A 139,452-nucleotide genomic window follows, 5' to 3' on the forward strand; every position below is an offset into this window, starting at 1 on the left:
CCCCTACATGTGGATGAAGATGCGATGAGCCAGCTTCCTGCTTCTGCCCCCATGCCTTCCTCATTATGATGGAGTCTATCCTCGGGAACCATAGGCTGAAAACTCTCTTCCCCCAGTTCCTTTGTTTCCTTGTTTGTTTGGTTTTTGAGACAGGGTAGTCCTGGCTGCCCTAGAACTTGTAGACCAGGCTGGCCTCAAACTTGGAGCTCTATCTGCCTGTCTCTGCCTCCCGAGTGCTGGGATTACTGGCATATGCCACAACCCAGCTCAGCTCCCTAAGGTCCTTTTTGTCAGGATATTTTATCCCAGCGACAGAATAGTAACTAATACAGAAGTAATTAAATGAAGGAAGCCCACGTAATTCCTCGAGTCTGTAAGGTTTCTATGTTGAAGACCTCTAGGTCCTAGACACTTAATACAAAATTACTTCTTGCTCAGATCCTATCTCTGGCCAATAGCAATTTGCCTTCAACAATGAGTCAGTATTATTATTTAACTGAAAATATTCTTCAGCATCCTAATCATGCATGAATCATGCAAGTCCTTCCTAAGCACTTAATCCAGCTCTACAACACCATAACAAAAGAAGGTGTCTACACTGAACCCTCAAAGGCTGCATGAAAGAGGGGCAGGATTATGAGTGACAGGAAAAGTGTTAGGACAGAATGTGCCCAGGAAGACGCAGTGGCTTGGCTCTGTTCAGTTGAACCACAACCAAGAAGTGATACCCAAGGGGTAAAGATAGTAGAGCTCAGATTTTTAAAAAAAAAGATTTATTTATTTATTTATTTTATGTATGTGAGTACACTGTAGCTGTACAGATGGTTGTAAGCCTTCATGTGGTTGTTGGGAATTGAATTTTTAGGACCTCTGCTCACTCTGGTTGGCCCCGCTCCCTCCAGTCAACTCTGCTCACTCAGTCCCTGCTTGCTCCAGCCCAAAGATTTATTTATTATTATACATAAGTACACTGTAGCTGACTTCAGACACACCAGAAGAAGGCAGCAGATCTCATTACGGGTGGTTGTGAGCCACCATGTGGTTGCTGGGATTTGAACTCAGGACCTCTGTAAGAGCAGTCAGTGCTCTTACCAGCTGAGCCATCTTGCCAGCCCCTAGAGCTCAGATTTTAACATATGTATGAGATTGTCAAATTGTCTCCTGTCCTTTTAGCCTGTCAGTTATTCCTAATTACCCCCGCCCTCCATCTGCTTCTCTTTACAATTAAATTGAGACATCTCAGAAATTTTCCTTTATGATTCACAAACAACTTTATCGCCATTACTGAGCTCCCCAGGGGAAGCTCAGTATTTCAGATGAAGGAAAAATCCTTTTCTCTATGGGGAGGGCAGGACTCTGCCTTAAAACATCTGTGCACCTCTCTAGGCCTTGTGCTCATTTTCTTTCTGTAGGTCAAACTTTCAAGGCTCAAGGCTCATGCAGGCCTCTTTCATCCTATTATTGTCAGTACTGTTGCATAGTATGGTGGTGCACACCTTTACTCTAGGGACACCGAGTCAGAGGATCTCTATGAGTTTGAGGCCAGTCTGACCTACACAAGTTCCAGGACAGATAGGACAGATATATAGACACCTCACCTTGTCTACTCACTCACCACATGTGCGCCTGGAGCTCATGGAAGCCAGAAAGGGGTGTCAGATCCCGTAGCATTAGATTTACAGGCAGCAGTGACGGGTTCTGGGAACTGAACCTGGATCTTCTGGAAGAACAGAAAGCGCTTGTTACTGCTGAACCATCTCTCCTGTCCCAGTATGTGATCACATTCTTGTGTTAACAGTGGTCCCTGTCTCCACCAAGTGTTTCTGGATTCTTGGCATCATATTCTAGGAATTGAAATAAGCACACATGGACTGAAAAGTAGCCAAGAAGCTGTTCAAAATCAAGATGCTAGAATAGATGGGAAATCTGCTAATAAAAGTGGCAGCAGCCCATATGAACAAGAGAACACTCGGGGTACCACGTTCACACCCAGGACATCTTTTATGGGATGTAAATAGCAAAGGAACTGTTTACCACAAGCCATAATTGGATAGTTCTCTTTTTGATTGACATATTTGAATTATATGAACTTTTCTTCTATTGCACAAGACTCTTCCCACAATGCATCTGATTTTTAAATCTTATGCACATCCAAACATGCATAGGCATAAGATGGTAAATAGGAGCTTCTCCCTGTTCACTCAGAGGACACAGCCTGCCCTGTTGCACATGCATCAAAACTAGCTCAGCCTGCATTGGTCCTCCTACCCTTGTTCCTAAGTATAACTGGAGTACATATGAATAGAAACTGTCTATGTATGATGGCTGTTAAAGGGAAAAGAAATTAGTCCATTGTTTGGAGAGAAGTTTGTGCAGGCAACTTGATGCAGGTGGGGAGGGTCTCAGTTGCTAGCATGTTGCTAGGTGTTCAGATGTGTGCATTGTACATGCAGGTGTGGGTCCTAGGCTCCTGTGGTGGTTTGTATATGCTTGGCCCAGGGAGTGGCACTATTAGAAGGTGGGGCCTGTTGGAGTAGGTGTGTCACTGTGGGTGTGAGCTATAAGACCCTCATCCTATCTGCCTGGAAGTCAGTATTCTGCTAGCAGCCTTCAGATGAAGATGTAGAACCCTCAGCTCCTCCTGTGCCATGCCTGTCTGGATGCTGCCATGCTCCTGCCTTGATGATAATGGATGAACCTCTGAACCTGTAAGCCAGCCCCAATTAAATGTTGTCTTTTATAAGACTTGCATTGGTCATGGTGTCTGTTCACGGCAGTAAAACCCTAAGACAGCTGCTGAGCATGTTAATAGAAGACGGGTCTGTGTATCCCCCAAGCCAAGTAGAGTCTCTGTTTACTAAACTGTTTCCTATGCTTCCCTACCTCACTTTGTGTGTGTGTGTGTGTGTGTGTGTGTGTGTGAGAGAGAGAGAGAGAGAGAGAGAGAGAGAGAGAGAGAGAGAATGCTCATGTATAGATAAATGCAGAGGTCAGTATCAGCTGTCTTCCTTATTTTTTGTGACAAGGTCTCTCACTGACCTTGGAGCTTGCTGATTCAGCTAGACTATCTGTCCCCATTTCCCAACACCACACCTGGTTCTCTTACACAGCTGCTGAGAATGGGACTCAGGCCCTCAGTTACACCAAGCTCTTTACCAACTGAGCCTTCTCCCCATAGCCTTAGTTTATAGGTTAGTAGAGTGTGCCAATACACTACAAGAATTTTTTCGAGAGGTAGAGAAACTATTAGGTTAAATACAGAAGTTGATATAAGTAGCTATTGTGGGGACTAAAGATGACATTGGCTCATTTGTTTATCAGCACATGTTCATTGTACAAAGCCATGGGTCTCAACGACATTTTTTGCTCAAGTTTGTTGTCCATATCCATTCCCTATTACCCCCCTGTGTCACTCTCACCCCTTCCTGATAGTTTCTTTCCTCTTGCAAAGTAGTTTTGCCTATATTTTCATGCCGTATAGGCGTGTGCGAGCTCCACTTATAAAAGGAAACCTTTAATGATTATCTTTCTGGGTCTGGCTCATGCCACTTGGTATGAACTCCAGTTCCATTCATTTCCCTGCAGATGGTAGTGTTTCAGTCTCCCTCATGGCTGAATAAAGCCTCATTGTATATATACATACAGCACATCTTATCTTGTCCTCTTTAATGGATATATAGGATGAGCCCATTGGTTGTTGTGAGCAGTGCTGTTGTGTAACTAACTGGAAAGGAGCAGGTCTGAAGGTCACTGAGGGTGGAACCCGAATCCTGACCAGCTTTAAGCCCCTCCTCTGTGTCCCTGGTAACACCAAAATTTTAAGGAAGCAGGAAGAATCGCCTGTCTTTAGAATTTGAGATTTTTTTATTACATTTTATTTACCTACTGGGAGTACAGGAGCACACACACCAGCAGTGTACCAGTAAAAGCCAGACGACAATCTGTGGGAACGTGAAAGGCAGCCTGTGTTCTGGTTGAGCGAAGCTTACTACGGAGACTCAGTAGAAAACTCTACAAGGGATGGAACAGTGAGCCATGTTCTCAGACATAGGTGCCTGACAGCACGGAGCCCCTAACTTCATAATCCTGTGACTATCAGTCACGCAGACAATGTCACAAGCTCCTGGCATTCTGGCTAGACTCCACCCCACAGTTACCTGACTATAGCCAGGCATGCACCTCCCCGCAGTTACCCTGCAACTGCGAGATAGCCCAGCCCACTATAAAAGGGGCTGCTTGGCCCCTCCTCTCTCTCTTAAGTTCACACCTCTCTTATTCTCATCTCTAACTCTCCTTCTCTTCCTCCCTTCCCCCCTTCTCTCAACGTGGCCATGGCTGCCCTCTCTTTTTCTACCTTCTCTTTCTCTCTGCCTTTCTACAATAAAGCTCTAAAACCATGAACTGTCTCTGCTCATCAAGACCCTCTGTGCTTGAATGATGGACTAGGCCTTCCCCTAAAGAGCTACGTCTAATCTTCTGATAGAAGGCCTCCCAGCATTTCCAGCTGACACCACAAGACCAAGGACTCTCGCCCGAGTGGAAACCACCCAGAGCCCTTTCTTCCCCTTTCCCCTTCTCCCTTCAGCCCTGGGGCTGACTGAGCCGCCCCTGGGGTCTCCACCCATTCTCAGCTCTTCCTCGGTGTCCAGCAATGTCCTGCGATGGCCAAGACCTAGGACCTGTCATCCCCGGACTCCGTGAGGCCCAGGGACCCTGACTGCTCTCTCTCCATCCCCCGAGGACTGGGGTTCTGTGGCTTCCCACAACCTGATGCTCACCCTAGGGGCGTGGAGAGTGCACAGTAGTCCCTGAGTCCATCCACCCACAGCCCCAGAACTCGGGTGGGTTCTCTCCCAGCCCCATTATTTCCCCACCCCCACTGCCTGACAACAGTCTGCAGAGGTGGCTTCTCTCCCCTGCCATGCGGGTTCCAGAGAATCAAACTCCGGCCATCAGGCTTGGAGGCAAAGACGCTTTACCTAATGAAAATACCCCATGATGGTGCACGCCTTTAATCCCAGCACTTGGGAGGCAGAGGCAAGCGGATTTCTGAGTTCGAGGCCAGCCTGGTCTACAGAGTGAGTTCCAGGACAGCCAGGGCTACACAGAGAAACCCTGTCTCAAAAAAAACAAACAAACAAACAAACAAAAAAAAAACAAAAAAAAAAGAAAATACCCCATGAAAGGAAGGACGGTAGCGGGGACGCTTCCTCCTGGGAGAGCATGACTTTTCATGTTTGTTTAAAAAAATTTTTTTTTGAGACAGAGTCTTTATATATAGCCCTGGTTTTCCTGGAACTCTCTATGTAGCCCAGGCTAGCTCACAGAGATCCACCTGCCCCTGTCTCCTGAGTACTGATTTAAGGAATACACCCAGCTCATTTTATGTGGGAAGACCCACAAAAAAATTATCAAACAGAAAGTAGGGAGGGAAGCAGAAACCGGCCTGAGTAGGGCCACAAGCCTCATCCGGCCGGATCAGCGCCGGGGTAGCGGGAGCGCAGGGTTGCCTGACACCCGCCAGCTACCCACGACCCCCGCCGCAGGATTTTGGGACTGCTGGTGAGTGGAACACAGCTTCTGCTCCAGTCCAATCACGCGGGACCTGAGACTGCTCTGGTTGGGGAGAGAGAAATCCGGCCTACATAGGGCCACAACCCTCTTCCGGTCAGAAAAGCACCGGGGCAGCTGGGGCCCAGGGTCTGCTGACACTCGCCAGCTACCCACAACACCCGCCACAGGATCTTAAGACTTCTGGTGAGTGGAGCACAGCTTCTGCTCCAATCCAATTGCGCAGGACCTGAGACTGCTCTGGTTGGGGAGAGAGAAATCCGGCCTACATAGGGCCACAACCCTCTTCCGGTCAGAAAAGCACCGGGGCAGCTGGGGCGCAGGGTCGGCTGACACTCACCAGCTACCCACAACACCCACCACAGGATCTTAAGACTTCTGGAGAGTGGAACACAGCTTCTGCTCCAATCCAATTGCGCGCGGGACCAGAGACTGCATTAGTTAGGGAAGCAGAAAAAGGCCTGAGTAGGACCACAGGCCTCTTCCGGCTGGACCAGCACCGGGGTACCGTCAGCTACCCACGACCCCCGCCGCAGGATTTAGAGACTGCTGGTGAGTGGAACACAGCTTCTGCTCCAATCTTTAAACAGTGACAACGATAACAACTAACCCCAGAGATTACCAGATGGCGAAAGGTAAACGTAATAATCTTACTAACAGAAACCAAGACCACTCACCATCATCAGAACCCAGCACCCCCACTTCGCCCAGTCCAGGGCACCCCAACACACCGGAAAAGCTAGACACAGATTTAAAAGCATATCTCCTGATGATGATAGAGGACTTCAAGAAGGACTTTAATAACACACTTAAAGAAATGCAGGAGAACACTGCTAAACAGGCAGAAGACAATAAAGAGGAAGCACAAAAATCCCTTAAAGAATTGCAGGAGAACACTGCTAAAGAGTTACAAATCCTTAAAGAAAAACATGATAACATAATCAAACATGTAGAAGTCCTTACAGAAAAACAGGAAAACACATCCAAACAGATGATGGAAATGAACAAAACCATACTAGACCTAAAAAGGGAAGTAGACACAATAAAGAAAACCCAAAATGAGGCAACACTGGAGATAGAAACCCTAGGAAAGAAATCTGGAACCATAGATACGAGCATCAGCAACAGAATACAAGAGATGGAAGAGAGAATCTCAGGTGCAGAAGATTCCATAGAGAACATCGGCACAACAATCAAGGAAAATGTAAAATGCAAAAAGATCCTAACTCAAAACATCCAAGAAATACAGGACGCAATGAGAAGACCAAACCTACGGATAATAGGAGTGGATGAGAATGAAGATTTTCAACTCAAAGGACCAGCAAACATCTTCAACAAAATTATAGAAGAAAACTTCCCAAATCTAAAGAAAGAGATGCCCATGAACATACAAGAAGCCTACAGAACTCCAAATAGACTGGACCAGAAAAGAAATACCTCCCGACACATTATAATCAGAACAACAAATGCTCTAAATAAAGATAGAATACTAAAAGCAGTAAGAGAAAAAGGCCAAGTAACATATAAAGGCAAGCCTATCAGAATTACACCAGATTTTTCACCAGAGACTATGAAAGCCAGAAGATCCTGGACGGATGTTGTACAGACACTAAAAGAACACAAATTCCAGCCCAGGGTACTATACCCAGCCAAACTCTCAATTAACATAGATGGAGAAACCAAAGTATTCCACGACAAAACCAAATTCACACATTATCTCTCCATGAATCCAGCCCTTCAAAGGATAATAACAGAAAAAAACCAATACAAGGACAGGAACCACGCCCTAGAAACAACAAGAAGGTAATCCCTCAACAAACCTAAAAGAAGACAGCCACAAGAACAAAATGCCAACTTTAACAACAAAAATAACAGGAAACAACAATTACTTTTCCTTAATATCTCTTAATATCAATGGACTCAACTCCCCGATAAAAAGACGTAGACTAACAAACTGGCTACACAAACAAGACCCAACATTTTGCTGCTTACAGGAAACTCATCTCAGAGAAAAGGATAGACACTACCTCAGAATGAAAGGCTGGAAAACAATTTTCCAAGCAAATGGCATGAAGAAACAAGCTGGAGTAGCCATTCTAATATCTGATAAGATTGACTTCCAACCCAAAGTCATTAAAAAAGACAGGGAGGGACACTTCATACTCATCAAAGGTAAAATCCTCCAAGAGGAACTATCAATCCTGAATATCTATGCTCCAAATACAAAGGCAGCCACATTCATTAAAGAAACTTTAGTAAAGCTCAAAGCACACATTGCACCTCATACAATAATAGTGGGAGACTTCAACACCACTTTCACCAATGGACAGATCATGGAAACAGAAACTAAACAGGGACACAGTGAAACTAAGAGAAATTATGAATCAAATGGATCTGGCAGATATCTACAGAACATTCTATCCTAAAACAAAAGGATATACCTTCTTCTCAGCACCTCATGGTACCTTCTCCAAAATTGACCACATAATTGGGCACAAAGCAGGCCTCAACAGATATAAAAATATTGAAATTGTCCCATGCATCCTATCAGATCACCATGGACTAAGGCTGATCTTCAATAACAAAATAAATAATAGAAAGCCAACCTTCACGTGGAAACTGAACAACACTCTTCTCAATGATACCTTGGTCAAGGAAGGAATAAAGAAAGAAATTAAGGACTTTTTAGAGTTCAATGAAAATGAAGCCACAACATACCCAAACTTATGGGACGCAATGAAAGCATTTCTAAGAGGAAAACTCATAGCTCTGAGTGCCTCCAAAAGGAAACTAGAGAGAGCACACATTAGCAGCTTGACAACACACCTAAAAGCACTAGAACAAAAGGAAGCAAATTCACCCAAGAGGAGTAGACGGCAGGAAATAATCAAACTCAGGGGTGAAATCAACCAAGTGGAAACAAGAAAAACTATTCAAAGAATCAACCAATCAAGGAGCTGGTTCTTTGAGAAAATCAACAAGATAGATAAACCCTTAGCCAGACTCACTAGAGGGCACAGGGAAAGCATCCTAATTAACAAAATCAGAAATGAAAAAGGAGACATAACAACAGATCCTGAAGACATCCAAAACACCATCAGATCCTTCTACCAAAGGCTATACTCAACAAAACTGGAGAACCTGGATGAAATGGAGAAGTTCCTAGACAGATACCAGGTACCAAAGTTGAATCAAGATCAGGTTAATGATCTAAACAGCCCTATATCCCCCAAAGAAATAGAAGCAGTCATTAATAGTCTCCCAACTAAAAAAAGCCCAGGACCAGATGGGTTTAGTGCAGAGTTCTATCAGACCTTCAAAGAAGATCTAATCCCAGTTCTTCACAAACTATTCCACAAAATAGAAACAGAAGGTACTCTAGCCAACTCATTCTATGAAGCCACAATTACTCTGATACCTAAACCACAAAAAGACCCAACAAAGATAGAAAACTTCAGACCAATATCCCTTATGAATATTGATGCAAAAATCCTCAATAAAGTTCTTGCTAACCGAATCCAAGAACACATCAAAACAATCATCCATCCTGACCAAGTAGGTTTCATCCCAGGGATGCAGGGATGGTTCAATATACGGAAATCCATCAACGTAATCCAGTATATAAACAAACTCAAAGACAAAAACCACATGGTCATCTCATTAGATGCGGAAAAAGCATTTGACAAGATCCAACACCCATTCATGATAAAAGTCTTGGAAAGATCAGGAATTCAAGGCCCATACCTAAACATGATAAAAGCAATCTACAGCAAACCAGTAGCCAACATCAAAGTAAATGGTGAGAAGCTTGAAGCAATCCCTCTAAAATCAGGGACTAGACAAGGCTGTCCACTTTCTCCCTACCTATTCAACATTGTACTTGAAGTCCTAGCCAGAGCAATTCGACAACAAAAGGAGATCAAAGGGATACAAATTGGAAAAGATGAAGTCAAAATATCACTTTTTGCAGATGATATGATAGTATATATAAGTGACCCTAAAAATTCCACCAGAGAACTCCTAAGCCTGATAAACAGCTTTGGTGAAGTAGCTGGATATAAAATTAACTCAAACAAATCAATGGCCCTTCTCTACACAAAGAATAAACAGGCTGAGAAAGAAATTAGGGAAACAACACCCTTCTCAATAGTCACAAATAATATAAAATATCTTGGCGTGACTCTAACTAAGGAAGTGAAAGATCTGTATAATAAAAACTTCAAGTCTCTGAAGAAAGAAATTATAGAAGATCTCAGAAGATGGAAAGATCTCCCATGCTCATGGATTGGCAGGATCAACATTGTAAAAATGGCTATCTTGCCAAAAGCAATCTACAGATTCAATGCAATCCCCATCAAAATTCCAAATCAATTCTTCAACGAATTAGAAAGTGCAATCTGCAAATTCATCTGGAATAACAAAAAACCTAGGATAGCAAAAACTCTTCTCAAGGATAAAAGAACCTCTGGTGGAATCACCATGCCGGACCTAAAGCTCTACTACAGAGCAATTGTGATAAAAACTGCATGGTACTGGTATAGTGACAGACAAATAGACCAATGGAATAGAATTGAAGACCCAGAAATGAACCCACACACCTATGGTCACTTGATCTTCGACAAGGGAGCTAAAAACATCCAGTGGAAGAAAGACAGCATTTTCAACAAATGGTGCTGGCACAACTGGTTGTTAACATGTAGAAGAATGCGAATCGATCCATTCCTATCTCCTTGTACTAAGGTCAAGTCTAAGTGGATCAAGGAACTTCACATAAAACCAGAGACACTGAAACTTATAGAGGAGAAAGTGGGGAAAAGCCTTGAAGATATGGGCACAGGGGAAAAATTCCTGATTAGAACAGTAATGGCTTGTGCTGTAAGATCGAGAATTGACAAGTGGGACCTCATGAAACTACAAAGCTTCTGCAAGGCTAAAGACACCATCAATAAGACAAAAAAACCACCAACAGATTGGGAAAGGATCTTCACCTATCCTAAATCAGATAAGGGACTAATATCCAATATATATAAAGAACTCAAGAAGGTGGACTCCAGAAAGTCAAATAACCCCATTAAAAAATGGGGCTCAGAACTGAACAAAGAATTCTCACCTGAGGAATACCGAATGGCAGAGAAACACCTGAAAAAATGTTCAACATCCTTAATCATCAGGGAAATGCAAATCAAAACAACCCTGAGATTCCACCTCACACCAGTCAGAATGGCTAAGATCAAAAATTCAGGTGACAGCAGATGCTGGCGAGGATGTGGAGAAAGAGGAACACTCCTCCACTGTTGGTGGGATTGCAAGCTTGTACAACCACTCTGGAAATCAGTCTGGCGGTTCCTCAGAAAATTGGACATAGTACTACCGGAGGATCCAGCAATACCTCTCCTGGGCATATATCCAGAAGATGTCCCAACCGGTAAAAAGGACACATGCTCCACTATGTTCATAGCAGCCCTATTTATAATAGCCAGAAGCTGGAAAGAACCCAGATGTCCCTCAACAGAGGAATGGATACAGAAATTATGGTACATTTACACAATGGAGTACTACTCAGCTATTAAAAAGAATGAATTTATGAAATTCCTAGCCAAGTGGATGGACCTGGAGGGCATCATCTTGAGTGAAGTAACACAATCACAAAAGAACTCACACAATATGTATTCATTGATAAGTGGATATTAGCCCAAAACTTAGGATACCCAAGATATAAGATACAATTTGATAAACGCATGAAACTCAAGAAGAATGAAGACCAAAGTGTGGACACTGTGCACCTTCTTAGAATTGGGAACAAAACACCCAGGGAAGGAGTTACAGAGACAAAGTTCGTAGCTGTGATGAAAGGATGGACCATTTAGAGACTGCTGTATCCAGGGATCCGTCCCATAATCAGCTTCTAAACGCTGACACCATTGCATACACTAGCAAGATTTTGCTGAAAGGACCCAAATATAGCTGTCTCTTGTGAGACGATGCCGGGGCCTAGCAAACACAGGAGTGGATGTTCACAGTCAGCTATTGGATGTATCACAGGGCTCCCAATGGAGAAGCTAGAGAAAGTACCCAAGGAGCTAAAGGGATCTGCAACCCTATTGTTGGAACAACATGATGTACTAACCAGAACCCTGGAGCTCTTGTCTCTAGCTGCATATGTATCGAAAGATGGCCTAGTCGGCCATCAATGGAAAGAGAGGCCCATTGGACTTGCAAACTTTATATGCCCCAATATAGGGGAATGCCAGGGCCAAAAGAATGGGAATGGGTGGGTAGGGAAGTGGGGGGTGCTATGGGGGACTTTTGGGATAGTATTGGAAATGTAATTGAGGAAAATATGTAATAAAAATATTAAAAAAAAAAAGAAAGTAGGAGAAGCACCCCAAACTGAAAGACACTGGGCAGAGAAACAGACAGCAATAATGTAGATAATGATTTGACCACAGACTTGGTAGGAAAATGTAATAAAAGGCACCTGGGTACTTCAGTTACATTGTCCATAGAGTTAGGAAGCAAAGGAGTATGCTACTGAGAACAGAGGGCCAGATGGGCCAGCTTATATTTAAACAAATAGCACTGATACCTGACAGATCCAAGATGAGTGACAGTGGATATATCTAGGGGTCAGAGTCAGCACAAAATGGTGGACACTAGCTGACCCAAGAATCCCAAAGTAAATGGTGAAATAATTTGTTATCTAACTACTTGTGATGATTTGAATGCTTGGCCCAGGGAGTGGCACTATTAGGAGGTATGACCTTGTTAGAATAGGAGTGGCCTTGTTGGAAGAAGTGGGCACTGTGGGGGTGGGAAATGAGACCCTCCTTCTAACCCCATGGGAGTAAGTCTTCTCCTAGCAGCCCTCGGATGAAGATGTAGAACTCTCAGCTCCTCCTGCACCATGCCTGCCTGGATGCTGTCATGTTCTCACCTTGATGATAATGGACTGAACCTCTGAACCTGTAAGCCAGCCCCAGTTAACTGTTTTCTTTATAAGAATTGCCTTGGTCATGGTGTCTGTTCACATCAGTAAAACCTAAGGCACAACTTTTGGCAGAGCACCACTTTTATATGAATATGGCATTGAGATCAAGGGCATTTGCCTGCACCTTCACCAGCCTGCTTGTGTGTCCATCTGTAGGGCTGTGTGTCCATCTGTAGGCCTGCCTGCCTGCCTACCTCTACGTACCTTGGTTGTGTCTTTGCATTCAAAGACATGTGCCTAGTGGCCTGTGACAGCCATTACCTGGGTAAATAAAGAATGCCATGCCTGTCTACAGCTCCTTGCATCTTCTTTAGCCTTTTGCCCTCCCATGACTCACATCCTTTCATGGGTTTGGAACTTGAACCTCACAAAGAGCTTAACAGTTACTAAAGCTATAGAAAGCTATAATCAAGAAGTAAAAACAGCCGGGCAGTGGTGGCACATGTCTTTAATCCCAGCACTTGGGAGGCAGAGGCAGGTGAATTTCTGAGTTCAAGGCCAGCCTGGTCTACAGAGTGAGTTCCATGACAGCCAGGGCTATACAGAGAAACCCTGCCTCAAAAAAAAAAAAAAAAAAAAAAAAAACGCAAAATAAAGAGAAAAAAAGAAGAAGAAGGTAAAAGGAGAATAGATTTGGTTCATTTGATTTCAACACTCAGGAGACAGAGGCAAGTGGGTCTTTGAGATGTCAAGGACAGCTTTGCCAGTATGAGGCTAAGCAGATATACATGTGAGATGTTGTCTCAAAAGGAAAAAAAAAAAAAAAAAGAGGAGGAGGAGGAGGGGGAGGAAGAAGGGGACTGGAAATTAAAAAGTAGAAATGAGAGAGAAACCATGAGATGAGGACAAGAGAGAGAACTCAAGAAAGAAATAGGTGCAAAGGAAGAGACCAATCATAACTGACAAAAACCAGCTCTGAAACAAAACAATCGAGAATTGAACATAGCTGACATTACCCCACAACATAAACACCCATGTTTTCCTGCCATTTAGGATTTAGCCTATGTATTGAGAGCAAAGTCACAGTCCCTCCAAGACAACCTTGAAACGCACTGACTTGGCATTGTTCAGACAGAGAACACGGCTTCTTTTCCAGCCTCAGACAATGTCATCTTTGGCTGAGTTCTTGCCTAGATATATCTCCGGCTGAAATGCGGTTTCCCAATTTCCCTCTTACCTTTCAGACTGTGACTCAATCTTGTGAGTCTTTTTTAAAGGCTATCAGTGGTTCCTAAAATTGAGGAACCTATTAACAAGGTCCCTTGGGCTAGTTTTCAGACAGTCCTTGACCTGTCTGAGAGATGTTCATTAGTTCCTTTGTCCTGCTTACAGATTCAGTTTCCTGGGGATAGGAGTTCATATCATAGTCATATGGTAACTAGAAATCTTCATACATGATGTCTGGAAGTGACCTGGGTCTTTAGAGAAGTTCGTGTTGGGCTGTGTTGCTTCCTGATGCAACTTTCTGCACATATCCTTTTTGCTCCATGGGGGACACTAGCTACAAAGCCCCCCCCCCTCTCTCTCTCCCCTCCTCCTCCTCCTCCTCCTCCTCCTCTTCCACTTCTCTCTGTCCTCTTCAGCTCTCTTTATTCTATATCTTAGGCCTGCAGGACTTTACACACACTCTTTAGTGAGACAGCTTTCTTTTGTCAGAGTAGTTAAAAATAATAGATGGTAAATATTTCACAGGACAACTGCGAAACCGTGTCTCATCTCAGGGGAACACAGAAGTCATGAGGACAGCTGAGAACCCACACAGGACATGGCTCCTTCTAGACACTTAAACCTCAGCCTTGTAGCAAGCCCCCAAACCATTTAAGGAGATGACCAGCAATTTCTCTTCTCTGTTTATATATGGAAGTGCTCGTTTGACTTGCAAAAAAGAAGACAAAAATGTCATTTTATGATTATGATGTTATAACAGAAATGTAGGAGTGTGAAATTTATAATGTTATAGACAAATTTAGTATGAAATGCAAATATCACAGTAGAGCAGGCTGGGTGTCTCAATCTCAGCCTAAGCCGGGACAGGATCCCTACCTTCCTAGTTCAGCTCACTAAAGAGCCCAGTGCTCAGGAGGAAAGTGGTAAGAGGGTGATAATTCCAGGGGACCTGGGGTGATTTGCACCTCATAAATCTTTCTTAACTCCTCTCGGGAGTTAATATTTACAGTAGTGACTTGTCCCTGTACTATGTCACTTGGTAGTTAACAGTTGCTACTTGGGATAATACAGACTTCTACTTATAGTGACTGAGACAGCTTGAAAACACATGACAACCTCCATACCCGATCCTTCAAAGGACCCCAGCACCACGAGAAAAACATACATTGCTTTTCTCATTTCTTTACTTCATTGGTTTTCTACAATTATTGACTACAATTGGTCCTGCACTAGATATTGGTGACCAAACAGTAGTAGATAAAGAGACTTCAGAATTCTTAGAGCTTACATCTTGTAGTAGAGACAGAAATTAATAGTTAATTATACACACACACACACATTTCGTTATTCAAGACAGGGTTTCTCTGTGTAGCCCTGGCTGTCCTGGAACTCACTCTGTAGTGGTCTAGACTCCAACTCAGAGGTCCACCTGCCTCTGCCTCTGCCTCCTGAGTGCTGGGATTAAAGGCGTGCATCACCATCACCCAGGCTTGTTTTAATATTTTGATAGTAAATTGAGCTACATTTTTCTTGGCATCTCTTCCACAATCATTTCCCCCTACCAAACCATCTCCATCCGTTCCCCCAGTATAGTCCCAGAGAAGGAGAATGATAAACATCTGTTAAAGAGACAGATGACAAACGGAAACACTCCCCACACAGGAAGGACTTTTCTTTTTTTTTTTTTCTTTTTTTTTCTTTTTTGATTTTTAATATTTTTATTACATATTTTCCTCAATTACATTTCCAATGCTATCCCAAAAGTCCCCCATAGCGCCCCCCACTTCCCTACCCACCCATTCCCATTCTTTTGGCCCTGGCATTCCCCTATATTGGGGCATATAAAGTTTGCAAGTCCAATGGGCCTCTCTTTCCATTGATGGCCGACTAGGCCATCTTTCGATACATATGCAGCTAGAGACAAGAGCTCCGGGGTTCTGGTTAGTACATCATGTTGTTCCAACAATAGGGTTGCAGATCCCTTTAGCTCCTTGGGTACTTTCTCTAGCTTCTCCATTGGGAGCCCTGTGATACATCCAATAGCTGACTGTGAACATCCACTCCTGTGTTTGCTAGGCCCCGGCATCGTCTCACAAGAGACAGCTATATTTGGGTCCTTTCAGCAAAATCTTGCTAGTGTATGCAATGGTGTCAGCGTTTAGAAGCTGATTATGGGATGGATCCCTGGATACGACAGTCTCTAAATGGTCCATCCTTTCATCACAGCTACGAACTTTGTCTCTGTAACTCCTTCCCTGGGTGTTTTGTTCCCAATTCTAAGAAGGTGCACAGTGTCCACACTTTGGTCTTCATTCTTCTTGAGTTTCATGCGTTTATCAAATTGTATCTTATATCTTGGGTATCCTAAGTTTTGGGCTAATATCCACTTATCAGTGAATACATATTGTGTGAGTTCTTTTGTGATTGTGTTATTTGACTCAAGATGATGCCCTCCAGGTCCATCCACTTGGCTAGGAATTTCATAAATTCATTCTTTTTAATAGCTGAGTAGTACTCCATTGTGTAAATGTACCATAATTTCTGTATCCATTCCTCTGTTGAGGGACATCTGGGTTCTTTCCAGCTTCTGGCTATTATAAATAGGGCTGCTATGAACATAGTGGAGCATGTGTCCTTTTTACCGGTTGGGACATCTTCTGGATATATACCCAGGAGAGGTATTGCTGGATCCTCCGGTAGTACTATGTCCAATTTTCTGAGGAACCGCCAGACTGATTTCCAGAGTGGTTGTACAAGCTTGCAATCCCACCAACAATGGAGGAGTGTTCCTCTTTCTCCACATCCTCGCCAGCATCTGCTGTCACCTGAATTTTTGATCTTAGCCATTCTGACTGGTGTGAGGTGGAATCTCAGGGTTGTTTTGATTTGCATTTCCCTGATGATTAAGGATGTTGAACATTTTTTTTAGGTGTTTCTCTGCCATTCGGTATTCCTCAGGTGAGAATTCTTTGTTCAGTTCTGAGCCCCATTTTTTAATGGGGTTATTTGACTTTCTGGAGTCCACCTTCTTGAGTTCTTTATATATATTGGATATTAGTCCCTTATCTGATTTAGGATAGGTGAAGATCCTTTCCCAATCTGTTGGTGGTTTTTTTGTCTTATTGATGGTGTCTTTAGCCTTGCAGAAGCTTTGTAGTTTCATGAGGTCCCACTTGTCAATTCTCGATCTTACAGCACAAGCCATTACTGTTCTAATCAGGAATTTTTCCCCTGTGCCCATATCTTCAAGGCTTTTCCCCACTTTCTCCTCTATAAGTTTCAGTGTCTCTGGTTTTATGTGAAGTTCCTTGATCCACTTAGACTTGACCTTAGTACAAGGAGATAGGAATGGATCGATTCGCATTCTTCTACATGTTAACAACCAGTTGTGCCAGCACCATTTGTTGAAAATGCTGTCTTTCTTCCACTGGATGTTTTTAGCTCCCTTGTCGAAGATCAAGTGACCATAGGTGTGTGGGTTCATTTCTGGGTCTTCAATTCTATTCCATTGGTCTATTTGTCTGTCACTATACCAGTACCATGCAGTTTTTATCACAATTGCTCTGTAGTAGAGCTTTAGGTCCGGCATGGTGATTCCACCAGAGGTTCTTTTATCCTTGAGAAGAGTTTTTGCTATCCTAGGTTTTTTGTTATTCCAGATGAATTTGCAGATTGCACTTTCTAATTCGTTGAAGAATTGATTTGGAATTTTGATGGGGATTGCATTGAATCTGTAGATTGCTTTTGGCAAGATAGCCATTTTTACAATGTTGATCCTGCCAATCCATGAGCATGGGAGATCTTTCCATCTTCTGAGATCTTCTATAATTTCTTTCTTCAGAGACTTGAAGTTTTTATTATACAGATCTTTCACTTCCTTAGTTAGAGTCACGCCAAGATATTTTATATTATTTGTGACTATTGAGAAGGGTGTTGTTTCCCTAATTTCTTTCTCAGCCTGTTTATTCTTTGTGTAGGACTTTTCATTAAAGGCAGAAGTATACAGAGCTGAGGAAATGCCTTAATTGGTAAGTTCTTTCCACACATGCATGAGGACCTGAATTCATATTCTTAGTACCCACATAGAGGCCCACATCTGTAATCCCAGGGGTAGTGTGTAGACAGGCAGGTCCCTGGAGTCCATCATCAGCCAGCCTAGCAGAACTGGTAAGCTCATACTGCACTAGAGAAGCTGTCTTGAAAAACAGAGCAACTGAGGAAGATACCTGATGTGAACCTCTGGTGTAAACAAACATGTACACACACACACACACACACAGAGTTTGAAAGGTTATAATAGAAGTCTTTGGATAAAGAGAATGATGACCTTAGACCCTTTCCTAGTGTTCTTTCTGATGCTGTAATAAAATACAAAACCCACGCAGGAGAGAAGGGTTCATCTGAAACGTCTAGGAAACAGTCCGTCTCACCGAGGGAGGCTAGGGCACAGGTTCAAGGCAGGAACCTGGAGGCAGAGGCCACGGAGAAACACTATTGCCTGGATCACTCTGTGGCTTGAACCTCAGCTTCTCTTTGTGTGTGTGTGTGTGTGTGTGTGTGTGTGTGTGTGTGTGTGTGTGTGTTTAACTGAGGAATACCTGCCCAGTGGGTGCTAGGCCCTCCCACATCAATCCTTAATCAAGAAATGCCCTAGAGACATGAGTACAGAGCGATCTGATGAAAGTTGTTACTTAGATAAGGCTCCCTTTCCTCAAGTGACTCTAGTTTATACCAAGTTGACAAAAGCCAGCATATCTGCAAAGCACTGGGTATATAGGCACACATGACCCCAGAAGGCTGCCTTTGTTTTATATATGTGGACTGGGGATACAAAACTCAGCTTGCAGCCGGGCGTGGTGGCACACGTATTTAATCCCAGCACTCGGGAAAACAAAGAACAAAAAACAAAAAACAAACAAACAAACAAAAAAACCCAAAACCAAAAAAAACCAACTCAACTTGCACAGTAAACACATTACCCACTAAATCATCACCTAGGCCCTCATTTTAAAGATTTATTTATGATTATGTGTATGGTGATTTGCCTGTATGTGTGGTGTGTGATATATATATATATATCATGTGCATGCCTGGTGCCCTTGGAGGCCAGAAGAGGGTATCAGGTCCCCTGAAACTGGAGTTACAGACCATTGTGAGCTATGGTGCTGAGAACTAAACCTGAGTCCTCTGGAAGAGCTCTTACCTGCTGAAGCTAGCTCTCCAGCCCCAGGCCCTCATTTTCAATCTGATTAACAATCTGTCCCATATTCTTCCAGTGCTGTTTTTACTGTTAAACGTAAGTCTCATGGCTTGATTTTTCTTGTTGTCCCTCTTTAGTGCCTTCTTTTGCATTTAGTGAATAATCCTAGTAGAATTTTAATTTTTTTCATGTTGTTCATTATATTTATAGTATTTATAGTATTTTCTTATATCTCTGATTAGATCTACTCTAACTTAATTCTGGTAATATATAGAAAAATGACTCCTATATGTGTGTATTTCTTTCCCCTTTGAGATGGCTTCCCACAATACTCCTCTTTCCCCTTCGTTCACTTCCTCCCCTTGCCCCCCTCCCCTCTCTTCTTCTTCTCCCCCTCCTTTTCCCTTCCTCTTGGAACTGAATCCAAGGCTTTGTGCATGTTAAACAGGTGCTCTGGCACTGAGAGACACCCCATCTATCCCTGAATCACAGTCCATAGTTTCAGCAGGATTCAGATTTAAGCTACCTAACAAGGCTACATGAGCTCCCCAAGGTACCCCTGAGTGGCTTTCCAGTTGCCCATTTGAAATGTTATAAACATTTTCATTTTCTCCTGGGCCCTGCAAATACTACAGACAGCCCTGTTTATAACAAGCCGTTGGTGAGTGAGTCTGATGAAAAGCCAAGCTTGAGATACACCAGAGCAACTGACCCAAAAGATTCCAGCCAGTGAGAGGTGGCGCAGCTGGCAAGCGAGTCTAGGATGTGCGGGTGCCGCCCTCTAGCGCTTCCTGCCTTGTGTCTCCTGATCGCTCTGCACCAGAACTAATTGGCCTGAAGCTCACGCAGTCCCACTGTCTGACACCACGCCGAGGTTTCCTGTCGAACTTACAGAAATTTTGGGCTTTGGTTATTAACAAAGACAGTCACGTATATTAAAAAAAAAAATCCCTGTTCTCAGAACTTTAAAGCATTCTAGGTGTTTATTAGTATTTTATGAGCAGAAGACATAGGAAGGCTCCTGTAAATGCTCAGCAGGAACTGCCTGTCTCTTCTGCCTGCTTTCTTTACAAGGCTTGTGACCCTCGGCCGCCACCGGGCGTGACAATGGAAGCAGGGTCTGCCTTAAACTTTTTTCCTAGAAACAAATGAGTAAGGGTCTCTTACTGCACCCCCACCGCCAGAGTCAACAGGGGCGTGTCATAGGCTTCATCTTCCCTGTTTCCTGTTCAGACAGAAGGCAGAACAGATGTGATCACACACACACACTACTAAAATGGCCTCGCTGTGTCCACTGTATGAACGGCACCTTTCTTCAGGAGCTCTGTGTCCTCTGTGCCCTCCACACTGACATCTTCTGCCTGCAAGTGACAAACCAGCACAGAAGCCCACACCACAGGGTAGTCTGCACATGGTTCCAACTCCTTAGCCAGGAGACAGAAGAGCAGCAGCCGCAGGGAGGTTGTTAAGGGCCCTGCCAGCTCCTCCCTGGCAGCCACCTGCCTTTTCTGGAGGCCTGTGTAGTAACTTCATGTGGCCTCGGCTATCAGGATTTGTGATTTCTTATGCGTTTGAGAACCTTTTTATTGGCTTAGAAGCTGTCCTGGTTTGGGTTACTATTGCTGTGAACAAAGCAAATTTGGGAGGAAAAGGTTCATTTGGCTTGTGCTTCCCCACCATAGTTCATCATTGAAGGAAGGCAGAACGGGAATTCAAACAGGGCAGGAACTCAGCGACAGGAGCTGGTACAGAGGTCATGGAGGGGTGCTCCTTACTGGTTTGCGCCTCAAGGCTTGCTCAGCCTGCTTGCTTGCTCTCTCTCTCTCTCTCTCTCTCTCTCTCTCTCTCTCTCTCTTTCTTTTTTTTTCTTTTTTTGTGGTTTCCCCATAGCTTAATTTTTATTTTTTTTTATTTTTTATTTTTTAAGACATATTTAATTTATTTTTATGTATGTGAGTACACTGTAGCTGTACAGATGGTTGTGAGCCTTCATGTGCTTGTTGGGAATAGAATTTTTTAGGACCTCTGCTCGCTCCGGTCAACTCTGCTCACTCAGTCCCTGCTCACTCTGGCCCAAACATTTATTTATTTAGTATACATAAATACACTGTAGCTGTCTTTAGACACACCAGAAGAGGGTGTCAGATCTCATCACAGATGGTTGTGAGCCACCATGTGATTGCTGGGATTTGAACTCAGGACCTTCAGAAGAACAGTCAGTGCTCTTACCTGCTGAGCCATCTCACCAGCCGTGTTTAATTTTTATTAATTAATTAATTTATTCACTCTACATCCCAATATCAGAACCCCCTCCCCAGTCACAGATTCTTCCCTTACTCCCTCCTCTCCTCCCCTTCTCTTCTAAGAAGGGGAGCCCCTCCCTGGGTATCACTCACACACACCAACTAACTGCATTCTCTCCCACTGAGGACAGACAAGGCAGCCCAGTTAGGGGAACAAAGTCCATAGGCAGGCAACAGAGTCAGGGACAGCCCCCACTCCAGTTGTTAGGGGACCCACATGAAGACCAAGCTGCACATCTGCTACACATGTGCAGGGGGCCTAGGTCCAGCCCATGCTCTCTCTTTGGTTGGTGGCTCAGTCTCTGGAGCCCCCAAGGGTCCAGGTTAGTTGATTCTGTGGTCTTCCTGTGGAGTCCCTGTCTTCTTCAGGTCCTACCCTCATCCTGTTTTCTTGTAGATATGAGAACCACCAGCCTGGGGTGACCCCACCCACAGTGTGTGGGGCCTTTCTCCATCAATTACTAATTAAGAAAATGCCCCACAGGCTTGCCTACAAGCCTGATGTAATGGAGGCATTTTCTCAATTGAGGCTCCCTCCTCTCTAATGACTCTAGCTTGTGTCAAGTTAACATAAAACCAGTCAGGACAGAGGCCAATTTCCAAGAAATGCATGCTGGGGTTCTTAGCTCACCATCTGTCTTGTTTCCAGTCCGTGCTGAATAGTCTTATGTAAACTTGGCACAGAGTCAATGAAGAGAGGCAGCCTTCCTGGCTTGACCCCTGCACAAGAGCATCTCACTAACCCTACACTGCTCATGTGCTTCTGGGCAAACTTGGAAGCTAGTCCAGTGACTTCACAAAGTCAGCGGATGAGCCTGGACCCTGAGTTGTCCACAAGAGTCTTGAGAACAAAATAAATAGGAACTTGATGGATCAGAAAGCAAGCACAAGGGGGTTAGTCTGAAGCCTGAGATTGATACTGGTCCCCAGGTCTGGCAGAGATTGAAAATAACCTCTGCCCTGGCTAATTCCAGAGGTACTAGAGATTTAAAGGAGTCCCTGCTTTAAAAAGAAGCCTTGTCAAGGATGTCTGGCCATAAAGACTGGCAGATGAGAGCTGAGATGATAGCTCAGTCCATAAAGCAGTTGCCTTGCCTCATAAAATAGGAGGACCTGAGTTTGAGGCCCAGAACCCACATTTTAAAAAGCAGGACATGGTGGTAAATACTTGTAATCTCAGCACCAGAGAGACAAAGGTAGACAGACATTTGGACTTCCTAGCCAGCCAGCCTAGCTGGTGAGCTCAAGGCCAGTGAGGGAATCTGTCTCAAAAAACAAGGTGGATAGTATCATTAGATTGACAGTCAAAGTTGTCCTCCAGCCCCTTATGCACACACACACACAAACTTCAGAGAGGTCCTGAAAGACTGAAAGAGATCTCTGCCAGAGATTTAAAGTTTGAGAGATTATAAACATTTCCATCCTATAATATATCTGTAATATATGTCAAATTATGGTTTCCTGGATTTATTATACCAGAGCAATAGGGTGCAGAAGTGAAAGGATTAAAAAAAAATTTGACCCTTTCTGGTGGCATGAATAAAAATGGCCCCCATAGACCCAAGGGTAGTGGGGGTGGGGCCACTATTCGGAGGTGTGGCTTTGTTGGAGGAGGTGTGGCTTTGTTGGAGGAGGTGTGGCTTTGTTGGAGGAAGGAAGTATGTGAGTAGGGGATGGGCTTTGAGGTCTCAGAAGCTCAACCACTTCTCTTCCTGATGCCTGTGGATCAAAATGTAGAACTCTCATCTACCTCTCTGCTTGCAAGCCACCATGATGGCAATGGGCTAAACCTCTGGGACTGTGAGCCAGCCCCAATTAAATGCTGTCCTTTATAAGAGTTGCAGTGGTCATGGTGTCCACAGCAAGAGAAACCCTAAGTCGCCTGCCGAGAGGCCCCCCTGTCAGCCGTCCCTAGGACCCCAGCGGAGCATACCCCTAAAATGCTCCTGTTCTACCTGTTTAACCTCTTAAACTTGTGGCCCAGAACGTTGAGCCAAGCATGACCAAAACCAGTCAACTGTCCTTTCATGAACTGTCCTGGTTGGGTTTTGTTTTGTTTTGACCAACTTGACACAAGCTAAAGTCATTTGAGAAAAGGAAATTACAACTAAGAAAATGACTCCATAGGTTGGTCTATAGGCAATCTTGTGTGGCATTTCCTTAATTAGTAATTGATGTGGGAGGGACCAGCCCATTGTAGATGGTGCCACTCCTGGGCAGGTGGTCCTGGGTGGTATAAGAAAGCAGGTTGAGCAAGTCATGGAGAGCAAGGCAGTTATCAGCACCTCTTCATGGCCTCTGATCAGTTCCTGCTGTATCAGGTCACTGTCCAGTTGGAGTTCTTGGCCTGACATCCCTCAGGGATGGACTACTAACTGGAAGGGTAAGCTGAATGAAGCCTTTTCCTCCCTAAGTTGCTTTGGTGGGGTCTTTACCACAGCAGTAGAAACCTTAACAAAGACAATGACGCTAAACTGTAACTAGTCAGGAGTGTGTCCTTAGCTGAGCATCCATAGACTATGCTCATTCCTAATGTCCTTTCTTACGTCACTGTGGGTAGCCCCCAAATAAAACCCTCAGGCTTCCTTTGTTTGTGGAGGTCATTCCTTTGGAAACTACTCTCCCTGATGGCTAAACATCCAAATGTGTAAATCTGTGTGTGTGTGTGTGTGGTGGTGTGTGTGTGTGTGGGGGGAGTGTCACTCTTTTTCAAACCACCACACCACTCTTTAAAAGGAAACCCTGATGTTTAAAATGCACCAATGTATCAATCTCATTTTAGGATTAGTGCTTTGTAATTCTTAAAGGAATTTTGTTTACCATCGAGAATTTCCTAATTGAAAGGGTTGGAGATGCAACTCCGTGGGAGAATGTTTGCCTGGTATGCGGGATCCCTGGGCTAGATCTGTGGCACAGCTTTTCTTAAGTCATAATGAAGACATTCTCTGTTATATTCCAGAAGCTTTATCATTTGTTGTGACCTTCCTATAATCATAGAATAGTCCATTTTCTGTTGCCATAACAATGCCACAGATGACATAATTGATGAGCAAAACTTATAAAGAAATCATCTATTTCTGCAAGGTTCTGAAGCCTAGAGGCAGCATCTGCCTGGCGTCTGTGATGGCCATGGTAACACAGAGCAAGCTGAGCACAAGGAGCATGGCTATAACAAAACATGCAAGCAACAACTTATTAATCCACTGACATGTTAATTCATGAGTGGGTTAATAAATTGACTTGGACCGAGCCTTCATAACTCAACCACCCTTTTTATTTTTATACGGTCTTGAGACTGTAATATAATATAATGCAATATATTTAATATACAACTACTTTTCTCCCTTCCTCCCTCCAAACCCTCCCATAGACCTTCCTTGTTCTTCTTCAGATTCGTGGCCTCCTTTTTCGGCTCCTGCAGGCACATACATGTGTGTACATATACATTCCTAAATAGAACCTGCTCACCAATGGACATGCCAAAGTGGATAGAAAAGTCCACAAGGCACCAACCCTACCCAGAGGCAGCTGAGGGAAGCTGGGAGAGGAGGGCCTCCCCAGGGAAGTTCACAGCAAATGGCTGTCCAGTTCCAAATGGTCACCCTTTAATATCCATGTGCTACTCTTGTCTCCCTGCCCGGCCCTTCCTTCTTTTCCCTCTTTATTTTGTGGTCCTGACTCATAGTAAGACCCATCTCATGATAGAAACTGTATCTCACCATGTATTCTGCCAAAATGAGTCAAAGCACACATAACCAGTTCTGGTTCAGTGTGGGATATTTCTTTCTGTTCTCTTTTCTCAAGATCTTGTAGTACTCAATTAGTTTCACATGTTGCCCCGCCCCTTCTCCCCATAACCTTATTCTAATTTGCATTTTTACCTAGCATCTTAGACAGGGTCTCTGTTGCTATGGTAAAGCCACACAACCAAGAGAAACTTGGGGAAAGAAAGGACTTATTTCATCCTGTAGCTTGTAGTCCATCGTCCCGGAAAGTTGGGTCAAGAACTCAAGGGACCTGGAAGCGGGAGCTGATGCAGAGGCCATGGAGGGCTGCTGTTTACTAGCATGGAGGCATTTTCCCAATTGAGGGTTCTTCCCAGATGACTCTAGCTTGTGTTAAATTGACAGTAAATTAGCCAGGACACTTAGCTACATCTTACTATAAATATCATTTTCTTCCAAAAGGCTATGAAATTCTTGTTTTTCTCCCAAGAGACCTGCAGCTACTTTGCTCTCTCCAGTGAACTCGTTACCTATGCAGTGAAGGTGACAGATGAGAGGAAGCGGAGTCATCCTCTCTGCTGCTCTTAGTGTGGCTAACAATCTTGGCACATAAAGTTTTCCATGCCAAAAACAGAATAAAACAAAACAAAACAAACAAGCAAGCAAACAAACAAAAAACAGGTATGGGGGAGCAGGAAGGGAATGTAGGAACAGACTCAGAGCTTCCTCAGTTCAAGAACCTGATATCAGCCCGCATCTGAAACATCAGATGGCTCCTGGGTCAAGGGGATGGTCTACCAGATAGCCACTCTCTGCTCTATTTCTGTGTGTTCAGTACACCCTGATGCTCTATTAGCACCGACATCAGCAGTCTTGGCAGTGTCTGCCCAAGGCTGATGAGTAGGAGGTAACTCTATCTCTTCTCTCTGGTCCTAATGTATTCCTTTCAAGTTGTAACTAACCCCTAAATTCCTGTTAAACACCTGGCTGGCGGAGTAAGTGATTAATGAGTTTGTCATGGATCTGGATAAAAACAAACCTTCCAAAGTCATAACAGATATCCCTCCTCCACCTCCTGTGAATGTCCTGCTGCCAAAGATGACCTAATCTTGGCAGGATCAGTGTGTGTGTGTGTGTGTGAGTGTGTGTGTGTGTGTGTGTGTGAGAGAGAGAGAGAGAACTTTCAAAAGTGGATTCTCCTCTTCTTTCATCCACCACATGGATCCTGACAACCATGTTTGTCAGTTTGTCGGTTTATCAAGCTTGGTGGCGACTGCCTTAATCTCTGAGCTGTCACACCAGCCCCAAATGTGCTCTTTCTTTTTTAAATGTGCATGGGTGTTCTCCCTGCATGCATGTTTGCGCACTGCCTTCTGCCCAGGAAGGAAAGAAAAGGCCCTTGGATAACTAAGAACTGGAGTCACAGATGTTTGTGAGCCACCATGAGGGTGCTAGGAACAAACCTGCCTCCTCCAGGAGAGCAGCCGGTGCTCCTAACCTCTAGCTCCTCGGGGTCTGCTCCCCAGAGAAGCAGGTCTCGGCCCCCTTCCCCTCTACTCCTCTGACAGCTGATTTTCAAAGTCCCAGTGTATGACAGTGCATTATTTCTGTAATGCAAACTCTTTCTCTCCAACACAGGGAAGCATGTGTGAGCTTAGGTCTCCTTTCATTTTCATCATGTAAAGCATTTGAAGATTTGGGTTATTAAATTAGAATGCTATCCAATAGTATCACAAAAAAATCATGAAGCCTCTTGATTTTTAATTGATTTCTCATTAATTTATAAAAATCATTGGCTATTTCTTCTAATTTTTCTTTGTTTCTCTCTGTCTCTCTGTCTCTGTGTGTGTGTGTGTCTGTCGTCTGTCTGTCTGTCTGTTTCTAGGATGTCTGTTGCATTTATAATAGACTTTTTGATACATGTCACAACTCTTGGATGCTTGGTTTTGGTTTTGGTTTTGTTGTTTTGTTTTGTTTTTCACTTGTATTTCACCCTGGATAATGTCTACTGAATTATCATTAGGCTACTGATTTTTTTCCTCCGGTGTCGACTATCTTGACAAGCAATCACTGTTAGCATATTTTCTATTTTCAGAATGTCTACTTGATCCTATCTCTGTGTTGAAATTACCCATTCAATCAGAAATATTACCGCATAGTAATATTTTGTTGAAAGATACATGGTGTTTGAACAAGAAATGTCCCCCATAGGCTCCCGTACTTGAAGACTTGGTACCCAGTTGACAGTCCTGCCTGTGGGTGGAAAGCATCTGTAAGCATCACACTCCTCCACGACAAAGCACTCCATTTTCAAGCCACCCCCATGCTGTGCCCTCTCTAAGCTCCTGTGTGTCCCCAGGTCGGGTGTAGAGTTAGTGTGGGTTACTCTCTCTCCCAGTCACTCTCTCACACAAGGTGCCATGTATGCCAAATAACTCAAGATTCTGAAGATAAGTGACTGGACAGTTCTGGAAGAGGAAGCTGAACAAAGAGGTTGGGATGGGATGGGAGACAGAGGAAGTAAAGTTGGGGGCGGGGAATGTGTGTGTGTATAGATAGCTAGATGATAGATTGATGGATAGATAGAGATAGATAGAAAGATTTACTTTTGCAGATGACCAATGAAACACCACTGGAGCAACCTCTGTGGAACAGAGGGCTTTGTGATGCAGTCTGGTGCTCTAATTCCATCCTCTGTGAGGCAGCCAATGCCCAGTGCAGCGAGTCATTAGGCACATAGGTCCTTGAACGACTAATACAGAAATGACTGGTCTCCTCATGCTAATGAGGTTTAGGCCATGTTAATCCCTGCATGTTCTTTCTGGGACATAGGTTATCTTTTATGTACCTGCACCTCCATCTTCATCATTTCCCTAATTGCCTGGCAAGTAAGACGGAGTTACCAGGGATTGAGCTTGGAACCTAAAGAGAGCTGCTACCGGGTAGGAAAACACTGACTGATTGAAATGCTTTAAGCCTAGATAAGTAACCTTTAAATGCTATTCCAGATTGCCCCCATTTTGTGCCAAAGGACTTAGAAAAGTAAGTGGTTACAAAGGACCTATAAATAATTCCTTACCACCACCACCTCAGTGCTGCCTGCAATGTACTCCGATTGAAAGGCCACACCAGTCTCCCTGTTGGTCTTGAGTTGAGAATTAGGTAATAGAAAAACTACTGCCCTGGATCTCAGAAGACCTCCCAACCTGCTGGGGCGAGGGGCTCCACTTGCAGGACTTTGTGAGCTGATGTCCTCGGGCCGTCAGAAGTGTCTTTGAGTCTGTTGGGCCTCCCCTCCCTCCCCCGTGCCATCCTTCCTACAGAAGTTTGAGAGTAGAGACATGAAGAAGGACGGTGGAGAGCCTCAAGTGAATCGAAGATAGGCAGAGAGGGGGAAATGCTCAGGTGGGAAGAAAGGCAGAGACATGAGAGCTTAGGAAACATAGGAAAATGTCTATGATCTGTCTCTCATTTTGGACATGAAGAAGAAAATGAGCCCTGGCTTTACACTGTAATATTTTTCTCTTTAAGCATCATCGAAAGGTCAGGCAAAGGGCTAGAGATGCAGCGTCAAGAGGTAAAGTTCCTATGTCCCCTGACTCCCGCCCCTGGGAGAGTTCCCACCTCCTCTGTCCCTCAGAGCCCCTGTTGCCGAGAGCCAGGTGTTCTAACTCATGAAGTTATGAGTTCTACAGCCTGGGATTTACACAGAAGACTGCGGTGGGTGGGAACTGGGAGTGTTCCGAAAAGCTCTACCTAATTTCCCTGATACTAAGCAGTTAAGAATGTGATGAAGACTGCTGTGCAGCAAGGGATGCACACTTAGCAGTCACTACTTCCTCACTGGGATGATGTGCCTAGCAGAGCAATGGAAGTTTGGCCTACAGCTTCAGAGCTTATCCATCCATCACAGTGGGAAAGGCATAGCGACTGAGGGGCTTGTCTCATAACAGCAAGCGCTTGCAACGTGGCTTGTTCACATCAGGGCACATCTGGAAGCAGAGCTGCAGGCAGAACAGAAGGTGGACTGTAATCCTTCAAGGTCCACTCCTATAGGGTCCTCCGCTTGCAAAGCTCTCTCTGGGCTCTCGCTAACTGACTATAACTGGCTATGCTCAGTACAGACAGCATTCCTTGTCCAACTTTCCGTATCTCTGGCATCCATCTCTGCCATCCTAGGACCTCCATGATAACATGGCCTCTCTCACAGCTTCACTCACAGGCATCTGGTCGCCATGCCTTTCGCCCCACGATTGATGGAACTATGTGCCAAACAAGCGTCTTCTCCCTTAAACTACTTGACAAAATGCTAGGTATTTTGTCACAGGAGAGAGAAAATTGGATGAAGAACTAGTTTTATGGAGTGAGAGTTAGTGGGGGGTGGTGATACCCAAAAAGGAGACTTCCTCTTCTCAAAAAAAGAAGGGGAAGGTGGGATGGAGGGAGGACTTGTGTGATGGGGTACTGGAAGGAGGGGCTGATAATGGGTTGCAAAGTGTAACTTACTCAGTCATCCACAAAGTAGGTATAACACTGTTAATTCTCACTTGCCTGTGATGCCCAAATGAAACTGAGCAAGGAGAGCAAATTGTAAATGGTTATGCTCTACACAGACATGCCATAGAGCACCGAGTCTGTGATTCCTGTAGGATCCCCCTAATATGCTCATTTGCCACATAAATCTTTGTCCTGATTCCTCAGCCCGGAGACTTTCCCGAGAAGAAGCCGAGAAGCCATGGGAGCTGCTCTCTATCATGAAAAGGTGACCTCTTGACCTCCTGTGGTCTAAACTCTGATGATTTCTTGGCCTGATTCAGGCCAGGGGTGAGGAAAGGGATAACTGAGGGAAGGACAAGAACGGGCAGGCAGGTTCGCCAGCTGAGAGGGCTGCCAGGGCAGAGATGGGTCACATCTCAGCAGGGAAGAGCCACCCCACACCCAATCTGTATGTTAGAGTCTCAGCAGGTCTGAATTTCAGAATGGACTAGCGCATGCTCTGTAAAGGACATTGCTAGGGTTGCACCCAGACATCAACCTGTCAAGAGAGGGAATTCAGCATAAAGAGGTCACCATGTCATTCGGTCTTCCTGCTGTTCCTTTCCAAAGGGAGAGCCCTGGCTTTGACCCTGCTGCTATTACCTCCTGTCTGTCCTCAGGGTGGGGGAGCAGTTGTTGGGATGCCATCTCCCCATCATCTTACCCTCTACTTCATTTTTGGAGAGCACGGATGATTCCCAAGAGTTTCTGGATACAGCAGCACCCCATGCTTTGAGTGAGGACCTCATTTCCTACAGTGTAGGGTTAGAACTTTGGGACTGGAGAAAAGGGCCCAGAAATCTCCAGACACAGTCTTCCAAAGAGGCAGACCAAGTTTGTTCATTAATGGTTGTCTTATTTTTCTCTTCCAAGCCAAAGCTGGGTCCCCAAGCAGGGAAATGTGCGGCAGCTCCTGTGTTTAGATCCCAGCTGCCAAATCTGTGAGGCTGCGACTGAAGAGATTCAGCAGTTAGTGCAGAGTGAGAAAAGCCAGCTCTCCCCTGCTTTGTTGGGACTGCCACAGGGCTCTGCTCACTCTGCGCACCTGGAGATGTCGCCCATGTCTTTTGAACAGAATATGGAGCCTGGAAACCAAACACTAACACAACTAACGGGACACTTAACACAGTTGACCAACACATTCGGGGTCCAAGAATGCTGGACTGATCGTCTCCAGCTAGACCAAAATTTTCATCTCGCCAACATGCCCATGGTCTCAAAGTCTGTGACTTCTTCAAGGCCCAAGGAACCTATGGTTTTAATGATTGAGGAAACAATAGTGCAAAGCAAAGCAAAGCTTGACCAGGAAAGCCAAGACCTTCATCACGTGAAGTCCTCTGTGTCTTTACTATCCCTGGATCCAAACTTGACACAGACTATGTCCTTACATATGGACTCAATGCTGTCTTCCCATCTGCCATTACTTAGTCCTAAAGTCCGTGGGCTTCTTGAACTACATGTAAAAAAATGGATACATTTCCAGAAGTGGGGTCTTCCGAGACGTGTGGAGGAGTCCCTGAGGCAGCTCATGCCAGACCCAACATTATTGCGTCGATCTCGAGAAAAACCATCTTCCTGCACTCTGAGCAGCAATTCTAAGGTCACTGAGGACAGAACTGGGATCGTTTCCCACAAGATCAACAGCTTGTATTCGGCAGGCCAGCCTGTCCAGACCTTCTGGGTTTCCAAATGGCCTGTTATAAACCTGCAACAAGGAAGGCCCTGGCACCAAATTCATACTTGCTTGCCCTCTCATGAAGGTGAACACCTAAGGAATTTCTATCTACTCCCCAAGGCAAAAGCTAATGACTCAGGGGACAATCTTCAGAGTGAATATTATAGCCAGTTATTCTGTGGCCTTCCATCTCTTCACAGTGAGTCCTTGGATGTGACTTCCTTGAGCTCTCAAGGTACCTGCAAGAAAAAGGATATGTCCAAGCCCTCCACAGATGTTCAGCCCTCAGGGGTACTCTCGGACCTTTTCTTACCCAAAACACCATGTAAGTCAGTCTTGCCCTCTTCCCCGACTTCTCTGAATGGCAAGACTCCCTATGAGCATGAAGGAGCACAGATCACTGTCCCATTCCTGACGCTGGCTGAGTGTGAAGCACTGGAACGCCACCTCCTAGAGAAACAACTCAGCAAGCTTCAGTGGGGCCTGCCAGGTCTCCTCCTCCAAAACCAGCGCCGAATGCCATGTGAAGCACCCGGTGAGGCTAAGACAGTAAAAACTTCCTTGGCAAGGAAGCCCTTCTTACATCCCACCAGGGACATCTTCCCAGAGCACAAGCGCAGGCTGCTGGAATTCCACCTGCAGAAGCAGCTGATTCACCTCCGCTGGGGGCTGCCCCAGAGGATCCAGCGCTCCATGAATATGCTGCTCTCCTCGACAGACCCTCAGTCCCTGCCCTGCAGCAGCAGTAGGCTACCCAATGTGAGCATCTCACATCCGGGGAAACCAGAGGCCGATGGGCCTGGTGACGTGTTCTCACTCACAGGGGGCAAAGGGACAATCCCCATGCCACACTTGTTTGCCAAGACAAGGGAAATGTTGAAAAGCTATGTTGATTCCAAATGTGAACAGATCCGGGAAGGCAAGGTCCCGGCCCAAGTCTGGAGCTCTTGGGAATGCAAAATTCCTGGAAGCTTAGCAACAATGGCTCCCTTCCCTTGGATTCCACAAGGCCAATGCAGGAAGTTACAGGCAGAAAGTAAAAGTGACCCTGACTTACTTCACAAAGTTGTTCCCTGGAAACCAAAAACCCTCAGGCAGGAGACACAGACCTTATCTGGTACTCTCCTTGAACACTGTAAGAAGCCCCAATCCCTGCCTAAGGAAACCATTAAGAAACTGGAGACAACTTTACATCAAAAGTATCTGGCCTTCCTGTCAGGCCTGCCTGCCCTTTACTGTGTAGCTCTCTCTAGGCCTGCATCCCCAGCAGTCACTAGCCAACCTAGACTCAGAGAGAAGATGCCCAAAGCTGTCAAAAGCCCATCAAGAGCTCTGACTCAAATTACCCCACTTGAGCCCTGCGCTCAGGATGACAGTGAGGTGTCTGCGGACACTGCAGAAGAGTTCCAGCCTGGAGCAGAGGCGGACGGAAGGACAGAGAAGGTGCCTGCAGAGAGTCAGCCTCCCCCATGCAGACCCTACCCAATAAACACATATATCTTGGCCAAACTGAATTTCCACCTGAAAAAAAAGATCCTAGCAATGCAGTTTGGGATTTCTGAAAAGGAAAAGAGGGAATACAAGGAGCTAAGTACAGCTGACCTAGAGAGTGAATCCATCCAGGGATTTCTCAGGAGTCTACACATGTCAGAGAGCACACTGCTACAGGAACAGACCATTGCATGCCCATCTTCACCAGCCCCAAATGCAAAAGGGGTCCACCCTAAAAAACAGCCAGTTTCTGCAGTACAGGATGTGTGCCAGGAGCAAAGGCCTCCTCCTTCCAAAGCAGTGCCCCACAGTTCTGCCCAGCAGAGCTCCAAGGCCTCGCAATCCCAAAGGGATAAGACCCAAGTCTGTGTTGACATGGAAGCTGGAAGGAAAAAGTTCAACCTAGAGAAACCCAAAGTCATGGGGGACCTTGGAGAAGGGGACGCAGGTCTTGGGTTTTCCCTGGTCAGTCAAAAGACACGCCAGGATGGAGAGCAGGAGAAGAGGCTCCTGCACAGACCACTCCAGGGCTCCTCACAACAGGGCCATACCTTTCATCTTGAGGGTGCCTGTCCACACAGCCCCCGGGAGTCCCCTGAGCTCCAGTTCCCAGATCCACCTCCAGAAGTCTTCATGGAGACAGACTCTGAGCAGGACACGGAAGACAGTCAAAGTGAGGAATCCATTGTCCCAGAACCTGCGAGGACTGCTGAAGCCCCCCAGCCTGTGCTTTCCCGGGCTTCCCAGGGCCTTCCTTTCCCACGCTCACCAACTCAGAGAAAGCTTCTCAGGGCCAACCTGGTCAAGGTCACTTCCCACCAGGGCACGAGACACCAGCCTCTCCCTACACGAGGCCTGATTAAATTCTTTTTTCCTGCTATTAACCCCAAGATGAAGAGCAAAGCACACATGGAGCCATCCACGGTCTCTACACCTGGAAAGGTGGCCAAAACCAGTAAAGAAAATGTTGAAAGGGGTCTGTCTCAAGCTAAGAGCCCCACCAAGAAAACTAAGCCAGAGGACTCCAGAGGGCCCAAGGCCCAGCTTTCGTCCTCTGAGAAGTCAGTGATGGCCTCCTTAATAACTGCTCCCCATATTCTAGACAGTAAGCTCCGGCCTCGTTCCCGGCAGCTTGGCTCTGTCTCAATATTAGGCAACTCCCGCCATTGCCCTCGGCACTGTCCTAGGTTGGCTTATGCCACTCACCACAGAAACCTACCCTAGCTCCCAGGGTTTACTTCAGAAATGCTCTTCTGATAATGGAGACCGCCCTGCATGGTGACAGTTTCTAGGCTCCCCAACCTCTGTATCCCTTTAAGAGCATACCATTGTCATGTTCTTTGATGAACAGGTAGGGACTGCAGTACCCAAAATGTATTTTCTATCTCCGAATGAGTTGTCTGTCGTCTTTGTCTCTGCTGTATATTATTAAGAGAAGGTATGAAGGAAATAAAAATGCCCTCATCCCGGGAAGGAGACTTGAACTTACTTCAGACAAGTCAGTTTTCCTTAGCCCAACCTAGAATGTGAATTAAAACACTTGACCAGAAAGGAAGTCTCTTGTGTAATATACATTAAAGGTAAAGGTCAGGCTTGAGTTCCTTCACCAAACTCTGCCTGTCTCATATTTTGGGGCCAAAGGTAAAGTGATAAGGGGAAAATTGTGATGCTCTCAATTTAATTATGAAAGTCAAGGACTGGAATGAAAATGAAACAAAAGAAATTAGTTAGTGATGGCAGAGAACCATCAAAAAAGATTCTTCACGGTTTGGGACCTTTACCTACATCCCATCACCACCAGGATTACTGAGCCCTATTTATGCATGAACATTCCAAATGGTTAGCACCAATCAATCTAGAAGAAACTAGGTGCCCAGTGTAGTAGTGTGGGCCTTTAATTCCAGCACTTGCAAGGCAACACAGGCTGATGGGTGAGTTTGAGGCCCACCTGGCCTACCTAATGAGTTCAAGGCCAGCCAGGGCTGCACAGTAAGGTCCTGTCTCAACAACAAAGGTTCACAGAGACTATCCTCCTCCTCCTTCCTCAAAACACTGCCTCCACCCATGATCCTACCTTCTCATCTATACCAACATGAGGCCAAACGTACTCAGCTCTGACGGTGACTATTTCCCAACTGTCACGTGCGCCGGCTGAGGCCGAAAAGTACGACAACGTCCAGGGAATGGATTCCTCCTGGCTGGCATCTAACGGCTCCGTGGATTTTTTTTAATTTCAGAGATTCCTTTGTTTCTTGTTTGGGATGATGGCTGCCAGTGCATCATGATGTCATTAGTGACACAGTCCAGCCATCGCTTCGCTTTAGGACCATCAAAGCCATAGAGTACGGAGCCCTGACACAGGACGAAGTACTCGGATGAGGGTGAGGTCTCCGGAAGCATGGCTTTGAGAAAGACCTTGTACTCAACAAATATGTTAACTGTGGGCCGGGTGCTTGTCTCTTATGTCAGAGACTATGCTAAACACAAGACACGGGCTTTGCCATGACAGACCTTCTGAACTCTGGTTATAGTCCTTCTTATATATCCAGATTGCCTAGTCAATCCCATTATTCACCTTCGACTCTGCAGAGATGAACTCCTGAGTCCCCCACCCCAATGCTCACCTGTAACAACTCAGGTCAGTGTTTCTTAAAGTCCAATGGCTGCCCCGTCTCTCCAGTAGTTTGGCCATAGACAGTAGTGCCATCCTTGACTTTTTCACCTGAGAGTTCACATCCAACTCACCAGCCAATCCTGTTGTCTCTACCATCAGGGATGCACGCAGACTTGAGCCTATTTGCATGCCCTCTGCTGCTCATCACTGCAGTAGCACACTCAGAGATGAGCATAACCCAACCCAGAGCACACAAACATAAGCCTGAAAAAGATTCTAATACAATTTCAGTCTGGAGCCACTGGCTCGGTATTTCCCTAACCACCATTTTAGGAGGCTTGTGGACATAAATCCACTCTACATAAAAGGACTCTAGTAACAGAAGTATCGAAGATTCATAGGTCTTATATAAACTTAGTTTTTACCTTTAATGTAGAGTTTAGAATCCTGGTCCAGAGATCCTTTAGGGATTTTTTCCTCTGGTGGGTCTATGTAGATTATCTTTAAACATACGTGTAGAAAAGAGTAGGAATGGTCATAGTATATTCGCCTGATACACAGCTTCATCTCATGCATACACACTGTGGCAAAAATGATTAGAGCAAGCAGATAAAGGCCAGGTTTCAGGGCTGGGGAGACGGTTTCAGGGTTTAGTGGTTGAAAGTACCAGCTTGCCCTTCCAGAAGACTTGGATGCAGTTCCCACAACCCACATGTTGCCTCACAGCCATCTATAACTTCGGTTTCAGAGAATCCGGTGCCCTTTTCTGGCCTTCAGGGACATCAGCGTGCACGTGGTATGCAACCATCCACGCCAACAAAACACACACATGTACTAAATAATCTCCAAAAAAAATTTTAAAAGAGAAAAAACAAAGATCAGGTTTTAACCAGATAAAGCAGGATCTTCTAACGAATGTGTTCTGTTTCTGAATGGTGCCAAACACAAGCAACAGAAATGCCAAGAATTTTATTGGTGATTCTGTATTTGAGCTTTAAGTGCCATGCACACCATACAAAGTACAGCACTTACTGATTTCCTTGCAGAGCCAAATCTTCTATTCAGAGTTTTGTGTAACGTCTGGATGAAGCTCAGATACATAGCATATGAAGCCTGCAGATGTATATGCATATCTAGATACTAGATAAGGAATATAAAATATAGTATAATAACCTAAAATAGAAAGTGTGTATTTAGCCAGAGCTAGAAAATGATGATTTTAAACAAATAAACATTCTTTTGAGACTCAGTAAAGAAAACAAATATCTTTATTGGCTTAGCAACTGAAGTGGAGACATATTAATTTTCAGAACATCTTTTGTTGCGGCCTGCCCGCAGTCCACAACACGAACGGTTCAACTGAGAATGGCAGTTCGCTGAAAAGAGAGGAATCTAGACAGGGCGGAAGAAACAATGGAGCCAAGACAACAAGTTCTGATCAAGGCTCAATTTTACTATTTTCAGACACCCAGTTATAAAGGAAGGGGGAGGGAACCCAACTTCCCGCCAAGTAACTCAGGGTCCAGTAGCAGGACGAACACGTGTGTGCCTCCAGGCAGCAAAGGCAGGTTCCAGCAGTAGGTAGGCGTGACAGGATGAATGAGCCGGTAGCTCCACCCTTGAGCAAGCAAGTTCCAGGCTGGGGGAAGGGAGGCCACATTTCCTCCCATTAGTTAACAAAACAAAAATAAAAAAGGGGGTGGCCTGAGGCAGAAAAATTATCTATGTTCAATAGTTCTGCCTGAGTTTTTTAGGGCTAAAGAAAAAACCTGTTTCCGTGGATTCCCTAACTTTTCTAATGGTAAACTGTATCTGGCTAAGACTGTCTTTAAAGCACTGACGGAATAGCAGCGCTGGGCTGTAGGCTCTGACTTTATAATGCTAATTAGTGCTGAATAGGTAGCTACCTGTTTGCATTTTAAGTAGGGCGTTGGAACCCTGGCTGAGTTTAACTAAACAATTTTAGAATAACACTGAGCTGATAATCCTCCGCAATTTTGGATGATAGGCAGGGGAAACAGTGCGAAGGGGTTAAGACCAGCTCTTTAGTACAAGGCCAGTTGGCTTTTTTATTTGGGTGGGAGGCAGTGAAGGGCCTGCCCTTACGACAGCAAGGTCTCCAACCTCTCTCCCCCCTATTAATTAAGTTTAAATAGGCAATGCTTAACAGAGGTGATCAAATGATTTTTTTCATCCATAGATGAGTGGGCCTTTAACCTTGACTTGGGTGGACATTGACCTGATTCCTCCCGTGAGCATTATAACAACTCACATCTGTGGCTCTTGGTATCTTTTGGGGAGGGTAGGCAGAGCCTTAAGTATTTTTGGTTTTTAGCTGGAGTCAGATACCAACCTCTTTCAAATCAGGTGTGTCGCACAGGGAACTCAGAAACGGTCAATCTGGACCTTCCCTCCGCAGTAATCTCCTGCGCCAAGCGGTACCCATACTGTACTCATATGATTATGAATCAGTAGCGCAGTTCTGAGTTAATGCGCGGTCTCTATATGAGACTTGTCAACCTCAGATTTAGCAAGGCCTAGACAAGAATTATGTCAGTATTAACACCATTAATTTTAGTTAAAATAGGAGCTGAAAGTCTTTCCTCTTCATACCTGTTATTCCCTAGCCTGAGGAACTAAGGACACCTTGCAGTAACAGCAAGGGTGGAAAGCCAGAGGCCAGCTAAGGGACTAAGCCCATCTCTATCAAAATAAGAACTAATCTCTGTAAATATATATGAAATTTCTACTTCCCTAGCTCTCCTGGTAAATCTAAATCTTATCTTAGACTAAAAAGCCACATGCTGGGATGTCCTTGGAAGGGAGATTAGCAGTACCACCTGTTTGCTCTTAGGGGCGGAGAACTGGAGAATGTAGATTGACCTGCTTGAGAAAAGGAAGAATTCTAAACAATGAGAGTGTAGCAATGTAAATTTTCTGTTTGGAGAAGTCAAGGTACTTTATTTAGATGCAAATTGTAAAGCTAAAGCTAGTTTCAAATTAGAAGTAACTGGGTGCCAGCGGTGCTGCAGACTGACCTTTAATGTCAGTTTGCAAAAAGTTTAGGACAAATAAGGTGAAGGCAAGATGAGCCTTTGGTGACTTTGGGGGAAATGCTCTGAATTAACTTTGCTAGGTAATTTAGAATATAGGAATCTCTAATAATTGAACTGAATATTAGAACAGTCTAAGATTGAGTTAGAATGGCTGGTCACACTGAAGAAGAGTGAAAAATCATTATGACTCTATTAAATGACTAATTTTACTAAGTCTGAATATACAGTCTCTGATGTACTATTGCCATAAAGTTAAAAGGCTAGAAGCTAGTCCAAACTAGAAAAATGACAAGCAAGGATTTAAGGTAAACTTCCCTTGAGAAGCATTAGTTAATAAAATACTTTCCACTTAGGAAACAATATATACTGAAAGATTAAAACTTTTGGCTTCTTGTAAAGAAGCAGAAACAATAAACATTTTTCTTACATAATGTAAAGCTATATTAGCCATACGTAGAGGCAAAATTTTCTAGTGATTACCATTTTACTAGAAGCAAAAATCTTTGAATTTAAGCATTATTTTAAACATCTGAATAGATCTGTAACACTGTTAAAAAGAAATTTTCTTGAACACAGGGAAAAACTTTTTTAGGCATTGTTTGCAAAACAAAAGAAAAGGCCACAAGCCGCTCTGGGGTTGCCCAGAGCCCTGTATTGACTCAAAGGTAAAATACTTTTTAATTTGAGCATCAATCTTAAATTTGCAATCAAACTGCAAGCTGCAGTCAATGGAACAATGGCAGTTTTAACCATAATTTTTAAGTTTTTGTGTAAGGTTAGGATAATACCTACAACTTTGGGAAAGCAAAACCTATGTTTAAAACAATTTATCACTGTTAAAATCAATATTAGAAGCATTACTATCATATTACGAAGTTTGGATATCAATTAATACCTATGAATACCTATTAAAGCAAGCTTTAACGCTTTAATAAAGAGGCATTGCTTTATATCTTATCTTAAATTTTACTATTTAGGATAGGAACCACATTAATCATTATCTAAACTAGAAATATCTAAAGAGACTCAGCCTCTGAAGCTTAATCTCAAACTCTAACTCGCTTCAGGGCCTCACCAACTTTCTCCCAGGTTCCACAATCTATCGTTTCTTCTTCTTTGAACCATGGACAACAGCTATCTATCTTATCTAAAAAATTTCTGACTTTGAACCCTTCCTTCTTCCACCTAAGCAGCTTTCTAAAAAAACTGCGGCACACCACCTGTCTCCGTATCTAGTTCCGATTAACGAACTACTGACCCCAAGCAGAAACAGTGTTGGGTCAGCACTGATTCAAACTTGATTCGTATCCTACCGCATCCTCAGCAACACTTTACAAAACTGAAATTTTAGGCTAGCGCTAGCATGTGTACCTGTCCGTTGCTCCAATGCTCCTCCGATACGAAGATCCTTTCCTTTCTTGTGGAGCTCCACACAGCAGTCGTTTCTCTTAGCATCCCTCTGCCATTCTTCAGGTCCCAGTTCTGGCACCAACTGTTGCGGCCTGCCCGCAGTCCACAACACGAACGGTTCAACTGAGAATGGCAGTTCGCTGAAAAGAGAGGAATCTAGACGGGGCGGAAGAAACAATGGAGCCAAGACAACAAGTTCTGATCAAGGCTCAATTTTACTATTTTCAGACACCCAGTTATAAAGGAAGGGGGAGGGAACCCAACTTCCCGCCAAGTAACTCAGGGTCCAGTAGCAGGACGAACACGTGTGTGCCTCCAGGCAGCAAAGGCAGGTTCCAGCAGTAGGTAGGCGTGACAGGATGAATGAGCCGGTAGCTCCACCCTTGAGCAAGCAAGTTCCAGGCTGGGGGAAGGGAGGCCACAATCTTTCATTTTTATTTTACCAATAAATTTAAATTAACTGTCAAAGATTTACCAAAATCATATGAACCAAATAGCACTTAGGGCTGATTTTTTTTTAACTTAAAAAAAAAGTTTATATGTATATGTGTTTGCTTACATATATGTATATGTAGCTTACATATATGTATATGTACCATATGAGTATCTGGTTCCCACACTGGGCATCAGAGGCCCTGGAGCTGGAGTCAGTCAGTTGTAAGCTGCTGTGTAGGTGCTGGGAACAGAACCCAGGTCCTCTAGAAGTACAGCCAGTGCCCTTAACCACTGAGCCATCTCTCCAGGCCCCATTTAGGGCTGATTTAATTGTTTTAACTTACACAGACACTCACTGATCTATAATACAATAAATGTAGGCGTGCATACAGAACACGTGTGTACACAGCCATTCATAAAAGCCCATAGGCTGGATTGCTTTCATTATACACAGCATTTTGTCCATTTTTCCTCTCTCTCTCTCTCTCTCTCTCTCTCTCTCTCTCTCTCTCTCTCGATAGGCTGGCCTCAAACTCAGAGTTTTTCCTGGGTCTGCCTCCCCAGTACTGGAATTAAAATCATTAAACTACCACACTCAGTGGTTAGATCTGCATTTCTAAATGCAATGTGACTTGGTAGAAATTTACTCAAAGACACTGAGATTATCCAAACATCACTTAGAAAATCTTGTATAAAAACCCAGTGGAAGGGAGCTGGTGAGATGGCTCAGTGGTTAAGAGTGCCGACTGCTCTTCCAAAGGTCCTGAGTTCAAATCCCAGCAACCACATGGTGGCTCACAACCATCCGTAACAAAATCTGACGCCCTCTTCTGGAGTGTCTGAAGACAGCTACAGTGTACTTACATATAATTAATTAATTAATTAATTAATTAATTAAAAAAAACAGTGGAAATCAACAGGTCAACAAGTGGGAGTGTCTTACAGTTTATAAGTGGGTGTTGCCCCTGATTTGAGATTATAAGCAAGCAATGCCCTTTCAAAGGGAAATGTCTTTTGCTGTGAATTTTTCTTTTTGTTTTAATATTCATTTTGTTTTATTTTATGTGTGTTGGTATGAGGGTGTCAGATCTCCTGGAACAGGAGTTACAAACAGTTGTGAGCTGCCATGTAAGTGCTGGGGACCGAATTGGGGTGCTCTGGAAGAGCAGCCAGTTCTCTTAACCTCTGAGTCATCTTTCCATTACTGTCAACTTTTAAATGGCTAACCAAAACAGCAGGTGGCCATACTTTAGAGATCTGTCTAGGCAGATGTAAACTGTGTGACAGTTCAGTGTGACTCCTATTCTAATCAGATCCAGCTCTTCAATGTGGAGGAAGAGTACTCTCCCATCCACCAAAGGGCCTGCCTGGGTGACCTGCAGGTCCTCCCTGTCCTATGAGGCCAGAGTCAGAGGGAAATCACACGGATGGGAGAGCCTGGTAGGTCAGGTGCACAAAGCAAACAAAGAAATTGTTTTCCCCCAAAACAATTTCTCCCGCCCTGAGTATCAGCCATGGGCTTGTACCTCACAAAGGCCCACTAACCAACGCTCTCCTGTCTCCCACTAACCAACGCTCTCCTGTCTCCCCGTTTCTGGGATTGATGAGCCCTAGAATACAAGATGCGGTCATCCACAGTACAAGAGAGGAAAGGGGGGGAACGGGGAAAAAACACTTAGATGAAAGAAAACACCAAGGTTAAGACAGGCTGTGTAGATTAACCCGGTAACAAGAGGTATAGGCTACCAAATCCTGGTTCTGATGCCAGAAAAGAAAAAAACAAAAACAAAAACAAAAACAAAACAAAAAAAAAAAAAGGAAGGTCCTCATCTGATGTCAGAAAGATTCCAGAAAGGTACTTGAGAGTCATCACTTCTCCCCTTGAAGCCTCAGATTTACAACTTAGATTTCCTGCAACCTACCTGGGGTGATTCTCACAACAAAGGTATCTCTCAGCCTCCTCACCATCAGACGGTCTACTACATCATCTCAGTCAAGCATTCCTGCCTTACAGTGAGTACCAGAAACAACAGCAGAAAACAACACCCACCCCCTTTTCCCTCGCAAACATACACATACATACATACACATATACACACATACATACACACCCACTTACACCCACATACACACATATACACACACATAGACACAGACACACACATATACATACATATATAAACACACATATACAAACATACATGCATACACACACACACACACACAGTCCTTCTTTCAATGGTTGGTAGCTTTATACTCACAAGAAGTTACCTTCCAGTAGGAACACAATCATGTCCCACCTTATTCCTCAAAGACAAGACTGGGTAAGGCAGGTAGAAATTCAGCTAGGTCACCTAGACTGTGTGCTGTAATCTCAGTAACAGAACAGTGATTCCAGGCAAGGCTATCCGGGGAGTGAGTGAAAATGGAGACATAGAAGGACTGGGACTTAAGATGCTTTTACCTTAAGAAACTGAAGGATTGGGGTACAGCGCAGCAGTAGAGAGCTTGCCTGTGACAGGCCTTGCATGTGGTCCCTAGAAGTGGGGTGGGGGTATAAACCTGAAACCAGAGGAGAAGCTAAAACACAGAAAGCATTGAAACATGGTAGCCCCGGTGGTAGCAAAAACAACAGAAGACTTTGTCATCCTGGAAGTGAAAAGAGGATGATTTTCAAGAAGAAAGTGATGCACGGCATGTCTGCCGTGTGCGGTGCAGACATCTGATTTAGCTGCAGAAAGATTATTCACAGCCTTGAGAAGAACAGCCTTGGGTGAGTGAACCACACGGACATGATGGGAAAGTATCAAGAGGAAAAAAGTAGAGCCAGGTATGGAGGGTTATGCCTAAAAAGTCCAATATTTGGGGGCTGAGAAAGGAAGATGGTGAGTTCAAGGGCAGCTGGGGCAGAGAGAGAGAGAGAGAGAGAGAGAGAGAGAGAGAGAGAGAGAGAGAGAGAGAGAGAGAGAGAGAGAGAGAGAGAGCAGGAAGTGACAGGAGGGGAAGAGAGAGACAAAAGAGAAAGAACAGGCTTTGCTCCCACAAATAGAACACAAAATTAATGGGAGCCCCTCGTGTGTCAAAAGAAGAAAGTTCTCCATCAGTTAATGTGTGGACAATGACTGGGGGTTGGGAGGGGGAGGAATCTAGGAAGGGACAATGGCTTCCCAGGAGAGTCAAGCTAAGGAAAAGAATGAAGGCAGAGAGGGGCTCTCTAAGTTAGCGTAGAAGTTTCTATTAGGCACAAACATCTGGTGGCAGCATAAGAGCCCAGGTAAGTTGAAGTTGCTGTTGGTGCATCTGAAGCAGGTGTTCATGGAACATAGGAGCCGCAAGAATGAATCCAGTACTGAGTGCCCAGAGCCTAAGAGCACCTGAGTGCACAGCAGAGGATCAGGGAGCAGTGCTGTCTGAGGAGAGACCCAGGGAGTAGGGGAGTGAGGCCTCCCTAGGTTCTCATTCATCCTTCAGGGCCATAGACCATACTCTAAGAGAGAGACTTTTTGTTTTGGGGACCACAAAATATTCTCATTGACACTTAGTGGCCACCAAAGAGCCCTCAGAATGTGCTGCTGCAGCTGCTGCTTCACCCTTCCAACATGACACAGAGAGGCCAAGAACTCTAATGCTGGGCTTAGTGATGATATGGTATCAGGGGTAAGAGGATGCTCTTGATCTTAAGAAAATTTATCTTCAGTAGCCAACTCATCCAACCAATAAGAAGCAGACACAAGGCTTACTAACTCCAGCAGAACACATTTGTTTGGTATGACATGTCCACAGCAGAAAGCCCACATGGTAAAAACATGGGCATGTCCCTACTTTGAGTGGGAGATGACCCTGCACATAAAGGGAGGAAGCCCGGGCCTTAGTTGGTCCAGAGGGCAGAGAGCACAAGACCACACCTGCTGAGCCAACATTCTCCCAGGTGTTTTCCTGAAGCATCTTCAAAATGGAAAGGAGGTCTTGTGACAGGCACATCCTCTGCCTGGTGGGAGCTGGGCAGAGAGCCACAGCTGGAGGAGCCTGGGGACAGAGAGTAATAAAGGGAATTGACTCAAATGTCATGGTGGCCCAAGGTAGGAAGGTGGGTTACTGTGCACACATCCTGGTTTAGGGTGGAGCAGGTCCTTCCGATGGCTCCCCACAGGCTCCCGCCTGTCACAATCCATCATGGGCTCATGCTGCTGACCCACCTCCCACAGCAAAGGGCTGGGGAGATGAACTGCAACAGAGACTTTTGGGATCCTGAGTTCTCAGCAGAGAAGTGAGCAAGAAGACAGAGGCCGAGACTATGATTCAGCAGGATGCCGATGGAGGATGGAGCCTCCCCATCCCTTCCCACAATCCCAGCACAGCCCCATCCATTCCCATCCCTCAGACTTAAGGGAGGGAAACTCTGAAGAAGCAAAAGCCTCATGCAAGCACAAATTCAAGTGGCTCACGCCTTTAATCCCAGCACTTGGGAGGCAGAGGCAGGCAGATTTCTGAGTTCAAGACTAGCCTGGTCTTCAGAGTGAGTTCCAGGACAACCAGGAAACCCTATCTTGAAAAACAAAACAAAACAAAACAAAACAAAACAAAAAGAATTTACAGCCTAGATTTAGTGGTAGATGGCAAGAATATATCAGTGCTTGATTAGAACTGTGAAGGTCACTCTAGCACTTCCTGACATGATAAATGGCACTGACCTTCTAGAACATTCCCTTTTGGCTCTCAAGAAGAACATTTCAAAATAGCCTGGAAGACATGAGGCCCCGCTCCTAGCTCAAGAGTTATTGACAGTTGATGGCTCCTAGGAAGGGAAGAGTGAGTTTTCTTTGAGGGTATGGTCCTTGGTAAGTCAACTAAATTCCAATGGGTGCCTCCATAATCCTTAGTTCATGGGCTGCACAAATTGCACTCAATGGGATATAAAATAGATTTAAAGGAGACACGAGGTTGGGAGGGGGTGGGGATGGGTACAGATCTTGGGTGGGTCTTGGAGGAGTTGCGAGAAACAGTGGGTGTGGCTACAATAAATACACTGCTACTCAGTGGCTGCTGTGCTCGGGTCCCTACTATGCCAACCCCCTAGGGCCTAATCTCCAACTGGACAGACAAAGAACAAAAATGGCCCCTTTGTCCACCGCAAGAAGAAAAAAGAAACGAAGACAACATTGAGGCATGTGTAAACAAGAGTTCTTACCTCACACAGATGCCGGGACACAGGACAGAACTGTGCCTAGTAGGTCTGGGCATGCAGAACACTGTCTCTTCTCATACCTAGAGATTGAAGTCAGGGCCCTGACCACATGGTTAGGAAAAGAGCATGGGGAGAAAGGAAGCCCGGGAAAGAATCGGGAAAGATCTTCTTGTTTTCAGAGGGTGGGCGCTGCCAACTGCTGCCCTTCTTGCCTTCTCCCTCTCCACACATCTCTCAGCCCCTGCCCAGGCAAGGAGCATGGGGGATTTCCAGAGTGTAGCACTTCCAAGGTCAGGCCCGCTTCAGAGGCCAGAGGGCCGGGGGCCTGGGCAGGCAGCCTGACCCGTGGGAATCCAGACAGCGGGAAGGGAAGCCATTATTTGCGGTAAATCGTGCTGGCAGCTGGGGTGTGTCAGGGGGGATGGGCGTGGGGTGTCAAAAGGAGAGGCTGAAGCAAACTCACATGGAAACAGAGACCCAATCACACAGGTTCATATGACAAAGTCAACCACGCCACTCAAAACTGAACCAGACCGTGAAAAATCTTGTCTAGAAAATGCACCTCCATAGACAATACCCCAAATCTGACATGCTGGAGCAGACACAGGCAAGACAGTCATGCAGACAGAAAGACGGGCTTACATACAAAACTATGTAGCCAGTCACACGGATCCAAATGCTGTCCAACCCCATCCTTTAAGCACCTCTCCCCCAGTAAGCCTCTAGCTTTCTTCTGATCCCTCCTTCCTTTCTGCTGAGACCAGGTCTCACTATGTAGCCCTAGCTGACTTGGAACTAACTCTGTAGGCAGGTCAACCTCTAACTCAAAGAGATCTACCTGGATCTACCTCCAGAGAACTGGAATTAATGGCATACCATCATGCTGGCCCTTCTCCCTCCTTTAAATCTGGTTTGTAACTTCTATCCTATTGCCTGTCCTTAATGGGATAGCCTTGGATTCATGTGTATATCCTGATCTCAACAACTTGATGGTCATGTCTTAAATATCCACAAAAGGAGGGTCTTGCCCAGTGGCAGAGCACTAGCCTCACATATGAAGGTTTTTGATTTGCTCTTGAGTTCTATAGGGAAAAATTCAGAACACCAGTGACCCCAATACTTGAGAATGTTCAGTAGTTAATGATGGCAAAGATAGGTGCATGCCAGAAACTGTTCTCAGGGACAGACTCTCTTTTAAGATCTACCAAAGTCAGGTGTGAGTTCACGACCCTCTTTAGAATCCCACCTACCACACATCACCATGAAAAGCCTCAGTTTACCCAGGGTCCCATGCCTGCAGACTACTGACCCCCTACAGTCTGACACAGCAGGTACAAGGGAAGAACAAACTAGGCAGACATGCCTGATCCAGGTCACCCTTAGGGAACCATCAAAGTCCCAGGTGCCCCAGAAGGGGGCCCTGGCACAGGCATGGTTCCTTTTATAGCTCTATGGCAAGCTTTAATGTTAGCTGCAATCCCACTACAAGCCCAGCCTTACAGCCATACTCCTAACCAAACTCCAGTCTCATTCCCAGAAAGAGAAGGGTGGTGTGGTAAATGCCAACAAGGTGCTTGAATGGCCAAATGAGCCTGTCACAGAAGGCTTTGGTGCTCCTTTTCCCTTGGACCTAGATGGTCACCCGCCCTACTTTGATAGCTCTAGAGAGACTTACAGCCTCACACAGGGAACCTAGAAAGCAGCCCAGCAGACTCTCCCCATATCAGAGCAGAATTGCACATAACCATATATCCCTCCCTGAATTGTCTTAGAAGTTCAGAACCAACCTCCAACATACAATGTAAACTCCTTGGCTGATCCTAACCTCAAACCCAAATTCAGTGCCCGACTCCATTCTGTCTTTAAAAGACCAATCCAACATATACCAGCCTTTAACAGCAAGAATCACAACCCAGTTCAAAACTCCACACTAACAGCAAGATCCTTCCCTGTGCTGGCCATAACCCTATTCTAATCTGATCCCAGATCAACACCATTCTGGGCATCCATCTAATTCCAAACCCAACCCTGAACAGTTGCACACTGGGTAACATACACCTCTAAGCTGGGAATACGACTTTCACAGCTTCAGGGACTCAGTGGCTCTCGCTGGCACAGTCACCATCGGCTTTTGTCCATGAGGTACCTTATTCCTGGGATGGCTCACTCAGTGCTCTGCCGGGAACCCAGGAGCACCAAAGCACCCAGGCCTTTTGACCCTGGTGGAATATGCAGACCCATGGGTCCTGGCATACCCCAGAGCCTCTTCCAGGATTAGCTCAACCCTTGAGCTGAAATTCCCACCATACCCTCCCCTTGGCTCTTGTCTGCCAAACTCAGAGGGAGCATCTGCTGCCCTGGAGGCCCCGAGGAGACAGGAGCAGGCAGGCACAGAGCTGAAGAGAATGTGGCTATTCCAATACGGGGCTTTCCAGACTCTTGCGACACCTAAGATGTCTACCCCAGAATGGCCCCAGGTACCAGCCCCAGACAGGTAGTGGACCTGCTGGAAGTGAGGCTGAGAGAGGTAGCAATGCACACGGCTCCTCTCTCGCTCGCTCTAGGGACTTGGTCTGTCTCGTTGTTAGCGTTAGCATCAGTCACGCTCTCTGTAAGGAGTGGGGACTCCTTACACCCAGGTACCAGTGTAGAAACCCTCTGCTTCTGAGCCTCCATGGGCCTGTCAAACAGTAACCAGGCTTCCTGAGGAGTCAAGACTTTCACACTAAGGACTGGAATACTTAAGCAGACACTCAAATCTCAGACGGACACCCATTGGTCTCTGTGTCCTTTCTGCACTATTTACATGCAGTCTGGCTCAGGGACCCAAAGCAGTTCTAGGATGTAATCCCCTAGACCTCCGTGTTTGTGTTAGGGTTCAGGTGGGACTGTGGACTAGGATGAAGCCAGCAGTAAAGGCAGAAGACTAGGTGGGCGTGGGTCTCTGGAGTCCTGAGAACAGAAACAATAAGGTCCTCATCTAACTTCCCGCCAGCCTTGCTTCTTCCCAGGCTACCTCAGTGTCTCTAGTCACAGACCAGGTAGGGGCAGGTCCCATTCATCTCCTTTGTTTTCTTTTTTTTTTTTTTTTTTTTGGTTTTTCGAGACAGGGTTTCTCTGTGTAGCCCTGGCTGTCCTGGCACTCACTTTGTAGACCAGGCTGGTCTCGAACTCAGAAATCCGCCTGCCTCTGCCTCCCGAGTGCTGGGACTAAAGGCGTGCGCCACCACGCCCGGCTTCCTTTGTTTTCAAGACAGATGTTTCCTTCCCTAACTTTTTCCCACCAAGGTTTCCAGTCCCATCAAACCTTCAGTTACCCACAAGGGCCTTCCTTCATTTGGACTCTAAGCCCAGAAGCAAGCAGGAAGACCACCTGACCCCTGACCCCACAACCCCAGGATGCATCATCTCTTTAGGCTGTTCTATCTCTACAGGCTCACGTTCAGCAGGAGAGGTTCCTGGTCTGTGCTAGGAAGAGTTTTCAGGATCCAGGAATGTGGGCAATGATGGGACCTGAGGGGAAACCACAAATAAAGACAAGGCAGGATCTTAGGTGAGAGAGAAGCGCCTAGATATTTTAGAAGTCAAATCCACACGGCCCCCTTTTCACTCTTTATACCCCCTCCCCTACCTTTATTTCCTGTGCTAGGCTGGAAAGTAACCTTCCTCCAGAGAGGCAACTGGGACATCATTTCCTCTGGTCACCTTTGTTCCTTCCCACGAGCTTTTTGCCCATCTGGAATGTGGGATGGGAGCAGAACCGGCCCAGGTGGCTCTTTCAGCGTCACCCGTCAAATGCTTGGAATTACCTGGACAACCTGGTAAAAATACAGATTACTTGGCTCTGTTCTGAGAGTCTATTTAAGTTGATCTGGGATAATGGCAGATGCGTTTATTTTTAACAAGCTTTCCAGGGGATTCTTAGTGCAGCCAGTTTGGGAAAGAGTCAAATTCAGGATGGCTGTCATCTACATACCTAGCTCTAAGCCCTGCGATCTTCCTTTTTTAGAAAACTCAGAGACAAGTTACTGCTTTAGGGTTCTCTAGGGGAGCCAAACAGATGGAACAGGTACATGCTCAAAAGGATATTTATTAGCCTGGCTTATACAGTAGCATCCAGGCTACTCAACAATGATGATCTTCACACTGGAGAAGCTAAGAGCCTGGCAGCTGCTGTCCACAAGGCTGAATACCTTAGCATGCCAGACTGGCACTGATGGCCTAGCAGAGTCCCTGAAAGCCACTGGTCTTAAGGTTGGAAGCCAGAAGAATCAGGGTTCTGACATCAGCAAGGAAAGGCAGTGGCAGCAACAGAGTAGATAAACTCACCAGCAAGACTCAAGGCGAGCAGGCAAAATGCAAAAGTATGTTGTCCCTCTGACCTTCTTATAGCTGGACAGTTACTGGAAGGAACTACCCACATCAAGTGGGTAGTCCTGTGTTTATGATGTGCTTACCCACTTCAAGTGGGTAGTCCTGGCTCTGTGATGTCTACCCACTGTAGCCAGGAAAACCCCAGGGCTGGAGAAATGGCTTGATGAGTGAAAACATTTGTCTTGAAAGCCTGATAGCCTGAGGTCAAGCCCAGAACCCATGAGAAAAAGGCAGGTGCAGCTGCATGCATCTGTAGACCCGGCATTCCCATAGTAAAAACGGAGGTAAAGACAAACCTTTGCCTCAGTGAGATGGAAGGCAAGAACTGTCACCCCAGAGTTGTCCTCCGACCTCCATAATTGAGCTATGGCACATGCAAGCTCAGATGCATGCATGCATACTCTCTCTCTCTCTCTCTCTCTCTCTCTCTCTCTCTCTCTCTCTCACACACACACACACACACACACAAACACACACACAGACTAGTTAATTTTAAAAGAAAACAAAAACCTTCCTAGATATTCTCAGAGGCTAACCTTATTCTAGATACCCCTCACAGGTGTGACCAGAGATTTATCTCCTAATTCCAGACCCACTCAGGTTGACAATTAAAACTTACCACCAGAGAGGCGACAGAGAGCTCTCCTAGAGGACGGGGGTTCACTTCCCCGCCCCTGCTCGGGGTGACTTACGCTGCCTAGAACTGACTCCAGCTCTAGAACACCCACGTCGCACAGATCCATACACACAACAAATAAAACACAGCTCCAACGTGGCTGTACACACCTTTAGTCCTAGCACTCTGGAGGCAGAGACAAGCAGATCTCTGTGAGTTTGAGGCCAGCCTGCCTGATCTACGTAATGAGTTACAGACCAGGCCAACCCTACATTGTGAGACTCTGTTTTAAAAGGAAGAGAAAGAGAGAAGAAAGAAAGAAAGAAAGAAAGAAAGAAAGAAAGAAAGAAAGAAAGAAAGAAAGAAAGAAAGAAAGAAAGAAAGAAGGAAGGAAGGAAGGAAGGAAGGAAGGAAGGAAAGAAGGAAAGAAAGAAAGAAAGAAAGAAAGAAAGAAAAGAAAAGAAAAGAAAAGAAAAGAAAAGAAAAGAAAAGAAAAGAAAAGGAAGGAAGAAAGAAAAGATAATAACCAGAGCTACCAACCTTCTGTGTCACCTCCACAGAGGAGAAAAATAGATGGAAATTTAAATTTTTCTAGTGCCAAGATCTAGGTTAAAAAAAAAAAATCTAAGACATCTTGTGTTGTTTTATTTGAGACAATGTCTCACTGGCTGTCATAGAACTCCATTTGTAGACCAGGCCGGCCTCAAACTCACAGAGATCGAATTGCCTCTGCCACCCGAGCGCTGGGATTACAAGTTTATGTCCTCTGATTCAGGACATATTATCTCTTATTTTTCCCAGCCATTTTCCAGGAAAACCACCTTCTTGCTAGCAAGGATGCTCCCTGCCCTGCATAGTGTCTCAGCCTGCTAGCAACCTCAGTTCCCCAGCCCTTGTGACCAGTTCTTCTTCCCTGTGAACCATCCCAACAGTACCCGTTTCCCCCACAGAAGGAACCCCAAATACCACCCTGTACAGCAAAGACAACACACTTAGAAACATCTCTTTGGGGAAGTCACAAGTAGATGATGGCACTGTCCTCAACAAGGGCCGTCAGCCAGGCATAGTGGCATACTCCTTTAACCTCAGCCCTCAGGAGACAGAGGATGGTTACATCTAAGTTTGAAGCTAAGAGTGTTATCAGCCTCTGAGAAGCATAAGAACTGATGTCCAAAGATCCCACACTAGATGGTCTGAGTTTCCAGTAGTCGTCAAGAAGCTACAAATACTCAAAATATAGCTCACTCAACAGAAAAACAACAAACAAACAAACACTGAGAGGAGAAACATTACTGAGAAAGCCCAGACATCCGGCACACTACCAAAAGTTATGTTATTGTTACTTAACAACCTTCAGGTGGCTGAAGGGAACTCTGGGCAGAAAAGTAAAGGAAATCTAGGAACTGTACATCCGTGAGAAGAGGAGGTTTAGAAAGCAGTGTGTGGAACTGCGGAGGACAGGCAGAAGCAGCACCTCACAGCCTTGATGCACTATTTAGGAGGCAGAGGCAGGACCATCCGAGCTCAAGGTCAGTCTGCACTACAGAAAGAGGCTGAGCCCAAATTCTGCAAGGAGATGCCAGGTAAGACAAGCACCCAGGGGTGAGGATGGGACTCAGGTCTGTCTCAGCTGTCAGGACAGACTGTAAGGTTCTTAAGAGGACAAAAGAAGAGGAGCAAACAAAAAAAAAAAATCAGTACACAGAAGGAAATGATACAGATGAAAGCAGAAATAAATAAAGAATCAAAAGATGATAAAAATAAAAATCATTAGAAGGCAGAGGTTGGTGGATCTTGTGTGTGTGTATATATATATAGATAGATAGATAGATATCATATATAAAATAAGATAAAGGGTCATTGAATGTCACCCTGGATGCCCTGGACTAGGCTGGCTTTGAATATTATATATATATATATATATATATATATATATATATATATATAAAATGTCAAGGGAGACAGCTTAGTGGTTAAAAGCACTGGCTTCTCTTCCAGAGGATCCAGCCTCAGTTATCGAAACCTACATGGTGGCTCACAACCATCTGTAACAGCAGTTCTGAGGGACCGGATGCCCTCTTCTGCCCCCAAGTGCATGCGCACACGTGCACAGAAGCTATATATATATATACACACGCACATATAAATGTATGTATATATATATACACATGTAGGAAAGAACATCCACACACATGAAATAAAATCATTTTTTTAATTTAAAAGATCAAGTCATTGAAGTCAAAAGTGAAAGTAGGGACATCAGTATAATTTGACATAAATAAAAAAGATCCAATAAACTGGGTGTGGTGGTGCTTGCTTTTAATCCCAGACTCGGGAGGCAGAGGGAAGTGGATCTCTGAGTTCAAAGCCAGCCTGCTCTACAGAGCAAGTTCTAGGATAGCCAGGGCTACACAGAGAAACCCTGTCTCAAAACAAAAAACAAACAAAAAGGGTGTGCTATGTATGACTCTGTTCCAACCTAGGTGAAACGGATAAATTCCAAAATCACAAAAACTACCAAAATCAGCTACAGAAGAAACGCACCTTCCTTCCGAGTGGGTTCGCACCACGTGAGAACACTGAATAAGGAATAACAATTGCAAAATACCCAAACTAATAAAATACCAGGTCCAATGGCTTCAGTGGGAATTCTCTTCAACATCACAACAGTTTTAACATCCATTGTTCTCAAAGTTTCCAAAAGTCTGAAGAGCTGGCATTCCCTAACACATTCTCTGAGGTCAGCGTTACCTGATCCTGAGGCTGGAAAACGAGCCTACAGGAAAACAGCAGACCAACCCCCATCCCTTATACATGAAAACACAAAATATTTAAAAAAAAACAAACAAACTCAGCAGCACAGTGAAGTATTATGTACTACGACTAAGTGGGGTCTGCTCTCAGGTTAAAACAAGACCACATTAACATGAAGGGGAAACCCATACAATCTTACCGCATTATTAAAAATAAAATGAATCCAGTGCCCTTTCAGGAGGAGAAAATAATAGCCCATTAACTGAAAATGGCAAGAAACATCCCAACATAATAAAGGACTATGAGAATCCTACCTTGTCGTCAATAAGGAAAGACTGAGCTCTCTTCAGATCAGGAACATACAAGATGCTCACTTCAACCCAACAGTGCAAGCTATAGTGGAGAGAGGGAGGGGAAGAGAGAGAGAGACAGAGAGAGAGAGATAGAGACAGAGAGACAGAGAGAGAGAGAAAGAGAGAACTATTAGCAATTAATAATTCCACCACTCAGAGGCAGAGGCAGGTAGATCTCTGTGAGTTCAAGGCCAACCTGGTCTATGAATCCCAGAACAGCCAAGGCTACATGTGACATTGTGTCTCAAAAAAGTAACAACAATAACAACAACAACAACAACAAAATTCCAAAAGGAAATAAAGAACACAATTATATTTATAACAGCACCAAACAGAATACTTACAGATAAATTTAATCCAGTAGGTATAAGACTTATACTGTGAAAAATACAAAGCATTCTAATTAAAGGAGGCCTGAATGAATAAAAAGTTATCCCTTATTCATGGATTGAATTCTAATTTTACAAAGACAGTGATAACAACGTAAGGGGTCCTCAGATTTAGTACAATATCTAGTAGAATCCCTAGAGAGGGATGGAAAGGGGACAGTTGTGTAATTATAGTATACTCCCAAAAGCTAAAAGAAATAATAATAAATAAAACATAAGGGAGGGGCAGAAAGATGGCTCAGCACTGATGGAAGGGTGTTGCTCTTAGAGGACCTGAGTCCAGTTCCCTGCACCCTCACCTACCACTTCTACCCACAGCCACACAGAAATACACATTGTTTTAAAAAGCAGAGGAATGTTTCATGGACTTGGATCTGTTAATGATCGGTTCAATGTGATGTTGTGGTAATAACATCACAGCTAGCAGGGGGAGAGGGGGGAGTTGGGTTTCACAAAACTTTTAAATTTTGTGCGCTACTATCAGGAAGCCTATATAGAATGAGAGGATGCATTTGTATATCATATGTCTAAAATAAGGCCTATTGTCAGGGATCTATAAAGAACTCCTAGTCATTAGATAGATTATTACTTGCCGAAAGGAGAGGAGATGTGTGGGGCTTGAAGGGCAGGGAGGAAGCAATCGTGCTTTGGGGACAGTGGCTGGAAGGACCAGGGAGAGATGAGGAGCTGAACAGCTAGGAGCTGACCGTATGCTCACACTAATGCCATCTGATCCAACTCACAGGAAAAGGAGGGGGAGCGAGGGAAGCGAAAGTCTCAGACTGCATAAATAGGCAGCAAGCCAGTCGCAGCCCACACACACAGACCCCAACTTGCGGCTGTCCATCTCACCTACAGCTCTGGTCTTATCCTCAACTCAACCACAATCATGGCTCAGATGATGACTCTGAGCCTCCTTAGCCTGGTCCTGGCTCTCTGCATCCCCTGGACCCAAGGTACCAAGGAGGGAGAGGCTTTAGCTGGGGAAGGGGGCCATAGAGACACCTTATAAGCCGCAGCTGGGTCTGTGCACCTACCTTGCAGGCAGTGATGGAGGGGCTCAGGACTGCTGCCTTAAGTACAGCCAGAAGAAAATTCCCTACAGTATTGTACGAGGCTATAGGAAGCAAGAACCAAGTTTAGGCTGTCCCATCCCGGCAATCCTGTGAGTGCGCTGATCGGGTGGGTACAGGCTGGTGGTTGGGTTGGGAAGGTGTGATGGGCCAGACTAAGAAAGCTTGCTGCCCTCCAACCCTCAGGTTCTCACCGCGGAAGCACTCTAAGCCTGAGCTATGTGCAAACCCTCAGGAAGGCTGGGTGCAGAACCTGATGCGCCGCCTGGACCAGCCTCCAGTCCCAGGGAAACAAAGCCCCAGCTGCAGGACGAACCGGGGAACCTCTAAGTCTGCAAAGAAAGGAAAGGGCTCCAAGGGCTGCAAGAGGTGAGGCTGCTGAAGGGATGGAAGGGGAACAAAGAGGAGCCTCCCTCCACCTGCCTCTCACACTTCTTTTCTGCCCTGCCAGAACTGAACAGACACAGACCTCAAGAGGATAGCCCAGTAACCAGCCTGGAGCCCAGGAGATCCCCCACGAACTTCAAGCTGGGTGATTCACAGTCCAACTCACAGGCAAAGAGGGAGCTAGAAAACAGACTCAGGAGCCCAGAGCAGCCACCTCATGCTGGCCTCCGTCACACCCTTGCCCTGCTTCAACCATCACATCTGCACGGCCATCCCTTTCTTACCTGGCGGAGCTGCCTTCCCTGGGGTAGACCTAGAGAGTCAGAAGAAAGAGTGTTTCCCAGGGAATGAGGAAGGAGACAGCAGGACTGTCCCCTCTAGGCGGTCACTCAGGTCCCAAGACCTGAACCTGCTCTCCATGGCGCCCTCCCCTTGTCCTTGCACCTATGATTCATACCTAACTGAATAAAAAGGTGATCCAGCCTCAGCCCGAATTCCTCAGTTCCTGGTTGTGTGTGTGTGTGTTTATGAGTATATGTGTGCATGTGTGTATGTGCATGTTTGTGTCTGTGTGTGTGTGTTTATGAGTATATGTGTGCATGTGCATGTTTGTGTATGTGTGTGTATATATGTGTGCGTGTGTATATGTGTATGTATGTGTGTTTGTGTGCATGTGTGTATGTGTTTATGTTTGTGTGCATGTGTGTGTATGTGTGTGTGCATGTGTGTGTGTGTGCATGTGTGTGTGTTCATTTGTGTGTATGTGTATTGTGTGCATGTGGGTTCTATATTCACACTTGTGGGGGACATGACGAGGCCAGAGGAGGACATCAGGTGTCTTCCCCTATAGCTCCACTTCCCTCCTTTGAAACACAGCTCGATAAGCCGGGTAACCTGCTAGGGTCCACCCATTGCCACCCTGCAATCCTAGGGTTACAGGAACATGCAGCCAGGCTTGGCTTTTACATGGGTGTTTGGGGGTTCAAACCCGGGTTCTTTTGATTTCATAGCAAGTGCTCGAATCCCTAATCATCCCCTCAACCCTCTCTTCTAGTTTCTTGAAGCCAAGGACCAAGTCTCTCAGGACAGGTCTTTGAAAGCTCAAGATTCACACATAAATCCATCTTTCCTTCAAGAGGGCTCCAGCCAGGCTCCCCTCTACCTCTTCTTAGAGAGGAGACCCGGCTATCCCCAGGCAGGGGTAAAGAAAACCACTGAGGAACCATGACTATGTGGGAAAGCAGGGGACAGATCCCGGAGGATGGATGAGAAAGGCAGGGACCTAGGGAACCAGCGGTGGCTGTAGCAGTTTGCACAGAGCCCAAGCTGGCCGCAGCATTTACCACTTACAAAATTACCAAGGCATCTGCACATGCCCCTCCCTCCTTGTGGGCTGGTGAAGACAAGTGACCCTAGTCTTTGGTCAATCAGGGGTGGTCTTAGCCTACACACTGAGATGTGCACAGCACATTATAAGATGATGTACATTATAAAGTGTCTTTTTAATTACTGTGGTTCCTCCTCCAAGCCGCTATACCAGAATGCTAGCAAAAAAACTTGCCATCAGATTCTCACTCATAAGGGAATCCCTCTCTCAAAGGCTGTGCAGAGTTCTGAGAACACTGGACCCCAGGTGAGACCTTCTACCTGCCCATGTTGACCCCCACAGCCATGCTAACTTGGGATGCAGCCAAAAAAAAAAAAAAAACTCTGACCCCTGGGATCGCCACAGGTTGTGTCTCTTCAGATGCATGCCAAATTTGAGATGTGGGAATTCTGACACTAGAGCCACTGAACTTTGACCTGAGTGCCTCCCCACACCCTTGGAGCCATCTGCCTGTCACTTCCCTCACTGCCAGGCATTACAGCCCAGTGTCCACAGCTGGATCTGCAGGACAGTCACCTCCACAGACTGGAGAAGCCCCTCCCTCCCTCCCTCTCCTGGCCCTCCAGGTCACACTCCCTCTTCCCCATTGTTACTTTAGAGTCAGACATTTACAAAAGGCAAAGGAGTCTTTCATAGCTAGAACCCTCTATTCCCAGCCCTGCCCAAACTCAAGTCTGCTCTAAAGTGAGAGGAAAATCAGGCAGAAGCAATGCCTAGCCAGGCCTGCTGGTCCAGGACTGTAATCCCAGCTACTTGGGAGACTGAGACAGGAGGATGACACAGTAACAGCCTGCCTGGCTGCAAGAGAAGTTCAGGGTTAGCCTAGGAAACACTGCCCAACTTTTGAAAAGAATTCTTTTAGGTAAAAAATGTGGCTGAGGATAAAGCTGAGTTGTAGAATGCGTGTTTAGAATGTGAGAGGCCCCGGACTTAATAACCAGTAGCAAAGGAGAAAAGTTCACTAAACATCTCACTGTGGCTATGTGACCGGCGCTTGCCTCAAGCCCTGCTCTCAGTTAACATGCAATCCTTTTCTCTTTTTCTTTTTGTCTTCAGTGAATGAGGGACCACTTGTCCATTTCTTTAACAAATTTGTCCGGTTCTTCCTTATTCTCATAAAATATTTCTTCAATCACACAAACATATTCATGGCTTTAAAAAGAATGTTTAATGGTTTGTTTTTTCTTGCAAGAAAGTGCCAGAATCTTGTTCTACGCAGCAGCACCCCCACCCTGACCTTTAACCCCTAAGATATTTCTTCTGAGCTCTGCTGCAGATGTGCAAATCCCTGTAACTACTGAGCGTGCTGAGTGCCATCAATAGAAGACCTCTTGCTATAAAAAGTGAGGATTTAGCTCTCTCACCACTTCCCCTGCCACGCCGCCTTCTGCATGCAATGCCCACAGTTCCTGTATCACACCATGCTCCATTTATATTACCAGAATTGTGCAGACGTCCGTTCACTGAGGAACACAGAGTGACATGTGCACACTTCTTACCCCTCCTCTGTTGCTCAGTTTTCCCCTTTTCTTGACTTCTCTTTAAGCTCTTTTGGGGATTGAACTAGGACCTCAGACATGCTGGCCAAGGGCTCTAGTGAAATACTTTCAGGCCCCACTTCTGGCTTTTTGTTTTTCTTTTACTTAAGATTTAAATTTGGGGGGCTGGAGAGATGGCTTAGAGGTTAAGAGCACTGACTGTTCTTCCAGAGGTCCTGAGTTCAATTCCCAACAACCACATGGTGGCTCACAACCATCTGTAATGGGATCTGATGCCCTCTTATGGTGTGTCTGAAGACAGCTGCAGTGTGTGTGTACTCATTTTAAAAAGATTTAAATTTTTTTTCAATTTAGTGTGTGCATTTGTGTACACGCATACAGAGGCCAAAAGAGGGCACTAGATCCCCTGAGCTGAAGTTACAGGCAGTTGTGAGCTTCTTCCAGCCCTCTTCCGGCCTCCATGGGTGGCACATGTGAGGCATAACTCACACAGTCACACAGACACACACACACACACACATGCATTAAAAAATAAATCTTCACTAGGCAGTAGTGGCACATGCCTTTAATACCAGCACTCAGGAGGCAGAGGCAGGTGGATTTCTGAGTTCCAGGCCAGACTGGTCTATAAAGTGAGTTCCAGGACAGCCAGGGCTATAAAGAGAAGCCCTGTCTCAGAGAAAAAAAAGAAAAAAGATAGGTGTTACAGAATATTTGAACCTGTTTCTAGTTGTGGTGTGGCTCAGCCCTTAGCATACACCTTTCATCCCTCTGGCTGGAATACAGACACACTCTTAGTACACACCTAGTCCCAAACAATGAAGGTAATGTTAGTTTGTAGAAGGAAGCAGCCATGTTTGAAAGTGTTGTCTAATTGAGTGGCAGACAAAGTAACTAATCAGAAAAAGATCTGACAGAACAGGATATACCAACTTTCAGGAGAAGAGAGAGGAAAGGGAAGCTACTTAAGGGAGAGATAGACAGTACAGAAAGAGCATATTCGTGGAGACCATGCAGTAGAGTTGAGAGAGAGAGAGTACAACAGCACAGAGAGGGGTGAAGAGGCAGTTTTACTGGGATGGTTGTACAGAGAGAGGGTGTAGAGAGAGAACAGGCTAGACACAGGTAAAGATAGAAATGAACCAGAGATGAGAAAGAGCGGGAAGATTAGAACAGATTGCTAGAGTTAGTTTGAGGCCAAGTAGAGCAATTCAAGAGAGGTTGAGAGAGAAGCCAGACTGAGTCGGCCAGCTTGGAGAGGAGTTTGATCCAGAACAGCTGAGTTGAACCAGCCAGTTAGAGTTCAGAAAGAACTAGGAAAGGGTGAGCTTACTCAGCAGTAAGTCTCAGAGGCTAAAAACCATTTAGGTCTAGATTAGATTGTACAGAGGCTAGACACTTCCAGGGCTAAGGCTAGGCTAGCAGATGGAGGCAGTAAGCCTCAGAGAGGACAGTTATTATCCAAGAGAATAAAAGTTATTTTTACGGGTAACACTAAACGGCTGGTTAGAAAAGGAAACACTTCAGCAAAGACCTACTCACCAACAATGAACGGAAATTATAAGTCTGAAGAACTTCTCATGGCTTCTTCCTGTACGCAACCACTGTATGTACTTCACTGAACACTGTGCTAATGGGCAACAGAAACTGTAAAAGGGAAAACAATTGCTAAATTTTGCTCTAAACTTTACAGAATTGCCCTCTAAACATGAGAACATTGTTCCATGAGAACATCTCTGGAATCTTGTGTTTTCCTTTTAGCTCTGAAGTATTAAACTACCTTATTTGTTGGTTTATTTATACATTGTGTGTGTGTGTGTGTGTGTGTGTGCATGTGCACACACATGCACTTGAATATGGATACCATGACATGGATGTGAAGGACAGAAAGTTCTCTCTGCTACAGAGGTTGCAGGTGTCAAACCCAGGTCACCAAGGTTGACAGTAAAACCCTTTCCCTAATGGTCCGTCCTGCAGGCCCATTTGTTGCTGTTAATTTTAGCCGAGGTTTGCCTATGTAGCACAGACCAGGCTTAAACTCAGCACGAAGTCTAAGCTGCCCGTAAGCTCCCTACCACCCCACTGATACAGTCTTCTGAGTGTTCGTTAGGATAATAGGCATGAGTCACCATACTTAGCTTAAGAAGACGTCTAATGCTTTTTTTATTTTTTAAATTAATTTGAGTGAGTGCCTCTGTGTGTGTGTGTGTGTGTGTGTGTGTACACAACAGGTGCATGAGCCTCAGTGAGGGAAGAAACGGGACATCAAGTGTCCATTTTTGGTTTTGTTTTTTAATCAATCTCCACCTGTTTCTTTGAGGTAAGGTTTCTCCCTGTACCTGGCGCGCATGTTTTCTTGGCCAGGCTGGAAGCCACCCCCAACAATTTCCTGCCTCCCTCTCCCTTAGAGCTGGGGTCGCAGATACACATGAGGTGCCCAGCTTTGTTACTAGGATCTAGTGGCAAACTGGAACACCCCGGAACTCTGTTGGTGCTGTTAATTTTTGCTTTAGATACATTGGTTGTGATAATAGCGCAATAACATAAATCAATTCAATACTAAGAGACTAAGCAGACATACCTCCTTTGAACCTCCGTATGGTTCAAAATCATACAGAGCTATTGGTTTCTATCTTGACACTCCCTGCCCTGGGCGAGAGGAGGGACGCGCCTCTGGCTCCGCCACCAGGGGGCAGCAGCATCGCCGCGGTCCTATGTCAACTAAAGAAACAGCCCTGGCTTGCGTGCTTCATCTTTGTGAAACGGATTTGTTTTTATTAATTGTGTATCGTGTTAGAAAAGATATTTATCATTTATTTGTCCCCATTTAAGAATAGAACAAATTTCTTTTCCGCTCGTCAGTTTCAAGCCTTTCATCAGGCACAGAACAGCATTTCGCCTCTCGAGAAGCCTCTAGGGAATAAAGAGACTTTTGCTTAGAGTGGGTTCTGCTGCTAAGTAATTGAGGACGCTAGAAGTGATGTGAACTTCCTTCAGCCTTTAAGTCAAATATTAGTTATTTCGTGTCGTCAAAATTTGGTGCCATGGATTCGGGAACATCAGGGTGTTTGGATGGGTACCATGGAGGCAAACGCCTTCTATTCACCGCCAAGTCTCGCCTAGTTGAGTACCAGTAGACTCAAAGGCCTGGATGAGGGATCTGGCACTAGGACTTTCGGGACAGGAGCCCACGCATGCGAGCCCCACCCCCTGCTTCACCCTCTTCCAGTCCTCGGCGTTCAGTGAGCCCTTGGCAAGGAGCTGGGAGGCGACAGATGACTTTGGAGACTTGGTGATTCCAGATGCTAATGCCTGCGCAGCCTCAGAGCTAATACGCCTGAACCCAGAAGTCTAAAGCCATCCTCTCCAGGCTCGGCGCGCCCCCTGCAGGCCGGAGAGTAGAGACGTTGTTTACATCAGCCAACTTAAACCACCCCGCGAAGACCTAAGAAGAGCACACAGTGTCACAACTCCAGGACATGCACTCATTCAAACATCCAGCCTGCATCCTCTCCCGTTCACTCCCTTGCATCCCTAGTTCCACGACAAACATTATTGACTTCCCAGACTCAAGTATGAGTGGAGAGTTCCTTATCCCAAATGCAAAGGGCCCCTCTTTCAATTCTCCCTGTTCTGGTACAAGGATTTGGTCAGACTAGGATGCATGAAGACGATGCAGGTTCCTTGGTGAGTAGGAAGCCAAGCTGAGCTAAACCCCGCTGAGGAATCCTAACCTGGGACAACTTTCCCAGGACTCATCCTGAACCAGGATGCCTTACTGAGTGAGGTGGCAGTCCACAGGCTCCACGCAGAGAATCGGAAACATTTCAAACCTACCTGATCTGCCGACCTCCACCCCAACCCCCCACCCCGCCCCACCCACGCCCTTACTCTAAGTGAAATCTAAACCAATGGCTGGGTGTGGATGACTGAAAGCAGCTAATATGTTAGAAGAAGAATCTTTAGATCGGTTTGCATAAGATCATCGGGGGAGGCCACCAATACTGTCTTCACACTGGGGAGACTGAAAACCAGCCGGCTGCTCAGTGGACCAGGTTGGGTGCTTCTGCAGCCTCTGGCTGGCAATGAGGGGCGGGGGATTCCTAGAGAGCCGCCATACTGGAGGACGCCTGAAGAAGCTGAGTTATTTGGCCACAGGGAAATATGGCAGCAATAAGACAGATAACCCAGCAGTGTGTCACATAGGCAAGTGGTCCTCTTCAGATCTGGCCCACCGACAGAAGACGCCATCCTGCCCACAGGTAGAGTGGGTCTTTTCGGTTCAATAGGTCTGACCAAGAAAACCTCTCATAGGTATACACAGAGGCTTATCTCAAAGTAGATTCCACATCCAGTCAATATGAACTGTCACTCACAGTGCCTGTGTCCTTTCCCTCTCTGACAACAGTGGTCAGTTTCTTCTCACCCCTACTCGCCCCCTCCTTCCCTGATTCCTCTTTACCTCTCTAATTGTATGTGGGCATTTGCACATGTGTATGTGGGTGTGTGTCACTTTTATATGTGTGTGTGGAAGCCAGAAGCCAATTGTGTGTGTGTGTGTGTGTAAGAGAGACAGAGAGACAGAGAAACAGAGACAGAGTGTGTAAGGACTCGGGGAAGCTAGAAGAGGCTGTCAGGTACCCCAGATCTGGAGTTACAGACAGTTGTGATCCAACTAATGTGAGTGCTGAGAACTGAACTCCAGTCCTCTATATCAGCAGCAAACGTTCATAACCATTAAGCTACCATCTTATTTTCTAAAACAGGATCTCCCACTAACCCTGCAATTTACTGACTAGGCTAGGCTGACTAGCTAGCAAGCACAAGAGGATTCACCTGTCTCTGCCTTCCCAGTGCTGGGCCTATGGCACCGTACCTGGCTTTTGCGTGGGAGCGGGGTGTGCAAACATATGTCTTTGTGCGGGTACAGCAAGCACTTTCCCAGCTGCATCATCTCACGAGCTCCCCCCACCCCTGGTCTTCTAATGTTGGCAAGGCTCAAGACTTGGAACTTAGGACCTCTTCTACCTACACTCCCTCTCTTAGTGATCTCATTGTCTTCAGGCCTTAAATACCACCCGTACGCTTCCAAATATGTATCTTCAGATAGCATCTTTCCCCTGAACTCCAGGCATGCCAGCTACCTACTTAACATTCCCATTTATGTATCCAGGGTGCAGCTTCAATGCAACCAATCAGAACTGAGCTCCTGGACCCCCACAAACCCACTTTCTTCCAGCCCTCCACATCTTGATAACTGTCCCATCCACTGACTTCTTCTTGCCTCTGCTTTCTCTCACATCCTCTGCTGAGCCCCAGTCCACTGGCTCTACAATCTTTCCAGATCTGAACACGTCTCAGTAGCTCCAAACACTGCCTGTGTCCTCTGAATTACTGCAATAGCCTTCATCCACAACTCCTTGCTCCACACTCCTTTGGTTTAGTCTACATTTAACAGCTATATGGAATCTTTTAAACATTAAGTCAGATATGTCAGCGTTCTGCTCGTCCGGCTAAGGGCTCAAGACACTCAGTGAAGTAGACACCTACAGTGGCTGACAGACGTGCACTGTCATTTCTTATTGTCTGTGTCCTATGCTCTGCTCTTTTGGACTCTAGGCTGTTCCTCACATTCTTGCTTCTTGGCCTTCGAATCTGTTGTTTTCTAACAAGAATGTTTCTCTCAGGTCTCTGTGTGGCTCTTTCTTTCTTCCTCTCTTTCTTCCTCTCTCTCTCTCTCTCTCTCTCTCTCTCTCTCTCTCTCTCTCTCTCTCTCTCTCTCTTCTTTTTCTCTTCCTTTGTGTCAACTCTCTGTTTTTATATCACTAAAGACTCCTCTGACTGCCTGATTTAAAATAACACACACCTTGTACCCCTACCACTTTTGCCTTTGAGGGGATGGGGAATGAGGTCTCACCATGCAGCCCTGGCTGCCCAGGAACTAGGTACCCTTGGCTCTTCCTACTGGGATTAAAGTGCTGGGATTAAAAGCATGTGTCACCACATCTTGCCTCTTGCCTTCTTTTTAAAAATAATTTAAAGTTTTATTTGAATGTCTGCATATGTGTATGTGCATGCATGTGAAGTTACCTAGGGAAGCCAGAAGACGGAGTCAGAGCCCCCGGAGCTGGAGTTATAGGCAGTTGTAAGCCACCTGATGCATGTGTTGGGCCCAGACTTCTGGTCCTCTGGGAGAACAGCAAGTGCTCTTAACTGCTGGGCCATCCCTCCTGTTACCCACTCTTGACTTCTCTATTTTTCTTTGTGGCAGTTGTTGCCATCTGACTGTAGACTTTGTTGTTTGCTTATTGTCTGTCTCCTTCACTGAAATAGAAACTCTGCAACAACAGGAAGTTTCTGCTTTGTTAGCTACTGTCCCCCAGTGTTGGGGACAGCCGGGCATAGAGGAGGACTCAATCCATACTCACTAATGAGTGTGATGCAGATGTGACACAGATGCCCTCCCGGTACACTGTTTCCTCATTATTGCACTCTTTCCTGCTGATTCTTGGGATCATTCCCAACAGGCACTCAAGGCAGAGGGTAACGAAATAATTGAAAGTCGCATGAGCTTTGCACTATACTGTTGTGTGACTAGGGCCTTGGCAAGAGGCAAAAGCAAACTCAAAAAGGCTTAGTAAGAAGAGACGTATGGCTGCATCTTTTACAGAGGTGAGGACAGCCAGCCACTGCGCATAAACTAGCATAGCTTCAAACTCTGGGCCTTCTCTGCTAGACAAAGTAGACACTAAATGTGCTGCCTGAAAATTCTACCCATTGAAAGGACTTCACGTCTTCATCATCCCGAAGGCTGCTCCTGCAGCTGGAGGCAGCCAGTTCCTTCCGGTGCCGGTATATCTTAGAGGCTCACCTGAAAACGAAGACCATTCACTTCCCCTATTTTTTCAACCCTAGAGAATGTCTCCATGAAGCTTGAGATCAAAGAAAAAAAGCAAACCTAACAAATTAAAGGCTAAGCTACCTTCCTGTGCTTTCCTCCTTGACTTCCAAAACATCTAAGGCCTGTTCTCTCACATGTGCATGTCGTGAGCACATCCATTTAGGGGTGGTGCTGTAATATAGACAACACCCTTAGGTCACATTGTCACTGGGGCACTACAGTCCAAGTTTCCTACCAGGGCCCTGGGGCAAAGAGCTGTTTGGTTTGACTTGATTTGTTTGGATTTTGTCAGGCTTGGTTTTTGGTTTTTGCTTGTTTTGCTTGTTTTTTTTTTTTTCCCACTTGTTTGTGTGTGTGTGTGTGTGTGTGTGTGTGTGTGTGTGTGTGTGTGTGAGTGTGTGTGAGTGTGTGTGTGTGTGCTTCAGAGGCCAGAAGAGGGCATCAGTTCCTCTGGAGCTTAGGTTACTGGTGGTTGTGAGCCTCCCTGTGTGTTTACAGGGAACCAAAACCAGGTCCTCTGCAACGGCAGCATGCACTCTTGACCAGGAAGCCATCTCTACAGAGCCCCATTCAGTCTGCTTCTTTCTTTATAGTCCATGAAACCAAGGACCGAGATAGAAGGACTTTAGGTGTCATTGAGAAGAACTAGACAAAGTCATAGCTCTGGCCCTAGGACAAGATGTGACCTCCTGAGCTGATTAAAAGATTGCCAGTGGAAAAATATCCAAACCAGGCTCTAGAAACCCTAAACCTTTTAAGATGGCAAGAGGCTTTCTGATAAAGAACCAAGCAGGTCTTTCAGTCATGCAGATAGGGCCAAGGCCCTTAGGAAAGCTAGTTTATTACAGAGACCTTAGAAAATAGTGTAAGATCTGCCTAGAACATAGATAGGAGCAACAGTGTCTTTGGCCACAGTCTGCTCTCCCCATTGAGCCTATACTCTACTTGGTAATAACCTCTGCCTATCCGCTATTCTCTGTCTGTGTCTCCTGGGACTTCAAGAGAGAGTACGCGGACCAGGTAGAAGGGAAAGTGTCCAACTGAGATCCTGGTGTCAAGTCCCATCCTGTGTGTGTCACTAGTGATGTTCTGAGTGACTATGACAATTGTGCAACCTACTGATGTCCTGGGTCCTCTCTCTCCACGCAGAGAGATTATCTGTGTACTCACATTTATAAAAGCAACCAATCCCAGGATTGGGATCCACTTTGAGGACCTACTTTCTGCAGTCTCTTCTGGTAAAGCTTACAGTATCCCTGGAGATTCTGACAGAAAATGGGTGGCACACTGTAAGGATCTAGGAAAGTCAAATATTTCCCACTCTCCACTCACAACTCAGAGCTTGCACAACCTCTAATTTCCATATATGGGAGCTCTTCCTACCCCAGGCTGTTGGCTGCACTGCTGGGTAGGTCTTGCAGCTGCAAACTGACAAAAGGGTCATGGGAACTACTGCATATGTAGACTATTGGTCAGAGGCACAAGCCACAACTGGTGCCTGTGATGGGCATCTAGATGAACCTCATAGCAATTTTTGAGGACTGAGCCCTACGGCTGTTGGAAAGATGCTGTCTTCAATTGAGAGGCCACAGGTGGTGTTGCCAGGGGCAACAGGAGACCACAGCTCAACACAGCCCCTTGTGGAGCGGAAAGTTCCCTTCCCCACAGGGGCTTCCACTCAGGCAAAACTGACACCTGAGTGTACTGCAGGGAATTCCAGGATGGCCGAGTGACGGACGCAATATTAGAACTTAACAAAATGGGAGCTTATTAAGTACTTAGGCAAATGACAGAAATGGAAAAGGCAGAGGTTCTTTTCATATGATAAAGGCTTTCTCACCTAGGTTGAGCATAATTCCAGAGACTAGAGTCCCTGGCAAGAAATAGCCACCAAAGCTTCTAAATCCTTTTTCTCAAGAACTTGAAGAACAGATTTCATGGTAAACAAGTGGTGAGTTTTTAGAAGGGAGTGTTGTCATAGAAGAGGGCTTAAGGGGAAGAAATCAATGGCACTCCCATGCAGCAGGAGGGTCACCACTGAGGGCCTTTGTCTAAAGGGTAATGAGACTCTACTGAGTTGAGGCATAGGGAAGTGAGTTGGTTGGTCCAACTGGTCTACCTGGACTCATGGCTGATGCCCATGAACTTCTGCATCCTCCTGACTGGACTGGAGTTTTGGAGACAGCTTCAAAGCCAATGAAATCTCTGATCATGCATAGAATCCAGGCAGCTATACCCATTAAGTTTCTATGCAAAAGGAAAAGAGGGATAATAAGAAACCAGAGCACAGCCAGGCGGTGGTGGTGCACACCTTTAATCCTAGCACTTGGGAGGCAGAGACAGGCGGATTTCTGAGTTCAAGGCCAGCCTGGTCTACAAAGTGAGTGCCAGAACAGCCAGGGCTATACAGAGAAACCCTGTCTCGAAAAAACAAAAAATAAAAAAATAAGACTTTATCTCTAGGCCGGGCATGGTGGCTCACACCTTTAATCCCAGCACTTGGGAGGCAGAGGTGGCAGATTTCTGAGCTTGAGGCCAGCCTGGTCTACAAAGTGAGTTCCAGGACAGCCAGGGCTATACAGAGAAACCCTGTCTTAAAAAAACAAAAACAAAAACAAAAAAATAAAGAAAAAAAGAAACCAGAGCACAAACAGCACCGAACCCCTGTCATTCCTGGCCCCTGACTAAGACAGAACTTCCCATAGAACTAAGGACATTTCTGCCTCCTGGCCAAGACAGAATGAGTTGTGGAGACATGAAGCAGAAGGTACTCATTTTCCAGGTCTCCTGACAAGCTCCTTGCTCCTCTTGTCATCAGAGTAATAATAGAAATGAACAGAACACATTCCAAGGGGTGTGGGATTTTGAAAGTCACTCTTATGTGTCTCTCTAACATGTGTGTACGTGTGTGCATGTGTATGTGCGTGCTGTGTATGGGTGTGTGGTTTACTATGTGATCCTGTATGGTCCTAATCACATTCTTTAAAAAGATGTAATTTACAACAATGTTCAAAGATTAAGCAAAGCTTAAAATTTAAGTAAAATTGTATGTGCAGATTTATCTTCTTGAAGAACTTCCTTGTGTAAGTGCAAATGTCAGGGGTACATTTAGATGTTTAGACTTGGGTGTGAGAGAAAAATGCTGACATTAGAACTCAGGGTTACAAACACTCTGACCAAGCTCATTTGTTGCTTTGACACGCCCCCCCCCCTCGCTTGAGCCATCATTGGGGCAACACTGTCTCTGCAGGCAATCTTTGCTTTATCAGCTGTGCTGAAGTTTCTTCACTCAGCCAGCAGGACAGGCAAGCTAGATTGTGGGGTAAAGGGCCCTTTCCCTGCTTCACATCCCCTTAGTTTTCTCTATCTTTCCATCCTGCCTCTCATATGGCTGGATTAATTTGCTAGGACAGCCCATAAATCTTAGGAAAACACATTTACTGTTTATGATGACGGATGTTACAAAGAGGTCATAGTTGTTATTCTAATGCTGTGACGGGGCACCATGACCAAGGCAACTCTTATAAAAGAAAGCATTAATTGAGGGCTTGGTTAAAGTTTCAGAGGTATAATCCATAATCAACATGGTGGGGACCATGGCAGCATGCAGGCAGGCATATTGGAGCAACAGTTGGGAGCTATATCCTGATCCATAAGCAGAGAGAAACTGTGACATCAAGCCTGGCTCGAGCTTTTGAAACCTCAAAGCCCACTCCCAGGGACACGCTTCCTCCAACAAGGCCACGCCCCCCCCAATCCCTCTCAAGCAGTGCCACTCCCTGGTGACTAAGCATTCAAATATATGAGCCTTTGGGGGTCACTCTTACTCAAACCACCACAGAGGGCTACAGGGAAAGTCTTGCGAGAGACCTTCACAGGTGTGTGAGGCGCACAGAGCTTCTGCTCCCTTTCCAGGAAGCCCCACTTTCTCAGCTATTCAGAAACCTAATCTGGTCCTTTTGAAGTTTCACTATGTGGCCATAATTGATGATGTTATGGCTATAGGTTTATGAATTTACCCTGCCTCTGGACTCTCTTGGGTGAAGGGGTCTGGCATTCCAGCCCTTTTATCCCTTCTCAGCATTATAAAAAACTGATACTACAGAGAGTTCAAGGATTTTAGTACATATATCCTGGTGGAGAGGGGGGACCAGAAAGAACAATTGTTTAAACTATTTTGTTATTATTTATTTGTGTGTGTGTCTGTCTGTCTGTCTATCTGCGGAGGTCAGAGGGAGTGAGATCCTCTGGGGCTGGAGTTAAGCATTGTTCCGATGTGGATGCAAGAATCAAACTCTTCAAGAACAATGCATGCTCTTAACCACCGAGTCCTCTCTCCAGTCCCAAGTTTATACTTCAAAAGATGGTTCACAAAGCTGCATGTGATTGTGCACACCAAGTTCAAGGCCAGCCTGGTCTACATAGAGTGTTCCAGAATAGAGAAGACTACATAGAGAGACCCTGTCTCCAAAAAAAAGGTAATAAAATGGATTTTAATAAAACATCCATTTGAGAAGTAGTGAAACCTGGATTTAAAGGCTTTGGTGCAATAACGTAGCAGCGCTGGGTCTGACTACGGTGAGGGTCATTACTTCCCTGGCCACGCATCAGGTGGGCAGTGCCGATTCCCACCTCTGCCGTGTGCTACGTACTCTGTGCTGCGTGCTATGCCCAGTAGATAGTTGGCACGGGCAGGGTGGCGGGTAGTACCAGCTGTGTGGTTGTGTTCTCTGAGCCTCCTCCTCTGTATGTGTAAAACAAGGATCACAATACAATAAGCACGTGTCAGAAGATGCCTGGGAACATTACACAAAGTATGGTTGGCAGAGGGATTGATCCAGAGCACAGAAGACAATCAGAATGCTATTGTGATTATTATTATTATTATTATTGTGGTTTTTCGAGACAGGGTTTCTCTGTGTAGCCCTGGCTGTCCTGGAACTCACTTTGTAGACCAGGCTGGCCTCGAACTCAGAAATCCCCCTGCCTCTGCCTCCCGAGTGCTGGTATTAAAGGCATGAGCTACCATGCCTGGCGCTATTGTGATTAACCCTGCGCTATTGTGATTATTATTAATGAATGAAAACTGATAAATGTGAGAACTGTAGGGCCAGCTTAGGAGGTCAAGGCACTCAGTGTCAAGCCTTGTGTCTTAGTTAGGGTTTTACTTCTGTGAACAGACACCACGACCAAGGCAACTTTTATAAGGATGACGTTTACTTGGGGCTGGCTTGCAGGTTCAGAGGTTCAGTCCATTATCATCAAGGTAGTAACATGGTAGTATCCAGCCATATATGGGCCTGGAGGAGCTGAGAGTTCCATGTCTTGTTCTGAAGGCTGCTAGGATGAGGATATTAAAGCCCATGCCCACAGTGACACACCTACTCCAACAAGGCTTCGCCTTCTAATAGTGCCACTCCCTGAGCCAAACATGTACAAACTATCAGAGCTGGTCACTTGAGCTTGATCCCTGGGACCTCCACAGCGGTAAGAGAGAGCCAACAGCCTCAGAGTTAACCGCTGACCTCCACTCCTGTGCTATGACATGTGCCCACCTCCTCCCAGGCACACACACACACGAAAAATAACCATAATTTTCAACTATCTTTAAGTCAGGATGTAAGAACACATTGCCTTCCCTGGTGAGAAAGAGGAGACAATGGCTTGAGACATGGCTCTGAGAGTGAAAGGCCTGCTATGAAGCACGAGGATCTGAATTTGGATCCCCAGAACCCACCTTAAAAAGTAGGCACACAGTGGCACACACCTGTAATCTTCATGCTTGGCGACACAGAGACAAAGGGGGAGCCTGAAGCTCACAGCTGGTCACAGCTGGTATTAGCAAGTCAGTGAGCTCCAGGTTCAGTGAGAGACCCTGTCTCCAGAGCTAAGGTGTAGAGTCATGGAAGAGGTCCCTGATATCAACCTCGGGCCTCTGCGTGGCGTGTACACGAATGTGGATGTTCCCATCCGACACACACATACAGAGGACCACAAGTGTGGGTGCAGAGGGCTGGGTGGGTACCCCATATATTAGCTGTTCTTTTGCAGTCTTCTCTTCTGGTTTTTCTCACAAGGATGGGAAATCACTTATTCCTCCCCGATCTGTCAATTCCTTGAAATTTAGGGATTTGTCTCAGAAGGAGCTGGCTAGCCCCTCTCCTTAGAAATCCCCTCTAGATTCCCAGGACTGAGAGAAGGGAAAGATGGAGGGGGCTGTTCCAGCCCATGCTCCCTCCAGCTGTTCCTCTGACCTAGGCTTTGGATTTGAGAAAATGAACAATGCCTGCAGATGCAGGTAGCTGATTCACAGGGACCTGAGTTGTGGGCTAGGAGCCCTGGGCCCTCTCCTTAGGAACCTTCCCTTCCAGCTCAGCCTGTTCCAAGAGAGGGGCTGGCCCCCAGATGGTGACTTGGAAGGCACTGTGATGACAAGGAGAGGCCATCTAGGCTCTCACGCTTGCTCTGAAGGTACCATGGAGCTGGCTTCAAAACGGGCCTCATCAGAAAGAAGAAAGTGGTGAGGATGTAGAGAAGCCCACTGGGCTCTAACTATCCCAGCTAATGCCACCATCCGGAGGACAACGCAAGCCCTCCCTGGAGCTGACAGTACACAGATTTTCTTTCCCAGACTTTTGCAGTTCTCAGAGCTAACGCCAAAGAAAGCAGAGGGTGAAGACCTTGGGGGTGAGGGGGAAGGAAGGCAAGGTCATGTTTTGCCAGAAAAAAAAAAGGGGGCAGAGGGGGGTAAAGGGGAAGACCCAGAACAGGCCATCGAGGGGGAATTTTGGGACAGAAAGTGAAAGCTCAAGGCATAAATTGGAGCTGGTGGCAGCCTCAGCAGGCTCAAGCGGGCTCACTTGGGCACACACAAGCTCACTTGCACTTGGCTCCTGAACCCCTTCACGGCCACAGGAGGACATCTGAGCGATTCTCGTCACTCCCCTGTGAACCCGTCAGAGCCTCGGCCTCTCAGATTCTTGCGCACACAGTCTCTCAGGCTCATTCACTCTCTGTAGCCTGCTTCGGATCATCTGCCATGGCCCCCCGTGTGACCCCACTCCTGGCCTTCAGCCTGCTGGTTCTCTGGACCCTCCCAGGTAAGGCTTGGGAGATGACTACGGTAGGGGCCACAGTGACCTGTGGACAATGTGTAGGTCTTAGACTGTTACAATGGTCATGAAGACCCTCCGAGTTCAGTGTCAGTGGATCCAAGGGCTCCTTATGCCTTCTGTGTGTGCCTGTCAATATGAATGTGCCTGTATCCAGGATTGCAATGTGGCTCAGCTCTGTCATATCCTGGGGCTTATAGCTGTGGGCTCCATGTCCTGATACCTCAGCTTCCAGGCAGCAGAAGGAAGGAACAGTGTATCTTCCTTGAGAGACCTAAGGCTATAATTAAGTGGGTGGAGTGTTTGCCTTGCCTACGTGAAACCCTGGTTTCAATTGCACCATGGGGTTGTGGGGGTGAGAGCTTTGCTGTGTATTTGCTTCCGTCTGAGAGAACAAGAAACACTGAAGCCATGCTTAATAACTTGTTCCCCTTTTGGGGGTTGCATTTTAAGGGCTTTGGTTTGGCTTGGTTTGGTTTGGTTTAGTTTGGTTTAGTTTGGCTTTTGAGAAAGCATCTGTCCATGTGGCCCAGGCTAGCCTCCATCTCCTGGGCTCACGTGATCTTACAGCTCAGTTTCCCTCCTGGTAGCTGGGACTCCGGGTATGGCAGCCATCTGCTGTAGACATTCAGAAGCCTGAAGGAGTCTCAGCCGAGGCAAGCCTCCCCTGTCCCAGCATTCTCCTGTCCACTCTCCATTTGCTAAAACATTGTAAAAGCTGAGAAAACCTGGGAAAGGGTGTATGACCAGAGCAGCATTTGGGGTACGTAGAAAAATGGTTATTTACTAAATGGCTTAGGAGACTATAATATGTTCAGCAGCCAACTGAGCCACAGTGGCACTCAAGGCTGAATATCAGGTCCAGCAATCACAGACACACAGATGCTATCAAAGCCACTTAGGGACTGTGGCCTCCCTTCCTCGTGGTCTCAGTGTCTTCTCCCCTTCTTTCTCCTATCTCAGCCCCAACTCTGGGGGGTGCTAATGATGCGGAAGACTGCTGCCTGTCTGTGACCCACCGCCCCATCCCTGGGAACATCGTGAAAGCCTTCCACTACCTTCTTATTGAAGATGGCTGCAGGGTGCCTGCTGTTGTGTGAGTTGCTCGTGGAACGAATATCTGGCCCCATCCCCCCCCATGAGCCCTTGCTGATGCCACCATGGCTTTAACCCTGAACTCATGGCCGAGCCCAGTTTTCATAGAAGCCCATGAAACAGGTCCCTACAAATAGTCTCCAAGCCTCCGCTCCTTACTCTAGAGCCTTCTAGGAAACTGGGTTCCAGGGCTTTTATTCTCTCCAACCTCTGGCTACAGGTTTACCACACTAAGGGGCTATCAGCTCTGTGCACCCCCAGACCAGCCCTGGGTGGAACGCATCATCCGAAGACTGAAGAAGTCTTCTGCCAAGGCAAGCCTGACCCTCCTCAGTCCTGCCTCCACCCTCCCAAACCCCCGAGATTTCAGCTCATGACCCTGCCTCTCCTCCCTCCCCCTAGAACAAAGGCAACAGCACCAGAAGGAGCCCTGTGTCTTGAGTAAAGAGATGTGAATCACTCTGGCCCAGGAAACAAGGACCAGAAGAGAGGACCAGGCCCCCTGATGCTCTGTCCCAGCCAAGTCTGTGCCTAGAGAGTCGATGTGAGTGTGGACAAGAGAGTTTGTGTGGCTAGAACACCGTCTCTCCGTGGCTAGACTGCTGTGCTTCCAATAAAGCCGCTTGGTACCGTGGATCTGTCTGTCGGCTGTCTGTTCTCTCTCGCCCCAGGAGGACAGGAATAGGAAAGGAGGGGGTGGAATGGCAGGATATATTTCCACCCTGAGCTCTGAGCAATCTGTTCCCCAGCCTCCACCTGACACCCTGATGCTCCCGGAACCAGCCCCACAGTGAAGGACCTGGCCCAGGTCTCTATGTGCTCCTCACACTCTATCCAGCCACACAAAGCTTGCATCAGTTTGCAAAGTTCACAAGAAGCCTCAGACTTTTCCATCTTTGCCACCTAGACAGGCGCTTAAGCATCCAGGTGTCTCAGGGACAAGGAGTAGGGGAACTTCAGTGAGGATTAGAGGGTGGGCAGAAGCTCCACTCTCTAGGAGAAGTTCTCGATCCCCCCCCACGCTCCCACTCCACCCCACCCTCATCCCCAAGTTGCTCCCTCTAACACTCTTCTCTCTCCTCTGCCCTATTTGCTTCCTTTCTGGGTCTGGATGTTTCCTCCTCCAGGAAATCATCCCTGACTCAGACTGGGTTAGGTAGTTTTGCTTCCTCCCAGATTCCCAAGGCTCTGTACCTCTCCTCCTACACACCACCCACCTACAGCAAACACACAAACACGCACACACACACACACACATAGCACTCATTACAGTAACCTATTTTTGTTAGTTTGTCCTTCTCCCTGGACAAGGGTCATATCTGTGTTGGTTTCCAGCAGATCACCTGGCACAAGATAGGGAATCAATAAAGATTTGCTTAGAGAATGAACAGATACGTGAGAAGGGGATCAGCAGCTGTGGGGATAGCGCCATCTTCTATTCCGTCCATTCTAAATCCATTCTAGACCAGGTTTTCATCTCAGACAGTCTGAGCAGCCCCATCAGAACAATCCTAGTGCCAGACCTAATAAGATACTGACTAGGAGCCAGGGATCAGGGAAGGAAGACGGGCCCACAGGGTGGAAGAAAGAACAGCGAGGGAGCCTTGCACGACTCATCATGGAAATGCCTTCAGTACACACAGGCTCTGGGACTACAGGCAACACTGAGTCTTAGGGAATGAGTCTCCTGGGTCTGGAGGACAAGGCCTTTGGCTCTTGGAACAGCTCACAGCAATGCTCTGTGCTTAGGAAGCTTCCTGGGTGTGACCTCCAAGGACCTGTCCGGTGGGAGAGGCAAGTCTGAGTTGCTAAGGTCAGATAGAAGGTCAGATTCTCTTTCCCTTGTCTGGGGAGAGAAGCCATCATTATATCTGATATACACCAGCCAATAACCAAGCCAGACCTGTCTGGGCAAGCCTTTAAAAGGAAGTTGTAGGGGAATTGTGCTCCCCCTTCCCGCTCCAAGTCTCAGGCCTCCCCATCTTTGCTGTCCCAGACAGGTGTTCAGACATCCAGATGTCTGAGAGCTCAAGTGTCAATAGGAAAGGTGGCAGGAGGGAGTCACAATGGGGTGAAGAGGAGGGGAAGAGATCCTAGAGCGACAGGAAGCCTGGTGGCCTCTTCCTCTTCTCCCACAGACAGGTGTTCAAAACCTCAAGTATCTCAAGTCTCAGAATCACAAAGGATGGGACAGATGGGGATAGTTTCCAAGAACAGTTGCTATGGAGTGAAAATTGTTTCCACCACTTGTGGGAAATTACCCACCCATTCAAGCATCCACACATGCACTTACCCGGCTGACCTCCATTCATATACCACCCATACCCGCTTCCCTGTACCAATCCATTAATCCCTCTGTAAAGTCACCCAGTCGTGGACAACTCTATCTCCCACAGACAAGAGATTAAGACGTATGGGGAGGGAGACGTTGCCTCAGATCTTGCTCAGGTCTCAGGGGAACCAAGAAGAAGCCAGCTTGCTTTCGAAGCAGACACAAATCCTCCCTCTGGTGCCTGCAGCCCCAGAGAAATATAAAGAATAGAAGAGGCAACCATGGGGGCCCTGCCCAAGGTGCTACCAGGACAGAGGCCCTGGGACATTATTATCCCCATGGCAAGTCCTAGTGTCTGGACCTGTGTCACCACCCAGTCTCCCCCATCACTGAGTGACTCTGGGCAGGTTTCTTCAACATTCTCCAGCCCAGGATTTCCATGCCAGGTGTCTGATTGCAGGAAAGGGGTGACTTTTGAGTCCTTCCAAAGACATAACTCCTGGATCTTCAGATCTCAGGTTAAGCCTCCAGCCTTGTACAGGCTCCCCCAACATCCAACATATCCAGAAATGCTCCTGCTTCTTAGCTCCCCAGAGGCCATCCTCTGGAAACTAAGGGGAGGCTAATGCTAAGGAAGAAAGAAAATCTAGGAGCCAATGGCACACACAATGTGGTCTCCTGCTTGACTAAGAAAGCCTAGGAAATCAGAAATGTAGGGAGTGGACACCCCGTTAGAAAGAGGCACAGAACCACCCTCCCACTCCTTTAGCTACTAGCTTCTGCCTTAGCTTCTTCTGTTACCTACACCCAAGCTGTAATGACACCCCCACCACCTTAGCACTGGGTCTTGCTCTCTCATCTCTCTAGCAGCAGGGTGGGGTGGGGGACGTGCCTCCTCCTGCCCAGCCCCTCAGCACAGTAGCCCATCTGTCTCCTGCCTCTCTAGAGCTCACCAATGAGGATTACATCTCCGTTTATCCCAAGTTCTGCTTCCTTACATCTCTGACAACGGCAAAGATGCTAGTTCTCTGGCAGGTAGCATGGACTCCTAACTCCTCAGACAGGCTAGGTGGCTTGTTGTACACTCTACATGGACCCTTCCTCCCTGGGCACACGGCACCTACTACACAGGGCATGACATAGGTTGATACCTACTGCCCTAAAGACTCATAGCCCCTGAAGCTATCATCTCCCTGCTTTCCCTGCTCAGGGAGCTCCAGCCTTTCAAAGTTTCTTGCCATTAACATCAGCTGAGAATCCCCAGGGGGAAGAGACTGGGCTTTATCCATCTCCACTGCCAGCATCGCTTTGCATGGCTGGCACAGAATAAGCCCCAACATGTAATTAAGGAAAACAAACAAATTGAGAATAGTTCCTTCCCAATGCATGTGCGCACACACACACACAGGCACACAGACAGACAGAGAGAACACACAGCACACAGAACATAGAGCACACACCCAGTTCCCAAGGCAGTCGGAGCTGCCTCTGTTGTGGAATCGAGTGCTTGGCTAGAGTCAACTCCAGAAGGTTTTGATAATCCAATTTCAACTTCTCGGCAAGCCCCCACCCCATGCCACCCCCTTCTACCCTCCGGGAAATTCAGAATCAGCAGAAAAATCTTGGAAATGGTCTCATAAAAAAAAAGGCAAATTTTCCAACTGGGGAGTTTCCTTCAAAACCAGGCATTTCTTGAGACACCAACCTTCCTAGATGCTCTCTTTCCCAGGCTTGGTCTATGTGGATGAAGGCGGCTCTGTAGTGATAGCTAATTCTCTATGGGAGCTTTCTAGGTCCTGGGAACTGATGTAAGCACTATGACCGATCTCACACCGTAGGTGGGAAACATGAGGCACAGAAGGGATGTAAGCTGCCCAAGCTAGACAGCTAGGAAATGTCAGAGCTAGGGTTCCAGCGGGGGCAGTGTGGCTCCAGAGTGCTACAACACATACCGCCTTTCTGTATTGGCCCATCCTGGAGACCAAAAAAAAAAACCCAGAACAGCAGGACGGGACCAATCTGAAGGTATAACCATTACTTTCACATGGTGAGCATGTAGCAGTTCAGGCCTTCATCTATGTTATATCATTGTGCCCTCAAATAACTCATAAGATAGGTATCATTCCTGCCATTGTACATATACACGGAAACTGTGGAACAGAAAAGGGGCATGACCTCTCACAAGCAGGAAGCAGCAGGCCGAGACTGAAGCCCATGCGGGCCTGTTCAGTAGTACTTGAACTGAGGGCCAGAGGGCTGTGATTGATGTCTAGTTAGGGTGGAAAGACTTGGCTTTGCTAGGAAGACCTGAAGTGGGGGAAACAGGAAGAAGTGAGTCTGGGAGACACAGGCAGTGCTTGAACTCAGAAATAGAAATGGCCCCTGGAGAGCAGCCAGCCTCTTGACACTCTCCAGCCGAAGGGCAGTGAGATTCTCCAGAGCTTCAGTGAGGGAATCTGCTCAGGGTTCAGCTGTCCCAATGTCAGCACAATGGAATGCGGGGCTAGAATGCAGTGCTCGCCCTCTCCTTATTCCCAAGGGCAGGACCTGGTGAGGCTAAAGGGAGAGGAAAATGGAAGAGCAGGATTGGGGATCCAGGGGACTAGGGGTTCAGTGTGTGTTGTTTCTAGAAAGGGGCGGCAGCCCACTGGTGGGACAGGGGACTGAGCGTGCCTATGTGCTAGCCTGCCAGGACCAGGTCTGAAGGTCAGTGGATTGGTAACATCTTGTGAATGATACACTTGCAAGAACCATTTCTACTTCCTGAAGGGTTTCAAGCAGGCAGGCAGAGGGCAGGATGCAGGAACTACCTCTGAGGACCAGGGAGACCGTACCCTTTTGCTGTGCCTAGGACCTTGGACTCTTTTCCTTTGGCTCCAGTGGGAAGAAAACGAGCCATCCTGGCCCCCAACCTGGTATAGGTGGGAAACCTTAAGACCAGATGCAGTGATGTTAGAGTTCTAGGTCAGTTAGACACCCCTCCCCTCCTCCCCACCCGCCACCCCCCACCCCCCAGTGCTTTGGATCTCAGACTCTCCATATCTGGAAGTCTGAGCCCGTTTCCATCAACATCCCTGTCACTATAATCTCATGCCCATCAGGCAATCATTTCAAGTATCCTCCCCAAAAGAAAGTCAGCCTCTCTTGTCAGGATCCCAACACTGTAAAGAACTCAGTGATGTAAGAACACCCACCCTTGACAAGAAGTCCCAGCTCCTGTTGTATCTTCATCTGTGACAGCACCACCATTAACGTCAAGTTCTCGTCATTGTCACCAGGCCACCACTTCCCTCAGTAACACACAAGCCGGATAAGGAAGGCCAGAAACTCTGTTCCACTCCAGGGCCACCACTTTAGCAACTATATACATGACACCTCCTAGTGTGGCAGTGCTATGGGTCAGAGCTCGTGACTCTCCATGTTAAGTAGGGCCTCTGGGAGTCTCAAAGCTGTCATCATAGAGGGCCCCACCAAACCTCTTCTCTTCTCATTAAAGTACTGCTTTGCCACTGGCTGCAACCCACCATACTTATTCATGCCAAGCTCTCTTCTGATTACTGGCAACCCATTTAATACGCTAGATGGATATGGTCTCAAGGCCTCATGGAGAGCCCCCTGCTTTTAGAAAGCAAACAAATGTATCATTAGGACTCTTACATGCAGGTCGCTGATGCTCACTGACAGAAGTGGTGATGGGAAGGCCCTGGGAAGATGCAGAAACCAGCAAGATGAGGGACCACAGGAGGACCACTCTCCAGCCATGCAATCCAACTAGGACAAACATGGATCGTTCTCTGGGACAGCATGGTGCCTTGACCATTCTCCAGTCATAGTTTTAGACAAAAGATAGAGTCCCTGGGGTGAATTCACTTCCCATTTGTCTTATTCTTGATCTACAGTCAAAGAACTAAAATCCAGTGGATTCTCTGCCCACTGGGAGGAGCTTCCAGGACTATCCGCGTGAGCCTCTTCTTCTGTTCTTCCTAAGATGGACCAGGTCACTGATGATATATCAGGTCCAGAGGGTAGCCAAGAAGTAGCTATATGTAAGGAATATGGAGCTTGTACTTAAGCATGGAGCTGGAGTGTTTGTCCTCAGGATTATGAGGCCCTTTAACAAAATAAGGTAGTTTTCGAGTAGGAAGAGGAAAGGAACAAGGCTTGGGTGGGAACTGGACCTTCCCTTCTCCTCTCAATGGCTTGAGTATGGTTTCCTATGAAACTTGTGTAGAAACATAATCCTCATGGACAGATGAGAAGGCAGAAACAACCAAGCTAGAGTGTTGAGGTGAGGTCCTTGTGACATGATTAATCCCAGCACTTGGGAGGCAGAGGTGGGCGGATTTCTGAGTTTGAGGCCAGCCTGGTCTACAGAGTGAGTTCCAGGACAGCCAGGGCTACACAGAGAAACCCTGTCTCAAAAAAGAAAGAAAGAGAGAGGGGGGGGGGAGGGAGGGAGGGAGGGAGGGAGGGAGGGAGGGAGGGAGGGAGGGAGGGAGGGAGGGAGGGAAAAGAAAAGAAAGTCATCACCAGATGTGGACCATTAGCCTTGAATAAGAATCATAAGTCACAAAATGACCTTTCTGCAGAATTTAACCAGTGTGTGATAGTGTCCAAGATGCAAAGAGCCCAAACTCAAGTTTGCCCTTCAAGTTGTTCTGAAAGCATATTTTTCAAGATAGGAAGTCACTCCATTAGTTTGGTGTGTTGGCAATAGCTCAGAGGTAGTACACACGTACTTAACGTATCCTCAGCGATAGATGACAGATTAGATAGATAGATAGATAGATAGATCCTCCACTTGTATAGATAGCCAGCCTACCATCTGTCACCTCTGAAATAACAGCTTCGACTACCCTGTAAGATGGACATTATTTCTGTCACCACTTCTACTACCTCCAAAATCAATTCTCTGCTAACCCTGCTCCTTTTCACTGGGTCTAGCTTCAAATCCTGGGCCTTGAAAAGTCTGTCTGATTAGCAAAGCCTGTGCTGTATCTGTGTCTCCATTGCAGAAGGAACTGGAGAAACGAATCTGTGGTCTTGGGGTTCTAGGGTGCAGTAAGCAAGGTTAACAAAGCAGGACATTCCTCAAACATCAAAAGGTGAAGTCTGAGCAGTGAGACAGCGTGATGTCTCAACATGGACACATCCCTATCTTCCCCATCCTTGACTTAAAATGTTAACATAGTATCTATCACCTTTGCTTGTACAACTCAAAACCACCTTCCCCAAGACAGACAACTCAAAACATTAGCAACTAGCACATCTGTTAAGCTCAGGTTATCATTAAAACACACACACACACCATAGACAAGGCAGCTTAAACAATAGAAATTTATTTTTTCACAATACTAGACTCTAAAAATCCAATATCTGGGTACCAATGTGGTCAGTTTCTGGTAAGGGCTCTCTTTTGGGGGGGTGCCTTTTTCGTGTGTGTGTGGGGGGGGTGTGCAAGAAAGAGAGAGAATACTTTCTTTTTTTTTTCTATAGGGGAGAGCGCGAACGCAGTCCCCCACTACCACAAATTATGCAGTCGAGTTTCCCCGCATTTGGGGAAATCGCAGGGGTCAGCACATCCGGAGTGCAATGGATAAGCCTCGCCTGGGAAAACCACCTTCGTGATCATGGTATCTCCCCTGCCAGGTAAGTATGAGAGAATACTTTCTTACAGGGCCATGCTCCCACTGTATTATGGCTCCTATTTTTATGAGTTCATTTAACTCTTTTCTATCTTTGAGACAGGGTCTCATTTGCCCAGGATCACCCCAAACTCACTATATAGCTGAGGATGGCCTTGAACTACTAATCCTTCTGTCTTTACCTCTTGAATGGAGGTGCTTAAAATCCTGTCTTTAGATATGGTTGTGGGCTGGAGAGATGGCTCAGGGGTTAAGAGCACTGACTGCTCTTCCAGAGATCCTGAGTTCAAATTCCCAGCAACCACATGGTGGCTCACAACCGTCTGTAATGGGATCTGATGCCCTCTTCTGGTGTGTCTGAAGACAGCTACAGTGTGCTCATGTACATAAAGTAAATAAATAAATAAATAAATAAATAAATAATATTTAGATATGGTTGCACTGCGAATAAGACTCCATTATATGAATTCAGGTGGGCATGATTCGGTCTACAACAATATCTAACTCCCAGATCTCAGGGTGGCATTCTTCCTCCTCTTGCTTGTGATCATATCTCTCTATTCTGTAACCACCAACCTGCCTCTGATTGGCAGGACAGATTGGCAGGATAGATTGAGTTACGCTGTGCTTACAAGTGACACCAAAACCCGAGCACTTTAACAAAACAAAATTCTGCCCCCACACAAACACTGAGTGGCTCTGGGTCCAGGTAAGCACTTAGTCCATCTGTGCTCCATGCGGCAGCGTGAGTGACATCCGAGCTGCTTTGATCTCGGCACACACATCCCCATCCCCGGTCCCACCCATCTCAACACACATCCATGATCAGTCAAGGAAGGCGAGGATGTCGGCAAGGGAGAACACTTTCTTAAACGTTTTTGATCGCAAGTGACATGTGCCACTTCTGTCCATGATTGTTTTAGTGGAAAAGTGTCACATGATTTCGAGAGCAGAACTCCAGGGAAAAGAACTAAATCCAACTCTTGGTGGGAGGAATAACGGCGGCGCCATAATAAGCTACAATCAAGAGTGGAAGGAAGGAGGGTGAAAGAGGAGGGGAGCCAGCAAGCACAGATGGAAGGGAAAACTCGATACAAAAAGCTACAGTCCAGCGGGATGGGGTGACACACACCTTTAATCCCAGCACGAATGAGGAAGGGGCTGACAGATATCTGAGAATTCAGGGACAGACTGATCTATATAGTGTGTTCGAGGCCAGCCAGAGCTACATACTGAGGCCCTATCTCTTTAAAAAGAAAAGCTATCTATAGTTCTTAGCTGCTCCTGGGGTTCAGTTGGTGTTTGCTATTCTCTTCTGTTAACCTTTTATTGTGTGGCAATTGGTACAGACACTTCGAGCCCTTCTGACCAATTTCACTATTACCATTAGAATAAAATGCCTCATGGGACCCCTCTTTGAGGAGACTTAAGCTATTGCCTAAAGGAAAAGGCAGGAGGGAGAGGGAGAAGAGAGAGAGTAAAGGGAAAGGGGAGAGGGTAAAAGGGAGAGGGGAGAGGGAGAAGGACAGGGGAGAGGGACAGGGACAGGGGAAAGGGGAGAGGGACAGGGACAGGGACAGGGGAAAGGGGAGAGGGACAGGGACAGGGGAAAGGGGAGAGGGACAGGGGAAAGGGGAGAGGGACAGGGACAGGGACAGGGACAGGGGACAGGGAGAGGGAAGAGGGAGTGGGGAGAGGGAAGAGGGGAGAGGGAAGAGGGGAGAGGGGAGAGGAGGAGGGGAGTGGGGAGAGGGAGGGGGGAGGGGACTGGCCTGGCTGAGGTCTAGGAGACTAGGAGGGAAGCCTATAAAATGAGGGGAGCCTAGGAGGCCTGAGGAACGTGTATGGAAAGGAAATGGGAATTGATTTGAAATACTATGAAAGATTTTAGCCAATGAGTAACATGATCACGTTTAAAGTTTTAAAAGACCCTTTTGGTGGCCTGGAAAATGGATAATATAGAAACAAGAGTCAGAGTCGCCGCCTGGAAGGAGATGATCCTGTCCTAACCTAGGAGGAAGCTGTTGGAAACGAGTTGGGGTTCTAGACATAGGTATGAACCGCAGCAACAGATTGAGCGGAGAGGTGCTATCTATGAAGCATAAAAGGAAAAGAAAAACCCAGGATGACAGCAGGCTTCAGTCCAGAGCCCCTGGAGGGATGGCAGAGGGGCGGTGACATTCTCAGAGCTGGGTGGCTGGGGGAGGAGACAAGCTAGGAGGGAAGTGTTGCGAATCTAGAAGTTGCTTTTGGAATTAGACTTCTGTCAGAATGCGCAAGAAGAAAACCCAAATAGGCAGTTGGCTCCACAACCTGGAAGCCAGAAGTGGATCTCTATTTTCCCCGGTTCGGCAGTTGGCTGAAGTCATGGATTTCTTGCTCTTATCTCCGGGGTCTGCGCAGCCTCTCCTGCCCCTGTCCTGAGCGCATCCCTGCCTCCATCCCTGTCCAGACGCCCCCTCCCCCGTCCCCGCCCTTTGCAGGGCAGTTTGCAGCACCGAACCCACTGCTCTTTAAAAGTCCAGGCACTAGCTTTTTAGCCTAGCATACAGGGCTGCACACTGGCGTTGGATCAGCCACCCCCTTGCTTCACCCTCAGGAATGTGACCAGAAATAGCTCCCTCAGCCCCCACGTCCCGCAGCCTCTCTCTTTCTCTACTGCCCCTCCCGTGACTTACCACATTGGGATAACTACAATTCCTTTGTGTCTCTGAGTCTTGGTGCTTGCTGTTCAACCTCCCTAGACTTCTCAGCGCCCCACTCGCTTTTAAAGCTCCCTCCGTATGAGCTCCCCTGCCTCTCTCTAGTCCTCCAGAACAACACCTTGCTAGCTCGCACCAGTCATTTCTGCTTCGTTCCCAAGGGCCCCAGTTTCCTGAATTTCTCCAAATGAGTTCAGTCCAAGATCAAGTACCTCGGGGATCTGAGTAGATAGCAAGTGCTGAAAGAGGAAGAAATTAAGAAACAAACTCTGGCCATGAGCTACTTCAGGTTCCAGAGGGATGGAGACTGGGAGGGGGGGGTGCTGTGCTGTTGCTCAAGACTTCCCCCATCCTGGTGTCCCAGCTCTCCTGGAACTCTAACAACGTCCACCCATTCAGGGCCTGCGGAGCCAAGCGCTGCTCCAAGACCTTCTGGACATGATGAGATTTGGAGAAGCGCAGTAAGTGAAATGGACCCCTCCCCAGGGCCGGGGACTTTCAGAAAGCTGAGTCACTTGCTTTCCTGCTCAGTTCTTTCTGGAATATTACATCTGTGTTCAACCAGAGCCCAATGCTACCCGGGCCAGGAGCGTCACACCTCATTTAGCCCATTCACTGGACTCCCTCTGCGGGCCTCAAAGTTGAGATCTTAGGCCAGGCCTGTGTCCTCCTTCTCCTAGGCATGGAATGTCCCCTGCAGGTCCCGTGAAGCTGAGTTCCACAAAAGAACAAATTGAAAAGAGCATCCCCAGAATTTATCTCAAGAGACACAAGCCAGGAACGGAAACACAAACATCATCAGTTTTTCCCACTCAGCTAAGAAAACCATAACTGTGTAGAAGTACAAAGTAGGCACATATCTATAATACCAGCACTTAGGAGCTGAGGCAGGGGAATTGTAACTTTGAGGCTACCCTGCGTTACATAATGGATTACAGATAAGCCTGGCTACAAAGTGAGACATGTATCTAAAAAATACACACACACACACACAATTCTTGAGCTGGAGAGATGATTCAGAGGTTAAGAGCACTGGCTGTTCTTCCAGAGGTCCTGAGTTCAATTCCCAGCAACCATCTGGTGGCTCATGACCATCTATAATGAGATCTGCTGCCCTCTCGGGCCTTCAGACATACATCCGTGCAGGCAGAATGCTGTATACATAATAAATAAATCTTTAAAAAAAAATCCTTGTCGTGCTGGTCACTAGGAGTGGGGAAAGGAGAATGGGAGGAAATTAAGGTTATTTAGGGACCAGGTGCTAGGAAGATAGCCTCACAGAGAAGTGGGGGTACACATGATCAAGGCACAGCACATACACATGTGAAGGATTAATTATAGTGAACGCTATCACATTCACTGGAGTTGTTGTAACTAAACATAGAAAAGAAGAGCCCAGGGAGGTGGATCACGGCCGTGATCTCCATGCTGAGGAGAATAAGACAGGGAGCTGCTAAGTCAGGAGAATTAGAATCATCAGGAACTGCTCAGGACTACACAGTGAGCTTCAGGTTAGCCAGACCCTGAACGAGGAGAGAGAGTTAGGGGAGAGAGAGAAACTCCCACACAAATATATAAGTGTTGACACCTTCAAAGGACCCTAATGTGTTCCATACATATGTAGGTACACATTCACAATATATACATATGCATATGCATATACATATATATAAACTCACTATACATATATGTATATAGTGTATATATGTACATAAATGTAATGTATTCATTCAAGGGATTTATACATCTCATGCCAGAGATGTATAAATATATAGTCACAATACAGACTTACACAGACATGTACACAACAGCACACACAATCACAAAAGGACAACTCTCTTTTCCTAAGAGGAATGTTTGGAGGAATATTTTGAGAATCTATTTAGAGAGCACAGTGATAAACCAACTTAATAAATCAGGCAGTAGCCGGGCGTGGTGGCACATGCCTTTAATCCCAGCACTTGGGAGGCAGAGGCAGGTGGATTTTCCAGTTCGAGGCCAGCCTGGTCTACAGAGTGAGTTCCAGGACAGCCAAGGCTACACAGAAACCCTGTCTCAAAACACCCCTTCCCTCCCAAAAAAGAAAGAAAACGGGCAGTCTAGTGGAGCCTTGGGCGGTCTAATGGAGCCTGCTGGCTGGATCAGGTTGTCTAATGGAGGCTGCTGGCTGGACAGCCCTGTGTTTTGCTCAGTACTCACTTGGTTTTAGGTTTGGAGCAGTGCCGATAAAAATCGAAATAGATGCCTCAGAGGCTAAACACATTTACTCCTCTTGCAGAGGACCCTGGTTTGTGTCCCAGCATCTACATGGTGGCTCACCACCATCTGTAACTCCAGTTCTTGGGGTTCTGATACCCTTTTTCTATCCTCCATGGATACAGCATGTATGTGATACACATATATATGAAGCAAAACATTCATATACATAAAATAAAAATACATCCTTTAAAAGGGGGCTGGGGTAGAGGATTATTTTGCTCTGGTTATTGTTGTTGTTTTATTGCTTGTTTGGGTTTTGAGACAGGATCTCACATAGGCCAGACAAACCTGGAACTCACAATGCATTTGAGAGTGAGACTGAGCTCTCCTGAGAAGCTTCTCCCGCTTCGCCCGCTTCTCCCGATTTCCCCGCTTCTCCGCCTCCCAAGTACATGGTACTACAAGCTACCATGCCTGACTTGTGTGGTGTGGGAACCAAAACCAGGACTTCATGCATACTAGGCAAGCACTGGAGTAGGAATATTTAAAATGACAGACATGAGTCAAGGGCCCAGTGTTGGACAGTTCCAAGCACTCCGGAAACAAGAGTCAGGAGGATCAAAAGGCTGTCTTCAGAACTGGAGAGCTGGCTCTGTGGTTAAGAGCACGTACTGCTCTTGCAGAGGATCCGAGTTCAATTTTAGCATCCAGGCCAAGTGACTCACAGCTGCCTGTAACTACACCTCCAGGGGACCTGATATAGTATCTGGGCCACATACACACACACACACACACAAACACACACACACACACACACACACACACCAATTTTTTAAAAATAAATCTTAGAAAGGAAAAAGATGGCCTTCAACCCTGAATGAATCCAGGTGAGCCAGGCAAACATAGGAAATAATTTAGTAAGCTGGGACTCGATTTGGGTTATTCATAGCCCTCCCCTTGTAATAATGCACTTGGCAATTTAACTGCTTTACCTGTGTGTAGTGGACATGTGTAGCCCTCTCCAAACAATGCACTTAGCAACTGCAGAGCTCCACCGGTACACCTCCCTCTCTGAACAACAGATATCTCGGCTCCTGGTAACAATCAAATTTATACTGTTTCAATTCTCTCAACTGTATCCCCAGTGTATCCAGCTTAAAGGCAGAAAGGCTGATCTAGTCTGAATCAGTCTGGGGAGTATGTGGAATAAGTCAAACCTTGTCTTCAAGTAAACTCTGAGGGAGAAGGCCCTATTTACCATCTTCTTCCTGCATGCAATGGGATGTGAAATGATTAAAATCGGGGCATTATGGAAAGGCTCATGCATATAAGGAAAATGATTATGTAGCCTAAACTCTCAGTAACAATAGAAAACCACCCCACTGCACCGCTTGTGACCAAACTCTTCCTCTTTAACCCCATAAAAAGAAGCCACAGATAAGAATTAGACCCTTCAAGAACACCAAGCTACTCAACCCTAACAGTCCCTGACTCTTGCCTACTCGTGGGACTCTTTTTGTCCTACTGGGTTGCTTCATCCTGCCTGGATGTGATGTGCCTGGTCTTATTGTAGCTTGTTATGCCTTGTTTGGTGGATGTCCCTGGGAGGGCTGCTCTTTCCTGAGAAGAGACAGAGCAGGGTGGCTCTGGGGGACGGGGGGATAAAGGGAGAGACTAGAGGAAGAGAGGGAGGGGAAAGCGTGTCCAGGATGCAATATATGAGAGAAAAATATTGGGGCCCTTGTGGACCTTCACTTGTGGCTGGCTGCCCTCTTACAGTGTATTTGGATCTTGTCTACTGCTTTGTTCTCAACCCTTGCTACTTGTACAAACCTGGGTAAGTACCCATCTTCAATTCTTTGGGTAAGATGCCAAGGACCTGGAAGGACCCGGCCCAGACCCTGACCACCAGTAATATAAGGATGCAAATGTTATCACCTCTGCATCCTATCACCATTCCCCACTTAATGCCCTCTGTGGATGGGGTCTTGTTCTTATTGAAGATGGCCGTTCTTGTCATTTACTGATCTCCAAGCAGCGGCAAGCATGGCCACTAGTCACCTGAGGTCTGAGGGATTGTTTTAGATCTATTTTTAATATTATTTTAATTGTGTGTACAGGGTGGTATGGACACGTGTGTTCTGATGCCCTCAGAGGTCAGAGGCGATGGATCACTTAAAGCTGGAGCTGCACCAGCAGGCACTTGTGAGCCCCAACAGACATGGATGCTGAGCACCAAACTCAGGTCCTCCGCAAGAGCAGGCTGCAGTCATCCCTCTAGCTCCCCTATTTTTTATTTCTCTTTATTTTTGAGACTTCCATACAGACATAAAATGAAATATGATCATATTTATCCCCATTCCTTCTTCCAACTCCCCCATATCCTTCCAACACATCTCCCTCCCAACTTTTTTTTTTTTTTCTGTTTTCTTTTTTGATAAACCACTAAGCCCAGTTAGTGCTGCCCACATGTGCATGGGTGTGGGGCCATTCACCGGAGCATAAGAAACTGGCCAGTAGCCACATCCTCCAAAAAAGAATGATCCCTGCCCCACCCCTCACAGCTATCAACTGCCAATAGCTCCTCGGTAAGGGGTGGACCTAGAGTCCATCTACCCCCTCTATGACAGAGTTTTGGCTAGCTGATCTTGTGGAGGTCTTATGTAGGTAACCACAGCTTCTGTGCATTCATGAGTAGGCTAGACATGTCATTCATGGTGAGAAAACTGCATTTTACAGCATATCTCCCCATCCTCCGGCTCTTGCCTGCTTTCCTCGCCTTATCTACTGAGATCCCTGAGACATAGCAGGAAGAAAAGGGTTGATGCAGGTGTCCTGATTATAACTCAACAGTCAGTCTATCTCCAGTCTAAATCCTCACAGTCTCTGGTCTAGCATCCAAACATCAAATCTCATGAGAGGCTCTGGTTAGTCGCCCAGGCCTTTAATCAGCCACCGTGTCTGAGGATTGGCATACTGGGATCACGGCAGTGTGGTTGATAGCCCCACCACCGCCGCTATAGAAAGTGGCAAACGCTGTAATGCTTCACTGGAGAGGCCGAAGCATAAAGAGTGCCATAAGTCCAAAGCCAGCCTGGAACACACAGCAAAACCTTGTCTCAAAAACGGTAAGTCAGGACCAGGCACAGTGGCACAGGCCTTTAGTCCTAGCACTTGGAAGGCAAAGGCAGGAAAATCTCTGTGAGTTCAAAGCCTGGTCTTTGTAGCAAGTTCTAGGACAGCCAGGGCCACACAGTCAGTCCCTGTCTTTGATGATGATGATGATGATGTAAAAATAAATAAAAGAGAAAGAAAAGTGGCCTGTATGAACAGAAACAGCCCTCAAGAAATCTACTTCATAGAGCTATCCAGAGACAACTTAAAATATTTAGTATGGCACCTGGTACTTAAGGATCAACAAATATTAATGTCATAACTGATCACCTTTAGAAAGGTAAAAGAAATAATAGAAGAGGAAAGAATAGGTGGTCAGTGGGAAGAGAAAGTCTGAAAAATGCAGACCACAGTTAAGTCCATCAGATTATATATCCCAAGGCTGAGAAATAAAAAACAGCCTAGCATCCCACAGTAGGCCCAGTGTCCCACAGTAGGCCTGGCATCTCACAGAAGGCCTGGCATCTCACAGTAGGCCTGGCATCTCACTGTAGGCCTAGCATCCCACAATACGCCTGACATCTCACAGTAGGCCCAGTGTCCCACAGTAGGCCCAGTGTCCCACAGAAGGCCTGGCATCTCACAGAAGGCCTGGCATCTCACTGTAGGCCTAGCATCCCACAATACGCCTGACATCTCACAGTAGGCCCAGTGTCCCACAGGAGGCCCAGTGTCCCACAGTTGGCCTGGCATCTCACAGAAGGCCTGGCATCTCACAGTAGGCCTAGCGTCCCACAGTAGGCCTGGCATCTCACTGTAGGCCTAGCATCCCACAATACGCCTGACATCTCACAGTAGGCCCAGTGTCCCACAGTAGGCCTGGCATCTCACAGAAGGCCTGGCATCTCACAGTAGGCCTAGCGTCCCACAGTAGGCCTGGCATCTCACAGAAGGCCTGGCATCTCACAGTAGGCCTAGCGTCCCACAGTAGGCCTGGCATCTCACTGTAGGCCTAGCATCCCACGATACGCCTGACATCTCACAGTAGGCCCAGTGTCCCACAGTAGGCCCAGTGTCCCACAGAAGGCCTGGCATTTCACAGAAGGCCTGGAATCTCACAGAAGGCCTGGCATCTCACAGAAGGCCTGGCATCTCACAGTAGGCCCAGTGTCTCACAGGAGGCCTGGCATCCCACAGCAGGCCCAGTGTCCCACAGTAGACCCAGTGTCCCACAGAAGGCCTGGCATCTCACAGTAGGCCTGGCATCCCATAGTAGGCCCAGTGTCCCACAGTAGACCCAGTGTCCCACAGAAGGCCTGGCATCTCACAGTAGGCCTAGCATCCCACAGTAGGCCCAGTGTCCCACAGTAGACCCAGTGTCCCACAGAAGGCCTGGCATCTCACAGTAGGCCTGGCATCCCACAGTAGGCCCAGTGTCCCACAGTAGACCCAGTGTCCCACAGAAGGCCTGGCATCTCACAGTAGGCCTAGCATCCCACAGTAGGCCTGGCATCTCAGAGTAGGCCCAGTGTCCCACAGTAGGCCTGGCATCCCACAGTGGGCCTAGTGTCCCACAGTAGGCTTCCTAAGCGACTCCCACTCTGAGCTTTCTTGAGTCTTCTCCACGTGCCCTTGGATTGTGGAGTCTCACTCACCCTCTCACTTGTTCCCAAGCACAGCCACAGAACATGCTAGCAAGGAGTTATCTTGAGACAAGCAGACCAGAACCAGGAAAGCCTCCCATGCTATGGCACGGCAGATCCCATCACCTCAGTATAAAATTCAGAGTGGCTTTCCTTCTTGGACCTCTCAACTGCCATATAAGTGCAGTACAGCACAAGACACCTTATGTCCTGGGCAAGGGCAGCCTTGGGGACCTGGCTCATAGCAAACCCAGGCTTCCACTGACCCTTTCTATTTCTAGTAATAAGTTGACTTATGTAATTTTTATATAATTTTCTCAGTAGACGCAGACAAGTTGCATCCTGAACCCACTTCCCAGGTCTCTCATCCCTCCTTCCCTCACTTCTCTGTGAACTGACCAACATCTCTCCTCAAAACTCCCTCAATCCTCAAGGATGGGAGAAAGGGATGCTTGGGGCTGTTTTCATCCTTGATATTCCTGAGAGCTCTGGAACACAGAAAAATGGATGAAATGCAGAAGGGTGGGAATGGCCAGGCCAGGAGGGCAGAATCTTGGCAATCAGAAATGCAAGGCACAGGGCTGAGATCTGTTTTTTAAAGAGCATTCTTTTGACTTTGCCAGTCCGCTCCACAGGAGTGGAGTTCAGAGGATGGCTAGGCAGGCCCAGCAGTGAGTCTGCACAGTCCTTGGTGGAATCTGAGAAGTGACTTCCTCTACCCTTGCCCTGCCCCTGTGATTGTGCCCCCAGAATATGAGGGGCTGTATCTTCCCTCCTCCAACCCTCACAGATCTCAGAACCATAGGGAAGAGGCAGGCATCTTGGTTTCTTTTCCGTTGCTGTCATAAAACACTGACAGAGTGACTTAAGGGAGAAAAGAGTCTACTTTTAGCTCACAGCTCACAACAGTCTGCCACGGCAGGAAAGTGAAGGCAGAGGGAGGTTACTCTTCACCCTGACTCCCAACCTTGAGAATGCCAATTTTTAAAGAAAATATATTTTATTTTTAATTATGAGGGGGTACATGCACATGAGGGCTAGTGCCCTTGGCAGCCAGAGGCGTCAGCTCCTCCTGGAGCTAGAGTTACAGGAGGTTGTGAGCAACCAATGTGGGTGCTGGGAACCAAATTCTGGCCCTCTACAAGAAGCTAAGCCATCTTTCCCACCATACCTCTTACTCAAACTCCTGACTGCTGTGGTTGTCAGAACTGAAACCAAACAAGAACTAATGCTGCTACTAAGAAGTTTAAAAGGGGGCTGGAGAGATGGCTCAGCAGTTAAGAGCACTGACTGCTCTTCCAGAGGTCCTGAGTTCAATTCCCAGCAAGCACATGGTGGTTCACAACCATTTGTAATGGGATCTGATGCCCTCTTCTGGTGTGTCAGCTACAATGTACTCGTATACAAAAGGGGAAAAAAAAGTTTGAAAGGGACCCTCCCCCTGAAAACAGGAAGACAATGGGGAATCCACCCGATGAAAAATATGGTTAACCAGCTTACTGACAGCTCCACCACCAAGTTAGCCCCAGGCTTCATAGGTTTAAGAGGACGGTCTTCACAATTGTTCCACTCTAGATGTCCGTACATGGTGTGAAAAAAAAATTAGATGATTTGGCCAAGGCCACTGAAATAAGACAGTTCCATACCTTAGCCTGCTCTAGGCTGTGTTCTCGCTGCTGGCCTATTCCTTCTGGTCTGAGGTCATTCAAGAACTGGACAAGAAAGAAAAACAATTGGCAAGGTAAAAGTCAGGAAAGTGGGGGCACAGGGGAGAGAGGCACAGTGAAGATGCACTTTTACTGCTGTCTCCAGCCAAGGTCACAGTCTACCAACCTGCGTAACACTAAAATCTGGCTCCATCCCAGAAAAGAGGGTCCTGCGTGTCTGGCATCTTAATAAACACCGACCATGCCCCTTAAGCAACAAAAATACAGTTGCCACCTTTTAACGTTTAACGGTTTGATCCCACCTCCTCTGACGAAAATCGGGTTCCTCCCCTTCCGGGTGATATGCAAGCCCCACCCATAGACTGCGAAGGTATCCCTGTGATGTAATTGTTAACGGTCGGTTTCCGGGGCGGAGCCAGGGAGGGCGGGGAGTTTAGGCTGTGCCGACCCCTGAGCCCCCCTTCAGGTGACTCCAGCCCCTCAAAATCTCCATCCAGGGCCTAAATGTCCCAGCTCCCCTGACGCTAGACCTCCCTCTTTGGTGACTCCACGTTCGGGTCCCTAGATAACCCTCCTCCTAACGCTTTAACTTCTAGTGATTTCCATAGCATCCATCCCATCCTGTCCCGATGTGACAATTGGCTTCCGGGGGTGGGGGCCACCTGCCTCAGTGTACCTGAGGACTATTCAGACTCGTCCTGGGATTGATGGCGAAGGGGACTTGCGACTGGGAATAAGTGTTCCTATCATGCTGCTCCCCAGGAACCGTTCGGAGCCCCGGACATGTCGCGATTGAGGAGATACGAGGTGGCGCTGGAAGCGGAGGAGGAGTGAGTGGAGGCGGGAGATGCGGAGGAGGGATGTGAGGCCCGGGGTGGGGGGTGGGGGGTGAACGTCCCGGGGCGGGCGGAGCGGGCCCTCGAGGGGCGTGGCCTGCCGCTGTCCAGCCCTTGGGGGGCGGGGCTTTCTGGAGGGCTCGGTTCCAGAGGTGGGGTCTGTGGGTCAGCCCCGCCCCTCGCGGTCCGGCTCTGCCTTGTCTTTGCAGGATCTACTGGGGCTGCTTCTACTTTTTTCCTTGGCTGCGAATGTGGCGCAGGGAGCGGAGGTGAGGGGGCTGCGATCTCGTGGGGGCATGAACGAGGTTCAGTGTCGGTGGACGGATGTGGGGGAGTCCAGGCGCCCCTGCCCCGCCTCATGTCATTGTCGGGTCGGCCTACAGCTCGGCGCACCCCCGGGAGCAGAAGCTGGAGCCTCTGCGGGGCCTAATGAGCTGTTTGTCGAGCGGCCTGAGGCCTGCTCCCCAGCGCTCGGGTCGTGTTCTCCTCTGTCGCACCCCCACCGCTGCTGCACAGACAGCCTGTGCATTAAAGATTTAAAGTCACGCCCACTGCCTTCCTGACTTTACCGCCGCAGCCGCCATTGGTGCTGGGAATCCCACGCCACACCTGCTGTTTCTTAACCCACAGGGCATCCCTCCCTGGTAGGAAGCCCTTGCATGTCTAGGACTCCATTGCTCCTAAGGGTCAGGCTTCTAATTACTATCAGTGACTGACTCCCTGCCACGCCCTCCCCAAAAGCACCCATACTGAGAGTAGGCCACATCTTTCCCCCCACTTATCAGTGTTCCCACAACTTCAGCTGTTACCACCTAACTCTAGCCATAACTTTGCCAGATGTCTAAAGAATCCTCTTTTCCTGGGAGTGGATATAAAACATTTTAGCCAAAGTTGAGGAGTCTGCTGTCAGTGAGAGGAAGGACCAGTTTCTAGAAGCTGTCTCCAGCAGTGTACCCCAGAAGAGTGACAAGGGTCGAGGGTCCAAGGTCCTTCCTATAGTTAAAACCCCAAACTGGCTCCCCCAGTCTGATGCCAATTTTTTGTTTGTTTTTGTATTTAATTTTTTAATTGTGTGTGTGTGTGTTTGTAATATGTGTGTGCCCACCACAATGCATACGCATGCAGAGATCAGAGGGTATGACCCTTTATGAGGGTTTTTCATCCATATGGCTTCCCGGGATGGAATTCAGGGTTTCAGGCTTGGCACCATGGCCATCCTGCCAGCCCCATCACAGTTTTAAAAGTCCTTGGTATCAGCAAGAACTAGCAGTTTGCTAAGAATCCTGCTACCCTAACCCCATGATTACTTTGTCCACCCAAATCACTCTGGAACCCGTTAACCCTTACAGTGGCTGAGAGTCAGACTGTCCTCTGCACCAGCACATAGACACACTGACTCCCATTCCAGAACAGGCACCCGAGGATTACGCTACGGAGACAGCCTGGATCCTGGCTGAGCTCAAAGCTGACTTTTAGCCTGGCACTGCCTCTGTCATAGCACACTGTGCTGGGAAAGAGGACTTGGCCTCCATATCTTTGGAGAAGCCAAAATAAGGAGAGAAGGGAAGCCAGGAAAATGTTTCTGCCTTCCAAAGATCTCTGGATTAACAAGCCCAGGGGAACTCACAATGGCAAGCAGTATAGACATGATGGTGGAGTGGGGTGAGCGGGGCAGGCGAGGTGAATTTCCTTAGAATTTCTTTTTTGGTGAAACACCCAAGCCCAGGGACAAAGATCTAGACCGGGAGTAAGAGAGAAGCTTCGGGTACCAAAACTTCAGGATGCATGGCCTCTGGCTCGTGGGTGACCTTCAAGTGTGCAAACTTTTAGCCATTCCCTCACAATTTCTGCATCGAAGACACCTTCAAATGCTTTGACTAGCCCTGGGTCCACATCTTCCCAGACTGTCATAAGACCTCTGAAAAAATGTCCAAAAGGTGCCTATGGGTCTTACCCTGGTCAGGAGGAAGCAAGGCCTTTTCAGTTTAGCCAAAGAAACTGCTCGGAGGCAGTGGAAGTCCTATCCCAAGATCTCTACTCCAGAGGATGGCTGGCCTCAGAGCAGGAAATTCAGTCTCCAGATAAGGGATGGATTCTTGGTGTTATGACTCGGTTTATATTTTAAATCCAGAGCAGAACTTGAGAATTGAAATCCCCAGATTAGGAGTCTAGGCCATTAGCCCAATAAACACACTCCTACTCTAGGCCGTTTACAACTTTCCAGAAAGCGTTGACTCAAAATGAGTAGGAATTTTGCATACAGATCCAGTTATACCCCAAGGCCCCACTGCAATACATTTGGATTTCCACATTGATTCCACTGAACCATACTAGTACATACTCATTTCTGATGGAAGGAAGCGTTGGGCGGGGTACAGGTGTTTGGGGTTTGGGGAAATGGGTATTTCTGAAGCTGGGTTCGGAAGGGTATGTTCCTTCAAGCCCAGAATGGAAAGACGGTAGAATTTGAATCAAACGAGACGACCTAACTTTGTTCTTGAGTCCGATGTCTCCAACAAGCCAGAGACTAAGTCTGGAAGCCCCCAGCCTCCCACTGAGAAGCTGGCATCCGTGGAACAAGACTAAGCAGAAGCAAGAAGGTGAGATTTGGGAGAGGGGCTTTGTCTTCTTGGAGTTTTGTTGATTTGTTTGTTGAGGCAGGATCTCACTATGTAGCTCAGGCTGGCCCCGGAACTCACTGTGTAGACCAGGCTAGTCTCAAACTCACAGAGATCAATTTGCCTGCTGAGTATTGGGAACAAGACATGTGCCGCCGTACATCCACCCACTTTCACCTGTTTTAACACCAGCAGCCTGGCACCCAAGGACTTTTATTTCTCTCCCTCATCTGCCTCAGTTCCCCTCCTTCATAGTAAACATCTCCCTATTAGCCAAGAAGAGTCTGTTTTAGGGTCCCATCAATTTCTCCTGATTAGAAAAATGCAGGGTGGGGCGGGGAAGGTAGTGGGAGGAGAAGATGAAGGCAGGTCAGTGCTGGCCTGCCTTCTGTTCCTACCCACTCACAAACTTCCATCAGAAGTGTGTATGTGTACTAATATGGTTCAGCACCATGACTGTGGAAATACAAATGGATTCCAGTGGGGCTTTTGGGTATAACTGGATCTGTGTCATTTCTGTCCGTGAGCACACATTCATGGGCGTGACTTCATGAGGTTACATGACCAACATATGACTGTGAATGTGTGGTTATGGGTGTGAGCGTAAATGACTATCAGGACACGCCACCGTGAACCACGGCTGTCCTGAGCTTCTGTAGCATCAGTCCCGTACACCATTCGCTAGCTCTCTCCCATCTTCTCCGTTCAGGGCTTAGAAGCCCATGGGGAAATGGCAGTCCGGGCAGGTAATTGGGTCACTGACAACAGGCCAAGAGTTAGAGCTCAGCATCACAAGATAAGCAAGGCATCACCACCCGTGTCTGAATCACCTAGTGCCCGAGGCAAAGCACAGCTAGATTAAAGCTAGGGGAGCAGGGGAGAAAGAAAGGAAGGAAGGAAGAAACCTCTAGGCTGAGCAGCATGGAGGGGCTCTCCTGCGCCAGCAGCCTCCTCCCGCTGTTACTGCTGCTTCTGAGCCCGGCTCCTGAAGCAGGTAAGTTCTCAAGAGGCCTTTGAATGAATGCTGAGTCAGGGGACTACAGGGAACAGGGCCCAGAAAGTTGGACCTCTAGCTATGTAATCAGAGCAGTTTGTGGGTCCAGACCTCTCTGAAGTGTGGCCCCATTGTTCTCCAGCCTTGCCTCTGCCCTCCAGCACTAGCTGCTGTACTCAGCTCTATAGACAGCCACTCCCAAGCAGGCTGCTGAGGAGGATTGTCCGCATGGAACTGCAGGAGGCCGATGGGGACTGTCACCTCCAGGCTGTCTTGTGAGCTCTACCCCCAACCTTGATACCTCTAACTCTGCCCTCAGTCTGAACCCCCAATATTCATCCCTAACTAACTCTAATACCTACCCGGATTTCCATCTGGCTTTTACCCCTAACCCCTGAACCCTACCTAAGCTCATCCCCCAAATGTGAGCCTAGCTTTGGACTTTTCCCTTCTCAGGCTTCACCTGGCTCGGCGCAGTGTCTGTGTTCATCCCCAGAACCGCAGCCTGGCTCGGTGGTTAGAACGCCAAGGGAAAAGGCTCCAGGGGACTGTACCCAGTTTAAATCTGGTACTACAAAAGAAAATGTACTCACACCCCCAACAGCAAAACTAATAAAGCAACATTAGATGACAATCTCCAAAAACTTCTGTCTCTTTTATTTCAACTCTTCACACTCCCCAGAAGGGCCAAGCCCAAGACCACACACACTCTCCAATCATCTGTACACACACATGCAGAGAACTTTCGCTCCCTGTCTCACATACACACACGGTCACAGGAACACAGACTTCTGTACACATTCCTCAGGTGGACTTCCACCTCAGGACAACATTGGAAGTCCAGACAGCCTTCAGCCGGCAGCAAGTCTGGAGTATAGGTGTCAAAAGAGTTCAGACTTCCAGCTGAGACCTCCATCCACAGGGACCCACTGCCCCGCCTCTTTCTGCCTGTCCTTGTAACCACCCAAGTCGGACCGGGTTACAGATGAAATCAGCTGAAGTTCTCCGGGGTCCTCTGCAGGTTTGGAATTCCTAAAGGAACAGAGAGCATTATCAAGAGAGAGGAGGGCTGGATCCAGACATCCTGAGGAAAACGGGGACATTTCCAAGCCCAACACTCCCACTTCTGAGGGAGCCCTAACACGGTAAAGATACAGAAGCAGATAAAGTCCTGGGCCCAAGGGTAGGGGTGGCAAGCAAGCAAGCATGATGACCTGTGTTCAGACCCCAGGACTCATGCAAAGGTAGAAAGACTCCCAACACATGCTATGACACGGGTGTGTGCATACACATACCATACACACACAACAGTAAGAAGATTTAATTTTTTAAATCTGGGAGAGGAGCAAGCATTGATCCAAGACATTTAAGTGGGGGAAGGGTAATATCGGTTCTGACACCTTAAAAATGAAGGGAGCTACTATAAGTCCCAATCTTTTAAATGGGAAGAGACCCATTTCTGAGAATAGGCACTTGGGAGGAAGGTCTACTGGGCTCTCCCCCTTGCCTAGATATAAAAGACCCAACTCCAGTGATTCCTGGAACCCACAAAATTAATAGGGCGTCCGGTTCTTAAGTCAGACACTCAACCAAGCACTTAGATTACCAAGCGCTACTCACCTGGAAGCTTTTCCACTGGGATCATGGGTGCCAAGAGCCCAGGTTTTTGCGGTCCATCCTTCCCACTCCGTCTCAGCCTCAGCCTGAAGCATAAAAGAGCAGCTGTCTCCCTGATACCATGTCTCGTCCAAGAGGACTGGTTAGCAAAGGACGAGGAATCATGACCGAGAAGACAGGGGGGGAGGGTGGGGCGGGGGGAGAAGTGGCTCCAAACTCCAGCAGGCTCAGTGGGCTCAGCAGAGGGTGGGAATGGATGTGGTCCCTGGGCATCAAAGCAGCTGCGGGGCAGGACAGCTAAGGAACCAGTGGCACTCACTTACCAGAGCCCCAGTGCCAGGGCTCCCACAGCCAGGCCAAGGCAAGAGAAGATTCCCAGAGACGCTAACACAGCTACTTGCTCCAAGGGGTCCCTGTGATCTGAAGGAAAAAGCCCCATGTCCCTGGGAGAGCAATGATGCCACCTTCTGTTTAGGACTTTAGTCCTCCACGTGCTCTGTCAATCCATCAGACTTACCAAGCGGCCTTGGGTCTGGCTGCAAGGAAGGCCTTGCAGGAGCCGGGCTGTCCTCCTGAGCTACTATTGCCTCTAGCTGCTGTCCATGTCCCTGGCTCCAGTCGGGTACCTCATCCTGCAGGGGACCTGAAGAAAGATGAAACCCGAGAGGTGCACACAGAAGCCTCTGCCTTTCTAGGGCAGGAGCAGGGCTAGAACCTAAAGCTGAGGTAGGGGCCTAGGAGGCAGTTTCAAAGGGTGTGGACAGCTTCTGGGGATCTGGCTTGTAGACTTGCAGACACAGGGTCTAAATGTGCAGAGGTGGAGACGTGGAGACAAGGGACTAAAGTCAGAGGAGGGCTGCAGGCCAGCAAGGCTACCGAATAGGACAGCAGTGCTAAAGGCCCCTAACAAGGGGATGTGTAAAACTGTCCAGTGGATGGTGGCTTTGGGGTGAGGGCCCCACCCTTTGTCTTTGTTTCTGTCTCTCACCAGTGCTAGGAGTACCCCAGGCCTCTGGGCTCCAGGCGCTCCAGGTGCCAGCATCAAGAAAGTCCCTGGCACTGACTCGTACCGCGTGGGGCAGCCCAGCCACAGCATCTGTTATCACTTCCTCCAAGCCAATGGGCTCCACCTGGAGGTAAAGACGGCTGTTCAGGGTGTGGTCCCAATGTAAGTAAAGAACCCGCCCAGCCCCGGCCATCGAAGAGTAGCCCTCTCCCACGCTGCCATCCCTGTCGACCTGCTAGGGAGGGTCTAGGCCCCACGTTGGGTGGCTGATGGAACAAAATCTAGGTCTGGGATTTGGAAAATGGAAGCATGTAGAGGTTACTTAGAGGGCCTGTGGTGTCAGCCAGTCTGTGTTCAAAACTCTAAGTGACTTGCTGAGTGGACCGTGGGCCTCCACGTCTCAGCTTCCTCGTTTGTAAACAGGGGTGACTATACCTAACAGAGATAACCTGTCAAATGTGTATTGAGGTACCCTGCAGGCAGGCAGCTCTGAATGCAGATTATAAACTAAAGGGACCGCTTCCCAGGACAGATGCCAACAAATCTTTGACATTTCTGGATGTGGAGATAAACTATTTTCCCCTAGACACAGGGGTATGGCTGCGAGGAGGGTCCTCTAGGTAAAAGGTATGCCCTTTCCTAGAAGTTATTCTCTCCCATCCCCTCTCTTTCTTTGTGTGTGTGGGGCTGGGTTGTGTGTTGGTGTGATGTGGTATGTGTGTGTGTGTGTGGTGGTATTTGTTTTTGTTTTTTCTTTCTTTTTTTTTTTTTTTTTTTGGTTTTTCGAGACAGGGTTTCTCTGTATAGCCCTGGCTGTCCTGGAACTCACTCTGTAGACCAGGCTGGCCTCAAACTCAGAAATCTGCCTGCCTCTGCCTCCAGAGTGCTGGGATTAAAGGCGTGTGCCACCACGCCCAGCTGTGTGGTGGTGTTTGTGTGTGAGTGTGTGTGTGTGTGTGAGTGTGTGTGTGTATGTGGTGGTGGTAGTGGTGGGGTATGTGTGTATGGTGGGATGTGTCACAGCATACGTGTGGTGGTCAGAGGAAGAACGCAGGATTAAGTCTTTCTGCCTTCTGCACTGTTTGAAGACAGGTTTTTCGTTGCTCTCAGCTAGCCCATGAACTTCTAGGCATTTTCCTGTCTCTATCTCCCCTCTTGCTGTTGGAGCACTCGGGTTACAAGCTATGCTATCTCACCTGGCTTTATGTGGACTCTGAGGATTCAGACTCAGGTCCCCTTGCTTATAAGTGGTTGTCTTGTAATACACTAAGCCGTTTTCCCAATCCCTCGAAGTGATTTTTTAAAAAGCCATTTTTATTTCCCACAGACAGGCTTGCATTATGGTTAGTCACCCAGGACAGGAGTGCTACCCGCTACAACTCCGGCACCCAGCTCAACACCTGGGGAACACTTATATAGAAAGGGAATCAGGTCTTTTAAGACCAGCCAGTGCCTAGAAGCAATGCAGAATATCTGATCTCTTAACACCAGAGACAGCACCAGAAGATGAAGACCGAGGCACACTGCAGACCTCACCGTGGACCAGGCTGGATGCTGTGCTGGTCGGTATTGCAACCGGAACTTGAGCAGAAAGTGGGGTTGGCGACGCCAGGAGGCAGGGTATGTCCAGCTGGCATGCAGGCGTCTCGGGTAACCAGGTACCGATTCCACCCGCAGTCCTTGGGGTGGATCAGGACGCACTAGAGATAGCCAGACAACAAGTTCAGGGTAAGTGATGGGTGCTCATTCCTTCCCACAGTGTGTGTGTGTAAAGGTGCTTTCGTCAGATCCGTCCCAGGAAGGAGGGGAAATGTCGAATTTGATCACTCATTGAGCCTCAGGACCTGTCAGTCATTATTATAAGCAGCAACGCGAAAACAGAGTTTTGATAGCTTTAAGTGATAAGCAGATTTTTCTTTCCATCCACAGATGATTCGCTGGCCCAAATTCCAACCTACATATACTGTCTTCTCCCCTCCCACACTCAGATCAAGAAAATAAAGGGGGGGAGAGGCTTTCCCCTAGGCGGGGAGAGCATGAGATCGGGCTGTCTTCAGCATAGCTAGGGTCCAGAAGCAGGAATGAGCTAGGCAGCTGGGAAGGATGCGTAGGTAATGACGGGAGCCTCTAGGGTACAGAGCCATCTGTGACGACTCTGTCTTTATGAAAAGGAGAAGACCAGTTGGAAGTTGGGGCAAGGTGAGTGTAATAAGTCTGTGCGGAGTCTCTGTGACATGGATCTGAACGGAGTCTGGGGTACTCACAGATGCTCTGTAATCTCACATCCAGTAGGCACGTGCTGGCACCCAGTGGGTTCACCTCGGTCACATTGATCCGGTACTCACTCCAGAACTCTGCCCCATGGACCACACATCGGGAGGCCTCCAGAGGGTCCTGTGGACACGGCCAAGGCCCAGTGGATAGACTTTCTCTAGAATGGAGGATGTCGTCTTGGGTTTTGGAAATAGGTCACAAGTTAAGAGTCCCCAGTCTCTCTGTCATGTCCTACCTCTGACTCTCAGCTCCTGGCAGTGTCTTCTTCCTGGTAAAAAGGTTACCATCTGAGGTTAGGAGGGAAAGGCCTCTACCTTCTCTGAGAATTTGTCAGAACCTCCCTCCCTGCTTCCCATACCCATCTCATGCCAGCAACCCCAATTCCATAGGCACACATACCAGACACACCCACATATACCTGTAGGAAGTAAGGTAGCGGGTGGGCAAACCGCTGACCTGGCCTGGACTCCAAGTACAGGAGAAGTTTTCATAGTCTACTGCTTGGCAGGAGACCTCAGGACGCGCTGGGGGAACTGGAGACAGAGGGCACAGCTGGAGACCAAGACATCCCTAGCTCCATCCTATCCCAGAGGGCTTGCACGGGTCCCAGGTCCCCTTGGGGAATCCCATGGCCCCTTCCACTAACTCACAGCCCAGCTTCAGGGTCACCATGCCCCCTGATACACCATCCAGGGTCTGGCAGACATAAGTGCCTTCATCAGGGCTGTCCACCTGGGCCAAGACCAGTCTGTGTCCTAATCCAGAGTCAGGTCCCTGGAGCAGCCTTGAATCTCCATCCCGAAACCAGGACACTGGAGTCCTGGAGAAAAGATGAGGAGATGAGTCAGAGAGAGAAGAGATTGGGCTGTACAACTGTTCTCTGAGAGCATCTAAGCACACTTGCAATCAAACCACGATTCTGTGCCTGGGGTGGTGGTGTGTAAGAATCATCTCAGGAGGCTGAAGCAGGGGGTTCATGAGTTTGGGGCCAGTTGGAGCTACATAGTGAGTTCCAGGTCATTCCCAAGTGCCAAGATAAATAAACGAATAAAATAAAAACAAGGAAGAAAGGAGACTAAGCCCAAGCCCAAATTCCCTTCACACAGTCCCTTGTGGTCTCCCGTGGCCTTCTTTACCTTATCACCCCAACTTCCTCCTCACAGGCCGCATTCTCTTCTCTCTGTTCCTTAGCACTGAGGTCACCCCCACCTCAGGGCATCTCCACAAGCTGCTGTCCCTGCCAGGAGCTACCCTAGCCTGGCCATGGCTGCTCCTTTTTGACCAAGTTTCTTGCGTGCTTGCTGCCTGCCTTCCCCACTAAGATGAAAGCGCTTGAAGGCAGGCGTCTGGCCTTTGTCGTATCTCAGAGCCTACGACAGACCCAGCACTTAGCAGGTACTTAAACAAACTGGCTGGTTCACTGAGGGATGGCTTTTGGTACTAAGTATCAGCCCACCGCCCACCCCCAAGGCTTTGTCCATGACTGGCACCAATGGCTTCCCCAGCATTAGCAGCGTTTTCTATTGAATAAATACATTTGGAGGGTTAGGACACACAAGCAAGGATTACAGCCAGAAGAATCGAGGTTAGGAGGGAACGTAAGATCTGGGCAGGGTCAGGAAAGGATGAGATGAACAGACAGGCGGACACTTACCCAGCACTCACTCCGGGGCAGCACAGCATCACGGGCCTGCCAGGTTGTCCATACTGGACCCCTGTAAAAGGCGGTTATTACTTCTTTGATACCCTCTCCTATTTATGAGAACGATAGGGTGAGAAGCAGGCTGCCAAGCCCTGGGTGGGGTCATTGTGTCCAAGCATGAAGTTACACTTGGGAGCCAGGGAGGCATTTTCTTACCTGGAGGACCCCAAGCTTGGGGGCAGGGGGAGGACGAAGACACCAGGGCTGTAGCCACGGCCACCAGGACCCTGGTCAGCCCTGTGCAGCTGCTGCTCATCTGTGGAGAAAGAGGACATTTAAGGACTTACCCGTCCATGAGCTAAAGCCCGGCTTATCCCTCTCCAAAGCTGGGGCTTCCTTAAGGAAAACCGAAGTACCAAGAGAAATGAAGCTCTTGAAAATGACTGAGGAATCTAACCTGAACTTCCATTTCTAGCCATATACCCAGTGTTGTATTTGTCCTTGTGTATGCGTACACACACACACACACACACACACACACACACACACACGTTCATCCCAGTCCTGGGCTTAAGGCCCAGAACAAAAGCCAGAGGCAACAGACTGTGCTAGCACTCACCCCCCCACCCCCGCAACACAACACACCATCCTTGGCACCCACCTCTGGCACCAAAGATTGGCACCAGCTCCGCCACTCCCATTAACCCATACGACTCAGCTGCTGGGAATTCTGGCATTCACCCCCAACCTGACCAAGGCTAATTATTGCCTCTGGCCAACATACAGCAAACCTCATCACCCGCAGATAGGGAGCTGACATGATGGGCCCAAATGCCCCCCATATTCCCAACATGAGGCCCTGCCCTGCTCTACTTGCCAAGCCTCTGGCCTAGGCCTGGCTTCTTGCTCTCGTACTTGGGCCACTCAGATGGGCCTGGCTTGAAATCTTGTTGGTCTCAAGCCTGTGAGGCTGGATGGAGCTAGGGTGCAGGCTGGGGCTGCAGAATTAAGCGGATCCAGATGCCCTGGCTCCTGCCAGAGGCTGGGAGCGGGCAAGGAGCCAGCAGATGGAGATGGAGACGCGGTGGCTGAGAAGGGAGGGGAACTAGGAGCCTGCAGGAGCAGGCGCCTGATGCGGGGGGGGGGGGGGCACAGTACCAAGTGCAGGGGGGGGGGAGAAAAGTGTTCAGGAGCAAAGGCAATGGAGTCGGGGGCCAATATGTAAGAGGTCTGGATGGGTGCAGCAGGGACTCCAATTTGAGAAATGTACTTATAGGGAAGGAGTTGGGGCTGGGAGAGAAAACTCGGGTGGTGGGGAGCAGCAGCAGACTGAAGGTAGTCAGAAAGGGGTAGATAGCAAGCTCTCAAAAGTGCCACAGGACCTCTCCAGAGCAGGGCAGAATGAGGCCTTCACATATCTGGTCCCCCTGACTGTCTTATTGCCCCCCACCTGGGTCCCACCCCATTTACCCTGATTAGTCCCACCCTACCTTGATAATCACAGTGACTGAGTGCCCATGGCCTCCAAGACTTCCTCCTACAGGCTAAGAACTGTCTCCCGCTCCACTGAGTTGTGGGACCCCAGAACCATCCCCTCCTTCCCATGTCGAGCCCCGCCCCCTCTGGGCCTTAGAGCTGAGCAGGCCCCCTCCTCCACCTCTTCCTCTTCCCTCTCTCATTCCCTCCCACCATACAGCCTGGGAAGGAAAGAGGCCTCCCCCCTCAGGCTGGAAAGGAAGCCAGAGACACAACCAGGACCAGCAAGAAGGAGAGGGGGGTAGCCTCTGCTTATGTCCCTGTCGCTAGAAGATTTCCTTTGTTTTCACAGAGTCACCAAAGCCTACTTACTCAGGGATTCACTAGGTAGTTGACTAACGCAAAGATATTCACTTGAACACATGTGGACATAATAAAAAGAATTAGCACACAGACACACTCCTTCCTGTTCTTTCCACTCTCCAGCAATGTTTCCTTGGGGCACAGATGGCTGTGTTTCCAGGGGAAAACAGGCTTCACACTGGAGAATATAAGGAAAGGCAGAGACCAGCCCCCACCCCTTCCCTAGAGGTTGTAGCCATTTCTATTTTCCCCCTCCACCAGTTGGGCCTCAGCACCAGGAAATGCCTTTGATCCCTTGGTGCCAGATACACAAGACACACAGTTACCCTCAGATACAGTCACACACAGAGACACACACTCAGACACATTTAAACAGCTTAGCCTACTAGAGGTCCTATTGACACAGAGACACATGCTTCGTGTGTGTGTGTGTGTGTGTGTGTGTGTGTGTGTGTGCCCTATAATCCCTAAAAGCAACTCCTCACCATGAGGAGCTCACAGGAGCTCTTAGTAAAGACGGACCAGTGTCATAGCAAGGTTACAAGTCCTTGTGTGGCCAGAAACAAAGAATAAGTAGGAAACTCAGACAGAGGGACCCTGAGGGACAGACAGCCTGTAGACAGAACTAGAAAAGCAGAAACATGAGACACCTGGGGGGTGGGGTAAGGAGGAGCTGTGAAGAGACATAAAAATCTCTCCAGGAAGATAATCATGGGGACAGAGAAAGAGATGTTAAGAAGCAGAGTCAGGCATGAAAACAGAAACACCAGAAGACCAGGGCACCAGGGCTATAGCTCAGTTGGTGGAGTTTGCCTAACATGCCCAGAGCCCTAGGTTTGACACCCAGCGGCGTACAAAAACAGATGTGCCACATCTGCAACCCCAGGAATCCAGAGGCTTTGGATACATGTGGCCCAGTGATGGGACTTACTGTCTCAGCCCTGGAGATGGAACCTAGGCCCTGGCTCACACCAGACAAGCGCTCTATCACTGATCATGCTCAGCCCCCACCAGCTCTTGAACAGAGGAAGAAGGAAAGCCATGTGGCTTGGGGGGGTGGATCTTGTCTATTGCTGCAGGCTGGGTAGAAAAGTCAGTTTCCCTCCACAACTTAAGCAGTTCCCAAACAGACAAACACAGCTTCACTCCCACACAGTCTAGGCTAGGACACAGGACACATCATGGTCACAAGTCTCACTGTTGCTCTATTACTGAAGTCACACATTAGTACACACACACAAACCAGCCACCCTGGCAGACAAAATCTAGACCCCACAGAAGCTTCCCAAAACACATCCCCTGGTGTGGTCACAGCCCCTCTCCCAAACAAACACCTAAAGAAAAATTGCCCATCTCCCCCCCACCTCTTCCCCCCCACCCCCGTTGCTGCACCGCCAGCAGAGCCAGCCACACTCTCAAACAGAGTGGCATTCGCTGACAGACACACCAGATGACACCAGTTTCAGAGCCTCACACGCACTGACATCGCCAGACACAGAGACACACTCATAGTCCATCCTTCACTCCCTGCCTTTCAGATCACACACCACCCTGCCCCGCCCCCTCTCGGCAGGACTTGGGAGTCAACACCCGGGTCCCAGTAGGGCCTCTCACCTTCTGCGGCAGCCGCCGCCAGCACCCTCCGCCCTCACCCACTGCCCTGGCCTCTGCTCCCTCCAGTGTTGAGCGGCGGCAGTGGGGGCGGCTCCTCCCAGCGCCAATAGAACGAGAGAGGTGAAGCAGGCAGGGGGGTTCTCGGCCCATTGGAGCCTCCAACTGCCAATCACTTCCACCTCCTCTGGACACTTCCTGTCCCGTCTGGAACTTAGAGGAGGGTGCCAGAGTAGGATTCCTAGGACAAAACCTGAAACTGCTGCGTTCCTTAGACCTCTCCTGAAGGCCTGTCCTCCCAGGGACATCAGGCCTGAAAGCGTCCAGGCCCTTGTCCCTGGCGTCCACACAGCCTCAGGTTCCCTAGTGAGCCACTGGGCAGCTGACTGTATTCGATGAAGGTGCCCCTGACTCCAGATAAGATAGGGAGCCAGGGGGTTGGTCTAGTTCTCTTACACTTTTAAAACAGTCAGGCCATATCCCAAGCCACTGAAATCAGAATCTCTTCTCGTTGCATCTAGATTCCCGCGCTGTTTTTAAAAACTTTCCAGGCCTTAGGCAAGGTTAGGGAGTGTGTGTTTATGCCCTAAGAAACCAACCACCTACCTAGCAAGCAAAGGAAGTGCCTGCTTTGTCTGATTTTCCAGCCCCAGGCAACATTCCCAATCCCAAGCACCCATCCCCCTTCCAAGCCTCCAAGGTCTCAAGAAGACAGCAAGGAGAGAAAACCAGGGTTTTCTCCGTCAGGCCCAGTCACTTGTCCACGCTTAGTGTGACTTCTCAACCCCAAGACTCAGTTCCCCTGGAAAAGAATGGATGAAAGGCATTCTAGCCATCTCCACATCTGTCACAGCTCTTACTTTTGCTTTAGAATTTGGAGGCCACCAAGTGGTATCAGGTCTCAAACATCAAATGCCCCGTGGTTCCACTATCACAAGGAAAAACAGATTCAGAGAGGAGGTGGACTCAAGGTCATTCTAGGTCCTGGGGCTCTCTCTCTCTGGCTGCCCCCGCCATGCTTAGTGCAATTCTTGTAGCATAGGTACAGTACTGAAGCGACATCTGCTGCACATGGAAATCCAGGAAGCCAGGAACACAAAGCCACACGCACGCTCCCAACCCACCCCTTTAGCCCCTGTGGTCTGGAGCAGCGTCTGACTGTGGCCACTCACAAAACCAGGGTTCTGGCCAGCAGCCCAGTGTCTGGGGTGACCATGGGACTAGGACTTTGCTCACCCTCTCCCCACTGAACTTTGAGGCTGAGACTTGGTGAGCTGACAGGCTCAGTGATACAAACGGCTCTGGGCCTCCAGTAGACGCTGCCAAGCTAAGAACATAAGATTTTTTTAAACAGTCTCCTAAATTAGCATGCTATCTATATCACAAGCAAAGAGGATTGGAGACAATAGTGAATATTGTTCGGAGAGCAAAGGTAGAATTTTCTTCTCTATAGTTAGGGCTGAACACAGGGCCTTACACGTGTCAGACACCCACTCTATCACTGACCTATTTCACAGGTCCTTTGTACCAGACAGTCTCACCAAGCTACCCAGGCTAGCCTTGAATTTGCAATCCTCCTGCCTCGGTGTCCTTGGGAGCCAGGATTACAGACCTGTAACATGAGATCCAGCATGGCTTCGGTTTCAGAGACTAGGTCTTGCTAAGTGACTCACACTGGCCTCAAATTCACACTCCTAATGCAGCCGCCAATGTGGTGGAATCACAGGCACACATCATCATGTGAAGGGGATTCTTGCACCAAATTTTTCAAAGTCCGTAGGCAAGAGTGTTTGGAGTCACACTTAGCCTTTACCCAAACTCCGGAATGTAAGAGTCCACACTACTCCTCTGGTGTCAGAAAACATGGTTAAAATGTGAGACTCAGTTTTATTGATGTCACATCTGCCCAAACTCCAGGTCCCAGGTCTGTCAGGTACAAAGATTCAAGGCCCTGATGTGGTCACAGTCAAGCGATGGCTGCCGTTTCCTTGTCTTTCTGCGCCAGGCAATAGTGTACCTCGGGAAGCGCCCTTAATCTTTCTGCAGCCTATAAAGGGACAAGAAGCAATCAGGGAGAGTAAGGGTCACCTGGAATTGTACTGAGGAATTCTGGGCCCAGGAAATACTGAGGAGGGCTTATGGGATAGGAAGATTAGTTCAGGATAGCTGGAGTCACCAGGGGGTGGAGTTGAGTGGCAACTGAGTTCTAGGAATGCAGAGATTTTTATGAGGCTCTTCAGGGTCAAGACTGCTGAGATCCCGTGAGGAAATGAGGTGAACGGATATGACGACCCAGGATGTGAGTCCTGACCTGTTCAGGAGTGAGGTCACGCTGGGCCTGGGCAAGCATTTCATAGCCAACCATGAACTTCCGGACAGTTTCGGATCGCAGAAGTGGGGGGTAGTAGTGGGCGTGGAGCTGCCAGTGGTCACAGGTGGCTCCAGTCTTTAATCCCGTGGGAGCCCCTGACAAGAAGAAGACAGAGGTGATCTGGAAGGCCCTTTGTCAGCCTTCAGTCTAGCCCCTCCCCTAAGCTAGACCTGAAGATTATTACAGCTCCAGGTATTTTCCACCAGGGAGCTCAGGCATTAGGTAGCAATCAGTAACGGGGTCACCAAATCTCTCTTCTCTCAGTCCCAGCACCCATGCACTGAACAGTTGTTTTAAAGCCAACAAGTGTTTTAAGGCCTCATAGGGATTCTAGTTCCCTAAGCCAGAACCTAGAAGCCCAGAAGCCTTACCATGCCAGCCCATGGAGTAGGGAAAGGATGTCTCAAATAGGTTGTCGTACTTGGTCAAGAGCTTCTTCATGATGGAGGCGAGATCTGGAATCAGAGCCTGATTTTCACCCCCAGGGAAGAGACGCTGGTCCCATCCGGGCTATTCTATCCAGCACCCAGTCAGTCCCACGGTCCTACCCAGGAGACTCACCATCATGCTCAGCGGGGGTCAGCTCAGGTAGCCGCCGCACGTGCCGCCGGGGCAGCAGAAGTGTCTGGAAAGGCCACACTGCCCAGAAGGGGACCAGAACTATCCAGTGCTCACTGGTTAGGACCAGACGTTCCTGGACGCACAGAATGGAAGTGATGTGTGCAGGTCGCAGGGAGCAGAAGGATCTCACTAGCACCTACCCTAAGCCACCATAATATTCCTTTAGGTGGCCGATAATGTCCTATCCCCCTTTAAAGCACGTCTCTCTGTGAGGGTAAAAGGGCTAGAGCCTCCCTGGGGACACAGGGCCTGGCTCTCTCCTACCTTCCTGAGGAGCTCTTGGTGACCATATTCCAATAGCAAAGGTTTTCCATGCTGGCTGTGATAGGTCTGCTAGGATCGCTCTTCACGCTGGGCGATATCTGGCAGGAAACTGCTAGCCCAAACCTGTCAAGGGGCAAGCACCAAGAAGAGCAGGCCAGTCCATTATCTCTGAGCCTCCGAATTACCAATGTATTTCTTTTGCCCTATCCCTTAATCTAGTAGTCCTGTCCACAATGCCGGTGGACTCAGCCAAGAAAGCCATTAAGGCCTGTCACATACTTGCCTGGCAGTGGGGATGGGGGTTAGAACAGCCCATCATGGCTCCTTTATTTTCAAAGATCTATTGGGTAGAAAAGAGAGAGAGATTCAATAGTCACACAGACATCAAGTGAACCCCTCCTCACCATACCCTGTGGAAGCAGTAATGGTACTTCCCCAAACCAAATTACACCTTCCCCTCACGGACCTGCACCCAAGGGTACTGAGCACCCAGCTCCTCTGTGACTGAGGCCCATGCATCGATGACAGCTCGGATCTCAGGGACAGACATGAGTGGCAGCGTCACATCCGACCAGGGGTGGAAGCACATGACCTTACTAGGTGGTGAGGGAAAAATGACAGAGGGAAGGGGATTGGGTGCTAAGGGCAGGGCCCAAGCCCAGGTCTTCGTCTTCACCCTTGGGCTGGAGGTTGTAAGAGGGGAAACCCAAAGTTACCAAACTCCTCTGGCGGCCTCTGCTCGGAAGAGAGGGTGGTCACTGGGTCCTGGAATAAAGGAGTATTACTCTTTGTAGCACAGGTACCGGGGTCAGACCCAGTCTCCCTTCTCCCCAACAGCGGTTAAATTGAGGGTACCTGGATCGGGAGCATCGGGCTGCAGAGCCGGGAAGTCATTGTCAAACAGAAAGGTGCCATCATACGGGGGATTCACCTACTGACAAGAATAGGCTAAAAATACTACCACCTGACGTAATCCAAGGGCTATCCAGGCTGCAACAGGGGCGAGGAAGGCCCCACTCAAAGGATCAAATTTGCTTGCCTGGAAATGATGACTCAAAAGGAGGCGCACTGCTCCCTCTTGTGGGCGAAGGGTAGTAATAAGGAAGAACTATTTTCTCCTATTCCAGTTGGTGGCTGTGCTTTCGGGCTTACCTCCCCATTAGCTCGTGTGGCCCCGGGACACAGAGGGTTGAGTGGGTCATGGCGGGGCACTGTCTTCAGAAGCTGGGGCTCCACTTGTCCTTGCCAGGGCCGCTTCATGCGATGAGCTGACACTAACACCCACTCGTCCTGCAGCGGGTTGTAGCGAATATGCTGGTGTTCTGGGGATAGTCAAGGATCAGTCAGCAAAACTCCCTGTCTCTCTCTTCCCCGAGTGGCTCTAATGCCCTAGCAGGCCCAAGTACAGGGACGCTCGGTCTGCGCAGTGTTTCTAGAAGCTATAGTCTGGCGGGGGGGGGGGGGGAGTTAAAGGGTTAAACGCTTTCCGTGCCAAACGGCCTGCAAGCCCTTCCTTCCCTCGCCCCCCACCCAGGCCTCGGGTAGGAGTGCCGACCTCGACTCTGGGACTAGAACTTCCTACGGAAAAGGAAGGCTCGGCTCCGCACCGTAGCGGGTCCAGGCCGCCCAGCAATTACCGCTCACCCGGAAGGTCGCTGCCATGGCGTCCGCCTCTGAAGCCTGCTGGCGCTGCTCAGGATCGGCTCCGCTGTGCGACGTGAGGCCACACGAATTGACCTAAGGTCAGTCAGGAAGGTACACAGGGTAAGCGCCCCATTCCATGTCTCCCCCCGCCCACCCTGGATGATTGGCTAGCCGCCAACACGTGACGTGGGGGGGGGCACAGCCTGCCACTTGAGGGTGGGGCTCGGGACCGCCACACACTTCCCCAGGTTGTTTTGATAATTCTTCTGCACACCGGATTGGAGCTACTTCTCTGGAGAGCATCTGTGAAAACTGGTTGCTGTGTCCATTCCTCCCGCCACGGATTCGGGTTGCTTGCACGACATTAGGGCTATTTATTGGAGCATGGGCAACATAACAGCTTCACCACTCAAGGACACTCCTGCCACAACCTTTAACTGCCAGTAGTCCATCAGAAAGGAGCCTCGTGAGTACACCGCCCCCCCAAACCGGTATGAAACCTCGATGGGTCCATTCTCAAGTTTTGTGCAGGTAACCACAGGTGTAGTGAGTTCTTGTGTTTGCACATCAGGCCCTGTCCTGTTCAGAATACATCGTTTTTACTGAGCATCTTAACCGTGTGCCAGGCACCTAGGTTCTGTGTGGAGCATAGAGAAGCCCTGTGCAAAGATCAGCAGCATTCTGAACTCCTGACCTGGGTCACCTGCGGAGCAGCTGTGGTTAAGATGCAAGTTGTGGAGAGGGGGTGGAGGTGAGGAACTTGATCATACTATAGATAAAGCCTGCAGCCTGGCCCTTCAGGTATTGCCCGGATGTGTGAGTATTTCACTGTAACTATACCTCTAGCCTCAGGAGCAGAAATAAGGTTAGATAAAGAGAACTGAGTAAGTATAGGGTGTGGTGGTACACACCTGTAATCCCAGCACTCCAGAAACAGAGACAGTAAACTTACAAGTTCAAGTTCAGCCTGCACAGTTATACATAACAAGGCCCAATCTATATAAAAGTAAACCAAGCGGCCAGTGGTGGCGCACACCTTTAATCCCAGAACTTGAGAGGCAGAGGCAGGCAGATTTCTGAGTTCGAGGCCAGCCTGGTCTACAGAGTGAGTTCCAGGACAGCCAGGGCTATACAGAGAAACCCTGATCTCGGAAAAAAAAAAAAAAAAAAAAAAAAAAAAAGTAAACCAAAAGACAGTAGTGTGTGTGTAGGTGTGTGTGTGCATACACACCAGGCACAGTGATGCATTTGCCTATAGTCTCAGCTACTCTAGAAGCTGAAGCAGAAGATCATTTGAGCCCACAAGTTCTAGACCATCCTGGCCAATATGGTGAAGCCAATTTCAAAAACAAGCAAAAGGCTATCACTATCTGAAGGGCAGAGACAGGTGTATCAGTGAGTAGCCTGGCTACATAGAGCGTTCTAGGCTGTTGAGGTTTGGTCTGTTGCTATGTAGCATGATGCAAAATACTGGCTGGGGAGGTGAGGAGCTGGAGAGGTGGCTCAGGGATTAAGAGCACCAACTGCTCTTCCAGAGGTCTTGAGTTCAATTCCCAGCAACCACATAGTGGCTCACAACCATCTGTAATGGGTTCTGATGCCCTCTTCTGGTGTGTCTGAAGAAAGCAATGGTGGTGTACTCATATGTATAAAATAAATAAATAAATCTCTTAAATACTGGCTCCCAGGGTCTGGTCACTCCCACAGACAAGGACATTCTCATCTATACCAAAGTGATGCTATGTATCCTTGCCCCTCAAGTTATCCCTGATTGGTTAACAAAGATGCCTACAGCCTATAGCTGGGCAGAAGAGAAGAAGAGAAGTAGGCAGGACTTCAGTTCCCCAGCTTGAGGGTATATAGCAGAGAAAGAGAGAGAGAGAAGGAGGAGGAGGAGGGGAAGGAAGAGAGGAGAGGAGAGGAGAGGAGAGGAGAGGAGAGGAGAGGAGAGGGAGAAGGAGAGGAGAGGAGAGGAGAGGAGAGGAAAGTAGGAGAGAGAAGGAGAGGAGAGGGGAGGGGAGGAGGAGGGGGAGGGGAGAAGGAGAGGGGAGAGGAGGGGGAGTAGAAGGGGGAGGGGAGAGGGAAGAGAGGGAGAGGGGGAGGGAGGGAGGGAGGGAGAGGGAGAGAGACACTATGGGGTAATGGATCCTGAGAACTGGCCATGAGGGCAGACCAGTTGGAGTAAGAGCAGCCCAAATGGGACTTAGCAAGTCACATCCCTTAGTTTAGACAGAATAGCCATTGAGGGTTGATATACCCAGCTCTACTGCTGTCTTAGGCTTATTACAAATATAAAGGTTTAGGGTTTTTTTATCTGTGTAGCAGGAACAGTAGGGCTACCTCTATGTAAACGCTGGGGTCAAGGCAGCCACAGAAGCATCTCCTGCAGGAGGACCTAATTGAGGACTGCCTGAGAGACCAAGGATTGCTAGTGCAGACAATGCCAGCCAATCAGGAACTGCTGTGTAGAAGAGCTGCTTTCTTGAGACCAATGGGGCGCGGGTGGAGGGCACTAAAGGAGCCTGCGGCAGTGTTCAGATGAGCTTGCTGAGAGGATCCTCACCTGCTCCCAAGGTCTGTGTCGATGATGTCCATGATGATGCCGCCGCCGTGACACCTCACCTCGGCGGTAAGCACTCCAGAGCACAGGAGACATCTGTTGACTAGGGTGGTGAATGGATGACTTCGTCGCCCTCATGTTGTGACTGCTTGCAAACCTCCTTTTCTGGGGGTTGTCTTTGTCTGTTGATGCCAGGACTGTGCTCCTGGTTTGACCTGATCTGCTCTTCTTCTCCGCACTGTGCCCCCTTCTGTTGCTTCTTTGGAGAGCCGGCCCCTTAGTGTTTTTGTGTTGTGGGTTTCTGAGAAGGTGAGTGCCTGGACCTCATTACTGTCTTCTTTGCCTTTTCAGTCTATCTGTCCCAGTGACCTCGCTTTTGGCCTCCATTCAATTTGAGGGAGAGCTTATGGTGGCCAACTCTCCACTTTTCTTTGTCTTTGGTGAGCGTGCTGTGGTGGGCATGCAGTGCATCTCACCATCTTTTCTGTCTTCTTTGTCTTTGTCTGCTCATTTTCACTGTTGGTCTGGATTCATCCTGGTACCTGACATAGAGGCTGGTTTCCCAGGTGATGGTACCAGGGATCGGCTCCCAAACACCTTTCCTTCCTGGGTACACGGTCCAGACATAAGCGCTTTGAGTTACACCTAAGGGAATTTGTAAGGAGCCGCCTTCACATTCGCCATTACAAGATGGCGCTGATGGCACTGACACCCGTGTTCTAAGTAGTAAACAAGCAAGCTGCGCATGTGTCGGGGTAGCTTTCCACGCCATGTGCTCTGCCTGACAACTCCGGCTGATGGGCTGCAACCAATCAGGGAGCGACACGTCCGAGGTGGAGGACAGTCCTCCATAAAAGGGAGAGGGCTCCGCCATCTCTCTCTCTCGCTCTCTCTGGCTCCCTCTCTGGCTCTCTTCTCCACTGGCTCCTGATGGGGTAAGCAATAAAGCTTGTGCTGCAGAAGATTCCGGTTGCCCTGAGCGTGTTCTTACCAGGGGACACAAAAGCTCGCAATAAATGGCACCGAAACCCGCGAGCTACTACATCACGGGGAAGGAGCGGTTAATGAAGTGTTCCCGGAAAACAGACTGTTGAGAAGGATCCGGTGTGGATTCAGAACTCTTCAGCTGGGGAACTGTGGTAATGAAGTGTTCCCGCAAAACAGACTGTTGAGAAGGATCCGGTGTGGGTTCAGAACTCTTCAGCTGGGGAACTGTGGTAATGAAGTGTTCCCGCAAAACAGACTGTTGAGAAGGATCCGGCATGGGTTCAGAACTCTTCAGCTGGGGAACTGTGGTAATGAAGTGTTCCCGCAAAACAGACTGTTGAGAAGGATCCGGCATGGGTTCAGAACTCTTCAGCTGGGGAACTGTGGTAATGAAGTGTTCCCACAAAACAGACTGTTGAGAAGGATCCGGCGTGGGTTCAGAACTCTTCAGCTGGGGAACGGATGCACGTTCGTTACAGCTTTACAAGGTATGTCTGGTCTTGAACTTTCTCTAGTGTTAAAAGCTTTTTTGTTCCTTTTCACATGTCAACAAGTGGTTAAGACAGGGTGGAGAATTCTGAACGAAATTCAAGACAGTCTATCAGAAGTAAAGCGGGGAGAGAGAGCAGGAAAAAAGAGAAAGCATGGCGCGCCAAATAAGTATACAGGCCTTTCCACGGGTCTTGAACCCGAGGAAAAGTTAATGTCAGGGAAGAATACCTGGGGAGAGATTAGAAGGAAAGAGGAGAAAAAACAAAGGAAAAAAGAAAAGTTAATGTCAGGGAAAAATACCTGGGGAGAGATTAGAAGGAAAGAGGAGAAAAGAGATGAGTTTAAAGAGCCAGTTCTTAGTAGCTGTGAATCAGATAAAGAAATTAGCTCTTCTGAGAAAACAGACTTAGAGGAGGGAGCAGCTCGTTATGAGAGAGAAATGCGAGCTTATAGGTCAAGAAAGAAGCCAAAAGCGGCTGGCAAAGGCCAGCTTGCTGCTCAGCCTCTGGGCAGTTGGCTTCAAAGTCATAGTGCACCTCCGCCCTATGCGGAGCCCCCACCCTGCGTAGTGCGTCAGCCCTGCGCAGAGAGGCAGTGCGCAGACTTGTTCATTTCAAGAGAGGCACAAAGGAAGATACAACAGGCATTTCCGGTCTTTGAAGGAGCTGAGGGTGAGCGTGTTCACGCTCCGGTAGATTATACACAGATTAAAGAGCTTGCCGAATCGGTCCGTAAATATGGAACCAATGCTAATTTCACCTTGGTGCAGTTAGACAGGCTTACTGGCGAGGCATTAACTCCTGCCGATTGGCAAATGATTGCAAAAGCCGCTCTCCCCAAGTGCGGGCAAATATATGGAATGGAGAGCTCTATGGCAAGAGGCTGCACAAACGCAGGCCCGAGCAAATGCTGCCGCTTTGACTCCAGAGCAGAGAGATTGGACCTTTGACCTGTTAACGGGTCAGGAAGCTTATACCGCTGATCAAACAAATTATCACTGGGGAGCTTATGCCCAAATTTCCTCCACGGCTATTAAGGCCTGGAAGGCGCTCTCCCGAACAGGTGAAGCCACTGGACAATTAACAAAGATACAGCGGCTGAACGTCATTGTTCAGAGCCAGATAGGCCCAAAGAGATGGTTAAATGGAAAGATGTTTTAAATAACAAATGGAAAGGCCCGGATCCTATTTTGATAAGATCCAGGGGAGCTGTTTGTGTTTTTCCACAGAATGAAGACAACCCATTTTGGATACCAGAAAGACTCACCCGAAAAATCCAGACTGACCAAGGGAATACTGATGTCCCTCGTCTTGGTGATGTCCAGTGCGATAACAACAAAGGGAGAGCAGCGTTGGGAGATACAGAATTGGACGGCTAAATTTGAACAGACCCTTTGAAAATTGAGACTTGCCCCACGCACTTGGACCTGTCCCTGACCTAAGGACTCTCTTTTCAACATTTTCCTTCTTTAAAGAATGGGTGGGGGTGGAATTATTTGGAGCTGTTCTTTGCTGTGGATTAGTGTTGCTTCTCTGATTGGTCTGTAAGCTTAAGGCCCAAACTAGGAGAGACAAAGTGGTTACTTCCCAGGCGCTTGCAGCACTAGAACATGGTGCTTCCCCTGATATATGGTTATCTATGCTTAAGCTATAGGTCGCTGGCCACTCAGCTCTTGCACCCCACGAGGCTAGTCTCATTGCACGGGATAGAGTGAGTGTGCTTCAGCAGCCCGAGAGAGTTGCACGGCTAAGCACTGCAGTAGAAGGGCTCTGTGGCATATATGAGCCTATTCTAGGGAGACATGTCATCTTTCAAGAAGGTTGAGTGTCCAAGTGTCCTTCCCCCAGGAAAAACGACACGGGAGCGGACCAAGACCCCTTTGGGTGATGAGCCTGGGAGGAGGTTTTGTGTAAAACCCCTATTTTACACACTGGGGATTTGACCTCTATCTCCACTCTCATTAATATGGGTGGCCTATTGCTCTTAAATAAAAGAAAAGGGGGAGATGTAAGGAGCCGCCTTCACATTCGCCATTACAAGATGGCACTGATGGCACTGACACCCGTGTTCTAAGTAGTAAACAAGCAAGCTGCGCATGTGTCGGGGTAGCTTTCCACGCCATGTGCTCTGCCTTTCCCGTGACGACAACTCCGGCCGATGGGCTGCAGCCAATCAGGGAGCGACACGTCCGAGGCGGAGGACAGTCCTCCATAAAAGGGAGAGGGCTCCGCCATCTCTCTCTCTCGCTCTCTCTGGCTCCCTCTCTGGCTCTCTTCTCCACTGGCTCCTGATGGGGTAAGCAATAAAGCTTGTGCTGCAGAAGATTCCGGTTGCCCTGAGCGTGTTCTTACCAGGGGACACAAAAGCTCGCAATAGGAATTCCCTACTTAATATGTGACTTTCGTCACCTCTTCTGTCATGTTTGTCATATCTGTTCGTCATTTGTTTCTTTTGTGCTTGTTGACATGGGCTCCCTCCCCTCCACCATCAAGGAATCCCAGATTAGGACTCTGAAAACCCTCTGGTTACTCATGGTCTCAAGGTTAAGATTCATGACCTGGACCAATTTTGGGAGGAGGCCGTTATATTGGCCCCCTGGATATCGCCGGAGAACATGTGGGACCCTGACCTCTGGATGTGTGTTCTCTTCCTCGACTAAAAGCTTGAGGTACAGTCTGGGATTACCCCTCCCTTGTTCTTTGTCCCCATCCTCCTTGCAGTCATTGCCAGTCTTAAGAATTCTTCCCCAGAGGAAGAGGCAGCTGTCCATAACAATCACTGCCCGGATCAGGCTAATATTCACCTTTCCATTACTGACCCCATCCCACTTTCTCTAGGCAAACAGGTTGATTTTAGTGATGAGGATGAGAGCGCCTCTGCTCCAGCCCTCCAGCCATAAGGCTCCAAGCCACCCTCTAGCCCTGCTGTCCCAGGTCCCTCACTCATAAGCCCTTCCTCTCCTGCCCCATTGGAGGTACCCCCAGATTACCCCTGTGGTGATTTAGGGGGACTTTGCCTTCCATTGGTCACCCCTGTGCCTCTCGCCTGGGGGCCTCGTTCCCCTCAGGCATATAGTGAGGCTTCCCTGTCAATCTTGGCCCTGATGTGGAGACTAAGCCCTGGATTCCCATGCCTCTGGCGGACTTGGCATTAATCAGAAAAGCTGCCAACATTCTGGCCCAGGTTCCACTTATTAGCGAAGCAATGGGCCATGCACCTTCCAGACCTGTGACAATTGGTATAATATCCTTAAGGCAGTGCTCCACCCTGCTGTGTTTCTTAATGGGAGGTCTGCCTATCATGACTTGGCTGAGAATTAGACTAGGATTAACCTGGAATATAAACTTAACATTACCTTTGATATGCTAACTGGCCATAGGGCAGACAATAACCCTGTCACTCAGGCCACTATCAGGGACCTTTTACACCTGTTGCAGCCGACATTCCCTGCAACCTTTGGGGAAGATAGATTCTGGAAGACATGGATGCTGTCCTTACAATGGATAATAGCACCTTTTTTGAGGACAGAATGCAAAATGACCCACTAGACTGCCCATTTTGGAACCTAAGCTTTCTGCTCTCAAGGAACTGGTCTTGGAAGAATTAGTTTTGGGTCACTTGGAGCCCTCAACCAGCAGACATAATATTTCCATTTTTGTCATTGAAAAGAAGTCAGGGAGATCTAGGCTTCTACAGGATCTGAAAGCCATTATGAACACATGCACAAAATGGGGACCACTCAAAAGGGATTGCCTCATCCTAGTGCTATCCCACCAAATATAGTGTAATGATCCCATATATTAAGGATCGTTTTTTTTCCAGAGACCTTTGCCTCTCCAGGATAGATGCCATTTTGCCTTCACAGTATGAGAGCCTAATATGAATAAGCCGACTAAAACATCTCAGTAGACAGTCCTGCCTCAGGGCATGAAAAATAGCCCACCCATTTGTCAGCTCTATGTGGCTGAAGCCATACAGGGAGTCCCTGGGCTGTCCTTGTAACCCACTACAGGGATGATATTAAGCTTGCACACCCTGGTTGTCTGATCTTGAAGGGTGTCCTCTCAATTGTTGGTCAACTTGGAAAAACTCAACTTGTAGGTTGCTCCCAAAAAGATTCAGAGAGTTCCCCCATAAGCCTTCCTAGGCTTTTCTATTTATGACAAGATTAGGCCCCTGGCCTTCTCCATCGTGGCAAAAGACTCCTACTCCCTCGTGGAACTACAACAATTGTGTAGAACTGTTAACTGGCTCAAACATTTCCTGCCTATTCCAGACCAGGAGATGAGGCACCTCTTTTCTCTCTTGGGGAAGCCTAGCAACCCCTCCACCAAGGGTAAACTAACATCTGAGGCTACCAACCTACTACAGAAAGCCATGGCGCTCCTTTCTGTACCACCTCTGGCAAGGCATGATCCGGGGAAACCCCTTCTGTGGTCCCTTGAGGGGGTCTTAGGAGTGTTGTGGCAGAATGGGCTTCTCATGTGGTTGCACCAAGCCCACTCTGATTTACTTAAGGTTTCCTCAAAGTTTGACATTGCCTTCTACCTTTCCCTTAAGGTGAGAGTCTTAGCAAGGAGAACTTACAACAGGGAACCAGACAAGAATAATTCTACCATTCTCATTAGGATATTTTCAACCACTGTGGGCAGATTCCATCAGCTTTCAATAAATGGTAGTGGGGTGCACAGGCTTGTTGGAGAATTACATGCCATGAGACAAGTGTCCTACTGCTTTGTTCCAGCTGCCAATTACAGTTAAACCCCATAGCATACCTAGCTCTTGCCCCATTCTCAAGGCAACTGTCTTAGTCAGGGTTTCTATTCCCGCAGAATCACCATGACCAAGAAGCAGGTTGGGGAGGAAAGGGTTTATTCAGCTTACACTTCCATACTGCTGTTCATCACCAACGGAAGTCAGGACTGGAACTCAAGCAGGTCAGGAAGCAGGAGCTGATACAGAGGCCATGGAGGGATGTTCTTTACTGGCTTGCTTCCCCTGGCTTGCTCAGCCTGCTCTCTTATAGAACCAAGACTACCAGCCCAGAGATGGTCCCACCCACAAGGGGCCTTTCCCCCTTGATCACTAATTGAGAAAATGCCTTACAGCTGGATCTCATGGAGGCATTTCCACAACTGAAGCTCCTTTCTCTGTGATAACTCCAGCTGTGTCAAGTTAACACATAAAACCAGCCAGTACAGCAAACTATGGCCTTTTCTGGTGCTAATAAAATCAGATGTGGGGTTCTTATCCAAAGATGGGAGAGAGGAGACACAACTTACATTCTCCCTAATTCTGACTCAGTGCAACTAGGTGAATTATTTGGACTCCTGAAAAGGCTTGAGTGTTGCCCACAAGAGCCAGGTAATATTTTCTCAGATAGCCAATATGCAGTACAAGCTGTCAGTACCCCATCTTTCTCCTATATTAAAGAGCAAAACAGCCCTGTACATGTCTGCGTGTGATCTATCCAGAAGGCTCTTGAGAATAGGGCACAGACATGGTTCATCTCACACATAAGATCACATTCTAAACTGCCTGGCACATTAGCAGAATGCAAGGAGAGAACCGATGCCCTGACTATGGCTGTAGGCATGGAATTCCTGGAACAAGCCAGAATGTTACACCAGAAATTTCATAAACTCTTGTCTGAATTGCCTACATCACAATGTAAACATCTTGCAAGGTCCCGTGCAACACATGTACCGCTTGCACCATTGGGCCCCTTGGCAGATCAGGAGTTAGCCCTAGAGGTCTACTCCCCAGTGCAGTCTGGCAAATGGATGTCACTCATTACTCAGCCTTGGGTAAGTTTAGGTATGTACATGTTGTGGTGGATTCTTGCAAGGCCCTCATATAAGAGGTGGCCATGGCAGGTGAAAAGGCCTCTCATGCTATTAAGGCCATGAAATCAGCAATGCTTGTAATGGAAGTGCCTTGGACACTCAAGACTGACAATGGACATGTTCACTCATTGTGATGGTTTGTCTAAACCTATGGAATAGGTGTGTCACTGTGGGTGTGGGCTTTAAGACCCTTATCCTAGCTGGCTGGAAGCAAGTATTTTCCTAGCAGTCTCCAGATGAAGATGTAGAACTCTCAGCTCCTCTTACACCATGCATGCCTGGATGCTGCCATGCTCCGACTATGATGATAATGTACTGGACCTCTAAACCTGTAAGCCAGCCCCAATTAAATGCTGTTCTTTATAAGACTTTCATTGGTCATGGTGCCTGTTCACAGCAGTAAAACCCTAACGAATACGCTCATCTCAACAGTTCAGAGCCTTCCTAACCTCATGGAGGATCAGCCACTCCTTTGGGATACCCTATAATCCTCAAGGCCATGCAATTGTAGAAAGACCAGATCGCTCCTGGAAGGGAGCACTTGCTCAGATCACCTCCACAGAATCCAAAAGAGATCCACACCTAGCCATGGTGGAGGTTCTATTCCATGTGAACTTTCTCTCCTTCTATGAGAAAGGGCTGAGCCCCGCTCACAAACATTGGGCATTCTTGCCAAGGACACTCCTCTCCCATTGGTTAGATGGAGAGACCAAATAATGTCTCAATGGCAAATGCCTGCTTCCCTTCTAACAAGGAGCAAGGGAATGCTTGTGTTTTCCCCCAGGACTCAACTACATCAATATGGGTACCCTCAAGAGATGTTGCTAGCTATGAACCAGTGGGTAATGAATGAGCCAAAAGAAGATCAGGACGTGGAGATGTATTGTACAGTATACGTTTATTAATTTTTCTTCAGCCTGAGTGGGCTGATGAGCTCTTGGCTTTGGTGTTACTGCCCCCCATTCTTTTGCCTGTGGCAATTAACTCCCCAGCCTACCCTGTTCCTTTCTCTTCCAATGTGAGTTTGGGTTTGCCCTTCATGGACTTAGTCACTACTACATGATGATTAGAAGGCACCATGTGTGGGAACTAAAAAGGGGCTGCCCAATGCCCAACAATAATGGAGGAAATTCTCTGCTTTACCACCAACGTCTTCTCCATCGGCCTTTTTTATCTAACTACACAGCATGATCACAGGGGACCTTCATGGTAATCTAGCCTATGGCACCATGTTAGGCATGGAACTTCATGTTCCCCTTACTGATCCCAAATCCTCAAAGGATCTGCCCAAGCATATCATGTCCAACCCTGCCTTGTGGTCTTAGGCTCCTTCAAATGCCCACTTTTGTGAGACTTCCTATCCCTTGGGAACACTGACAGCCTGAACTAGGTGTAAAATTTCCTAGGGACTACCAGATATTGTCATCTAACCTCACATGGCATGTGGAGGTTTACCTCACATGATGCTTCCAATATTACTCCCTATGTTAACAGGGATCCCATTAGATTCCACTATGACCCCATTATGAGCAATTGGGATTTTTGTAGCCCCTCTAATTGTCTTGATTTATGTTCCCTTACTCTCCTAAAACGTGACTGTCTCTTTAACAGGACATATTTCCACATAAACCAGTCCGTGGAAATGTGGACTGGGATGAAACCCCATGAATGTGACCATTGGCAGGCAGGTTGGCTGGAAAGCCACTCCAGTCTGTGTCCAATCCCTCTTTTTCTTTCTGGTCACTAATACCTCCATTGTCAGAGACAGCCTTGACTGCTCCAATGAGAAATGTCTCCTGACCATCTGCTGGATGGGGTATTTAACAATGGCTATCCTGATGAGGGAACCAGCTGCTATTTGGATGCCTGTGGTGAATACCAATCTTACTTCCATGTTGTCACTTTGATGACCCAGACTCAAAACTGCTACATCGTGGAAAGAGGGAATTTGGTATTAAAGCTGCCCTCATTGTAGTCATTACTGCAGGCATTGCCGGGCAACAACGGCTGCTGTTCCCTTGACCCAGACAGCCATCACAGCACAGACTGTCAATGCTGTAGTCTCTAAGTCAGCTGAGGTACTGCAAGCACAGAATCAACATCTTTATCAAGCCATCACATTTTACAACAATACATTGACATACTTGCAGAAGAGTTGGCCCTTATTAGGGACTTGTCTCTACCGGCATGTGAACCCAGATTTCACTCAATCTGCCTAACTAACCCCTTACCAGGTACATAACTCCTCAAAGCCTCACAACAGTTGGCCCAGTATTTTAAATGTACCTGGTCAGACAAATCCTTTAAATATTATGGGCTGTTAAGGGAAAACATACCCAACCTCAATGTGACCAGGGTATCTGTGCTCTCCCTAGATACAGGATTCTTGGGGAAATTGTGGGACAATTCTAAGAGGCTGTTTGACTCCTCATGGATAGCCACTTCTGCTATGATGGGAGGAATGATCATACTAATAATTATTTTTGTTAAAGTGTCTCACACAGCATATCTCCAGGCAGCACTCCATAAATAAGGTGACCCTCCAGGTGCTGAATGCTCTCAAAAATCCTGATTGTGACCTTCCTAAGGAAGTGATCTAAACATGGATGGCAGAGATCCATGAGACCACCATGTAGGTTGTTCCTCATCTCCCCTGTGTGTGACATGCTTCTGGACTGATATCTCTTTTAGGGCTGGTAGTCAATGACGGGTAAGATCCTGGAAGACAGGACAACCTAAGACAGGCACAGTCCAGTATACTGGAAATCCTCCAAGGTGGGGTCAACAATGTTGAGGCAATGGCATCCCAGCTCCTGTCAAAATTTAAAAACTGTCAAACAGCTAGGCTGTCAAAATTTTAAAACAAATGGCTGGATTTGTAGCAGGAACTGCTGAACCACCTTTATGTAAACAATGGGTGTCATGCAGCCACAAAAGCATCTCTTGCAGGAGGACCTAATTGAGGACTGCCTGAGAGACCTAGGATTGCTGGTGTAGACAATGCCAGCCAATTGGAAGCTTCTGTTTAGAAGAGATGGTTTCTTGGGACCAGTGGGGGCACAAGTGGAGGGTATTAAAGGAGCTACATCACTTCAGATAGTTTGCTGGGGCATTTCTCACCTGTTCCTGCAGATTGTGATGTTGAATCTGCACCACCTCACCTCTAACCCCCAAGAGCAGGTAGGGTCAGGCCACAAGTAGTCCAGGGCACAGGCAACATATCTGGAGATTAAATTATCCAAGACAGGAAGAAACCCCCAGTTAATATTAAATGTTTATCACAACACTAAGCAGCTAAAACTTTTTAGGAGAGACCCTGTCCCAAATAAATGGGGAAATAAATAAACAAAGAAACCTATGTGATGATTCCTAGACTGCAAAGTCTGGAAGGCATCATATGTATTTTTTCTCTTTATGATTTATTTTTTTTTGAGTGTGTGTGTGTGTATCTAGCATCTATGTCTGTGTATCCTTGAACTGGAGTTACTGATGGTTGCGAGCCATCATGTGGGTACTGGGAATCCTCTGGAAGAAAAATACATCCTCTTATCCACTGAGCCATCTTTCCAGGACACCCAGAAAAGGTCTCTGTGTGTGAGTGTGTGTGTGTGTGTGTTGTTGTTGTTGTTATATTTTTCTTGTTTTGGAGGGAGCTTTTTTGGCATTGTTGTTTCCATTCCTTTTGAGACTGGGTCATATATCTCCAAGACTGGCCTTGAACTCTGTATGTAAAAGGACAAGTGCCAGGCGTGGTGGCACACGCCTTTAATCCCAGCATTTGGGAGGCAGAGGCAGGCGGATTTCTGAGTTCGAGGCCAGCCTGGTCTACAAAGTGAGTTCCAGGACAGCCAGGGCTACACAGAGAAATCCTGTCTTGGAAAAGAGAGAGAGAGAGAGAGAGAGAGAGAGAGAGAGAGAGAGAGAGAGAGAGAGAGAGAGAGAGAGCGCAAAAGGAAATGTCTCTGCCACATAAAAATGCCATGAAAAGCCACTCCCCATGTTTCATGAACCCCTCCCTCACATTTGCCTGATGGATTTCATTCCATCAGTTCAGTGTGTAAGGCCAGTTTCTTCTAGCTCCTTTATGGGTTTGGCTGTTGTTCTTGTTGTTGCTTTAGACATGGTTTCCTGTGGTCTCTGCTGACTGTTGCCACGGTGACCTTGAACTACTGATCCTGGTGCCTTTACTTCCCACGTTGTAGAATTACAAGCTATACATGTCTTACATTGTCTTTTTCTAACATGTATAATCCTAACCATGTGCCAGGTACTAATTACTTTAAAATATTAATTCATTTAATGTTAATCATAATGAAGGTATGGGCTACGAAGCAGATACTTTTTAAAGTTAGTCTATGTTACAGATAAAGCTATCAATGCATACTCTTAAATGCTGACACATATGGGCTCTCTGCCTGAGATCTTAGTCCAATTTTGCTCCCCTCCTCTATTTAGCCCAGAATCATTCTGTGGCAACATCGAATCCCATAGCTCCCCAGTGAACAAATCTATTGGTTTTCAAGGTCTTTCACACTTCTGTGCTTCAGAACATAGAATGAATCGTAAGATCAGAGAAAACACTACGCTAAACATGCATGGTGGTGCGTGCCTCTGATCCCAGTATTGGAGAGGCATCGATCGAGGCCACCCTAGTCTATAGGCCAGCAAAAGTTGTCAGATATATATATATATATATATATATATATATATATATATATATATGTATGCTGTCTCACACTCCTCTGCTCTTTGACTCCTGGAATAGTTCTCATTGACTCTCTCTCATGGACACTTCAGATATCACCGCTTCTTTCCTAAGGTTCCCATCTTCAACCTGCTTCTGTGCTAGCAGACCTAGAAAGCACTACTTCTGGGCTCGCTAGCTCAGGTGGGCCAGTCCATTCTGGGTCTCCCCGCTTGGGGACACCAAGACTGAACCCAACTGGGTGGCAGCCAGTAGGCGAGGCCCCGCCTCTCACCTCTCCTGCAGACCGCTCCACTAAACCCTACTCTCTCCCTTCTAGAAAATGGTTCAATCCAGAGGGTGGTGCTAGGTGACCCGGACGTTCCGATTGGCCCCGGCGAGCCGTACCACGGTGGCGGGGGCGACCGTAGGCAGCGGCTTTTGAGTCGTGAACCCATAGCCTGTGGCCCTAGTTCAGTCTTACGTTGGTGTTGCCAGGCTGCCCGCTAGGATGCCGCGGGACGGCGGTGGGCATGGATCACCCTGATTCTGACTATTATCGCAGTGCTGATCCAGGCCGCCTGGTTGTGGCTGGGCACTCAAAACTTCGTCTTCTCGAGAGAAGAAATAGCGCAGCTTGCTCGACAGTACGCGGGTGAGCCGGTGAGGGCGGAGAGAGGGGTGGGCCGACACGAAGCGGAGCCGAGCGGAGCTGCGTTTTCCGAGGGCTTGTCCTCGCCAAGCTCAGACCGCGGGCTGGTCTCACCCGCGCTTCTCCTTTTTACATCAGGGCTGGACCATGAGCTTGCCTTCTCTCGGCTGATCGTGGAGCTGCGGAGGCTGCACCCAGGCCACGTGCTGCCGGATGAGGAGCTGCAGTGGGTGTTTGTGAACGCGGGCGGCTGGATGGGCGCCATGTGTGTTCTGCACGCCTCGCTGTCTGAGTACGTGCTGCTCTTCGGCACCGCCTTGGGCTCCCATGGCCATTCGGGTCAGTGTTGGCGGTGGGTCGGATTGGGAGGCTGGGACTGTTCGAGGGCCCGTGCCCTCCATTCCAAGGTTTGGCTGGGCCGTGTGTTGACGAGGATTCCCTGATGGTCGGTGTCTATTTTACTGTCAATCAGGACGATACTGGGCTGAGATTTCTGACACCATCATCTCTGGCACCTTCCACCAATGGAAAGAGGGCACCACGAAAAGTGAGGTCTTCTACCCAGGTGCGTAAGGAAGTTCTGTCTGGGGGGGGGGGGGGGCCCTCTAGCTAGGGACGGGCATAAGACTTGGAAAGGGCGTGTTTAGAAGGCCTACCAGTGATTTCCTTCCTTCCCTCCCTGGTAAGCCACAGGTGTTTCCTTAGGGTCGAGCTAGGAACCCTGATGCTTTCGACTGTTAAGGGAAACAGAACACGGCAGTTTCCAGTCATAGAGAGCTTGATTTTTTTTTTTTTTTATCAGCCTGTTTAACCCAGCAATTGTCTAGGAGACAGTCATACCCAAAAGTTAAGACAGGCATTTGTTTCCCATCCTTCTTTTTAAACGAGAGTGGCAGTTTGGGGTTTTTGTATTTTTGTTATTGTTTGTTTTTATGCGTCTGGGTTTTGCTTACACACACCAACCCCTTAACTGCCTAGTGCCTTAAAGGCCAGAAGAGGGCATCTGATCCCAGAGACTGAAGTTATAGACTGTTATGAACCTTCATGTGGGTGCTGGGAAGTGAACCTGGTTCCTCTGGAGTAGGAGCCAGGGCCCAGCTGAGCCATCTGGCTAGCAAACTCCTGGTGGTGTTTTTTTAATGGACCTCTGCATCCGTTTAAAAGAAAAAAGGCATGGACTTGCTGGTGGAAGGTTAAGCATCACACTTTGTGACTCAACAGGCACATTTCTCAGAGAGCCTGGCAAGCCCTGTAACCACACAGAATTTCCACCAGATATGATTGTGGCTTGGAAATGCAGATGCCATTATTCTATACATTAGCCTGTAGCTGGGTTGGGTAGCCTTCCAGGGGCCAGGTAATGCCATTGGTATTAGGCGTTTTGGTTTTTGTCCTCTGATCAAGCAGCTTGGCCAGTAGGGTAGAAGAACTTTTTCTTTTCTTGAAACTGTCTTTTCATTCCCCTCCTCTCCATAGATAGCTCATAGGCTAGGCAAATGGAAGTATGGAAGGCCAGGGCAGAGCTGGGCTCCTCATGAGGTTTCTTACCCTGTCTGTCTCCCAGGAGAGACAGTTGTGCACGGGCCTGGAGAGGCAACGGCTCTGGAGTGGGGACCAAACACATGGATGGTGGAGTACGGCCGGGATGTTATTCCGTCTACCATGTTCTTTGCACTAGCCGACACTTTCTTCAGCACCCAGGACTACCTCACACTCTTCTATACCCTTCGGGCCTATGCCCGGGGCCTCCGGCTTGAGCTCACCACCTACCTCTTTGGCCAAGACTCCTGACCAGCCAGACCTGAAGGAAGATCTGTGGATGGACAGGAGCGGGCAGGACCACATCCATCTCTCTACTCACTGGAACTCATATTCACTGACAGCAGCGTATACCATGCAGATATTAAGTACCTGCTGTATGAGGAAGGACATACATACTTGTACATCCAGACACAGCTCTTGGGAAGCAAATGAGACACAGAGATGCTAAGACTTGTATGTACTGTAACATCATGCACTCACATCCACCCAGAGAGGGTCTTCTACATATACTCCAGGGGGCCAGTCATGTTTGAACACACATCACAAGCTTGACTCACTGACTCAGGCTTTCCCAGAGCCTCCTGCTGGCATTCAGGGCTCTGGGATTAAGGGTTGAGGTAGATGTTACACACTCTACCTCACTCTGATGCCTCATTCCTGTAGTAATCTCTGGTGAAGGAAAAGAGGAGCTGCCCTTCGGAGGTCCCCTTCACCTGCAGCTATGATGCCCTTCCCTTCATCCCTTTCCTCACCATATGCCTTATCTCCATTCCACTCCCCTGCTATGCAAGTGCCCCCCTGGCTTGTCCTCCCTGCCCCCGGCAACCAGTTCAGCTGGGAAAGCAGAGGCATGTAGAGGATGCTAAAGGGAAGGGAGGTCCTCCACTAGGGAGACCCTTGTTGGGGTTAGAATGGGGAAGCTGGCTAGTGCCCCAGGGCCAGTTCCCAAGGAGAGGACCTGGAGAAGTAAGCCGGGGTCCAAGGAGCCACCCCATTCCAAAAGAAGCCTTTAGTGTGTGTGTGCACACCCTATCAGTTTCCAGACATATCTGTTGCAATCTCTGTCTTCTTGTCTCTCTCTGTTAATAAAAACATATTAAACAGTTTCGTTTCCTTTTGTGTCTAATCAGCAGGGAAGCCAGCTGCCTCCTGGGGCACTAAAAGGCCTCCTGTACAATCCAGTTTGTAAGACAAGGTTTAGACAGAGGGAGTGTGCTTAAGAATTACTTTGAAGTCAGCCTTCTAGGGGTGGTGGTGTTAAACCCTTGGCTCTAGACTCAGCTCTGCCTGCTGTTGGCATCTGAGTGTTGGAACTGGAAGTGAGCACCACCACACCCAGAGGGCCCCCCCCTCGCCCCCAATATAAAGCTGACCTAGAATTTACGATGTGATACTGAAATTCACAGTGAACTTAACCTCCTGCTTCCACTTCCTAGGACTGAGAATTAAAGCCAAGGCTTTGTGCAGTCTGGGCAAGCGCTGTGCTAACCACACCCTTAGAAGACATCTGAGGCTGGCTGGACTGCATCTATAGAGATAAATTTTAAAAAAAGATTTATTTCTTTTTTTATATGAGTACACTGCAGCTGTCTTCAGACACACCAGAAGAGGGTGTCAGATCTCATTACAGATGGTTGTGAGCCACCGTGTGGTTGCTGAGTTTTGAACTCAGGACCTCTGGCAGAGTAGTCAGTGTTCTTAACTGCTGAGCCATCTCTCCAGCCCCTAGAGATAAATTTTTGAATATGAGAATGTGTGTCTACTTTGCTAGTTCTGTCTAGAGGTGGTCCTGAGAACTTCACTGCACATGGCCATGGGGTGGCACTGTGCTCCCACATTTGAGCGGAAACAGACCTCAGCTGGGTCTTCCGGGCTGACAGTATAGAATACACCACTAACTGGAACAAGAGTTCCTCTGCTCTGGTTTGCCTTTGACCCAGCACTTACTGGGGAGCTCCTGCCTGGGGCAGGACCAGGTACGATACACAAGGCAGATAGAGCCAAAAGTACACTCATTCCTAAGGACCTTGCTCATGGCTTTTTTTGCCCACTGGTCACCAAGCTCACACCACCTTCATCCTGGTCCTATTTAGGTTGAATAAAGTCTGGACCCTTCCTATTTCTTGGAGTTGTTAAACTAATATTGGGAGAAACAAGGTTATATAGTTAAACATTCTAACGAACACAAATACAAAAGGCTATGTGCATAACCTTATTTGACAATGTCCTCAAAGGTCTAGCCAGGCATAGCGAGTGGCTCATGCCTATAATATCAGCATTTGGGAGGCAGAGGCAAAAGGATCTGTGCAAGTTCCATGCCAGCCAGGTGTCCATAGTAAGGGTAGACCAGCCAGGACTATAGGATGAGACTGTCTCAAACAACAAAAAGCATCAACAATTTTAAACCCAGGCAAATTGGCTATCTTGATACCTTCTCTGAGCTCTCATTACCACCATGGTGACTGTGACAAGCCCTAGCTGCAGCCTCTTGATCTTTATAGACAAATTCTACATGGTACCCAGCTCTACCTCTAGGAACACATGGATATCAGGGATGCCCATATGTCCCATCACCTGTCTTATAAAGGACTATCCTCCCTGCCCCCATCTCTGTTGTTAAAGCCAGTGGTCATTCCATAGTTTTTAACTTTCGTTGTTGGTACTGGAACTCAAATCTGAAGTCTTGTACGCTCTAAGCACGTGTTCTACCACTAATCTAGTCCTGTGGCCCTCAACTTTTGATACAGATAAATCTCTTAAGACAAATTTGGGCTTCAAGGATTCTTTTTTTCTTTCTTTTACATATATGAGTACATACAGATAAATCTCTTAAGACAAATTTGGGCTTCAAGGATTCTTTTTTTCTTTCTTTTACATATATGAGTACACTGTCGCCGTCTTCAGACACACCAGAAGAGGGCATCAGATCCCATTACAGATGGTTGTGAGCCACCGTGTGGTTCCTGGGACTTGAACTCAGGATCTCTGAAAGAGCAGTCAGTGTTCTTAACCACTGAGCCATCTCTCCTGCCCCCCCATTCTTTTTTTTTTCTTTATTGGTACTTTCCCCCTTTATTTTCGAAGATCCTTATCCCTTTGTAACTTTGAATGCCGTCTACAGGGCTGAAGGGATTGGTCAATAAGGAAAAGTACATGCTATGAAATATGAGGCCCAGTTTTCAGATCCCAGCACCCATGTTAAAAGCTGAGCATAACCACCTATGTGCCTATAACCCCTGCAATGCACAGGGTGTACAGGGGCCGGGGGGTGGGGGACTTGCTGGGGTTTGCCAGTCCATAGCCTGCTTTCGAGTTCAGCAAAGCACCCTGTCTCAAGGAGAAAAGGCAGAAAGTGTTGGAGCAGGACCCCTGTGTCCTCCACTGGCTTCAGCACAGATGTGTACAACATACACTCAAGATAAGTAGCATCTATGTATCCTTTTGTTTCTTTGTTTTGTGTTGTTGTCTTGTTTGTTTCTTTGTTTGATGAGACAGGATTTCTCTGTAGCCCTGGCTGTCCTGGAACTCTCTAGGTAGACCAGGCTGGCATCCAAATCACAGATCTGACTATCTCTGCTTCCTGAGTGCTGGGATTAAAGACTTAAGCCACCACTGCCCAGCTACATATCCTTTTTTCCCTTTTGTTTGTTTGTTTTTCTCTTATACAATACATCCCATTGGGAGTTTCTCCTCTCTCAACTCCTCCCAGTAGCCCTCGCTCCCCTCCTCTCTCACCCAGATCTCTCCTCCCCTGTTTCCCTTCAGGAAAGAGTAGGCCTCCTAGGGATACCAACCAAACACACCATAACAAGATACAACAAGACCAGACACCAACCCTAATATCAAGTCTGGACAAGGTAACCCAGTAGGAGGAAAAGGGTCCCAAGAGCAGGCAAGAGAGTCAAAGACAGACCCCAACTCCTGCTGCTAAGAGTTTCGCAAGAACCTCGAGCCACACAACCATAACTTAAATACAGGGGACCCAGCACAGGTCCATACAGGCTCTGTGGTTGTCACTTCAGTCGCTGTGAGCCCCTGTGAACCTGCTCAGTTGATTCTGTGGCTATGTTCTCCTGGTGTCCTCGACTCTTCTGGCTCCTACATTCTTTCCTCTCCCTTTCTCTGAGCCACATCTACGTAGCTTGACTCCTATATGTGAGTTAGCCTAAATCTCTTCCCTGGGATTTAGCTTTGGATGCTTTATTCCTCAGCATCTCCACCTGGTTGTTTAATAGGTGTCTCAAACTTAAAATGTCCAAAGCAAACTGATTTGTTTCCCAAGCTATGTGACCCCACCACCACCACCATGCAGTCTTTACCATCTTGGACTACACTTTGAAGTTCTTATACACCTAATGGTCTCACATTCAATCCATCTACAAGCCCTCAGTTTTATCTTGAAAATATATCCAGACTTCACCAGGCATGGTGGCACATGATAATCATGCAGAAGCCTGTAATCGGAGCCTACTTCTGGGTCCAGGTCTTGTATGTTCTGACGGTCTGTTAAACCTTCTGGACACCCTCATTAGCACACTCAAAGGTATGTTTCCATGGTGATTGTTAGTTCCCCTAGCTGCTATGTGGGTGCTGGGAATCCACCATAGATCCTCTGAGAGAATGGTCAGTGCTCCTAACAGCTAAGCCATCTCTCTGGCTCCTCATCTCTGTTTCTTCGCTGAGGATACAGTGTGACCAGCTGCCTCACCCGCATAACTTCCCTTCCATGATGGACTGGACCATTTTAGGGAAAGCCAAACAAACCCTTCCCTTGAGTAGCTCTTGTCAGGTAACCAAGAAAATACTAATAAGAACCCCACAGACAGCCAGAGAGATGGCTGGAAAGTTAAGAGCCCTGGCTACTCTTCCATAGGACCCAGGTTCCATTTCCAGCACACGGAAGCACACAACTGTCTGTAACTCCAGTTCCAGAGGATCTGATGTCCTCTCTGGCCTCCTAGATATCAGGCATGTATGTGGTACATAGACAGGCACACAGGCAAAACACCCAAACACATAAAATAAAATAATAAAATAACTTCATAAGCAATGAGTTACAACTCCCTGCCAGCTAAACCATTCTTGAATCCCTGTCCACAAAAATATGAGAAAATAATCACTTCTTGTTTTGTTTCTACCCTGGAGAGACTGGTAATTTCCTATACGACATGTAGATAACTACCGACATGTTCCTTCCCTTCCTAGACTCCAATGCAAGCACTAATTCTTTTCCCTCCAGATACTTGGGATTTAACCTAGAACCTTAGAATGTTAGCAAAGTACCACCGAGCTACACCACCAGTCTTTTTATCTTTTCTCTTGAAACAGATCTTGCCAAGTTGCTCAGGCTGGCCTTGAACTCTCTGTTGCCCAGACAGGCCTTTAGCTTGGTGTTTCTCCTGCCTCAGCCTCTCAAGTAGCTGGGACTGCACGTGTGTGCCATCAGGCCAGCTCCAATTACATTTTTCCACGACAAATACCTCCACCTGACACACATATATATTTCCTCCAGTAGAACAATACCATGTAACAGTGACACTGTTTTATTTGGGCCTGTGCCCTACAGTGCCTGCCATAACGCACTCAATTAATGAGTGTCAGTTTCTGAAGGTCTAGGTCATTTTGCCTTGAGGTATAGGAAACCCGAATGTGGAGGGGGTAAGAGGCAGCCTTCCTTTAATGTAATTTTTGTTAAAGATTTCTTTTATTTACTCTATGTAAGTACACTGTAGCTGCCTTCAGACACCAGAAGAGGTCATCGGATATCATTACGGATGGTGGTGAGTCACCGTGTGGTTGCTGGGATTTGAACTCAGGACCACCAGAAGAGCAGTCAGTGCTCTTAAGCGCTGAGCCAACTCTCCAGTGGCAGCCTTTCTTTAAACCCAGGTCCCAGCCATCCTTAGCCCCTCATTCACTGCTTCCTAGCTGTATTCTTCTGGCCCAGATTCCAAAGGTGGGTTCATTTTGCTTGACTCCCAGTATTTGGAGGTGAGGGAGGATGCTCATCTCCATGCCCCCTCTTATCAAGACCCACAAAAAAGTCATTTTGAACCTTTCAGAACTACAGTCCCCCAAGTCAGTACACCTACTTTCCAGGAGGGAATCTTACATCGCTCTCTTCAGGTACCTCTCAACAGCCAGTGGCAACTAGGAGAGACAGGAGCAAGCTGGACCCCAGAGTTCTGTACATACGTCTCTACCCCTTACCCTCCAAGTATCCACAACACTCCAGGACATGACCATCTGTCTCTCTGCGTGCGTTAATTCCACCAGTGAACCACTCTGTGGTCCTAGCATGGTGGGCAGTGGGAGCTCTGCAGGACAAGAGTGTCCAGCCTCAGACACCCACAAGTATAGAGTCAAGGCGTCTCAGTGCTGAAAAGGAATCAAGGATCGAAGGAGTTGGAAGGGGTGTGGCTGACTCCGAGATCTGGTACGGAAGAGGAAAGGTTGGGGACAGACGATGGAATAAATGGTGAGCCTCAGCCCAGCCAGGGATAGCCATAGAGGTACTTACTCAATCCAGCAGCAGCAGCGGAAGCTGGGTTTTTGAGTAGGGACGGTGGGAGAAGGCAGGAGATCAAGGGTGGCACCAGAACATGTGGTCTGGCCCAGGGTAAGCTGAGACTAGGAGGCGCTAATGAACCAGAGGAGGATGAGGGAGAAGACAAAGGTCATGCCCAGAATCCTGCCATGTAGGGGCATTTTTATCCTGTGACATATGTGTCCCACTGGGTGTAAAGGGTTTGGTGACACTGTGCATATGTCACCCCCACAGGCACCTGCTGCTCACCTAGCTTATGGCAGTCCTCATACCTTTAGCAAGTAGGTCTCCTTGACCACAGAGAGAGGCTTGGAATGCATGAGAGTACCTGAGAGAAATAGGGTCAGGCTGCTCAGAGGGGAAACGGTGGCCTGCCACCCGGGACCCCCAAAACAGAAACAGCATCAGGGGATTGTGGTGTGGGATAGGCCCAGTTAGCTCAAGGAGATTTGGAAGTCAGGGCACGTGGATGGAGAATGTACGTGAACATGGGCAAACTGCTGATCACTGGAACAAAAGAGATATTGAGAAGCCAGGAATCGCTAAGCTCTTCATTCTTCCTTCCACACACACTTGGAAATCCTTAAGAGAACAAAGGTCAAATGAGGTTTTTAAGAAGAGAGGTGCCGGGCAGTGGTGGCGCACACCTTTAATCCCAGCACTTGGGAGGCAGAGGCAGGCGGATTTCTGAGTTCGAGGCTAGCCTGGTCTACAAAGTGAGTTCCAGGACAGCAAGGGCTATACAGAGAAACCTTGTCTCGAAAAAGGAGAAGAAAAGAAGAAGAAAAGGAGGAGGAGGAGGAAGAGGAGGAGGAGGAGGAGGAGGAGGAGAGGTGCGGCCAGGCAGTGGTGGTACATACATGCCTTTAATCCCAGCACTTGGCAGGCAGAGCCAGGCAGATTTCTGAGTGCTCTACAGAGTGAGTTCCAGGACAGCCAGGGCTACACAGAGAAACCCTGTCTCAAAAAACAAAAAACAAAAAACAAAAAAAACAAACCAACCAACCAACCAAACAAACAAACAAACAAAAACCAAAGAGGAGGAGGAGGAGAGGTGTGTATGCCTGTATTTCTCATACAATGTGTATATCCCGATGTGTGTGCTTGCAGGAGACTCAAGAGACTTCTGGGGGTGTAGGTGCATAGATACGGGGGCCACTGGCATGTGCATGCCTGTGCCTAAACTGACACATATTGCAGTTGGAGATAGTACATGGGCAGGGCATGAAGGAAGGCAAAGCTCTGTTCTGGCCAGGTGTTCCGCATTCATCCCCGCATCCTGAAGAGTGATTCCAGTGTGACAACAGCTTGTTCAGGCCCTAGACCCCTCGAGTCACCTTTAAACGGAATGTGTAAAATTGGGCCCGAATTTGTGACAAGGTGTGAACGGTGGGTTCTGAGTGTGGGTTTGGGGGACACGACTTGTAAGGCTGGGCGGGGCCATGGGCGGGAGTTTACTAGCCGTAGTCTCCTCTTTCTCCCACGCGTGATTTCCCCATAGCTTTCCGGCGCCCCTCTCGAATCTGGCTGTAAGGAAGGTGGGAGACACCTGTTGGGGGGTTAAGAGGAGCCGAGCCCACCCCAGCCTCTTCCGCTGAGCCCTCCCGCCCTCACCCGCCCAGCAGGGCTCGGGTCCCGCCCCCGGGACCGCAGGCAGCCAAGCGACCGCCAGTGAGCGCACGGCGGTCAGAAGAGCGCAGGGCGGCAAGAGCGCACAGCGGGGACCCTGCGCAGGGAACCCAGCTGAGACAGGAGCCGCCCGAAAGGCCGCAGAGCAGACGGACCGCCGTGGAGACACCCGGGGCTTCGGGCGGTGCCAGGCAGGTGAGTGTAGCTGCAGGGCATCCAGACCCCGGGATCCGAGCTCAGTGACCCGCCACCTCATGCCCGTCTGGTCCTGTCCCTGTCCCAGACCCAGACATTGCTGCCCTCTTCTCTGTACCTCTTGGGTTCCTGATTCTTGTGTTTTATGTTTTTACCCGGTTTTTACACCAGTGTCCTCTATTTTCTGTCTCTTTCTAGTATTTTCTCTCTCATGCTGCGTCGGTCTTCCCGCGTCTCTCTCAGCCTCATCTTGCTATCTCTTTTCAGGTGTCTGTCTGTCCCTCTCTTGTAGCTCCCTCTCCCTCTCCCTCTCACCCTGCCCCTTCCCCTCCCCCTCTCCCTCCCCCTCCCCTCCCCTCCCCCTCTCCTCCCCCTTCCCCTCTCCCTCTCCCTCTCTCTCTCCCTCTCCTCTCCCTCCCTCCCTCCCTCCCTCCCTCCCTCCCTCCCTCCCTCCCTCCCTCCCTCCCTCCCTCTCCATCTTGCTCCTCCTCAGTCTCTAAGTCCCGCTCCTGTCTCTCCTCCAGTCTCTGTCTCTGTATCTGCCTGTCGTCCCGTCCCGTGTCCCGTTCTCTCTCTCTCTCTCTCTCTCTCTCTCTCTCTCTCTCTCTCTCTCTCTCTGTGTGTGTGTGTGTGTGTGTGTGTGTGAGAGAGAGAGAGAGAGAGAGAGAGAGAGAGAGAGAGAGAGAGAGAGAGAGAGAGAGAATCTCCCTGCACCACTCTCCCTTGGTTTCTGTTACTCTTTCCAATTTGCTTGATTCTCCCTATCCTCAGTCCCTGGCCATTTTTGACTCCCTGTATGTAGTCTCTGTCTCTTTTGCTCCCTCTATCCCTCTGTCTCTGTTTTCTTGATATATTAATCCTTCCCTTATAACTCCATGTATGTCCATGAGCATGTATGCCCATGAGCATCTCCTCTTGTGTTGTAGGGTGTGGGTGCAGCAAGGCCCTGCACCCATAATTCCCTCCCCAGCAACCGGCCCTTTCCTCGGGGCCCCGCCTGGTACCAGGAGCCCCCCCAGCAGGGGGACTGAGCCTGGAAGCTGTAATGGAGGCCCTGCAGAGGCAGCAGGCAGCACGGCTGGCCCAAGGGGTGGGGCCCTTGGCCCCTCCACGCTTACCGCTTCCACAACCTCCTCTGCTTGGCACCCGGACCCTACAGGCTCCTGAGGGGGCGATAGGGGTGGTTCGGGCTGAAGAAGATGAGGGTGCTGAAGATGAAGAGGGAGAGACACCCTTAGCAGAAGAGGAGACAGCTGAGCAGAGCCATCCAGGAGCCCAATGTCCCAACTCACCTTCCAGCCAGTCTCCTGGAATCCAACCACATGAGTGGACCTACGAGGAACAGTTCAAGCAGGTAGGCACCCTCTCTCCACCACCCACTACCGGCCAAGCTGTCACACCTCTCTCCCTCTGGCAAAAAATCAGTCTACACATTCCTATCACTCTCTGAAAAATGTTACCAGAGACCTAGGGAGAGATAGGAAGACTGGAAGATGGATAGTGATCAATCAGCAGAGACACCCAGATATGTAGAAAGTACACAGGAATTCATTAAGAGGTAATGGAGAGCCTCAAAACATAGAAAATGGCCATTGGTCACCATAGGAGGCCATCGATGAGTTTGAAAGGGAGATAAAAAGGGTGTAAGGGTCTTTGAGAGAAGGGGATCCCGAATTCAAGGAACCCATAGCAACTCTACCCCATCTACCCTCTCAGATATCAAATCACATGTACCAAAGGGAGTGTCTCAGGCTGGCTAATGCCTTTGGAAGGGGAATAGCTTGCTGCCCCTTTTGCAGGCTGGTACGCCCATCCTCTTTCCTGCCACACTGATCTGCCATCCAGTGTCTTCACCTGGCCTAAATTTCACGAGTGTCAGTTCCCAGCTTGTGCTTGCTACTTCAGCTGCAGTGTAACTGAGCCCCCCCCCCAACCTCTCTGTGCAAACTGGATCTTTATGTATATGACCTTAATCCAAACCCTTCCCGACTAGGGACAGTAGAGCAGGCTGTCACCATGGTGTTACTCGGAGCTGTGATTTCCAGTTGTGGCATTCTGGTGGTATTACTCATAGGGCATTGGTTTGGGGGTGTTTTCTAGAAGTGCTAATATGTAGCTAGTGTCCTGCAGCACTGGTGTAAGACTACGGATGTCACTCGGGGCCTTGTCACTCTGGAGATTCAGCTCTAGTGACCATTTCTCCAGGGCACTGCTCTGGGCTTATGAAGGACAAAGTGTGGGTATCATTGTAGGTTCTCACATGAGACTTAAACTCAGACTTAGACTTAGGTCATGTGTGTGTAGCTCCAATGCTGGGTCTCTGGGGGTTTGATACTCATGGGAGGATTTTACAAGGTTCTTATTGAGGGATGGAGTGTGACTCATATCAAGCTGAGGCCGAGAATCTGTTACTCCAGGTCAATGGCTCCATTATTCTGGAACT

The 139,452-nt window shown here is 47.7% G+C and overlaps 7 protein-coding genes, 1 long non-coding RNA gene, 1 other non-coding gene and 2 pseudogenes across 46 annotated transcripts in view; 7 read left to right on the forward strand and 4 right to left on the reverse strand.

Annotated features, from left to right (window-relative positions):
• The first annotated feature begins 27,665 nt into the window (after positions 1-27,665).
• LOC147004345 (spermatogenesis-associated protein 31F1B-like) lies at positions 27,666-34,010 on the forward strand. The gene is made up of 4 exons (XM_085839340.1): positions 27,666-27,896; positions 28,486-28,531; positions 29,656-29,716; positions 30,364-34,010. Exons 1-4 carry the CDS (start codon positions 27,753-27,755, stop codon positions 33,878-33,880), a joined length of 3,768 nt encoding a protein of 1,255 aa, XP_085695466.1. The 5' UTR covers positions 27,666-27,752; the 3' UTR covers positions 33,881-34,010.
• A 2,510-nt stretch (positions 34,011-36,520) lies between these two features.
• On the reverse strand, positions 36,521-93,345 carry LOC147004346 (uncharacterized). Of its 27 annotated transcripts, none has more exons than XR_015047413.1 (12): positions 92,705-92,870; positions 92,518-92,583; positions 87,107-87,208; positions 67,209-67,336; positions 59,731-59,835; positions 48,988-49,174; positions 48,797-48,869; positions 45,360-45,436; positions 44,863-44,966; positions 44,077-44,197; positions 39,698-39,892; positions 36,521-37,807 (listed from the first exon to the last, which is right to left on the reverse strand). XR_015047413.1 is itself a non-coding variant. In XM_085839353.1 (8 exons), exons 4-8 carry the CDS (start codon positions 67,241-67,243, stop codon positions 37,772-37,774), a joined length of 450 nt encoding a protein of 149 aa, XP_085695479.1. In that variant the 5' UTR covers positions 67,244-67,336; positions 87,107-87,208; positions 92,518-92,583; positions 92,705-92,868; the 3' UTR covers positions 36,521-37,771. The 27 variants fall into 27 exon arrangements, 2 of the variants coding, with proteins under 2 accessions (XP_085695479.1, XP_085695480.1); XR_015047411.1 differs by lacking the exon at positions 87,107-87,208 and adding an exon at positions 53,415-53,493 and having other exon boundaries at positions 92,705-92,868; XR_015047405.1 differs by lacking the exon at positions 67,209-67,336 and adding an exon at positions 53,415-53,493 and having other exon boundaries at positions 92,705-92,865.
• On the forward strand, positions 54,667-55,789 carry Ccl21 (C-C motif chemokine ligand 21). Its single transcript, XM_085839357.1, has 4 exons — positions 54,667-54,798; positions 54,887-55,007; positions 55,102-55,284; positions 55,367-55,789. Exons 1-4 carry the CDS (start codon positions 54,732-54,734, stop codon positions 55,395-55,397), a joined length of 402 nt encoding a protein of 133 aa, XP_085695483.1. The 5' UTR covers positions 54,667-54,731; the 3' UTR covers positions 55,398-55,789.
• On the forward strand, positions 71,891-73,930 carry Ccl19 (C-C motif chemokine ligand 19). Its single transcript, XM_085839359.1, has 4 exons — positions 71,891-72,189; positions 73,165-73,297; positions 73,517-73,610; positions 73,699-73,930. The coding sequence occupies exons 1-4, from the start codon at positions 72,129-72,131 to the stop codon at positions 73,735-73,737; spliced, it is 327 nt and encodes a 108-aa protein (XP_085695485.1). The 5' UTR covers positions 71,891-72,128; the 3' UTR covers positions 73,738-73,930.
• Positions 81,062-81,225, reverse strand: LOC147004349 (U1 spliceosomal RNA). Its single transcript, XR_015047476.1, has one exon. It is a non-coding gene; the product is annotated as a U1 spliceosomal RNA (small nuclear RNA).
• LOC147004350 (C-C motif chemokine 27-like) lies at positions 92,947-97,599 on the forward strand. 6 transcript variants are annotated; one of them, XM_085839347.1, is made up of 6 exons: positions 92,947-93,004; positions 93,301-93,368; positions 93,584-93,643; positions 95,877-95,974; positions 97,129-97,261; positions 97,443-97,599. In XM_085839347.1, exons 2-6 carry the CDS (start codon positions 93,322-93,324, stop codon positions 97,597-97,599), a joined length of 495 nt encoding a protein of 164 aa, XP_085695473.1. In that variant the 5' UTR covers positions 92,947-93,004; positions 93,301-93,321. The 6 variants fall into 6 exon arrangements, with proteins under 6 accessions (XP_085695473.1, XP_085695474.1, XP_085695477.1 ...); XM_085839348.1 differs by having other exon boundaries at positions 95,895-95,974; XM_085839351.1 differs by lacking the exons at positions 95,877-95,974; positions 97,129-97,261; positions 97,443-97,599 and adding an exon at positions 93,758-93,919.
• Positions 97,600-97,622: 23 nt separating this feature from the next.
• Positions 97,623-108,612, reverse strand: LOC147004351 (interleukin-11 receptor subunit alpha-1). 5 transcript variants are annotated; one of them, XM_085839342.1, is made up of 13 exons: positions 108,588-108,612; positions 103,742-103,841; positions 103,538-103,598; positions 102,534-102,703; positions 102,302-102,416; positions 102,119-102,151; positions 101,874-102,040; positions 101,146-101,309; positions 99,592-99,733; positions 99,121-99,246; positions 98,927-99,023; positions 98,607-98,689; positions 97,623-98,018 (listed from the first exon to the last, which is right to left on the reverse strand). In XM_085839342.1, exons 1-13 carry the CDS (start codon positions 108,606-108,608, stop codon positions 97,978-97,980), a joined length of 1,320 nt encoding a protein of 439 aa, XP_085695468.1. In that variant the 5' UTR covers positions 108,609-108,612; the 3' UTR covers positions 97,623-97,977. The 5 variants fall into 5 exon arrangements, with proteins under 5 accessions (XP_085695468.1, XP_085695471.1, XP_085695467.1 ...); XM_085839345.1 differs by lacking the exon at positions 108,588-108,612 and adding an exon at positions 107,836-107,905; XM_085839341.1 differs by lacking the exon at positions 108,588-108,612 and adding an exon at positions 106,979-107,342.
• Positions 108,613-108,842: 230 nt separating this feature from the next.
• LOC147004352 (galactose-1-phosphate uridylyltransferase-like) lies at positions 108,843-112,081 on the reverse strand (annotated as a pseudogene). The gene is made up of 11 exons (XR_015047396.1): positions 111,839-112,081; positions 111,384-111,553; positions 111,087-111,162; positions 110,948-110,996; positions 110,698-110,827; positions 110,515-110,571; positions 110,232-110,354; positions 109,908-110,040; positions 109,718-109,801; positions 109,287-109,441; positions 108,843-109,022 (listed from the first exon to the last, which is right to left on the reverse strand). The product of XR_015047396.1 is annotated as a galactose-1-phosphate uridylyltransferase-like (transcript).
• On the forward strand, positions 111,704-113,061 carry LOC147004353 (uncharacterized). Its single transcript, XR_015047427.1, has 2 exons — positions 111,704-111,973; positions 112,124-113,061. It is a non-coding gene; the product is annotated as an uncharacterized LOC147004353 (long non-coding RNA).
• Positions 113,062-123,549: 10,488 nt separating this feature from the next.
• On the forward strand, positions 123,550-129,741 carry LOC147004354 (sigma non-opioid intracellular receptor 1-like; annotated as a pseudogene). The gene is made up of 6 exons (XR_015047462.1): positions 123,550-123,711; positions 124,893-124,940; positions 126,955-127,099; positions 127,235-127,435; positions 127,569-127,661; positions 128,791-129,741. The product of XR_015047462.1 is annotated as a sigma non-opioid intracellular receptor 1-like (transcript).
• An 8,550-nt stretch (positions 129,742-138,291) lies between these two features.
• Positions 138,292-139,452, forward strand: part of LOC147004355 (ribonuclease P protein subunit p25-like protein) — a 3,704-nt gene continuing 2,543 nt past the window's right edge. The window contains exon 1 of the mRNA XM_085839360.1: positions 138,292-138,363. Within this exon, the coding sequence (XP_085695486.1) occupies positions 138,332-138,363 (32 nt within the window). The 5' untranslated portion in view covers positions 138,292-138,331. The remainder of the gene's footprint in view (positions 138,364-139,452) is intronic.

The sequence above is a fragment of the Mus caroli genome, unplaced genomic scaffold, assembly GCF_978045245.1.
Source record: "Mus caroli unplaced genomic scaffold, Mus_caroli_1 scaffold_6, whole genome shotgun sequence".
Classification (NCBI taxonomy): Eukaryota; Metazoa; Chordata; class Mammalia; order Rodentia; family Muridae; genus Mus; species Mus caroli.

Coding starts and splice junctions, on each gene's coding strand:
- LOC147004345 (XM_085839340.1), top strand. CDS start 27,753: ATGTTAATCCCTGCATGTTCTTTCTGGGACATAGGTTATCTTTTATGT. Junction 27,897..28,485: donor CTAAAGAGAGCTGCTACCGG/GTAGGAAAACAC, acceptor TTTCTCTTTAAG/CATCATCGAAAGGTCAGGCA. Junction 28,532..29,655: donor TAGAGATGCAGCGTCAAGAG/GTAAAGTTCCTA, acceptor CTGATTCCTCAG/CCCGGAGACTTTCCCGAGAA.
- Ccl21 (XM_085839357.1), top strand. CDS start 54,732: ATGGCTCAGATGATGACTCTGAGCCTCCTTAGCCTGGTCCTGGCTCTC. Junction 54,799..54,886: donor CTGCATCCCCTGGACCCAAG/GTACCAAGGAGG, acceptor CCTACCTTGCAG/GCAGTGATGGAGGGGCTCAG. Junction 55,285..55,366: donor GGCTCCAAGGGCTGCAAGAG/GTGAGGCTGCTG, acceptor CTGCCCTGCCAG/AACTGAACAGACACAGACCT.
- LOC147004350 (XM_085839347.1), top strand. CDS start 93,322: ATGTCGCGATTGAGGAGATACGAGGTGGCGCTGGAAGCGGAGGAGGA. Junction 93,369..93,583: donor GCGCTGGAAGCGGAGGAGGA/GTGAGTGGAGGC, acceptor TTGTCTTTGCAG/GATCTACTGGGGCTGCTTCT. Junction 93,644..95,876: donor ATGTGGCGCAGGGAGCGGAG/GTGAGGGGGCTG, acceptor TTTGTTCTTGAG/TCCGATGTCTCCAACAAGCC.
- LOC147004351 (XM_085839341.1), bottom strand. CDS start 107,128: ATGGGCCGAGAACCCCCCTGCCTGCTTCACCTCTCTCGTTCTATTGGC. Junction 102,417..102,533: donor GGTGACCCTGAAGCTGGGCT/GTGAGTTAGTGG, acceptor CTCTGTCTCCAG/TTCCCCCAGCGCGTCCTGAG. Junction 99,734..101,145: donor AGCATCCAGCCTGGTCCACG/GTGAGGTCTGCA, acceptor CTTTACCTCCAG/GTGGAGCCCATTGGCTTGGA.
- Ccl19 (XM_085839359.1), top strand. CDS start 72,129: ATGGCCCCCCGTGTGACCCCACTCCTGGCCTTCAGCCTGCTGGTTCTC. Junction 72,190..73,164: donor GGTTCTCTGGACCCTCCCAG/GTAAGGCTTGGG, acceptor CTCCTATCTCAG/CCCCAACTCTGGGGGGTGCT. Junction 73,611..73,698: donor TGAAGAAGTCTTCTGCCAAG/GCAAGCCTGACC, acceptor CCCTCCCCCTAG/AACAAAGGCAACAGCACCAG.
- LOC147004346 (XM_085839353.1), bottom strand. CDS start 67,243: ATGCAGAAGTTCATGGGCATCAGCCATGAGTCCAG. Junction 59,836..67,208: donor GGCATCAGCCATGAGTCCAG/GTAGACCAGTTG, acceptor TCCCTTTTACAG/TTTCTGTTGCCCATTAGCAC. Junction 53,494..59,730: donor ATAATTTCCGTTCATTGTTG/GTGAGTAGGTCT, acceptor TCTCCACTATAG/CTTGCACTGTTGGGTTGAAG.